The sequence below is a fragment of the Rhinatrema bivittatum genome, chromosome 4 (genome assembly GCF_901001135.1).
Source record: "Rhinatrema bivittatum chromosome 4, aRhiBiv1.1, whole genome shotgun sequence".
Lineage (NCBI taxonomy): Eukaryota > Metazoa > Chordata > Amphibia > Gymnophiona > Rhinatrematidae > Rhinatrema > Rhinatrema bivittatum.
The window spans coordinates 118,313,860-118,425,143 of record NC_042618.1 but is presented as its reverse complement, the minus strand read 5'-3'; the positions used below and the strand labels follow the sequence as shown (position 1 = coordinate 118,425,143).

The 111,284-nt window shown below is 42.8% G+C and overlaps 1 protein-coding gene across 4 annotated transcripts; it reads right to left on the bottom strand.

Annotated features, from left to right (window-relative positions):
• Positions 1-27,431: 27,431 nt before the first annotated feature.
• MED6 (mediator complex subunit 6) lies at positions 27,432-82,055 on the bottom strand. 4 transcript variants are annotated; one of them, XM_029598756.1, is made up of 8 exons: positions 81,928-82,055; positions 79,227-79,386; positions 65,379-65,470; positions 56,537-56,619; positions 50,605-50,722; positions 45,778-45,893; positions 31,127-31,154; positions 27,432-27,804 (listed from the first exon to the last, which is right to left on the bottom strand). In XM_029598756.1, the coding sequence occupies exons 1-8, from the start codon at positions 81,947-81,949 to the stop codon at positions 27,674-27,676; spliced, it is 750 nt and encodes a 249-aa protein (XP_029454616.1). In that variant the 5' UTR covers positions 81,950-82,055; the 3' UTR covers positions 27,432-27,673. The 4 variants fall into 4 exon arrangements, with proteins under 4 accessions (XP_029454616.1, XP_029454617.1, XP_029454619.1 ...); XM_029598757.1 differs by having other exon boundaries at positions 50,614-50,722; XM_029598759.1 differs by lacking the exon at positions 81,928-82,055 and adding an exon at positions 81,474-81,867.
• Between the last annotated feature and the right edge of the window lie 29,229 nt (positions 82,056-111,284).

Genomic DNA, 111,284 nt, shown 5'->3' with positions numbered 1-111,284 from the left:
CTATATTGATGTTCATTTCATTTGCTGTACACAATATGGGGTCATCCAATTGAGAGGAAGGCATCAACAGAAGAAGAAAGAAAACCTTCTGTAGACCTGGTCCTCGCTTTGACATCGGGCCTGAGCCAAGGAGCGAGATCTAGCCTCAGGTGGGCACCAGCAATGAGACACATCTTTGCCCAGGCCTCTGCAATAGGACCTGGCTTTTGCCAGGCCCCGGTGCTGGGCCGTGGCCTAGGAGACAGGACCAGGCCTTAGGTCAGGCCCTGGCATTGAGCCTAGGGCAAGTACTGGGCCTCAATAATGAGATCCAAACTGAGGACCAGGGCTAGACCTCAGGCCCTGGCATCAGTTCTTGGCAATGGGACCCAGCCTGGGCCTTGGTGATGAGATTTGGCCAAGGCTGTGTCCTGACCTCAGGCCCAGCCAGGCCCTGGATTCAGCCTCAGTCAGGCACCAGCTTTGGACCCGGTCCTAAGCCTGGGCCTTGGTAACAGTCAGTCCAGGCCCCATGTTGGGCATAGATCTAGGCCCAGGTCAAGGCCTAGGCTTTGGTGACAGGACCCAGCTGTGGGTCTAGGACCTGGCAATGGTGACAAGACTGGATCTCAAGCCAGGTCTCAGTGTCAGGCCTAGACTCCAGCCCATTTTTCCTATTTCAGTGACTTCAATGTAAAACAAAGGAATGAATATTTTTCTTTTGTTTCAAATGAACCTGACAAATGAATGCAACCTGTGAAACAAATGAATGAACCAAAATGAGTTTTTTAATCCTACACATCCTTACCTTTTGTTTCCTTGTTGTCTGAAAGTAAAATATGTTAACCAGTGTTTATTCCATGTATTCACATATCCTAGCCCACAACTGTCAAGTGAAAAATATATTCCAAAAGTCCTTAGAAAATGAAGTAGAAATAAACACTTGAAATAGCTTGATTGGATTAGTGTCTATCCCCATGTACCTTTGTAGCTCTGGTGTAACCAATCACCTTCAAAAGCACACATCAACAGGCCGATGCAAAATCATGCACATAAAAAACTTGTGTCCAAAGTGGACACATTTTTTTGAATGTGCACACATCCACCTCTCCTGAACACTCAATATAATATGCAAATGAGCTGCAGAGTTAAAAGGGATGCACAATGGATAATTTGTGCATCCCTAGCACTCTGCATCGGGCACCCATGAGAAGTGGCTGTGTGTCCATAACAGCCTGGCCAGAGATTCTTCCCCACCCCCTGGCAGGACTGTTCCCAATTGGTCCTTTTCATTGACAAGTGTTAGTAAAAGGACCAATCCCCTTTCAGGATAGTCTTCTGAAAGAGGATTGGTACTTTCATTGACATATAACAGTGATTGGACCAATCAGCAGTAAGTGAAGCAGTGAATAAATTAATATTAAGTGCCCTGTGTATGCAGGTTACCAAAACGGATGCTGAATTTATGTCATCCGTTTTATCCCGCAGCAGCTAATTTACTGGCATAATCTACATGCACAGTATACATGGCCATGAGCGTGTATATTGTGGGTGTATATTGTGTGCCCCGAAATTTTTTTTTTTTTTTTAACATTAACACTTTTTTTTTGCATGGTGCTTTCTGTGGTTCTTCCTGTTTAGTATCGCAATGATATTAAGTTGGAGGAACCACAGAAAAGTTTTTTTGTTTTTAAGTTGAGCCCTTGACCCGCGGGAAGACTTTACACCTGCTCTGGGCAGGCATAAAATTTGACAGGTTAAAAAGTGTGCTGTGGGCACACAGGGATTTTTTGCATTGCAAGGTAATAACAGCCTCATCTACATGGAATTTACGCGTGCGTTTTGGACGTGCTGATCCCCTTATTGCAACGGGGATTATGGACGCACATCCAAAACGCACATCCAAGCATTCGTTAACCTGCACGTTAGGCTCAGTGCACGATATTGCATCAGCCTGCAACTGAATTGGCCACATCTGTATTAAACTGTACTGATTCACACGATGTCAGGATAAATTCAGCAGTTCCTGTTGGTTCTCTCTGCTGGGTTGTGCATTTCAAAGCAAAGACCCAACCATAAGCCCCAAGGAACTGTGGAAAGAACGCCAGGAAAAAAAGTCTTGTGGTTTTGCGAAACTAAAATAGAACGTTTTGGCCTGAATGCATAGTGTTATGTTTGGCGCAACCTCAAAACAACACATCATCCCACCCAGGGAACACCATCCCTACTGTGAAGCAGTGGTGGCAGCATCATGTTATGGGGATGTTTTTCATTGGCAGGGATTGAGGCACTTGTCAGGACAGAAAGGATAATAAATGGAGAAAAGTACAGAAAAGTCTTTGAGAAAAATCTGCTGCCTGCAAGAAAGCTGAAACTGGAATGCAAGTTCACCTTATTAACATGACAACGAGCAGGGCCAGCGCGTCCATTAGGCGAACTTCGGTGGTCGCCTAGGGCACCCAGCCGTAGGGGACACTGAAGAGCAGCCACATGGTGCCGCAAGTGGGGCCTATCCCGCTCGCGGCAAAGAGAAATAGAGACTGTGTGCTTCTCAGGGCCGCGAGCCACACACAGTGTCGTGCCCCCCCTCCCCCCACCTGTTTCAGCGCCGATGGTGTGCTTCTCAGGGCCACGAGCCCTTGCAGCATCACGTGGCTGCTCTTCGGCGCTCCCTAGGACTCGGTGCCCTGAGAAGCACACAGTCGGCGCAGAATCAGGTAGGGGGTGTGTGACTGGGGAAGGGGCGTGACCAGGGGGTGGCAGTGTAAAGGTCGTCTAGGGCAGAGGTCCCCAACCACCAGTCCACGGACCAGGACCAGGCCGTTGGGGGTTTTTTGCCAGTCCGCGGCACCGCCACAGACCAGCACTAAACACTGACAGTGTGCTCTGCTCTGTGGCGACTCAGAGCACACTTTGTGGGGTGGATGCTGCCCGCAGCCCAGGGCTGGTGCAAGCACTAGGCGAACTAGGCGATCGCCTAGGGCGCCAAGCATTAGGGGGCGCCAAGCCGCCGATGACCGCTGGTGGACCTCATCCTACTGGTGGCTGAGCGGTGAACTACTGCTGTGCTGTGTGCCGGATACACACAGCAAGAAGATCAGCAGGGCCGTGGTGGAGCTCACGTCACCACGGCCCGAAGAAAAAGGTCGCGTCTAAACATGCAGGTGCTCCTCTTCCTTCCTGCCCACGCGGCCCCGGAAGCAAAATGTTGCCAGAGCCGCGCGGGCAGGAAGGAGGAGGAGCATCAGTCGCGTGCAGAAGAGGAGCAGCACGGCCCGAGAAGACCAGGGCCGCTGCAGAGCCCATCCTGTGGCGACCCGTAAAGAAGAGGCCCAGGGGTGAGAGAGAGGCTGAGGGCCTGTAGAGTGTGTATGTGTGCGTGTATGAGATGAGTTGAGAGACTGTGTGTGGGAGTGAAGACCTGAATGTTTGCAGAGAAAGCATGTGAGAGCCTCTGTGTGTGTGAGAGAGACAGCATGTGCCAGTGAGAGACTGTGTGTATGAATGATTGTATGAGAGAGAGCATGTGAGAGTGAGAGCCTGGGTGTGGGTGTGTGTGTGTGTGAGAGAGAGAGAAAGAAAGCATGTGAGAATGAGAACCTGACTGTGTTTGAGGGAAGAAGACAGATGGAAAGAAAAGAAATAGAAAAAAAAGACAATATAAAAGGAATTGGCAAAAAAATAAGAAAGGGAAGGTGGAAAAAAAAAAGCCTGTGACCAACCGATTAGAAAACTAAGATCAGACAGCAAATGTAAAAAAAAATAAATTACTTTTTACTGATTGACACGTAATCTTTGGGAATGTGCAAGAGTAGCACTTTCTCTATGCGGATCTCACAATGTATGAGATCAGCATGGAGGAACTGGAAGCCCATGGGTCCTGCACAGAGGAAGCAGCAGAATGGGCTTCAATGCCAGTAGCAGCAATCAGCACCTCCCCAATAGCCACGTGGCAGCAGTGACAGTGGCAGCAGAGGAATGAGAGAGGCTCTGAGGTTGCTGGCAAAAGAAAGAGAGGGGGTCTCTGTCTTTAGTGTGTGCATGTGTATGGATGGGAGTCTGCCTGGGGGTGTATGTGTGTGAATGCATGGGTGCCTGCCTGAGGGTGTATCTGTGTATGAGAATGAATGGGTGTCTTCCTGGGGTTTGTATGTGTGAGAATAGGTGCCTGCCTGTGTGTGTGTGAGAATAAATTGGTGCCTGCCTGGGGGTCTGTGTGTGTGAGAATGAATGTGTGCATGCCTGGGGGATGGGGAGGGAGTGGTGTGAAAATGAATGAGAGCTTGCCTGGGTGTGTGTGTTTGTGTGTATGTGAGGGAGCCAGTGAGAGTGAGAGCATGAGTGTGTGTGAGAAAATCCAGGGGAGTAAGAGTTTGTGTGGGGGGGGGGGTGTGGAGGGGGAGAGACTGTCTTAGAGCCTGAGAGTGTGTCAGTGTCTGTGAGAGCGAGAGGTTATGGTGGGTATAAGAACATGAATGTGTATGTATGTGACAGTGTATGTGTGAGAGAGAATGGACATGTGAGTATGTGTGAGAGAGAGAGGATAACCTCCTAATCCTTGACAGTATCAGGGTGACTGGAAATCAAGAGCTCCCATGCATGGACAGCAGGGGCTTTTTAAAATCCTTATTAGTTTTAATTATTGCGTGCTATTTGATATATGTGCTGTTTTGAAATATTTTATTGGTGTTTGGGAAATTGTAAAAAATGTATATGATTTTAATTAATAGAAATTCTGTTTATCAGTAGTTTTAAAATATTCTTTTATTAGTATAGTTTTACTATTATAACTGATTTATTCATTTATTACCCTGGTTTGTTGGGTTTTTTGGGGGTTTTTTTGGAAGTTTGTTTGAGGAGGGGGTTTTTGTACACCCTGCTCGCCTCTATCTTGGTTTTTCCCCTTTTTGTGTTAACTGAGACCCCCAGGGTCCAGGGACTGGGCCTCTAGTTTCATGAAGGGAAGTGGAGTTTTTCATTGTGAAAGGCCTCAAGGGTAGATCTGCGGGAGGAGAAGTTTGGTGCTCACAGCCAGGGGAGGTCATGAGAGGGAAGGTGTCAGGTGGAGGAGAGAGGTGTGAAGTTTGGGAAACAAGCCCGGTGCTCCCACTCATTCTGAACCTATGGTGAGTTGAGTCACATTCACATTATAAATGTCAGAATTAAATGATAAGTATGCACTAAAATCCAACCCCCTCCATAACCCCGCCCCCATATGACCAAAGCCCCGCCCTGCCGGGCCATGGAAAAATGGTCTTGCTTGAAACCGGTCCCTGGTGCAAAAAAGGTTGGGGACCACTGGCCTAGGGTGCCCAATACCCTTGCACCGACCCTGACAACGAGCCAAAGCTACACTAGAATGGCTAAAAACCAAAATGGTAAATGTCCTGAAGTGGCCCAGTCAGAGCCCTGACCTCAATGCAATGACAAATCTGTGACATGGCTTGAAGATTTCTGCCCATCAAGGAACTTGACAGAGCCTGAACAGGTTTGTAAAGAAGAATTGTCTGATACTGACACAACTACAGGCCAGGGCAATACAGTGTGGGGTAGATTTACAAAAAGGGGTAGATTTACAAAAAATGCGCGTTCGCGTACTTTTGTTGGCGCACCAGTCGCAAACAAACGTACGCTGGATTTTAGTAGATACGTGCGTAGCCGCGTGTATCTGCTAAAATCCAGGATCGGCGCGCGCAAGATTTTGTGCAGCCGGCGAGCGCCGAGCCGCACAGCCTGCCTCCGTTCCCTCCGAGGCCGCTCTGAAATCGGAGCGGCCTCGGAGGGAACTCGCTTTCGCCCTCCCCTCACCTTCCCCTCCCTTCCTCTATCTAACCCACCCCCCCGGCCCTATCTAAACCCCCCCCCCTACCTTTGTCCGGGGATTTACGCCTCCTGGAGGGGAGAAGTAAATCCCCGTGCGCCAGTGGGCCGCTAGCGCGCCGAGACTCGACCCGGGGGCGGTTCCGGAGGGCGCGGCCACGCCCCCGGACCGCCCTGGGCCGAAACCACGCCCCCGGGCCCCCCCCCGAAACGCCGCGTCCCGCCCCCGAAACGCCGCGATCGGCCCCGCCCCCGCCACGCCCCCGACAACAACCCCCGGGACTTACGCGAGTCCCAGGGCTCTGCGCGCGCCGGCAGGCCTATGGAAAATAGGCGCGCCGGCGCGCAAGGCCCTGCTCGCGTAAATCCAGGCGGATTTACGCGAGCAGGGCTTTTAAAATCCGCCCCTGTGCTTGGCTGAGCACACGGCTTTACTGGCGCTTTTTTTTTTTTTTTTTTTTTACTTACCGGAGCTCAGCTCTGCTCTCCTGTGGTGATACCAAATGGTCCTTCCCCCAGTTGAGAATTCCTGAGGTGATTTCCGTGGTCCCTCAGAAGTGTGCCTTGGTCCGGTAGCTGGTTTTGCCGGCGTGGACTTAGCTTAAGCAGGTGAAAGGCAGCGGGTGCAGGATGCTGAACGCGACGGTGACAGCACATGCCCTCTCCCCCCTCCAGTAAGTTTAAAGAAAAAATAAAAGGAAGAAGATATATACAGAGACTTAGCGGGAGGTTTTTACTATCCAGGGTTTCCTTCTCCCGTCCAGTCTCCGAGCTCGGCGCGTCATTCTGACATTCATCCCGCTCTATGGGAGGTTGAGGGATGTGGGCAGCCTGGTGGGTTGAACAGCCTCTGTACGCTAGGTCCTGCTCTGAGACCTTTCACTGTGTGTGCAGTGTGGTAGGCCGCAATGGCTTTTCACACACTTTCAGAGGCTGCCCGCTACTGACTTGTCAGTCCGTTGTATGCATCTTGCAGTGCGTCCAGTTGTGTGCCCAGTTTTTGGGTGCACAATAAAGCCTTAATTTTGAACGCCCACTTTACTTGCCGACTAGTGGCCACGCACGTCCGTCGGTGCTCAAGTGGCACTGTGTGCTTGAGTTTTTTGAGTGCTCTCATTTTGGTATCAGAGGGGTGTCGCTCCTGGATGAGCACCATATGCGCTCATAAGTCTTGGACACAATTTTGGAGCGCATTGTTGAGCGCCAAGGTGTGCGCTGGGCGCCTAGTTGAGTGTATATATAAAAAAAAAAAAAGCAAAAAGCAGCCAGAACCATGACTCCGGCTGCAACTCAGCGCAATGTCGGCCATGATAGCGCCTGTACCTCAGAAGCCTTATCTTTGCATTGCCTGTTCTTTTCAAGCGCCTCCTTCCTGGAGTGCCCGCTGCTTTGTGCCAGTGCTGCTTGGAGGCTCAGAGTGTCTTGTTTTCCTCGGTTTTTGGCTAAGCCTGGTTCTTCCCAGCCGGATGTGGTCTGGTTGAAGATGTCTCAGGTGGGGTGCCTGACCTTGGCCCTCCCCTAACTGTTCCACAGCAGGGGAAGGTGGTTCAGTAAGTAATCCTCAGATACTTCTACCTTTTTTCAGCACCACACTGCCCCTCGAGCAGCAGCGGGTCCTCTGGATGGAGCTCAAGCTGGCTCGGAGGATGGTGGCAGTTCTGCCTCTCTTGAGGATCTGGACCCTCCCTCCCGGATTGGAGCCATATAGAACTATGTGACGGTTCGTTCATTGAGTTGAACTGGCAGCTCTGTTTTTCCCAGATCTTGATGATGCTTGGAGTTCCTCCTAGGGCAGATTCCATTTCCGAACCAAGGAGAAATCACTCGTGTAAAGCCTCTTCGTTTTTCCCCATGATGGAAGCCATGCTATAATTGATTGAGCTTGAGTGCGGTGCCTCAGAGACTATTTCCAAAGGGGTCGGATTTTGGAAAGCCTGTACCCTTTCGATTCAGTGGTGAGTGAGTGCTTCCATTTTCCAAAGGTAGAAGCACTTGTGTGTGCAGTCTCCAAGCTGATCACTATTCCCGTGAAAAGGGGGAAAGACCTTGAAGGATGCTCATGTTAGCAAGATTGAGACTATCCTTGAGCAGGCATTTGAAGCTGTGGCAGTGACCTTGCATTGCTTCATGTTGTTCCTTGATAGCTCACTCTTGTTTACTTCTCTTCCAGGAGTCTGCTGACTCTGGCGTAAATCCTAGCTCTGTTATGGTACCAGCTACTGCCTTTATGGATGATGCAGGCTGTGCTTTCCTCCGCTCCTTGTCCAGAGAAATGTCTTTAATTGTGGCGGCCAGATGCCAATTATGGTTAAGAAATTGGGTGGACGATGCGACCTCCAAGGCTACTGTCAACATATTGCCTTATCATGGCTCACTTTTGTTTGACAATGAGCTGGAGAACATGGCCAGTAAGTGGAGCAAATCTCCAATTCTTGTTTGCCGGAGGATAAGAAACAGACTAGGCGCCTCTTTATCATGAGAGGTTGTGCTGCAGGATCCAGGCTTGTGCAACAGATGAGGCGCAGGTGCGGATTGTGGATCCTCCTGTACCTCACAATGAAGGTTTACTGACCCACCTCTTTTATCAGAGGGGGGTTGAGATCACATCGGACCAGTGGGTCCTGGAGGTGATATGAGAAGGATATACACTGGAATTTTGCAGTATTCCTTGGGACGTGTTCAAGATGTCCCTTTATCACTCCCTATAGAAGAAGCAGGTATTGGAGTTCTTGCTTCAAAGGCTTCTCAGGCTGATAGCTGTGGTTCCGGTGCCCATGTCTCAAGAAAGTATGGGATACTATTCCATTTATATTGCTGTGCCCAAGAAGGAGGGCTCCTTTCATCCCATCTTGGATCTCAAGAGGATCAACCGTCATTTGCAGATGACTCATTTTCACATGGAAACCTTATGCTCTGTGATAATGGCAGTGCAGTCGAAGGAATTTCTGACCTCCCTGGATCTATCAGAGACTTACCTTCATATTGCCATCTGATTGGAGCACCAACGCTTTCTATGCTTTGCAGTGTTGGGGCGCCATTATCAGTTTTGGGCACTGCCCTTTTGGTTTAGCCACCGCTCCCAGTAAATTTTCCAAGGTTATAGTGGTCATAGTGGTGGTCTTGCGAAGAGAAGGGATCCTGGTGCACCTGTATATGGATGACTGGCTGTTTCAAGCCAAATCTCAGGAAAAGAGCCACCTGGAGACACAAAAGGTGATCTAATTATTGCAGGAGCTTGGCTGGGTGGTGAACCTGACCAAGAACAATCTTCAGCCATCCCAGTCATTGGAGTGCCTGGGGATCCAATTTAACACAGGGCAGGACACAGTTTTCCTACCGGAAGTTCAGATTCAGAAATTGGTGTCTCAAGTGTGTCAGCTGGTGAACATCATGCATCCGACGGCGTGGTCCTACCTACCAGGATTTGGCTTGAAGGCAGCAACCCTGGAAGTGCACAGCCACTTGTCCTCAGCGCCCAATGCCAAAGAGGCGCTAGGGATGCAAATTGTTTCCTAGCGCCTCCTTTCTACTGTAGCAGCCCATTTAAGTATTAAATCGGGTGCCCAGGAGAGGTGGATCAGCGCGTGTTAAGAGAGCAGGTGCTCAATCATGAGTGCCCGTTTCACGCGCGCCAATATTGCATTGGCCTGCTAGTGTGCAAGTTGGTGGATACCTATCCCACCAGATTCATAGCTGTCATTGCTGCCAACAATGCTCTTGGGCAGCTGCAGGGGAGTGGAGAATTATTCAATTGTTGGAACCTCCACTCCACTTATCACTGACAACCATGCTTCCAGCTCTTCTGTCTCAGTATAGCAACTTTGAGAATGTATTCTTCAAAGAAGGCTGAGACACTGTGCAAAAATTTCAATATTACTCTGGACTTCACAATAGCATACCACCCACAGGGAAATTAACAGTCTGAGTGCACTAACTGAATGTTCAAAGCCTTCCTCCGGGCCTACATCAACAAGCGTCAGGATAATTGGGCTTCCCTTCTACCCTTGGCGGAGTTTTCACATAACTCTCATGTCTGTGCCACTACAGGGTCATCACCTTTTCAACTGGTGTATGGGAAGTTACCTGTACCACCTTTACTTCTTCCAGTGGCTGCACCCTCTCCAGTGGCCCAGTTATCTGCCCAGGAACTCCAGAACCTATGGACCCTCTCAAACACCCTTATTGAAAAGGCATCTGAGAAGACCAAGAAAACCATTTATGCACACAGGCCTGCTCTTCAATTTAAGCCCGGTGAGAAGGTCTGGCTGAGCACCCGTCACATACGCTTAAGACTGCCCGCTATGTGCCTCGCCCCAAGATTCATTGGTCCCTTCCCTATAATCCACCAGATAGGACCCATGACTTACCAACTAAAACTGCCACCCACTCTGAGCATACATAATTTCTTCCACATATCACTGTTAAAGTCACCGATATTCACCTCTGGAACCCCTAGAACTGTCCAGCAATGATAACACTGTCTATGAAGTAAACAAGATCCTAGATTCATGGTGCAGAGGCAAGAAGTTGGAGTATTTCCTTTCCTGGAAGGGATGTGGCCCAGAGGAGAACACTTGGGAACCCGCTACAAACATTCTGGATCCCAGCTTACTAAAAGACTTCCACACTTGCCAGGCATTCACTATGACCAGGAGTCTGAGCTGGCTCTAAGAATCGCAAATAAGCCAGGCAGAATTATTTAGCACATAAAAAAGCTAATAGGCATATGCTAACTAAATAAAATACAGGTAAAAATGTTTGTTGCAGAATTGGTTCCAAGAAAAATAAACTATATTGAAGACTGTAGACGCATTTCTTATTCTCCCAAAGGCGGAGATTTCAGATAGCAGTTGAGAGCAATGTGGAGTTGGCACAGGAGCTTGCCTGGCTGATATTGACACTAGCACGTGGAGCCAGCTCCACCAGAAACAAGAACTTGGATAGTCTGCCTTCACCATGCTAGGAGGCAGCACATGAGTCAGTCTCAATGAATTCAGCATGATTTTATGCTTAGGGCTGGCCATGCATGAGAAGAAGCAAGAAAGGCACAGTGCCTTTGAGGATAAGGGGAGGAAAAGAAGAGGAAGGGTATGAAGAAGCAAAAAGACAAGAAAGAGAGGGAAAGGAAGGATAACTAGGACTGAGAAGAAGAGTATAAAATGTGCCTGCCCACTTCCCCTCCACCATTCACCTCCTTGCACAATTTATCCTCCCGCTCCTCCCACCCCCAGGACAAATTCTTCTGATGTACTCATGCATTCCTTTCTTTATATGCTTATCCTCCAACCAGGTTCGAAGTGGAAAAATAGTTTAATTTCAAAGCAGTGTACAAATTAAAGTGCATTGGATAATACAATAAATATGGTAATAAAACAATATACATAATTAACATTGATGTGATATACAATACTAAATAAAATAGTACAGTAATTAAAAAGAGCAAATTGTAATAAAACAGAAAACGGGAAGAATAAGCATTACAACAACAATTTAGCACCTAGGAGAATACTGAAATTAAGTAAAGTGACAGATAAATTAAACTATAAATTACAATAAAACAATTTGCATGGAACCAATACAGAATAAGGACAGAAAACACTGCAATCCTAGGAAAACTTAACCAATAAGATAGCCATAAAACACAGAGGGTTGATCATAAAACAATATAACTGAGAGCTAAAAATGTGTGTAAAAAAAACCCCCAAAATACACTTTAATCCCTTTTCTGGAATTTTAAATAGTTTTTTTTCTTACCTCAGATCCAGAGGAAGGGCATTCTGAAGTAGTGGGGCTATACAGCTAAATGCAGAACAGCAAGAACTTTTAAGCATTATGTAGGCATTTTGCAGTAAATCTGAGATGAACAAGGGCACAAATAGGTTTGTAGGAAAATAAATCTGATAAATATTAAGGGCAGTCCCTATGCCACTATAAGAATACATTGAAAAGAATTTTAAATATTCTAAATATAACTGGTAGCCAGTGAAGTTCGACAAATTAATGGGGTTATATGTTCAAATTGTTTTGCCCTGAACAAGTTTGGCCACTGTATTTTGGAGCAGCTTGGTCTACTTCAGTGATACAACTGTGCATCCCTGGTACAGGGCATTACAATAGTCAGTGATTTGCAATACATTTTTTCAAGATTTCTTTTCTAACATGGATCATATAGATACTGAAGATGGATAAAAAAATTAGGGAAGCTAGCCAAACTTGTAGTGCAGTAATAATGGGAGATTTCAATTACCCCAATATTGACTGGGTAAGTGAAACCTCAGGGCATGCTAGAGAGATAAAGTTCCTGGATGGAATAAAAGACAATCTTATAGAGCAATTGGTTCAGGGACCAACGAGAGAGGGAGCATTTTAGATCTAATTCTCAGTAGTGCACAGGATTTGGTGAGAGAGGTAACGGTGGTGGGACCACTTGGCAACAGTGATCATAATATGATTAAATTTGAATTAATGACAGGAGGACAGTAAGTAAATCCACGGCTCTAGCACTAAACTTTCAAAAGGGAAACTTTGATAAAATGAGAAAAATAGAAAAAAACTGAAAGGTGCAGCTACAAAGGTAAAAAGTGTGAAACAGGCATGTAAATTGTTAAAAAATACCATCCTAGAAGCATAGACCAGATGTATTCCACTCATTAAGAAAGGTGGAAGGAAGGCAAAACGATTATTGGCATTTATTTAGTTATTAGCTTTTATATACCGACATTCGTAGGTACATCATGCCGGTTTACAATATAACTGAAGGCGGAAAATACAAAAAACCAGGGTGGGAGGAGGGGAGCAGCTAGGAAGAGAGGAGGCATGGTTAAAAGGTGAGGTGAAAAAGGCTATTTTAGCTAAAAGATATTCATTCAAAAATTGGAAGAAGGAAACATCAGAAGAAAATAGGATAAAGCATAAGCATTTGCAAGTTAAATGTAAGACATTGATAAGACAAGCTAAGAAAGAATTTGAAAAGAAGTTGGCCAAAGAGACAAAAACTCTCAATAAAAACATTTTAAATTATATCCGAAGCAGAAAGCTTGTAAAGGAATCGGTTGGACCATTGGATGATCAAGGGGTTAAAGGGGCACTTAGAGAAGATAAGGCCATTGCGGAAAGATTAAACAATTATTTTGCCTTGGTGTTTACTGAAGAGGATGTTAGAGAGATACCTGTTCCAGAGAAGGTTTTCATGATGATGATTCAGATCAACTGAACCAAATCATGGTGAACCTGGAAGATATGGTAGGCCTGATTGATAAACTGAAGAGTAGTAAATCACCAGGACCAGATGGTATACACCCCAGGGTTCTGAAAGTACTAAAAAATGAAATTGCAGACCTATTTCAATTAATTTGTACCTATCATTAAAATCATCCGATGTACCTCAAGATTGGAAGATGGCCAATGTAACCCCTATATTAAAAAAGAGATTCAAGGTGATCCAGGAACTATAGACCAGTGAGCCTATCTTCAATGAAAGGAAAAATCGTGGAAACTGTTATAAAAAAATAAAATCACAAAACATTTAAAAAGACATGGTTTGATGGGACACAGCCAATATGGATTTACCCAAGGGAAGTCTTGCCTCACAAATCTCCTACATTTTTTGGGGTGAATAAACATGTGAACAAAGGTGAACCGGTTGATGTAGTGTATTTGGATTTTCAGAAGGCTTTCGTCAAAGTCCCATATGAGAGGCTTCTAAGAATACTAAAAAGTCATGAGATAGGAGGCGGTATCCTTCTGTGGACTGCAAGTTGGTTAAAAGACAGTGTTGCGTCTGTTGCTTGCAGATGGCTGCGACCGCTTTGCCTCACCTCTTTTTTGCCTTTCTCCTCTTCCATGGGTAAGATGGCTGCCTCCGGTGCTGAGTGCCGAAACCCTCAGCGTCTCCAACTCAGCTTGGGCATCCCCGTCCGCCATGCTCCTTCCCATGGCATCCTAGGGCACACGCGCTCATGCTGCCTACGCTTATCTACACATCATGGTGGGAACCTCGGGGGCATCTCCACCGCATGTCGTCAATACCTCTGAGTATTTAAGCCTCCGCTCTGCTCTTAATGAATGAGTTAGCAAGGACTTCGGTTTAGCTACTCTGACTGCTTCTAACCTGCATGCTTAGACTCCTCGCTACCCTCCGGGGTATCTTGCTCCTAAAGAAGCTCTGGGCACCCGCTCCTCGGGGGCCTCTCGCTTCCAACTACCCTTTGGGGTTTCTACTACTAATTAGACAACCACTCCTTGGGGGTCTCTCTTCTCTTTTCAGGATCATCTGCGCTTCCAGGTACTCGCTCCTTGAGGGCCTATCCAGCTCAGTGTATCCTGCACCATGGACCTCGGGTCCCGCCATTTCTACAACGCACCAGAGGCCCGAGAGTAAAAGATCACACCGGGACCCTCCCTCTGGACCCCAGGTAATTTAAGGCATTTTGGGGGGGTTTGGGAGGGTGGGGGATTTATTTTAAAGGGTCGGGGTGGGTTTTAGGGATGTTTTAGTGTGCCGGTTTTCCAGCCCTCCCCCGATTTACGATTTACACGATATTTTAAAAAACAAAACCGCGACGATAAGATTCCTTCCCCCCCCAGCCGAAATCGATCGTTAAGACGATCGATCACACGATTCACATCTCTACTATCTACAGCAGTACAATAAAGCTTTCCATCTCCAGTGTCTGCTCTCTAAGTCTAGCCTATCGTTGTGGTTCCCCATGGGGCCCCTCCCCATGGGAGGAGTCATCACCACTGCGACTAAGAGTCCACACTATGCCTCAAACCCAACAGACAGGAAACAGAGAGTAGGATTAAATGGTCAGTTTTCACAGTGGAAAAAGGTAAACAGTGGAGTGCCTGAGGGATCTGTACTTGGACTGGTGCTTTTTTTTTTATAAATGATCTGGAAAGGGGTACAATGAGTGAGGTGATCAAATCTGCAGATAATGCAAAATTATGCAGAGTAGTTAAATCTCAAGCGGATTGTGAAGAAATATAGAAGGACCTTGCGAGACTGAAACATTGGGCTTCCAAATGGCAGATGAAATTTAATGTGGACAAGTGCAAAGTGATGGATATAGGGAAAAATAACCCTTGCTGTAGTTACTAATTACACAATGTTAGGTTCGATTTTAGGAGTTACTGCCCAGGAAAGAGATCTAGGCGTCAGAGTGGATAAAACATTGAAATCGTCAACCCAGTGTGCTGTGGCGATCAAAAAAGCAAACAGAACGTTAGGAATTATTAGGAAGGGAATGGAAAATAAAACAGAAGATGTCATAATGCCTCTGTATTGCTCCATGATGAGACCGCACCTTGAATATTGTGTGCAATTCTGGTGACCACATCTCAAGAAGGATAGAACTGCACTGGAGAAAGTGCAAAGAAGGGGGACTAAAATGAAAAGGTGCATGGAACAGCTGCTCTATGAGGAAAGGCTAAAGATATTAGGGTTATTCATTATGGAGAAGAGACGACTGAGGGGGGATATGACAGAAGTCTTCAAAATCATGAAAGGACTTGAACAAGTTAATGTAAATTGATTATTTACTCTTTCAGATAATAGAAGGACCAGGGGGCATTCCATGAAGTTAGCAAGTAGCTCATTTAAAACAAATCGAAGAAAATTCTTTTTCATTCAGCACATATTTAAGCTCTGGAATTCATTGCCAGAGGATGTTGTTAAAGCAGTTAGTGTAAATAGGTTTAAAAAAGGTTTGGATAAGTTCCTAGAGGAAAAATCCATAAACTGCTATTACGGTAATTAATAAGCAATAGTAGCTTGTGATTTATCTAATGTTTGGATACTTGCCAGGTACCTTGTGACTTGGACTGGCCACTGCTGGAAAGAGGATACTGGGCTTGAAAGACCCTTGATCTGACCCAGTATGGCATTTCTTATGTTCTTATATAGTACGATTGACAGAGGAAACTTGGTTATGCATTGATAGCTCACAGCCCGATTTTAAAAGGGCCACGAGCGTAAAAAACATGGGTTAGCACACGGCTGGGCCTTTTTTGCATCGCACGCATTTTAGAACAGGCCCGGCCATGCATGTAACCCCCGTTATGCGCCGAAGCACCGGTCCCTACAAAAGAGGCGGGCCTGGAGTGAGGTCTGAGGGAGCAGTAAGTATTAAAATAAAAAAATTAGTGATAGGTAGGGTTAGGTTAGGGGTCGAGGAGGATAGGGGAAGAGGAAGGAAGGGAAGGGTTAGGGATAGGAAAGTTCCCTCCCTGTCCGCTGTGTAATTAGAGCAGACTGGGAGGGAACTGAGGGAGGCCGATTGCGTTGCTGCACGAATTTTGCTAAAATCCCCCGCCCCCCCCCCCCCACGCATGTGCAGATTTTAAAATCCGGCGTGCACGTAGGTGTGGCCATCGGATTTTATAACTTGTGCGTGCATATTATAAAATTTGTGTGTCCATGTGCACGCGCCGGGAACCACGCACGCAGGTCTTAAAATCAACCCCTTAGAATTTAATTTTATGCCCAAAATAGTTACCATATCTTGGGGAAGGTATTTACCCCAGGGATTATTGGAAGACTCTTTAAAGAACAATTTATTCTACTGACCGGAAATATTTCCAATTCGGATGGGTTTAATTTTAGCTGATGCTTTGTCAACCAAAGACAGCATTGCCAAGCTGACTGATTTTTGTTGAATACTAGTTGAATATCATCTGCAAAGAGATAACAGTGTAATCAGTGTTCCCAGAGGACTTAAGATACAGTTAAAGAAGGCAGGGGGCTAGTGCTAATCCCTGTTGGACACCATAGATCAATTTTCTTATAGATAACAGTTGTGGGGCCCTAAGTTACCTGATAGATCTGATAGGAACAATTTGAACCATTTAAGAATTATGCCATTAGGCCTCAGGTCATAAAGCCATTTCAGAAACAGGATGTGATTGATAAAATCAAAAGCTGTGTTTACATTTAAAAGAATGATAAATTAAAAGCATCTTTCTTCCTAGCTGCTTTAAACCAAATTTCATTTACCATAGGAAGTAGAACTGTTTCTATCCTATAGCCTTGGTGAAAGCCAGATTGTCTACAGTGGAAAGTGTTTGTTTTATCCAGGAAGTTTGTGAGTTGTTTTATGTACTACTTTTTCTAATAATTTAGAAATAAATGGGAGCTTTGAGACTGGCCTGCAGTGATTTACCTCAGAAGGATCTAGCTCTTCCTTTTTCAGCAATGGGCAGATTTGGGCCTCTTTGAATGTCGACGGTATTAGACCGTGTTCTAAACTGGATTGATAGTAGTGCAGAGATGAGAAGCCAGATCAATGTGGAAAGCAGCGGCTCTGGCAGAGAGATAGCAGAACCCATCTCTTGTAGGCTTTTTCCAATGACCAAAACAGACGCTTTGTTAAATGAAGAAAACCTGCTTTCGAATAAAGAAACTGTAGGGTCAGGTAATTCCACAACCTCAGGAAAGTCTTGAATAGGGGTCATTGGAAATTCCTTTTGAATATCTGCTATTTTCTTGCCAAAACGATCAGCCAAACAATTAGATGTTAGGCCCCACCCTCCAGATCATCATTCAAAGCGCTGTTGTTTTTGTTGAGCAATATGGAACGATTTTAAAAAGCTGATATGGATAATTTCCCACCTTTGTAACTGGCTTTTAAAAGTCTTTTGCAGCAGTTTTATTGTCTTATAGGTAACAATGCTAGTTTTGCCTTATTGAAGGTTTGACCTTTTTATTTTTTCATTTCTATACCATTTCCTTTCTAACTGTTGTGTTTGTCTTTTAAGTATAAATAGGCCAAAGTAATACCAAAGGAGGATTCTCAGAAAGGGATACAGAGTGAGACTGACGTGGCACAACTTTATCTAAGTCAGTTCTGAAAACTGAATCCAGGTTTTAATCTGGATTACAAGAGATAAATCTGCAAAAGTATCTGGGGAGTTATTTAATTCCAATGCCAAGTCATCCATGTTAATATCATGAATATTTCTTAAAATGATACAGAATTGTCCAAGCCAATGTCAGGCTAATTCAGGAGCCAATGTAATAAGCTACATAGACTTTACCATCGGTTTTAACTCTTGTTTTCGGCAATAACCTAACCCCAATATGTAACAGAGGTTTTAGCACTGGAAAAATCCATGCTATAAAACCTACAGCAAGGTTAGCAAGTTTCATGCTATTTGCAGGTTAATAAGCCTTTTTAGCTATTACACTGCAATACGGGAAGACACATTAAGGGTGAAGCAGCCTAGCAAGACTTCTTTTGACATGGGAAATTGCAGGAGTTAAACCCTGCAGTAAAGTGAGCACCCCAGCAGTTTGTAGCGGGGCAAGCCAAGCTGTCTAGACCCCCTTCTCTCTCTCTCACCTTAAACAAAAGGGTCAGGGACCCCTCCTCAACTTTGCCACACTCCCACCTGGGAACCCCAGCTGAAAACCACCTTACCTTCTCCGGCTGGGCTGTTCCCTTCACTGTCCCATGTCAATGAAGGGAACAGTCTTCTTTCAGAACTTTGAAAGGCCAGCCCTCTGAAAGGGGAATGGTCCTTTCACTAACAGCTGACAGTGGAAGGACCAATCAGTAGACAATGAAGGAATGAATAAATTAATACATTAATATTAAGTGTCAGGCACTTTAGAAGTGTTGCTTTCCACCAGTGGCCTCTCCCTCTCTCTCTTTCACAGACAGCAGGAAGTGGTGTTTAGAAGTGCTGCTTGGTCCCCAGCACAGCTATCCTGACAGCAGGGGGAAGCAGCAAGTAGTTTGACTCTTTGGGCCATGAGGGAAGGGCTGGCACAGCAGCAACTTTTCTTAGCCCTACAGGCAGCAGCGGGTAGGGGCAATGGGAAATAGCAGCAACCCTTATTTGGTTCCATGTGCCCTGTCAGAAGATGGACCCCAGGTCTTCTGTGGCTCAGCAGCTGCATCACTCTGTGTTCTGGGTGTATGGCTCCCTTTTTAGTAGGGATTGTTGTGAGTGTTAAAACTGGAGGCAGTATCTTTTCAGTTGCTGTGCAGTGCTATATCTTAGTAGCAACATACACAGACAAAAAAAAAAACAAAACTGCTGTGGTGAGCTAGCTCAGCCACAACAGGAACCAAAAGAACTGGGTTTTTTTTCAAAGTTTCAGAAATATACATCTTACTGTAAATACATTACAGTAACTCACAGAAATAATCTGTTCAGTTCAAAAACGATGTAGGATTCCACAATTGTCAATCAATACACATTTAGAATACACAGCTTCTATCAGGGTGCTGGATTTAAGCTTTCTGCCCCTCCAAGTCCAGCATCGAAATGAAGCAGTGCTTCATGGATGTGCTTGCGTTATACATTTTAGCCCTATAAACTAAAATTAAGCACTGTAACTAGCTGACCCATTGAACCACCACTATTGCCTGTGCTCCACAACTATGTAAACATAAAACTACATGCATTTTTTTTCTGGTAACAAGTGATTTTTACACCTCCCAGCTGAATGCTCTACTGTGGTTCTCAAACTTTCAGGATTACTTAGATTCATCCCATGTACCCCAGGTTTGTAAAATTTCAGAATTTACGGCAAATACTATTCTTACATTGGGGTTTTTTTTCTACTTAGGCTGTTCAAGAATTTTTTCCCCTTAATATTTTCTCTGCTTTCGCCTGTCTTAACTTTATTTCCTGGTTGTCTACTTTTTTTCATTCCTCCCTCTCTCATGTCTCATCTTTCTTCTCTCTCTTCATTACCAACAATTTTCTCTCTCACTCTCTTCTGTCTCTCATCCTCTCCGTCTCTCTCTTCCCCATTGGACCCTCTGAGCCCTCCCATCTCTTCCTCACTGGTTCACAGTGCTTCTTCTCCCTGTAATTCTCGACCCCCATATTCTTTCTTTGCTCTTTCCATCTCTCGGCCCTCCATCTCTCCAATCCTGCTGTTTCTCTCATGTCACTCTGAGAGCAGCAGCAGAGCAAATGCCTCAGGCCTGGGAGGCTTGAGACTCAGGAGAGGCAGCAGGCACTTGTGGGGACAATTAAAGTGCTGTTTCCTGTCCCTATGGCTGCCTCCTCTTGCTCCTGTTCCAAGCAGGCTTCAAATCTAATCAGGAAGCCTGGGCCACAGAAAGGACAGCTGCAGGGTCAGCAGCGCCTCCACTGTCCCCTCACAGTTCCTTCTGCCTCTACTTTAGTTTCATGGCCAGCTGGCCCTCCTGTTCCTCTTGTGCTAGTGAGGGCACCTGCCACCATTTTATTTCTCCAGGTCTGAACATGGCAGCCAGCAACAAGCTGTTGATCTCCTGCTCACTGCTGGCGAATTGTGTGGTGGGGGTGCTAGGAGGAGGGGAAAGCTATATGTGCGTTTGCTTCCCATCGTTGGAACCCCCCCCCCCCCCCCCCTGCATACTCTTGACAAGCTTCCAAGTATCCCAGGTTGGAAACCATTGCTCTAACCCATGGCAAAGTGTAATCAGACACTAGGTCTGTCCAGATCCAGCCATGAACCAGCTTTAAGCACATACAGGAAGAAAAATAAAAATAGCTACATCTGTATTGCAGGTGATGACCAGGGAGAGGGGAATAATCAAATCTGTTTATTCAGTTAAATTCTGACCGGGTAATAATATGAGTAACATTCAACTAAATTAATGGTATTCACTCCAAGCACTTGAGGCCCACCAACAAGTTGTATTTTCAGCATATCTTAATGAATATGCATGAGAGATTTACATACAATGGAGATAGCGAGCATGCAAATCTCTCATGCATATTCATCAGGGATATCCTAAAAACCTAACCCATTTGGTAGCCTTCAAGGATTGGCAGTGAATACCACTGAACTAAATGCTTTCCAGATAAAAAATATCACCATTTGCCTTAAACACATTTTTAAGAACCTACATCTCATTGAAATTTTATATTAAAAGTACCCTCTTTATAATCAGATTTTTTTTTTTTTAAGAACAATATAATGATCCTTCTCCTTGATACTTAAAACCAAATGTAAATAATATTCTTCACACATGGGGTAAGAAAGGTTTTAAAATTGTATGAACTAATACCAACAATGAAGTGAGTGGCAAGGGTGGTAAAATAAAAATATTTCCAAGACTTGGCAAAAGGCTTTCACTTGAAGACAGGACTGTCTGCAGGGGGAGCAGTTTATTTTACTTTCATCCCTTCTGCCACTAGGTCAACACAAACTCAAATCCTTGCTAGGGATGTGCTTCCTCAGTATAGAAAGGGAGATATATTGGAAAAGCAGAATCAGCTCATTTATGGCTCTTCCAACATGTATTTATTTTGCTTGCAGCAAAGATGTGAATGAGGTCCAAGGTGATTTCTGAAAGACGCAATTAGGAGGACATGAACAACGGAAATGGTCTTTGGTCTAACACAGGACTTCCCAAACCTATCCTGGGAACCCCACAGGATATCCACAATAAGTATGCATGAGATAACTTTGTATAGCATGAACGCTCAGTATATGCAAATTTATATTGTGCATATTCATTGTGGATATCCTGAAAACCTAACTGGCAGTCAGGACCCCAGCACAGGTTTGGGAAGCCCTGGTCTACAGATCAAGCATTTATTTCTTAGACAAACACCAGTAGTCCATAATCTGTACTGCACCTGATACAAAAGGAAAATGATATCAGATACCTTGTTTGCTAAAGAAAAACAGCATCTGTAAAATCGGAGTCATATGTACAGCTACAGTATTGGCTAGAAGAATATGGGGGGAAAAAAAAGGTTCTTGAAAGCCATGAAATGGATGATTTCACTTGCTGTCTCTAATTACAAACACTTATGCAATGCTAAATGTGTGTGTGTGGGGGGGGGGGGGGGGGTATTGTGCAGCGTGTATGTCTAGTAAAATTGTAGAAGTCAGAAGTATTGTCTCAGTTGGGAAATGGAATATCAAGCTGTGAAAACTCTAGTAAAAGAGGGTATCCTAGTACTGCATTGTATAAATTACAAAAGTACTAGACAATTATTGCAAACTGATTTGGGGCTTTATCTATGGTTTTTACATGTCAGAGTAGTACAATTTATTTAATTAATAGTGAGAGCTGCTAAGGAAGAAGGGCTTTAAAAAAAATCAACAATCATACCTCTACAGGCATGATAAAAATCAGAAAGCAAGTCTAGAAATGCCATTCTTGGAGGAGCTGAACTGTAAATATGTAATTTTTTCTGGCTTCAATTCAACAGCTGAGACCTTATCTTGAAGGGGTATATATATTCTTAATTGCTTTTGTGCTTTTAACTTTTGAAAAAGGATATTTTGCACTGCATTTTTTTTTATTGTTGGGTATTAGCACTGCTTAGGTTTAGCAAGTTAGAATAGAAAGGAAAGAGAAGGGAAAGGGTTATTTCTACCCACCCCTACTTTCCATTCTAACTTTATAGACTAACCCACTAATTAGGTGGTTGGATTACACAGAATAACTTGACATTGGTTGGTACAGAAATATAAAGATGCAATTGAGATAAATTTAGTCATTTGTGAAATCAGAATACTTAAGTTCAGTAAAGTAAATATTTCAGGTAATTTATTTTTAGTTGGTCTGAACTTCAGTAGCTAAGGCAACAGGATTCTGTATAGATAGGGACATTAATTTTCAATTTTTATTTTATTTTGTCTAGGAATTTCAATGTTAGAACAAAAAATAAATCAGTAGAAAAATGACTTTTCCCTGTGTGTTATATTTTTCCAATGCTTTGTTTTGTCCTAACACTGAAATTCCCATGCAAAATAAAATAAAAACAAAAGTCCCTATGTATAGAATAGTCAACAAATACAAAAAAAAAATTCATAAACTAAAAAGAGTTTTGGAAAATTGTGTATGTCTGTACCTATTAGTGACCATAGACAAATATGTGCGAAATTGACCCTAACCAAAATTAGTAAGTCTATTACATGTCATAAATTAGGATAAACTACCAGTCATGAGTTGAAAAGTACTGCCTTGTTCCAGGAAGGGGAGGGATAGCAAGTGAATAAGGTCATTTTGTGTCTTCTACAAATAGAAGACATCAAGTAAATTTCTTATGAGCTTGATTGGTAGCATCATATTTGATCTTTGTCATAATTTCTAGTTGCTCTGGTTTGGTTTTATACTTTCAGCAACACGAGTCTACAAAGGGAGAAACACAAACTATATACCTTATAGACTTCTAAATATATTTTGTAGTCTGAAAGAATAAGATAAGATACTTTATACTTCCAAGCATCAAAGAAGCCAGCAAACAGGACCACAAGCAAGGATTCTGAGTGTGGAGATGGAAGTTAGATTCCACAAGCTAACTAATTTTACTTGCAGGTCAGTTGAGAAAAAGGCAGTGACTTTGGTAGGTCTCTCTCATTTCTTTCAACATATATCAGAAGTTCCCAACAACTGAAGGATAGCTGGGACATATTGTATCACCAAAGCTGTCACCACTGTTACCACTGCTGTACAGACAGATGTCCTAATCCACAGCAAGAAACCAGATCAGTGTGAAAAAAAAAGCAGATTGACTCCTTCAAGAAACAGATGGCAGAATTCAGAGAGGAGTTGCTAAGTCTCAGAAGTATCTGGGAGAATGAGGACCATTCAAAGATAGAAAACAAACAGAGGTGTAGGTATGCACTGTCTGTCTGACACCACTCAGTGCTGTATTCCTGTATACCAGTGTTAGATACAGAATGCAAAGGACTCTGCCTACATGCTGGAATGCAGCCAGACTAAGGGCCTCATTTTCCAATATCGCATTGGTAACGCATTAGGGGGCGTTACCAATGCAAATGAGGCTTCTTTCGTGCAGTGGGGAAACATCGCGTGCGGCGATGTTTGCGCCATTCGCGAAAACATTAGCACCGCACGCGATGTTTTCCCAGTGTGCGATGATTCGTTCGGTGTTTCATCGCAGTGCACGATATTATTTGCCGGTTTCTGCACTTCAATCATCGCAGGCCACGATAGTCCCGGACAGCCCGTTTCAGGCTCCTGAGAGAGAGAGAGAGAGACTTACTATAGTGCCTATGCCCTAGACAGGTATTTTAACCCCTATGGGAGGGCCACCTACTACCTCGGGGTGGGGATTAGGTATGAGCGTCGGGGGTTGGGGGCCACTTTCGCATTCCACATGAGACCTACGGAAAGAACAGTGGTCTCTAGTGAAGATTTGCTGGCCGTCGGAGTGAGGAAACTCACTCCAAGAAGAGATTTGGGCTACGTTCTCTCCACCTAGCTTGTTGTTGCCCAGGTAGGGATACGGAGGCATCCATCTGCCCACCAGACACATTGCCCTAGGAAGTATGATGTCTGCCAGATGTCAAAATCCAAGATATTATGGAGAGATTGCCGAAAATTATCAAGCCTACTTACAGCCATATGATGCTGCTCATCCATGTTGGCACAAATAAAACTGTAGGTACCAGATCATATCAAAAGTGGCTTCATGGCTCTGTGAGATAGGATAAAGCAGATAGGTGCACATGTGGTATTATTCTCCATCCTCCCAGTCAAGATTAAAGGCCCAAGTAAGGAAGCTTGGGAGCTGAATGAATGGCTGCATAGATGTTCATGACAGTGTTTCAAATTTCCTGGACTATGGGATTGGGATGATCTTTCAAGGACTGCTGAGCAGAGATGGGGGTCCACCTGTCAAAGAAGGGATGCAGCATCTTCCAACACATACTGGTAAACCTACTGAGAAGGGCTTTAAACTAGGACTGTCAGCAATAGGTGAAAAGGTAGTCAGAAAGGCAGGCAAAAAACAGAAGTTTGTGTGTTTTGTATTAAAAAGGTAGCCAGAAAGTAGAAATAAGCTAAGAGCAGTGTATACTTAAGTAAAAAGGTCAGTTACTCATCTTGGAAAAGTGTTAAGGTTGTGTGATTGATTTGATTAGGTACCAACATTTGTTAATCAGAACAACAGTGAGGCACTCAGGATAACTAACTATAGTGTTAATCTCCAAAGGGATTGTTTTGTACTAATTTACTTTAGAAGCACAAGATATATTGCAAGGGAAGAGCTCAGTAACCCACAATCCAGTGGGAGCACCGAGAGGAGAGCTCACCTTTGCTGGTGGCTGAAAAGAATCAGTAAGTACTGCTTGAGGGAATTTTTAAAACTTGAAAATATTGGAGAGAAGTAAAACTATTCTGTATTAAATAGCTAGTCAGAGAGGTAGGCAAAACCCAGGAATTTTGTGTTTTGTATTAAATAGGTAGTCAGAATGGCAGGCAAAAAAACAGAAGTTTGGTGTTTGTATTTTTTAAAGATATGTTAATGATAGAAAGAAGTGCAAAAGTAGTATTGTGAGACTCAGGGGTTAAAGGGAGGAATATGTAGAATATAAGGAGGAAAATGCAAAAATGCTTATTGTGGAAGGTTCAGGAGCAGAACCACATAAAACAAACACAAATAAACAATCTATTTTCAGAAAAGTGTGTCCATGAGGAGCTAACTAAACAAAGTAGATAAGGCGATGGGGCCAGATGGGATAGATTTGAGTATGCTAAGGGAACTTAGAGAAGTTCTGGCAGCTCCACTGGCTGACCTTTTCAATGCTTCTTTAGAGTCAGGGTAGTTCCAGAGGACTCGAGACAGGTGAATGTGGTTTTAGTTTAAAAAAGTGGAAGTAAGGCTGGGAACTACAGACTGGTTAGTCTGACCTCAGTAGTGAGAAAATTAATGTAAGCACTGAGCAAATTAATGTAATCGCTGCTAAAACAGAGCATACTGAAATTTCTGGAATCCAGTAGATTGCAAGGTCCAAGGCAGCATGGTGTACCAGAGGTAAATGTCAGACAAATCGGATCAATTTCTTTGACTGGGTGACCATTGAGTTGGATCAAGGTAGAGCTCCAGATGTAGTGTACTTCAGTAAGGCCTTTGACACAGTTCCGTATAGCCAACTAACAAACTGAGCGCCTTTGGTGCAGGAACTAGAGAGACTGACTGGGTTAGAAACTGATTGAGTGGAAGGCAACAAAGGGTAGTAGTAAATAGAGTTTACCCCAAGGAAGTGGGTGTGCCTCAGGAATTGGTCCTTGGACCTGTTGTTTTCAACATTTTCATGAGCAACATTACAGGATTATTGGAAAAGGTTTGTCTTTTTGTCTATTATAGCAAAATCTTCAACAGGGTAGACAGTCAGGAAGATATAGAAAATGAGGCTGGATCTAACAAAGCTTAAGGCATGGTCTAGGTTCTGGCAACTAAGATTTAATGCTAAAAAATGCCAAGGGCGCAAAAACCCAAGGCAGAGGTACAGTATTGGGGGTGAAATACTTCTAAGCATGACAGAAGAGTGGGATCTGAGATGATTCTAGCCTATGATCTAAATGTGGCCAAACAGGTGGATAAAGTGTCAGCAAAAGACAGGAAGATGCTTGGCTGCACAGGGAGGTCAGCAGAAAAATGGAGGTGATATGGCCCCTGTATCGGTCCCATGAGACCTCATTTGGAATACTGTGTACAATTCTGGAGACCGTACCTTCAAAAGAATATAAACCAGTTGGAGTCAGTTCAGAGAATGACTACTAAAATGGTCAGTGGTCTCTGTTCTAAAGCATTTGGGGATAGATTTAAAGATCTAAACATGTATACTCTATAGGAGAGATATGATAGACACATTTAAATCCTTCCAAGATTTCCATACACAGGAAGCAAGCCACTTTCAATGGAAAGGAGGCTTTAGAACGAGGGGGGTCATGGGATGAGGGTGAAAGGGAACAGACTCAGGAGTAATCTTAGGAAGTATTTCTTTTTAGAGAGGGTGATGAATGCATGGAATAGCCTTCCAGAGGCGGTGGTGAAAACAAACAGTATCTGAATTCAAGCATGGGAGAAACACAGGGGATCTCTGAGGGAGTGATGGGAATTGTAAAGTTAAATTAGTTGGGTGGATGGGCAGTGTAGATAGGCCATACTGTCTTTTTCTCCCATCATGTTTATGCATGGCAACATAAAAGAGGGGTGTGTGTGTGTGTGTCTTGAGTTGCTGGTGGAGATGTGTGGATTTTTTTTGTTTTTTTTTTTTGGGGGGGGGGGGGAAGAGGATAGAAGGGAGAGTGTGGAAAATTCAGTGGTGCACTATTTTCCCCTCTTATACTTTCTCCACTCACCCATATTTTCTTCCCAAACATATTCTCAAAACTTCTTTATTTTCTCATTTTTCTCATTGTTTTTCCCCCACTCTCCTTTCCCTTTTCCTTCCTCCCTCCCTTATCCCTTTCCCACTCCTTCTTAGCTCCCATCTTGGCTGCTAGTATCTCCTCTTCAACTGGTAGGGCCTGGGAATCCCACCAGGACATATGTTCTGGATTTCTCCATAAACAAACCCAAAACATAAGTGCATTTTTTCCCCCTCATAAAATGTGCTAAAAGGGGAATCCTTCACAATTCTGACTACCAGCAGAATTGTCTCTTTAAAATAAAAGGACCTAGAATTGAAAACCTATTAAGTAGTCACTGAAAATTATTTTGCATTTCCCACTATGTAAAAGAAAATAAAAGATGTGACCCTGAAGGGATGCAGTCTTTTTGCTTGAAACTTTATAGGTCATTCATAAAGGCGCCCACTGGACAAAGCCTTTTTACATTATTCATTTCATTTATTTAACCTCCTGACAGCCCCCGAGGATGCACAATGAGCTCCCAAAAATAAAGTCCAAAGAAACTGCTCCAGTGCCTGAAACGTTTATTGCCACCCCGAGGGTAGGGATGGTTTCTCTAGCACTGACTAAATGTATCATGAGATGCCTGATCTCTACTCTGTTGGTCAAAAGAAATCAAACAAGGACACAGGCTCTAGAAAGTCCTGCTACGCTTTCACTGAACACATTCCACACTGCGGTGTTCAAACGTGCATGTTTCTTTACAGTTAATTTGCTGAAGTTCTATGCTATAACAGGCACTAGTTTTATCACTGGAGCCTCATCCTTTTCTCAGGAGGTCCTTTGGTGCCACTGCTCTGTTGCGAGTTCTTTACGGCCTCCTTCTCCTCTTGCTTTACAGCTTCGGGTGCTTGTTCAGGTTCTTTCTTTATCTGATCCACTAGAGGGAAAAAAGAAAAATGTACTTCATTTCTGATTTGATTCTAATAGCATGCGTTTTGGTTCTCTTAACTGAATGTATATATCACAGGGGGCGGGGGGGATCTCCCATTTCTACACTTGTGGGAAATTTCTTTGCAAAGTAAATCCTTAAAAGACAGTAACCATGTCCACATGATTTTCAAAGGGAGAACTTTCATGTCTAAAACTCAAAAGCAACTTATTGCTCAGGCAGGTGAAAATGGTTGAACAGGTGTAGCCAAATGGATTGTAAATGAAGTTACTTAGAAGGCAACACAGCAATATTGTCAGCATGTCTTACCCCACTGTTGGACGTGAAAGACATGTTGATCCCAATGACTGCTCTGCTGATGGAACATAATGGATGCTCCCAGCAGTAGCGGCCCTGGGGTGACCTCCAAAACAAGCTAGCTCACAGTGCACAAATCTAAAACCACATAGGCCAGCACTTTTTCCTGTTTGGAAAAGAAAACAACCTTAGAACTAAACATGAAAGTTTTCACTTAATGGTAAGTCACTGGCTTGAAACCCCCTCATCACTGAATAAAAGTTCTTGGTTTTAGCATTATTGTACAATTATATAGTACAGAAAAGTCTAAAAACAAAATATATAACTTATAAGTTATCAACTTGAATACTGACGGCTAACAGCTGTGAAAATCTATGCAAGGAGTATCCTCATAGAGCACAGGTTGCTTATGTTCTATTACAATGCCAAGTCAGTTGACACAGAATAACCAAGTCCCTCTTTTTGACATTATTCTACAAAGTGTGTGTGTTAAAAAAACAAAAAAAAAAAACCATAAGAAAATCATTCTACTTTTCTATAATCATGGTCCATGGCGTCATTAAATCAAGACACTTTCAGTAACAGTAAAAACAGGCAAGACAGCAACTGCAGAATTTCTCTAACCATCTGAATCTGTGGTTTTAGAATTTTCCTAAGCTAGCTGCAGTGTCCTCCTCGAGACCTTTACAAATTATCAGAAGGAAATTCTTAAAATTCTGTCTGAAGCATTACCACTTAGTAAGGCCTACTATTTGCCACTATAGAGGAGTCGGGGGTATACTGGAAGGGTCTCAATATAATAATCAGATTTCCACAGCCAGTTTAGATGTATCTCGCTGCTTGGAAAAACCTGTACAAGAAGAGACTTTGAGACCCTTGTTTCTTCTGAATCTTGTTTTTGAACAGGATTTGAATACTGTGTGATCCGTTTGTTCTTTAGAACAGACAAATTAACATTCATGGGTCAGAGAGTCTGGGTTTTCCCCAAACCTCTGTAAAGCAACACAAAAGAGAGGAGAAAGATTTTTGTATCATTGTGATGAGGCTAGGGCTCCTGGAGCTGAAATGTTTCTATGACATCTTTGAAAATGTTTAATTAATTTTGCAGGCGTAAAATGTTTTCTTTGACCCAAGTCAATTGAGATCCTTCTTAGATTCTAAAAAGGACAAAGGAAGTTCATCGAGAGGCACCCAGTTTAGATGGCTCAGTTTTCATGATGTGACAATTTCAGCTAGTAAGCCAATTAACAAAGTTTCTTGAACCAAGTTGTTTTGTGTTGTCTGTTCCTAGACTTTTCTGTTGGATCTTTCCATTATGTCCTCTTAAGTAAACATAAAATGCAAATTAGAAAAAAACCCAGAAAAACAAGCAGCATGATATATGGAAGGTAGAACCAGCTTCTACTCTCATCTACAGTGCCATAAGCCTTCATTTGCAGCTGCCTGAAGCTTACACACAATTTTACACTCACATAGAAACATAGAAATGACGGCAGAAGACGACCAACCAGCCCATCCAGTCTGCCCAGCAAGCCCCACACCCCTCCCTCTCTCATACTTATCTGTTTCTCTTGGCTCCTAGTAACCTTTGGTTCTATTTCCCTTCCACACCCACCATCAACGCAGAGAGCAGCAATGGAGCTGCATCCAAGTGAAACATCAAGCCCGATTAGTCAGGGGTAGCAACCACCGCAATAAGCAAGCCACACCCATGCCCATTTGCCCCACCCAGACTATGTTACTCAGCCCCTGGTGGTTGTTTTTCTTCTCCCCTGCCATCGTAGCAGAGAGCTATGCTGGATATGCGTGAAGTATTAGTTTTTCTTCTCCCCTGCCGTTGAAGCAGAGAGCTATGCTGGATATGCATTGAAAGCCAAGTAAGCATTGAAAGCCACATTATCTATCATCAAATATTGAATAAGCCTAATAATTGGTAGTACCTATAGCTTATGAACTCTTCGTTAATTTTACATACTCTTGCCCACCCCTGTTTTGTTTTTTTTTAAATATGGAGATGGCAGGCCTCCATCCTTCCGCTCCGTGAAGGTGGAACACCAACCACTGGCCACTGGCATCCCGCTCCGTGAATGCCTCTGTGGCTACTGCCGCTCCGTGCAGTGTTTTGCTGCCTCCTCTTTATACACTTCCTCTAGACCTGATGGATCCACAGTGTTTATCCACGCCCCTTTGAAGTCCTTCACAGTTTTGGACTTCACCACTTCCTCCGGAAGGGCATTCCAGGCATCCACCACTGGAAGGATGCCTGGAATGCCTCTTTTCCATCTAACCCAGCCCCCACAGTCTGTTCTTAGGTAGGGGCAACATACTTGAGCCCCTCTCCAGAACTCTGAATCTGACCAATAGGTGTCACTGTTGAGCGACAGAGATTCCCTCCTCTTCTTTCCTGGAGTGTCTATAAAAATATTGCCTGAATTTTAAAAGCCCTGCATATGTAAAATTTGGGGGTTACATGTGTAGCCGGGGCCCTGCACGCAACGCTCGCATTTTTGAAAGGGCCCGGCCATGCGCGTAGCCCCAGATACATGCAGAAGTGCTGGGCCAGCTAAAAGGGGCGGGCTGGGACAGCACTATTAAGACGCTGTTTCGGGGAAACACGTGCCGGCAGCTGGCCGGCACGCGGAACTTACTTCATCCGTTTAGATGCCGATGTGTATGTTATAAAATAGCCGCATCCATGTGCGTGCACCAGGAACCACGCGCACTTGGATGCCCGCGTGCGCCTTTTAAAATCGACCCTGTGCCCCCAGGGCATCTGCAGCCTTAGCTGCCCAAGGAACAGAAGCCAGGCCTCGGAAAGGAACCCAGATCTCCCACTGCACAGCTCTGGTATGAGCCATTCAGCACTGGTATGAGCCATCCAGCATCCTGTTTCTCACTAATATTGAAAACTTGCAAGCAGAAAATAAAAAAATGAGGTATTAAAGGCATAACTCTATAAACTAAGCTACTCCCAAAAAAAAAAAAAAAAAAAAAAAAAAAAAAGGTACTTTACCTGGTACAGGCTTTTCTCCTGACTTTTGCTGGAAAACAAAAATATGCATATGAGGAAATACACTATATAGTAACACTGTAGATGACAGCAGAAAAAGACCAATAGGCCCATTCAGTCTTCCCTATTATTCCTGTCCACACTAAGGATTATATTCCAGCTGCCAGCCATGGAAACATGGCTGCTTGTAGAATATCATTCCTTATCCAAATCAGTTTTCTTCTCTTTCTCACTAGTTCTGTTCCACCCTGGGAAGAACCACATTTAATTTAAGAACCATATTTAATTCAACACCCAGCCCTACCCCACTGTCTAATCATCAAACTTTGTAATAATCTAAACAGTTCTCAAAACTAGTGAGGCTGTTACCCAAAATATTTGGCATCCTAGGTTCCCATGGCCTTGCTTGTCAGTACCTGGCCACCATCAATCTGCCAGTACAGACTCAGTTGTTTTCTAGGGTGTTATAGCCTGCTGGTACCAACCTAGCTATCCCATGTCCTGCAGGATCACTGTGTCACAATTCCTTTATTCACCCTCTGTTTTGGACTTATCACCTCTCCGTTTGCCACTGCTCTTAAGGGCATGAAGAGTGAATTGTCTGCAATATTGCACTTTCCTAAGCCTGTTCCTACCTCTGTCACAGAATATGACAGCAGATAAACACCATAAGGCCAACCCAGTCTGCCCAATTTCATTCTTGGTACAATGCCATGGATGACAGTTGATCTCTGGCTTTCCCTTCACTTCTGATGTTGCCCTTGCATTTATAACTAGAAGCCATGGTATGAGGCTCTTGGGTGCATGGGTGGTAAGTGTATTTGTTCCTCTGAAAAAGGTTTGATTCCTGTGCTCAATTTATACTTCTGAGATATCTCAAAGTCTGTATTATATACTCCCAATCAATCCTCTTCTCTAAAATATACACATTTAAGTCCCTAAGACTTACCTCATATGGCTTTTGGCGCACTCTGTACCATTTTGTTTAAACTTTTTATTTATACCATTATCATTTACAATATCCAAGAATAAAAAAATCTTAAAACAGGAATAAACATGAGAAATAAATATTAAAAATAGAAAGAAGAATTAACAATCATATCAATTCTATCCAAGTCCACAATATTTGGGATCTAGACCACAATTCAAAGATAATAGATAAGGAAAAAGCTGACACTAACGGGGATTCTTACTTATTAATACATGACTCACATTTGCCTTTCCAATAATTAAGTAGCTGCAGTCTGGAAAGAAACAATTCTTAATGGTACCTTATCACTTAGAAACTGAGACAACTGAGCAAACTGAACAAAAATTAGATTCATCTCTATACTTTACATAACACTTGCAGGGACATTTTAAAAAGGAAAACACACCCAACTGAAGAACTCAGGTCTCATAACAAGAAATTGTTGCTGCTTTTTCTGTGTTTGTCTAGCCACATCTGAAAACACTCAGACTTTACAATTGAGGAAAATCTCATCTTGATGTCTAAAAAACAACCACAAGATCCAATCTCTATCCGACTCTAAAACAAAAGAAACAATCAAAGTTGCAGGAGTTACTAGTTCGCTGTCAGAGATCTCAAATATAGCCAAAATATTATCCAGATCACTGAAGACATAACCGAAGATATAGCTGGTAGGTCATTGGCCCTCTTGAACGAAGGTAGATAATATGCCTTGGAAAATTAGAGAACAGTTTGCTTTGGGACATTCAATATTTCCAACAAGTATCGTTTAATCATGTCCTTATTTGGTGTAAAGGGCATTTTAGGAAAGTTAATAAATCTCAAATATCTTCTGATAGAATTTTCAAAATTCTCCAACTTATTTGAAAACTGATTTTCTTTAATAATAGATTGTTATAATAATTTAATAGTCAACTTCTTGCTTAAGAATATCAGACTGTTGATCCACTGTAGTTTTAGAGTGTTCCAGAGCATATACCAGAGGCTCTAGATCAGATCATTTGGTGACCAAGGGGTTCAACTGGGCTGTAATGGATACCCCAATCCTTCTATGGCTTCCCAAACTGACTCAAGGGTAAAATGAGATGGTCTTACCAAGGAAAATAGCACCGGTGGAGAAATAGCTTCAGAAATGAATTCAGAAGATAAAGGCAATCCTCCTTTGACAGGCTGCTGGCTACTTGAGGCAGAAAGACCCCCTTGAACTTTCTCCAAAATTAAATCAGTATGCGCAGCTGTACCACATGGCTCCACGATCTCGTCAATGGAAGCAGTTGTGTCAGCGACATCAGCCCGCAACACTTCCAATTGTGAGTCAGGGTCCAAACTGCTTCAGGATTCAAAGAAGGAGTTCTTACGATCAGGGACAGTGATGTTAATGAACCAGAGGGAAAGATGAGTACTCCCTCTTCTCGTACTGACCCCAATGATTATACTCCTGATCTATTTGTCCCCTGCACAACGGGGGTGTCCATCAGTCAAGCAAGAGGGGGGATTCAGAGAAAAAGCAGAGACTGTCCTCTCTTTAGCATGTCTCTTCCAACCAGTGTGAGGCATAGCAAAGGTAAAAAAAATTAAGAAATTCAAATAATACTCACACCATGCTGATTCGCGCTACATCACCATCTTGGATCCTGTAAAATCCCACTCCGTACCATAAGAACATAACAAGTTGCCATACTGGGTCAGACCAAGGGTCCATCAAGCCCAGCATCCTGTTTCTAACAGTGGCCAATCCAAGTTACTTGTACCCAAAACATTAAGTAGAACCCATTTTGACAGCCTTTGCTCAACCACCTCTAGCCTGCCTATATCATTTTGAAGGTATGGTCTCCAGAACTGGGCACAGTATTCTAAGTAAGATCTCAGTAACAATCTGTATAGCGGCATTATAACTTTGTTTCTACTGGTTATGCCTCTCCCCATGCACCCTGGCATCCTTTTGGATGATCAAGGGCTTAAAGGGGCACTCAGAGAAGATTTTATTTTTTATTTATTTTAAGTTTTTCCTGTACCGGCATTCGCAATAGATATCGCATCATGTCGGTTTACAATTAACAAGTGGATAGGTAACAAAACTCGGTAAAAAACTAACATTTATCTTAATAATAATAATAATAATAATAGTTGTAGTAATAATAATGATAAAAAACATTAAACAAGAGAAGGTTAAGGTATGCAGTTACAATAAAACAAGGGAGTAATACAACTTGGAGCATAGAAAAGAAGCTGGGGATTAAATAGAGAGAACGTAAATGCCAGTCAATGTGCTTAAAGCATTAATGAATTGTCCTTTAGAGGTAGGGATATTGATTATGCGGTAGAGATATTAATTACCATGAATAAGGCAAAGATAAGGCCATCGAGGAAAGATTAATTACCATGAATAAGGCAAAGATAAGGCCATCGAGGAAAGATTAAATGATTTCTTAGCTTCAGTGTTTACTAAAGAGGATGTTGGAGAGTTACCCATTCCGGAGAATGTTTTCATGGTGATGATTCAGATCAACTGAACCAACTCATGGTGAACCTGGAAGATGTGGTAGGCCTGTTTGACAAACTGAAGAATAGTAAATCACCTGGAGCGGATAGTACATACCCCAGGATTCTGAAAGAACTAAAAAATGAAATATCAGAACTATTAGTAAAAATTTGTAACCTATCATTAAAATCATCTGATGTACCTGAAGATTGGAAGTTGGCCAATGTAACCCCTATATTTAAAAAGGGATCCAGGGGTAATCCGGGAAACTATAGACCGGTGAGCCTGACTTCAGTGCAGAGAAAAATTGTGGAAACTGTTATAAAGAATAAAATCACAATACATTTAGATAGACATGGTTTGATGGGACATAGTCAACATGGATTTACTCAAGGGAAATCTTGCCTCACAAATTTCCTCCATTTTTTTGAAGAGGTGAATAAATATGTGGACAAAGGTGAACCGGTAGATGTGGTGTATTTGGATTTTCAGAAGGTGTTCGACAAAGTTCCACATGAGAGGCTTCTAAGAAAACTAAAAAGTCATGGGATAGGAGGCGATGTCCTTTTCTGGATTGCAAGTTGATTAAAAGACAGAAAACAGAGAGTAGGATTAAATGGTCTGTTTTCACAGTGGAAAAAGGTAAACAGTGGAGTGCCTCAGGGATCTGGTCTTGGACCAGTTTTTTAAATATATTTATAAATGATTTGGAAAGGAGTATAATCAGTGAGGTGATCAAATTTGTGGATGACACAAAATTATGCATAGTAGTTAAATCTCAAGCGGATTGTGATGAATTGCAGGAGGACCTTGTAAGACTGGAAGATTGGGCTTCCAAATGGCAGATGAAATTTAATGTGGACAAGCACAAAGTGATACATATAGGGAAAAATAACCCTTGCTGTAGTTACAAAATATTAGGTTCTATCTTAGGAGTTACCACCCAGGAAAGAGATCTAGGTATCATAATGGATAATACATTGAAATCTTCGGCCCGGTGTGCTGTGGCGATCAAAAAAAGCAAACAATGTTAGGAATTATTAGGAAGGGAATGGAAAATAAAACAGAGGATGTCATAATGCCTCTGTATCACTCCATGGTGAGACCGCACCTTGAATATTGTATACAATTCTGGTCACCGCATCTCAAAAAGGATATAGCTGCATTGGAGAAACTGCAGAAAAGGGTGACCAAAATGATAAGGGGAATGGAACAGTTCCCCTATGAGGAAAGGCTAAAGAAGTTAGGGCTGTTCAGTTTGGAGAAGAGACAACTGAGGGGCATTATGATAGAAGTCTACAAAATCAGGAAAGGACTTGAACAAGTTAATGTAAATCGGTTATTTACTCTTTCAGATAATAGAAGGACTAGGGGGCACTCTATGAAGTTAGCAAGTAGCTCATTTAAAACAAATCAGAGAAAATTCTTTTTTACTCAGTGCATAGTTAAGCTCTGGAATTCATTGCCAGAGGATGTTGTTAAAGCAGTTAGTGTAAATGGGTTTAAAAAAAGGTTTGGATAAGCATGTCGAGGTTAAATCCATAAACTACTATTATGGTAATTAATAATCAATAGTAGCTTGTGATCTATCTAATGTTTGGGTACTTGCCAGGTACTTGTGACTTGGATTGGCCACTGTTGGAAAAATATACTGGGCTTGATGGACCCTTGGTCTGATCCAGTATGGCATTTCTTATGTTCTTATGGCTCTTGCCACCATTTTATCACATTGTTTTGTTACCCTTAAGATAATCAGATACGATAACCCTGAAGTCTGTTTTTTTGGTTGGTGCATGTCAGTTTCTTACCTACCAACGTGTACTGTTCAGTCAGATTTCTGCACCAGAAATGCACGACTGCACTTTTTTTAAAATAAATTTTAACTGCCAAACGCTCTATCACTTCTTCAAGCTTTCTTGGATCTTCTCATTTTGTCTGCTTCCTCAGGGGTATCCACTTTCTTACAGATCTCAACGTCATCTACCAAAAGGCAAATTTTTCTTTCCGACTGCTCCACAACATCGGAAAGCAGCAGCCTAAGAACAAATGACTGAAGTACTCCACTAATCACCTTTCTTCAGAGTGAAATCTTTACTTGTCACATTAAATACAATTTCCAGTAGTTGTTTTATTAAACAACTGTGAAAAATAATTTCACATGCACTAACGTGATGGATAACACATTTGGCTCAAACAATTTTGTAATATGGAACTGCACAGAGGAACATTAAGGCAAATGAGCTGGGATATCAAGATTAACTCAGGAAATGGGTAAACATCTACCCCCCACCCCCCAATGATGATATACAGCATTACTACAGCAGAGAGAATGTAAATTAAGACTCTTGTGTGGCAAAAATCAGCAGAGAACAGAAATGAAGCACTCAGCCCGAAGGGCAGGAGGTTCGTATAGGGAATTAGGGAGCATTCTTTAGCCGGCTGGCCATTTCAATTACTGCAACCTGGGTACTCAATAATTTTGAAGCAGAAAAGGATGTGACAAACTATTCAAACAAGTATTAATGAGTACCAACTAATGGACTTTATGTGATGTCCATTATGCTTCATACGATTTATTTAAAAAGGAATTGCTGTACAAAATGCTCATAATATTCAGTTAAAATGAGTAAATAAATTGGTATACACAGGCAGTAAGAAGATAAAAGAAAGCAATATGAGAAGAGTGGCTAAAACAAGGGCAATACAAACATACAGAAGACGACAGTGGGGAAGACTTGGAAAGACTTCAGAGACTGAAAGTTGGACAAGTGAGAGCCCTGCCACAGTAAAGATAGCAGTGGCCACAGCCTGACTGCTATAGATTACTGCCCCTTTCTAACCAACAGAGGTCCTCTTTTCATAGATATCCATTCTAACTTTTAGGCTATTTTTATTATTTGTATCCCTCCTTAAAAATACATTTTTTTTTATTTGCAATGCCATTATTGGCATGAGGTTTTTCTTATTTTTACCAACGATAATAGTTTTAGCCTTTCCATAGCCCTGATCACTTGTGAATCTAGGTTCAACACAGTAAACAACTTCACATATTTTGTAACTAGTGTAACCTTCAGCAGTTTAATAATGATTACCAGGGGCAGCTCAAGTCAATCTGCTGCCAGAGGCGGGGGACGAGATGGAGCGCCCCCTCCCCCCAAGATACAGCACAGATGAAATCATCCAGCAGACTAAGGGAAGGTTCCCTTGGAGTCTGGCCTTTTCAGTAATTTTGAAATGCTGCAGAAGGGGGAAAACAGGAGTCAGAGTTCCCAGAGGAGTGGCAGATACAGTGTCAGTGATAATATTTCAAGGAAGCTGGCAACCTCTGCCATGCTCCCAGGAACCCTACTACCTGCCTCCCATTTTCCCCCAGCATTTGCCTCCTGGAGAAGTGGGCGATGGGTGAATGGTGGGGGCTTGTGTGTAGCACATTCTCTCCAGGTCAGAGCAAGGGTATTAGGGGCACTAGGCAAACTTTACAGCCTTGCACTCTCTCCTTCCCAGCCCTCACTACACAATTAAAATTTGTGCATGAAAAAGAACATTTATAGTGTTCTGAGGTAAAAATATCATAACATATATTATTTTTTACAAGTACTGCTGAGGTGCCAACCAGAAAACCTTGCGAAAGAGACACCTGGAATCCACATGGTATTAGGCTTATTGTAAAGTGTGTTTGATGTAGGCTTGGCCCTCAGAAAGCCATGAGTAAAGTGAAATACAATTACAATATAGTAAACTTCCCGTACCAAAACAGCACTAAATGTCAGCAATCATTAATAACCCCACCTATGGAAAGGCAATATTACAAAATATTAAACCAGGCCCTAAAACACCAATACATCCTATTAGGAAAACAGAAGAAGTCAGGCTGCCATAGATCCATATACAAAAACTAGATGCCAGCAGAATTCCTCACTTCAATCACACATGCAGAACACAGTCGGACTGACACCAAATACGGAATAAGGTATAAACAGAAATGTTCAGACAAAAACTGAACTGGAAATTGCAAGAAGCCAGACTCTGTATATAGTACAACAATGGAAAAACAGAAACACCATCATTCCTCATAAAACAATAGTAAAATCAAGAGATATAACACATCATAACAGTAAAACTATACTAATAAAATTAATATTTCAAAACCACTGATGAACAAGACATCATTCAATAATTAAACAAAAAATGTTTTCAAAAGTTCTCAAAAAATATAATATTTTAAAACAGACATCAAATAATACCCAACAGTTTGAATCTATTAAGAAGAAAAAAAATCTCCCACTCTCCATACTTGGGATCTTTTGATTTTCAGTCACCCTGAGAATGTCATGTATTGAGGAAGGGGGGCCTCTCTCACATGTATGCATGCACACACACAGTTTCATGGCCTCCTCCTCCTGCCTTGGCTCTGCCAGGCCTTTTTCTTTGGGCCATAGGAGGATGGACTCTGCCACAGCCCTGTGGGCACTTCTATAATCATATGATTGCTGCAAGTTGAGGCAGATGCCACAGGAGTGGGTTTTTTTTTTTTGGGGGGGGGGGAGGGGTACTTTTTGCTGCTCCCAAAATTTTTCCATCTGAGGTGGTTGCCTCATCTTCATGTTGGAACGGTCCTGATGTTTACAGATAATCCATAAAGTTCCAACACGTGCAGTCAGCACCAAGTTTGACGCTGCATATACATGTCCTCTGTCAGCAGATGGAGACAGAACAAAAGCTGACATCACTGATATATAGTCCCGCCCAGACATCAGCCTGCCAAACTGAAAAATCTGGAAAAGCCAAACTGTGGAAAAACTGATTATATTGGAATATTATCATTAACAATCAAGCAATCATGCTTCCAACCCAACGGGAACACTCACCTCAGCAAAAAGAAGTAACATATTAACTAAACTAAGGAGCTAGATAAGCCACTTACCAGTTTTCAATTAAGAGCAGAATCACTTTGCAAAGCTTACCCCGAAAAGGCTAACCAAAACATAAAACCTCAGCAGCCTAGGGCGGGTCAGGGATTGGCCTGCACTCAGAGGAAAGGAAATTATCAGGTAAGTAGTTATTTCTCCTTCCTCTGCATTTAGGCAGGCCAATCTCCACCAGTGGGATGTAACAAGCTAATGCTGAAGAGCGCAGGAGGCTGCCAACGGTCCAGTTAATACCGTCCGCGCGAATGCGGCATCCTCCCTAGCCCGAACATCCAAGCAGTAATGCTTGGAAAAGGGGTGCAAAGTTGACCATGCTGCCCCTCGGCAAATGCGGTCTAATCTGTTTCAGGAAAGCAACCTCAGTAGGTGGCTGTAATGACTTCTTTAACCCAAGGGCTATCGTTGCCCACGTCGTAGGTGCTCCCTGCTTTCTGCCCATAGAGCACAAACAGGCAATCCAACTTCCGGACAGATTTAGTCACCTCCAAGTACCATAGCAAATGTCGATGTCCAAGGAATGCAAAAGACAATATTCACTTTCATCTCTGTCCCTGTCCAAGGTGGGCAGGGAAACGGACTGATTCAGATGAAACTCCAAAACCACTTTTGGCAAAAATGAGGGCACAGTCTGAAGATGTACCGCTCCCAGAGTCATTCATAGCAAAGGCTCACAGCAAGAAACAGCCTGCAGCTTGGAGGCCCAATGTGCCAAACAGATTGCTATCAGAAAAAATGTCTTCAAGATAAGCAGTCACAAGAAAAGAATATGCAGTGGCCAAAAGGTCAGACCTGCTAAGAATTCCAGGACCAAACTAAGGTCCCAGAGAGGCAGCAGAAGCCGCAAAGGGGGGCAAAGTTGCTCAACTCCCTTCAAGAAACAGGACACGTCAGGATGGGAAGAAAAAGGCCCTCCATTGACTCACCCCTATAACAAGCAAGGGCTGCAACTTGAACCTGCAAGGTGTTAAAGGCCAAGACTTTACACAAGCCATCCTGTAGGAATTCCAAAATTAAAGGAACACCAGGCCTCGAAAACTCTCCAAACCATAACATAGGCTAGAGAAGCAGAAAATTTCCTGGCCCGAAGTAAAATGGAAATCACAGTGGGCGAATAACCCTGCTTCAACAATAGAGTCCTTTCAATGGCCAAACTGTAAGACAAAACTGACCCAGATCCTTGTGTAGAATGGGTCCCTGCCGCAACAGATCCTTCCGAGGTGGTAGCCTGCAGGGACTGCCCACTAACAGTCTCTGCAGGTCGGCATACCACAGCTCCGAGCCCAATTCTCAGCCACTAAGATGGTGCTGGTTTGACGTGCAATCTTCCGGACGATCCCGCCCATCAGAGGCCAAGATGGGAATGCATACAGCAGGGCTCCTCGTGGACACTCCTGAACAAGAGCATTGATGCCCAGCGCTTTTGGGTCCTGCCTGCCTGAAAAAGCACAGAACTTTCACGTTGTTGAAGGTCACCAACAGGTCTAGGTCCGGGCGGCCCCAGTGGTCCACAAGGAGCTGAAAGGCTTCATCTGCCAGCTCCCATTCTCCTGGGTTCAAGTTTCTCCTGCTGAGGAAGTCGGCTCTGATATTGTCCTTTCTGGCAATGTGAGAGGCGGATATGCCTAGAAGATTTTGATCTGCCCACATTATGAGCACATATATTTCCTCCAACATCTGTTGACTCTTGGTTCCACCCTGATGATTGATGTAAGCCTCTGTCATTGCATTATCCAACATTATTCAGACTGCCCGAGCCTCCAGATGCTCTGCAAACCGCAAGAACGCTAACTGAACCACCCATGATTCCAATCTATTTATGCTCCATGGCTGCTCCTCTGATTTCCAGCAATCTTGTACCATCAACTCCTGACAGTGAGCCCCCCAAATCAGAAGGCTTGCATCTATCTTGAGCTCCAACTAATTTGGAGTCTCCAGGGAAACTCCCTTCCTGAGATGATCCGCCTGTAACTACCAGTGCAACTGAGTCCTCATCTCCAATGGCAGCCTCAACTCATAGTCCTGCGACTGCAGGTTCCATCGGGAAAGCAACATGCATTGAAGAGGACACATATGTGCCCTTGCCCAGGGAACTACTTCCAATGTGGCAGCCATCAACTCCAGGATCCGTAGATAAGACCACATGGTCAGGCGAATAGTGTTTGTCAGGGTTTGAATTCGAGCTACCAACCTTTAGATTTGAGTCGCTGGCAGAAATACTCTGCCCTGCTTCATATCGAAGCGACCTCCAAGATACTTCAGAATCTGAAGCAGCTATAAATTGCTCTTGGCCAGACTCAGCACCCAGCCTAGTTCCTGTAGTAATGAAACTACCTTGCGAGAAACCCAAAGACTCTCTTCCATGCTCTTGGCCCAAATCAACCAGTTGTTCAAATAGAGGTGAACCAGAATGCTGTCCTTGCTTAAGGCTGGCACTAGCATCACCTTGGAAAAGGTCCTGGGTGCAGTGGCCACTCCGAAAAGGCAAGGCCTGAAACTAGTAAAGACTATTCAGAATGGCAAACCATTGGAACCATTGATGTTCCCGGTGAATGGGAATATGCAAAATATACCTCCATGAGATCCAGAGACGTGACGTATTCCCCTGTTTCTATCCTGAAATGAGTGACTCACAAATGATGGATTGACACCCTTGAGATCCAATATGGGTCAAAAGGAACCTTCCTTCTTGGGCATGACAAAATAAAAGAATGGTCAGTATTTTGCTGCGATTTGGGAAAAGGAATCATGGTTTTCAAGTCCAACAGCCTTTGCAATGTAACTTCCAATTCTATCCGCTTCTAAAAGGGAGGTGCATGGAGATATCATAAAGGCATTCGGAGAAATGCAAGAAATTCTACAGCATATGCATCCCGAACCACTTCGAGGACCCATTGATCCAAAGTAATCTAAGCTCACATGTGATAAAAATGAGATAGACGCCCACCTATCTTCTGCACCACCAAGTGAGCCTGCAAATCTTCATTGAGAACATAAGAACATGCCATACTAAGTCAGACCAAGGGTCCATCAAGCCCAGCATCCTGTTTCCAACAGTGGCCAATCCAGGCCATAAGAACCTGGCAAGTACCCAAAAACTAAGTCTGTTCCATGTTACTATTGCTAGTAATAGCAGTGGCTATTTTCTAAGTCAACTTAATTAATAGCAGGTAATGGACTTCTCCTCCAAGAACTTATCCAATCCTTTTTTAAACACAGCTACACTAACTGCACTAACCACATCCTCTGGCAACAAATTCCAGAGTTTGTGCGTTGAGTGAAAAAGAACTTTCTCCGATTAGTTTTAAATGTGCCACATGCTAACTTCATGGAGTGCCCCCTAATCTTTCTATTATCCGAAAGAGTAAATAACCGATTCACATTTACCCGTTCTAGACCTCTCATGATTTTAAACACCTTAGCCGTCTCTTCTCCAAGCTGAAAAGTCCTAACCTCTTTAGTCTTTCCTCATAGGGGAGCTGTTCCATTCCCTTTATCATTTTGGTCACCCTTCTCTGTACCTTCTCCATTGCAACTATATCTTTTTTGAGATGCGGCGATCAGAACTGTACACAGTATTCAAGGTGCGGTCTCACCATGGAGAAGACTGAGGGGCTCCACTTCCGAAGCTCGCATCCTTTCAAGGCCTTCCAGGGCAAAAGGACTGAAATCTGCAGATGGGACAGGATCTCTGGGAAGAATTTTCCCTATAAGGCCGAAAACTCTGGTAGTCTCGAGGGGACACATGCCTGAAAATTCCGGAAAACCAGCTTCTTGCCTGTGGCAAGTGAGGGACCTGGGTTTCCCCCCCATTTATTTGCCATTTTTTCCAACTCACTGTCAAACAAAAGCAAACTCCTGAAGGGCAGCTTGATGAGATTGGATTTTGAAATAGCATCTGCCAACCAGTTGCACAGCCAAAGCTGCTATCTAGCTGCTATAACAGAAGCAACTCCTCTGGCAGCTGTGCAAACCAGATCACAGCTTGCATCAGCCGCCAGTTCTGTCATAGGTCCTCTATCTGAAACGGCGCTGCCAGATTCTTGATAAAGACAAAAGATAGTTCGAGATACCAGGGCACAACAAGAATAATTTGCAAGTACATTGCTACTGCCTCAAAGGCTTGCTTTAGGATAGCCTCAATTCTCCTATCCTGAGCATCCTTAAGAGCTGCTCTTCCCTCTACTGGGATGGCGATTTATTTCATGACAGAACACAACAAAGCATCCAATTTAGGGAAATGCAACTGCTCTCTGGCCTGTGGATCCAAGACATGACCCTCTTTAAAGGACACCTCTGGCACACACTATTCTAGGTCAGTCAACTCTTGAATCACATCCAGGAGGGGAAAGAAACATGATGCCTTACGTAGGGTGACTAAAATAGAATCCTTCTTCTGCATCCCCGAAGAGTCACCCCCTGCCACTCTGAGGGTCTTCAAAGTCTGAGAGATCAGGCTTGGTAACTTATCCCTATGAAAGAAACTGAGAAGAGTTCTATGTGGCTCCAAATCTGGGGGAATCTCCTCTTCCACAACAGGGGAGCCACTGCCATCATCATCATCAATGTCATTTTGATCCACATGCAATCGAAGCTTGCATGTGGCTTGCAGGTCATGGTGCACCATGGCACTTGATCATAGTGGCAGACACAGGAGAACTCTGAGCTCATTGACCTAAACTAGTAGGTACTGTCGACTAACGACTGCCCCTGAAGAAAGGTCTGTAATCCCTGGAAGAATTGCACCCAGGAAAAGGAGAACAGCTCTATTCCAGGCCCCTAGGCCCGAACCCGACATCCTGCGAGTGGATCAACCGAAGGAGGGGACACCCGCATCGTGTCGCCTTCGGTCCCACTCCCCTCAGTCCGAGAAGATGGACCACAGTCTGTAAAATCAGGAGGCGGCAAATCCCCCCGAGCAACCAGGCAGTGCTGACACAGGCTTGTAAAAGCTCCGGCTGTATTGCTCTGATATGGCATGCACTACAAATAGATAAGGACTTAGACTTCTTTGGAGCTGGCGCCATGGTTGTAATGTGCTCAGACATATTAGGCACACGCCCAGCTAGACGCATAAAACGTGCATCCAGGTACCCGCACATAAATAGTGCGCCCAAAAAACATGAATCCAGATACATGCGTTTAATACACTTGCCCAAGCAATGCGCAGAAAATGTGGGCCCAGAAAGGACACTCAACCTGAAGAACTGCTCAGACACACACCACTCGGGGGGATTTGCTCAAAAGGAGACACGGGGGTAGATGCACAATGAAACACGCAGGAACGCGCAGAAAACACACAATGAAAAGTGTGAGAACTAACCGCCGCAGTCTACATATCTTCTTCTAATTGTCTTTTTTTTTTTTTTTTGCAGGCAATCTCCAGTAAGGAAATGCATGTTCACCATCTCCTGGAGACGGAGAATACCGGTGGGCTGATGTCGGGGCAGGACTATATATCCATGAGGATTGGCCTGCCTGAATGCAGAGAAAGTTTGCTTTGTCAATAGGCATATCATATCAAGTCTCAGAAAGTTAAGTATAGAAAAACTTTCACATAATGACCCAGTAAGAGTCAAGGTTAAGTTTAAAAAAAAGTCACAGAGGGTTAATATTGTAAGAATGAGTTGCATACAAAAATATTTGATATTCTTGAGTGCCAAACTTCTTAGCACACTTCTGTTTCTTTTCATGTTCTCTAGGTTTCTCCTTTCCTTTTTCCCCCCTTTCCTTACTATGCCAAGTTTTTCTATTTTTTTTCAGCTCTGATTTACCCCAGTTCTGTCTCTTTCTACTTCTTATCCTTTCCTCTGTATTTCTCCTTCTCCTTTTCCAATTCAAAAAGTCCCTTGGAAAACTACTTTAGTTTATAAACCCGAAGGAATTAAATGTAGTACTTTCTAAATGTACTGTTATAGCTTCTTTCTTCAAGCCAGAGCAGTGCTTGTAATTAAGTTTATAAGGCAATGGAAATTGTAGAGGGGTCTCCATGTCAGAGTAGCAGAAGAGGTAACATTAAAGACAGCAAACAATGTAATTGCACCAGGAAATCATCAATTTGTAGATGCTTCAAAAAAATGATTAAAGCACCAAAAGAATAGCTACAATTGACAACACCCCTTCCCGCCCCTTTTTCAAAGCCCCGGGACATGCTCGCGCACGCAGGAGCAGGTTTTCGGGGTTACGCACGTAACCCTTTGAAAATCTGCCCCTATGTCTAGCTAAGTTAGATCCGCTCCATCGCAGGCACTTACATGACAGATGTAGGTTTATTTACCTGAACAAATTTTGGGGGGAAGTTTTGCCGAAGGTCTAGAAGCAAAGCATCCACTCGCTGCCTCTGGAAAAGGGAGCTGGCCTCTTCTTTTTTCTTGGACTTTGGTTTGACTTTATCTGCATAGACACACACAACATTTACAAACAAAGACCACCGCTGAAACTGTCTTTAATTTACAAATCTCCTTTCACTACGATTTCTTACAGACTGGCTGAGATAAATCGAGCATTGTGATTTGACGGCATCATCTGTTTATTGAAACCCTTTAATGCACAGTCAACATCTATTTATTTATTTATTTAGCATTTTTATATACAGACTTTCCAATAACAGAATTACTGATCAATTCGGTTTACATTCTAAAACAATAACATTGACAAGTAAATGTCTTACAATGAACAGGTCGATATAACTTGGATTAGTACATATGGGGTTAATAACATAAGTAAAAGATACGGTGCCTAATGTAGGCTAAATAAACAGTTGATAGTTATAAGACTGGGTTTTGATATTAGACTGCCAAAGTTCAAGTGAGTTCTAGAGATGTTCTAGAGATCTACATACCCAAATCTCTCTCTATACAGAAATACAGACACAATGTCCAAATACAAAGCTGATTTTGCAAAATACTACTGGACCGCACTAAAAACACTACCGGTTGCTAGACCTTCATTACTTTTTAAATAATCACTGGTCCCAACCTTTTGATATTTTTAAATTATTGCAAATAATTTGATTCATAAATTTTATCTTGAAATTTCATTCAGTATTGTAATCCCAAGAGTTCCACATGCCACATACATACACACTAATAAAACACTCCATGTTTGTGCAGATGAGATATTAGGGCACTTCCCAATGCCCTACAAATGACTGAAGTGTCATTTGTACCACACAGTTTTTCTGGAAAAAAAACAAAACAATTTTTCAGTATAATTTTATACACTTTCTCAAAATAAAGCAAAAGGAATCGGCTGTACCGTGGCCGATGAGCTCAGCACTGGGGCCAGCAATGATACTGCCAAGGTTTTCAGGTGCAAAGGTTGGGGATCCCTTTATTAGGCTCCAAGAGAAGTTCATGTGCCCTGGACTCAGCATGGGACTGGGAGGAGTGTAAAGAGTGTGCTGCCCAGGTAGGTAATCCTTTCCCCAGGCCCAGACACAGGTCTGGGGAACCCCTCCACAAGTTTTGGCAGCTCACCACCCGTAAGTTACTAATGAATGGCATGGTAGTTTTAACAGCACTTTAGAGCACCACAATATTGTTTATTTCCTCTATTTTCAACTGAGCCAAGTGAACATGCAGTGACAAAGAAATTATGTTTTTAATTTAATAAGAAAAATTTATAGGGATTTTAGATATATCTGCAACAGCACACACAGGTTCTGCTATATGGATTTAGATAATTTCCTGGGTACTGAAGGACTTGCTCTTCAGTTTGTGCCTCCTAACACATTCTGGATCATGCACTGATTATCATGAACACATACCACCATGTGATATTGTTCACAAAATCCACTTGTTTACATAATTTCCACTTTAACTCCCGTTAGGATTCCACAATTTGTTGACTATAACTCATTTCTACAAAGGGCATATGCAGGGAAATGGAAATAACTTAAGATTTTAAAGGCACTGTTATTACAGAGGTTATGAAATTATAACAAAATTCTGGCTTGAGAACTGTAATGCTGGAAGGATTTGAAAAAATTAAGAGAAGAAATAGCAGTTGTGGAGTAGCAGTCTAGTGGTTAGAGCAGCAGGCTGAGAACAAGGGCCGCCAGGGTTGAAAACCCAATCCCACTTCGCCCACTGATACTTCGTGTGACCTCAGGCAAATCAGTTCATGCTCCATTACCTCAGGAGCAACTAAGGCCCTCATTTACTAAGCATTTTTCCCCATAGACACACAGTGGGAGAAATTTTAGTAAACAGGCCCCTTGAATTGTAAGCCTTCTGGAGACATGAAAATACCGACCGTACCTGAATGTAACACCTTGTGCTCATGTTTGGAAAGCTGAGTAATTAAATCTAAAATCAAAATCTGATTTTAGATTTTTAGAATTTTTTTTTAGAATCTGATGTGAATGTAATTTTTAGGACAACCAGGCCGCAAGTTTTCAACCCCTTACTGTATAAGGGATAAAGCTAGTGCGTCGAAAACGCGCGGCCAAACACGGGCTAACAGTGCGCTCTGCCGGAGCGCACTGTACTGTATCAGCCTGTTTGTTGTTATTCGTAAGCATTTTATATATTACATCAGGCTTAGGAATACCAATATACCTCCTATTGGGACAATAAAACAAGCTGAACTGCTATGGTCCCTACACAGAAGCTACATGCTAGCAGAATTCTTCACCTCAGTGTCACTCACAGAACACAGACTATCTGTAGTTCCAGAATAAGGTCTCATAAATTAGAAATAGAAATAAACAGACAAAAATAGGAATTGCAAAGAAACCAGATCTGCATGCAGTGCAACACTAGAGGATTATGAGAAACTGCAAGAGGGCCTTGCAAAACTGAGAGCTTGGGCATTCAAATGGCAAATGAAATTTAATATGGACAAGTACAAAGTGATGCACTTAGGGAAGAGTAACCCAAATTATAGCTACAAAATGCAAGGTTCCACATTAGGAGTCACTATTCAGGAAAAGGATCTAGGCATCATCATCATTGATAATATGTTGAAATCTTCTGCTCAGTGTGCAGCAGCCAAGAAAGCAAATAGAATGCTAGGGATTATTATTTTATTTATTTAAAGGCACTTATTACCCACAGAGAATATCATAATGCCTCTATATCGCTCTGTGGTGTGACCTCATCTTGAGCACTGCATGCAGTTCTGGTCACCACATCTCAAATAGGATAGAATAAGAAAAGGTACAGAGAAGGGCAACCAAAATTATAAAGGTGATGGCACAATTCTCCTATGAGCAAAGGTTAAAGAGATTAGGATTCTTCAGCCTGGAGAAGAGATGGCTAAGGGGAGATATGATAGAGGTCTGGAAAATAATGAGTGGAGTGGTACAGGTAAACACGAATCAATTGTTTACTCTTTCAAAGAGTACAAAGATTAGGGGACACACAATGAAGTTATTAGGTGATGCATTTAAAACTAATAAGAGAAAATATATTTTACTCAACGCATAATTAAGCACTGGAATTCCTTGCCAGAGGATGCGGTGAAAGCTGCATTTAAAAAAGGTTTGTACAAGATCCTGGAGGAAAAGTCTATAAACCATTATTATGGTGGCATTGCAGAAATCCATTTTTTTATTCCTGGGATAAACAGCATGGAATCTATCTAACCTTTGAGATCCTGGATTGTCCACTGTTGGAAACAGGATAGTGGGTTTGATGGACCTTTGGTCTGACCCAGTATGACAAATCTTATGTACTTATGTAACACTGGAGAATCAGAAACAAAAGTATATTTCCTCCTGTACTGAGCATTAAACAAATGCTAGAGAAAATATTCATTCCTAAAGCCAACGTATTCCAATCTCTACAAGCTTTAATTCTACTTCAGTTTTTTGGGCCCTAACAATAACACTCACCACCCACAAATACAACGACAGGAACTTGGTGGTCCCAACACAACATCTCCCCTCCCTCCCATACACAAATATTTAGATGAATGATGAGGGCTCAGTAGCTTCAACATAACACTTTGGCTCATAAGATTTATTATGAGCCCTCCTCTCCCTTGGCCACCATATGCTGCTTCTGCGTGAGAGAGGGCAGCAGTATATGGTAGCCAAGGTGGGTTCCATTCTGGGTCCAGGTCATGTGCAGCCCAGGGTGTGGTGTATACAGCTGCTGGAAGAACCCTATGAAGCCATGCACTAGGCAGTGTTGCCAAAACCTACATGAAGAAAGTCACTAGATTCACTGTGAAAATCCTCCAGATTGGGTAAAAAGAGGCTAGAACCACGTTGCCATGTACTGGTGCCAGCATAGCTAAGAACATTTGAGTTCTGGTTGCCTAAAATGAGTATAGATTTGCAGTGGGCGACACACATACACACTCACTCTGCTGTTGCTCATCAGCAAGCACTTCCCCCATTTCCCAGCAGACACCGTAGCAGCAACACAAAGTTCTTGCACGGGCTGCAAGCCTTTTCCCAGCCTGCAGCAGTCACCTTCCCTCTCTCCTCCCAGTAACTCCTGTTCTCCTCCACACTCACTGCCTTTGTCCAGTGGGCCCGCTGCCCCTCTTCCAAGCTCAGGCTGGCAGTACACGTTTGTCTCTACAGATAGCGACCAAACTGAGGCAAAGTTGAGACTGAGACATCTAGTTAGTGCTGGTGCTTTAAAATTTAATGCACCATGGAATCTGCAATTTTAATAATTCAGCTGATAGGCTTTTATTCATCAATACAAACACGAGTTAAACATGGATCTATTTTAGAATAGCAAAATGCCCATCCAGGGCATGTGTGGTTATCTTCTTAAGCACACGTTTCAGCAGAAGTCAGCTGCAATTAACCTCAATTCTTGACTGAAAAAAAGTTGTTAGTTCTCGGAAAACATGCATGCTTCCTTGTACCCAATATAAATGAACAGTACTCATTTCACAAACCAAGGGCCAGTGAAACAAACACAATTTTTTTTTAATTAAATATGAACTAAAATAATTTAAAAAGAAACACACAAATCAATTTTTAAAGAAACAAAGGCCTTTATACTCGTTCTGTAACTGCAGATGATTTTTCTTGATGGTCTGGAAAATAAAGTTTAGTCATATTAGCATTTCACTGATGTACAATGAAGGGCCAAGGCTCCACGTGCTCCTGCTTAATCATCTTAATCTAGCAACCTACCCATCATACCTCGATCTTCTTGATCTTTGAAGTGCCACCAGTAGCCTTTGGAAGGATGATACCGGCAGTAAGACATGGCTTCATCAAAAGCAGACTGAATTCCATGCACGGCCGTGAGCTGAACAAATAACACTGTGTTTGATACCATAGCAATATAATTATTTAAATCAATACTTTCTCAAACATGACTGCAATGTAGAGTATAAAATATTAGATGGAACCATATTTTAGCTGTCCAGACTGACTTCATTGTTTGCCAAATTTGTTATTGTTGAGATTACTGCAAATTTAGCTACAATTTTGTGTTTTATTTTTGTCAATACATCCTGTGTAGACAAGTGTGCTAAATATTTGTTACACTAACATATTACTTTCTGCCACATGCAAAGCCTTTAATCTTAAACAGATTTTAATGAGACTAAATTGCTCAAAAAAGAAAGAATACCACTTTAGCAAACAAATGTACTCAGACACAGCGATGGACCAAAATAAAAGCTAATTTATAGGGCATTCATTATAGAATAGACACAGGTCAAATCACCAGTACCATTAGAATAGAATCAGGGCATAATTGTATGTCCAAAGAAATATTTCAAGTGCATCAATCTACTTCTCATACTATCAGCAACCAAACACAGTCCATGTTTTGGCTTGAAAGTGCCTGCATAAAGGGATGCTTTAAAACGTTTTACAATACAAATTACACCATGTTTCAGAGACAAAGTCATCCATTTGAAAAATGAACTTGCATGAAGATGTACTCGCTACAACACTGATGTGACCTGGGCCTATCTATGCATAAATGCCTTATAAGGTGAAATTTAGTCTTCTGTTAATTTCCTTTCCTTGAATCCTGCTACACCGATCCAGACTAATGTGTTATCTCCACTTACTGACCTGCTAAAAACCATACTAAGTTCTGTTCTGCCCACCAAAATGTTCTGCTTGCTTTCTGGGCTATTATTGGTCTCAGAGAATTCCCTTACCTGTTCACATCAGCAACCATTACGGGCAGGAACTACAAACAGGCCTGCCTAACAACCTGGTTTCTGGTCTGACTGTAGACAACATGCTGTTTCTTCTTCTTTGGACCAGATCTCTTGAGCTGTGTGAGGGGCGACAATGCACCAAGCTTAATCTGATGTGCCCACTGGGAGGATCCAGACCCACTCCTTTTGATAGATCATGGTACCTGCCACTAAAGTCAGACCAAATAAAAGAAGGAGTACTTTGCAGGGATAAGTAGGACAACAGTGACATCTGAAGCCACAGGTGAGCCCTGGCTCCAGAAATTAGATCCAGAGAGGCCATCACAGAACCCAGAAGCTAGTGATACTCCTACACCCTGGGGAGCTCCATGGGAAAAGTCTCACATTTGAGCTCATCAGTTATTGACTTTCACCTGATTAAGGACTCCACCTACCTTGGTATCTAGAAAGGCCCTCCAGCAGACCCAGAGCCTGGGAAAATATCAGTCTGCCGGCACAGCTTATAACTGAGCCCAAGACTCCAAGGACCTGAGTTCTCTTGGACAAGGTTGACAGGCAATCCCTAGCTTTCAAAGGCCAATGTACAGATCGAAATAAGGTGGGGATATATCCTTCTGATCCTGGAATGAAGGGCTTTGCCATTAAGGCAAGTTACAAGTTGAAAGCGGAAATATTTATCCTTGAATTCAAAACATAAAAGGAACAAGAGAACCTCTAGAGATCTTCCCAGATGAGAATTCAACAGAAGCTTCTAAAGTTCCGGGAAAGAAAGGAACTTCTCATGCCTCACTGCCAGACTGAGAAAGCAAGGGTTTCTAAAGCACAGTAGGGCATCCCAGGATATCAGACTCCCCCCTTTTGACTGAGGGAGCGCCAGAGGTGACTAGCTTTTTTCTTTCAGAACCCCAAATAGGAGAATCAAGCAAAACCATGAGTGGTACTGAAACACAGCCATCAAATTCTGAAACTTCCACAGAGCAGACTTTATCACCCATTCTTAGGTTGACACACGGAAACACCATCAAGGCATTAGAACAAAGAAGTAGCAACCTCTATAGACCACCCGCTGGCCTGAAAGTGTGAGGAATCAATCACAGTAAGGCCACTGGGACCAGTTGCCTACTAGAATTGTTTTTTGGGGGGGGGGGGGTAGAGGTTGGAAGGACCACCACTGCCCCTCCATGGGCCAGATGAGTATCTGGAGAAATCCTTGTATCAACAATGTTGGTCTTCATCACCCTACAATTGTGCTGACATATCTAGACAGAGTATCATCTCCCCAAGCTGATTCTACTAACATCTTCCAGACCACCAAGGCTTCAACAGTCCTGAGGCCAGCCAACACTATCCTCTGGGAGTCCGTGAATCACTGGGACTCAGTCTTTCCAGGCCTTGCCCAAACAGTAACCCTGGCAGACCTCAAACTTTGAATCTGCTAGGTTCATGGCCAATACTATGGCATCATCCAAAAGGACAAGCAGGAACAAGTCTCTCTTTCCCGATTAACCGAGGATGGAGGAGCCTCTTTCAGAGGCAATCTCTCCTTATTCCTAATTTCCCGAGGGACTATCCTCCTCCCCTGCTTGCCACAAGAGAGTCTGATGGAGGAGGCCCTCCTAAAAACCCGAGGTTCACTAGCTTACCTTGGCTGGAAGGGCGCTACATCCCTGAGTGAACAAAGGACCCTAGGGAGAAGGAAGAAGAGACCCACACTAAGGCTTCTGGATTCCAACACTAAGGAATTAATGTATTTTTCTTCTTCCTCACAAATGTAAGAGAAGGACTGGGACTCAAAGATCTTAAAGGAGGAGCAAGTAGTACTTTTTATTTGGGAACCAGGCACTTTTCCCACAAGTACACCAGGAAAGCGAGAGTAAAACTGGCTTCCGTGCATGGCTTAAACTGCAGGCCTTTATAAAGCCTTTAACATGCCACCTTCTGAAAATGAGCCCTGTGTTGAACACATGGATTTGCTACTGCCTGTGCACATATATACACAATGGAGCTTCTCTGCCCATGGTCACCTGCTCGGTCTTGAGGCCTCTAACCAGTATCAGAACGAGTGGGAAATATGTAGTCACATGGGTAATTCTAAACTGCTGATTGCTGCTGCCAGTGTGGCCTGCTAAGACAGCAGGGCCATCTGCTTCCCTTTGCCTCATGTCTCTTCTTGTGTGCAAGACAAACAATTGAAAGTTCTGGTTCTTTTTGAACAGCTGCAGAGCTTGCCACCAAAAACATTCCCATCAAGCTAGGGAGATCCCCCTCCTTTAGGGCTGATTGTTTCCACACCAGCAGCAGCCCCCGTCCAAACATACTTATGGAAAGGAAAAAGCTGGAAGCGTCTGACTTTATAAGGGCAGGCCGACAGCAAATATTTATACCTACATGAAGGGTCTCCAGAAAGGAGAAGACTCGTCTACTTATGGCTCTGCAAATTCTCTTGTTGCGGCAGCCACTGAAGAACCGCAGCTGGCTATACTTTTTTTTTAATTGAAGGCAGCTTTACTGCTGCTGCCTAGCCCAGTAAGTCCAGAGGTAAGAGAATTAAACCTAAGTGTGGGGGAACAGTGTTTGAAGAAGGGAAGAAAAGAGGGAAGAGGATCCATACCCACAAGCCTGAGGGAGAGGGGGATTTGCCAAAGGCCTCCCATGCCTGCCCTCTTGAGTCTCAGCTAGGTTGAGCTGGAGGCCTGGAAGCGACCCACCAGTCACTGCTCAACTAGGCCCTAAAGGGAACCTGGGAGTCCCTTACCTGATGCTCTTCAGCCAGGCCCAAAAGGGCACCTGAGAGTCACGTATGTGACACTGCTGAACCAAGCCCATGAGGGAATCCAGGAGTTTCAATCCAGACCTCTGCTCAACCAGGCCCCAAAGGGAATTCTGGAAGCCACAATTCAGGCCCTGCTCAACCAGGCCTCAAAGGGAATCTTGGGAGCTATGATCCAGGCCTGCTCACTAAGGGAACAATCACAAAAATTATTTGCCCTCAGAACTGAGATCCTGCTCTATCAGGAAAAAAAACACATGTAGACCGTTAGCCTTGGGCGTAAGCTCCATCAGGGACCAGGCTCAAAGGCTGGGAATGTGATAGCAAAGAAATCTTACTCTGCCAATCCAGCATGTAACCACCATCTGCTGGACATAGAGACATACTATTACACCAGCCTACATACTGAGTGATGATGTCACTGAAAAAGGGTATGCCCTATATCTCCATCTGCTAGTAGGCGGCGATAACTCACTAGTCTGCTCACTAGTGTAGCAGGATGATAAGGAAATTAGCAAATTTATTCTTTGATTAATGTATTATTTTGGTTTGTGTTGCTTTGTAGCCAGCGAGTTACTGCAATCTTTTTTTCTATTGCATACTTCACAAACATATCTACAGTCACAGAAAACGATGCATCTGTGGTATATTCTCCAAGGCAATGTAGTAGAAGCACACATGTAAACACTGAAACTGGGAATGGAAAAGATACTCAAATGCACACAAGATTATGCAGGCTACGGTGCCCCAAAAGCTTTTTCTCTCTCACTTCCCTCAGTAATAGTTTTGTATGCACCCTAGGGAGGGAACATATAAAATTTAGAAGAAATCAGTACACAATCCTTGGTTGCAGTATCCTTTATTATGTAGTGGGGATGATGAAGGGTACACAGGTCTCATTTTTAATTCACTTTAAGCATGAACTAATGTCTTATTTTGACCCAGTGCTTTCTTCCTACTCCTTTTGACCTTCCAGCTCATTTGGAACCACCTTCCTATCTAGCCTAGTCACTGCAGCAACAGTGCTGTGGCTGAGGGAACAGATGGTGCTTCCAGAACCAGCTCATATGCAGTCTTAAACCAGAAGCTGTCACTGTTGCACGATGGCTGGATTCCCTCCACCAGACATCAATCCTACACACACACACACACACACAAATGGCAAATAAAGGTTTTCTGCACATAGAATATGATTTACACACACAATACATGTTTTCTGCACCTAAAATACCAACTACAAGTCCTGGCACCAGAATTCTTGCTTCTGCCCACAGACTAACACTAGCAACTTTACTCCACCTCAGACCAGGCATAAAATTTCCAGCGCTAAAGAAATATGAGTTAAAGCAGCACACCCCTCTGCATTGGGGGAGGGCAAAAGCTAATGGTTTCATTTGCACGGGATTTCCACATGAGGGCATTCAGTGACGTGTATAGTTCTAAATATTTTTTGTATGCAAAATTCCTTGCTGCATTGGGAGCGGTGTGCCTACAACTCTGGGTAAAACTGTGCACTCCGAGTGTGTCTTTTTACATTGGGCCCTTATATTTCAGTACAACCAAAACAGTGCCTAAGAAATGAAACTGAAAATTTGCTTTAAAGAGTGAAATAATGATCCCAGACTCAACAAGAGGGGGAAAAGTTTCTTTGTCCAGTCGTATTAAAACACTCAACATGCCCACCGCAGCCAGATAGATCACATCTGAAGGAGGTAAGAAAGTAAATTGTACATTTACTCAAGAAAATAATGTGAGGGGGAAAGCTACACATGTTGGTGAAGGTAAACATTCTCTAAGTCTTCATTAACATGCCACCATATGTGAATGCATCCAATGGCATTGATCAGTTGGTCTTCAACAGAATAGTTGCCTCTATCTACCTAACCACAAGAGAGTTTCCTCAACATGTGGCTCGAGCAAATTAGTGTAGATACTACCAATTCCAGGGCATCGTGCAAACTTGTGATTGACACCCACTTCCCTCACAGGTGACCGCACTCACAGCCAAACACCAAATTATATCTGTCAGCACTAATAGCATCAAAAATCTTAGAACATACTGGGTAAACTGATTTATGGTCTAATTGTACTTAGCTGGGATAATGATTTGGAGTTAATTGGATCTATGCATGAAACTCTTTTATTTCTTCAAATTAAAAGAATAAATCCTCACCACTCTTGAGTTTATGACCGATCCCAAGTCAGGTGCCTGATAAATGACTCCAGCAATTATATAATAATCGGCTAAAGGAATAGCTGTGAACAAAAAAACCAAAATGAGCAGTGGGTAAATTGGTGACTAAGAATGCTAGCTCATTCCATTAGGTAAGCTTACAGAAAGCTTTTGCTACCCCAAGATGAAATCCCAACAATAAGCACAACCAGGGTTTCCCATCTGTGATCATAGCATAACAAGAAACCTCAAACCAGCCAATAGATCGCTGTAAAAATGAAGAATGTTAACTAAGAGCGAGCAGGAAAAACAGAGTGGGGAGGAGTCGGGTGGGAGGAAAGGGAGAAAATGATGAAAGAAAAATTAATATTTTGAAATTGTAAAGCTAAGTTCTTGGTTTTCTTATTGTTGTTTGATCCCACTTACCGTATATTCAAGTGCACATAAAAATGATTGTTACAACAGGCAATTGTAAAACGTTAACAGAAATAAAACACAATTTTTTTCCTTTGAATTGAACAGTGTGGCTGCCATGTTAGGCTACTTGAATACATAGATATGAAGATGAAGAAAACTGGTAGATGATACCTTTTCATTGAACAACAATACCTTGGTAACTAACTTTCAAAAGCTATATTGCCTTGCAAAAATGCAAAAAAGGAACATAACTCTCAAAAGCTAGGACACCAATATACACTGGTGGTTACCTACTGAATCTAGGGTTACATTTAAAACACTTTGGGGTAGATTTTCAAAGGGTTACCATTTCATTATAGGACAAACCAAATCCAGCAATCCGCGGCCACGCCCCCGGAATGCCCCCGATGACGCCCCCCAAGAAAGCCCCGGGACGTGCGTAAGTCCCGAGGCTTTCTTGGGGGGCGTCATCGGGGGCATTCCGGGGGCGTGGCCGCGGCCTCCGGACCATGGCGCACCGGCAGCCGGCGTAACTTGTGCAACAAAGGTGGGGGGGGGGTTTAGATAGGGCTGGGGGAGTGGAAGGAACGGAGGCAGGTTGCGCAGCTCGGCGCGCGCAGGCTGCCGATTTTGGGCAGCCTTGCGCGCGCCAACCCCGGATTTTAACAGATATGCGCGGCTACGCTCGCATCTATTGAAATCCGGCGTACTTTTGTTTGCACCTGGTGCGCGAACAAAAGTACGCGCACGCGTAGTTTTATAAAATCTGCCCCTTTGTGTTTTACATAGACTGAACAGGTAGATTGGCTAAATACAGCTATTAGATTGTATGTTCACTTGAACCAAGTGAGAGGGAGAGAGCATTATCATTGCATTCCCCAAAACCTGGAATACGCTACCAACTGTTTTAAGACTTGAGACCAATTTTAAAAAGTTTAAACGTGGCTTAAAAACTTGGCTTTTTAGCGAGGCATATACAGCCTGAGCTTACTGTCCTTTATGTTCCTACCCTTCTCTTAAGATTTTTATTGTTTTTACCTTATTTTATTTTTCTCTTTTTATTATTTTAGGGATATTATTGTCAGCATATTTAATTTTTATGAATTTTTAGGTTGCATTTTTACACTTACTATTATTTCTTTTATTCTTAAATTGTTTTATTTTATGAGAAGAATGCTATGATAATAATTGATTATGTATTAGCAAGTGTAAGTTTTTGTTTTTCCTACTATGTTGTGAACCTTTACGATGGCTTGTCTTAGTGACGGTATATAAAACCTAATAAATAAATAAATAAAGTTAGTCAAAAAAAAAAATATTGCCTACAACTTTTTCACTGACCTTTATTTCTTGGAATTTAAGTTGCTGGATTTGGTTTGTCCTATAATGAAATGGTGTTTGTGCTACAATGAGAAACATCTGGCACTCTTCACACTGACAGAGTTATAGCTCTAAACCTCTCAAAGACAAATGGCAATGAGCATTAAAGTAATGTAAAATGGATTTTAAGATAAATCGGTTTACTGCCGCATTACTGTGCTATGATCAAAGCATTCTATTGATAAGATCCCCCAAAATTAGACCAATGCAATGAAGCATAAAAATGTATAATTGATTCAACAAATCATGCTTTAAAAATACAAAACTTGCAAAATGTTACTGCATTAGTTGTCGTGAAAAGCAATCGATAGATACTAGTTTGCTTTTATCTTTTACTACACTGACCTTGATACGGCTCTGAAAACCAAACAAGAGGCACATAGTTTTTAAATGCAACAAAGTACATGAAAATCATTACCATTACTTGTTTTTTTTTGTTTGTTTCTGGAAACTCCACATCCAGAATTAGGGTCTTCAGATTAGCAGGAACGGGATGAGCCACTCCTGATTTTCCCTCTCCCCGATGACCTATTGCCATCTGGAAACTGTACTCATAATCCCTTGGAGTGACCTCATTAACAAAAGAAGCCAGCATCTCACACCTGCTACATCAGATGGGTTCGTGTTGGTTATGCCATCTCAAGCAAACCTCTTTGCACACCTTATGGTACAATCAGGTGCCACAGCTTGCCATATGGCTTCCAAGTTCTGCTGCTCTGAGAAATGCAGAACAATGGCAGAGAAGCAGTTTAAAGAAATGTCAAACAGCAGCTTAAAATGTTATTTCATTAAAACCTTTAGGGGGTAATTTTCATCCAGTCTAAAGTCTGCAGTACTTTTTACATGCAGATTTTACATAATTTTCAAAGAGAAAGTACACACATACAATTTGCTTTGAAAATGATCACAGGAAGACTACCCACACACATTTACACCTGTGAATCTGTGCATAGTTTCACTCGCAGAATTTACACACACGGAGGATAACTTGTGCGCTCGCCTATATATGCGTAAATGTGGGTGCGCACACAACTGCTCCAGTATTTTATAACCTGGGCATATACAATGTACGCAGATTATAAAATACACATAAATGTACCTGGGAACATGTGCACGCATGTAATGCTTAAACATTTTTTGCACTTATCCAGATAACTTCCGAGTTATCTGGCTAAGTAGCGGCACTTATCCGGATAAATTCCGATTTATCCAACTAAGTAGCATGGCTGAAAAAGGTGTTTCCTACATTCTCATCTGCAGAGCACTAAGAATAGCATGGACAGGTAAAGCTACTGGCTCCGATGGAGTACTGAGGATTTGTAGAAGGCCTAGAAGCTCAGAACGGGGTATTTAGTCTTTGTGAACATGGATACCCAGGGTGTGTCCCATCTTTTTGATGAATTTAGAGGATGAGAGGTTTTCTGGAGGCAAAGATTAGTCCGGCGGCTCCAGCAGATAATCAGAAGGTATGCCAGTAGAGTCCTCATCCAAACCCAACAGCTCAGGATCACTCAACCTAGAGTGCAACGAATTAAAGACCCCAGAGGCTCATCCAGCAAAAGCACAGCTGGTGCTGAGCTGGTCGATTCAGCTGCAATGGAGTGGGATGAAGACTGGGCTCCAAGGACGTGTTCAGCCCTATGGGTGAATCTAGGTCTCTGCTAGGTGGAATTACTGAGGCCAAGGTCTGAAGGACAGGCTGAAGAGATTCACCAGACTGTTTGGGCAGTGAGTAAAAGAAACTTTTTACCAAAACCATAATCTGATCCATCGATCAATTCATACAATCTCTGACCCACTGTAGGCGGTACTATATCCTCTTCTGATACAAGAATTGGTTCTTGTGATCAAGTCTGTAGATGGTCCGAAGTGAGTGGGAGTACAGAACATATCAGATATGTCTCCAGATGGAACCCCTCTGCTGATAACCTAGGCCAGGAAAATGGTCTGGACATTGGAGGATGAAGCGGTAATCTTATGCCCTCCCCTTCATATCTAAGGTGCACTATATATAACTGCATTGGTAGAGCGGATGCTAGGAATGGAAACTTGGACAGAATACATTGCTTCAAGGATTTTGAGGATCTAAACATTTCATGTTTAGATCCTCAAAATTCTGATCACGTCAAGAATCCTTGACGTGATCAGAATAATATTCTGATCACGTCAAGGAATCTGGGGTAATGCATCAATGCTGTATCAATGGAAGTGCCACGTATTGCGCTCTCTTTTCGTGGCCAGAATGCATCCATCCAGTTGCATTGAACAGTCAAAGTGTCAAGACTTCAGAATTCATAGAGAGAACACTGCGCTTCATCTTAGATGCACCGTGCGTCAAGAATATTGAGATGGAATGTATCCATGCCCTTTGCGTCAAGTGGTCAGTAGGTGTCAAATGCCTTGATTCTTCATATTCCGAACACTTTGATGCATCACACATTGAATCTGTCAATGCAGTATGCATTAAGCGAGGTGATGATCTGGGCCTCGATTGCTTCGAACATTTTGATGCAGATTGCACCATATGCTTCGACGCAGCTGATGGTGCCAATGCTGGATGTATCAATGGCGCCAGCATAGAGGTAATAGAGGCACAGAAATTCGTCAATATAAATACTTTTCACTTTAGCAAAAATAGACCTTTTTATAAATCAACAATTTTAACCAAAAAATTCCCCGCAGATACTGGAGTTACTATTTGAACTTACAGTCTTTTCACCACTGCGGGTACACTTTAATCATTGGTCCATGTAGGCACTTTCAAAAAGCATACATTTTTTTAAAGATTTTTAGAGTTTTTATATAAGAAAGAGATACTTCCCCGTTTGGCATAACCCAGCATAGAGCTGCTATGCCTCAAATGCTTGTTTATGTTTCTTTAATGTAGACTCCAACCACTGTTGGCACTTTAATGCAAGGAGACCGGTGAAACTCAACCCTCTGGGTTTTGGCCTGTGCCAACACAGGAGACAGATAACTGCTGCTTTGGTCTTTTCCCAGTGAGGCAGACGCTGCACTGTGGGAGGAGGATCAGCTGCGACTCCGTAGAAGTTTATGCAGATTCTCAATGCTATGTGCATTTGAATGCAGGGACATTCATCTACAGGCATAACAATTCTTCTGGTCATGCTCCAGGCCTTTGAGTTCATGACCATTGGTAATAACCATTACCTTACAACAAATACACCACATGAAACTGCTCATGGTTGGTTCTTTCTTCTGCAACATCAGGAGAAGGCAAGGCCTCTTAGAGAAAGAGAAAAAGCTGATGGTATATGTTTATCTATTTATTTTTAGTTAGCACTGAAAAGTGCTTTTGTGGGGTTGCCAAGGCAGCAAGGCAACAAAAACTGAAGAATTTATAGTAATTTAGAGAACATTTTAGGAGACAGAGTACATGTCCATGCTTGTGCTTGGACAAAAAATGACTGGGAAGATTCACGAGTAGAATCAGTAGAGCTCAAAGCTCTTACCTTGGAGAGACGAGTCAGTTACGTACTGCCAGATGATGTCACTCACATTTAATGGGCAATTCAGCCTGCTTAACAATGGAAAAATAAATAGAACATTCCTCAAGTTTTGCTAAATCCCTTCTCATCCTGATAGGCCTCCAAGGAGACCTCATCCTCCTGCTTAGACTCATCCGAATCTTCCGAGTCCGATTCCAATCACGCTAGCCGTCCCTCGGTAGGCAGAGTTCACGGGCCCGCGGAACCTTTAGGGGGGACCTTCCTCTGCTTTGCCGAACCTGTCGGGACTTCTGTGACACCGCACTTACCTGCCTGCCTAGCCAGGAAGGCCTCATGCAGTAAAAGTACGAATTCGGGCGAAAACCTCCCCGGGGTCCCCGAAGGACGCTTGGGGCTGCTAGGGCCCCGAGACATCCGGACCTTTTTCCCCAGGTTGAACCATGGGAAACAAGAGCGACGGAGACCCCCCCCAGACCCCCAGGGAGAAGCCCCCCTATCCAGCTCCGCTTCTGCGGCCATAGCCACTCCTTCCTGTGATCCCAGCGCCACCGCCTCGGTCCACGAATGCCTCCGCAGCTTTGCTTGCCTTTCAGACCCCCCCTCCCGCACACTCCGTGCAGAGGAGGAGGTCATTCAGGCAGATCGATGGGCTACCACACTCCCTGCAGGTCTCAATGAGCTGCTTGTCTGTCATAACAAGCACCAAGAAATAAAGCAAGGCAAAATAAAAATCCAAACAGGCAATCCTATGCTTGCTGCGCTTCCACGCGGCCCAGATTGCAAGGGGGAGGGGCGTACCACGCGGCAGCTGTCAAACCCTGAAGACGGCGCACTGCCCCAAGAATTTCCCGCCGGTGTGGTGAACAGGCCACTGCCGTGACTGAAAACTGCACTGCTCTTTCGGGAGTACAGCCAGCCCCACCAGAGTGAATCTGCCCCGACCAGGACCACCCTCCTCCGAATGATCCCCCGGTCCGCCCACTTACTGTCTGGCCTGCACCCGCCGATCTCGCCAAGGATTTCAGCCTGCTAGGCTGCACAGCCTGCCGCATGCTTCTGCTGTTGCATTCAGCCTGCTAGGCCGCAAAGCCTGCTCACATGCGGCTGCTGTTGCAAAAGCAGACAGCTGCAAGTGACGGGGTTTTTTTTTTTACAACAAAGATTTAAAGGCCCAGACACACAGGAAAGCACAAAAATAAAAGTAAGGTATGTTCAGGAATGTTGGAAATCTACTTTAGGTTTATTATACAAAATACATTTACATTATTTAGATGGCAAATTCACAATTTTATTTATTTAAAATCTTTTCTATACCGTCGCTAAGTTATACACCATCGCAACGGTTTACATGTAGGCACATATTTAATGTAGGTAAAAGTGTACTATAGTACATTCTAACAGGTGCCGTCAAAGGTTCGGTTACAATATATCATTAGACAAAATCATTTTTAGAGAAGTGTGTCATGACCGAGTGTACTGAAAGTACTTTTACGGGTAAATTTATCATACATAGTGTTATCAATATGCTAGTTGTGATGTGGGGTTCATAGACTACTCTACTGTATCGTCCTAAGAACTGTGTGTCGGTGCTTATCTGCTTATTCCTGAATCATTTCTAGTCTCCTGTCTCCTTGTAAAATGCCCACTTAAAAAGCCATGTTTTTAAACTTTTCTTAACTGCCCACATTGGTATAACAGTTGCAGGTACTTTTTACCTGCAGACTTTACACTGATTTTAAGCGAGAACATACATGTATACTTTCCCTTTGAAAACTATCCATTCACATTTACACCTGCTAACATATGCGCACATTTGTTTTGGGGGAAAAATTTCGTACATACATTTGAAATGGAAAAGTGTGTGTGTAATTCCAAACTCTGCTCCACAAACACCGCTTTCTACTGCAGGTAAAAAATATATGCACACAGGCCCTATGCACATATTTTTGCCCTCAGAATGGACAAAAAAAAAGTCTGCAGGTAAAGCGCCATCTCACCTGCAGACATGGCTTGTAAAATTATCCTTCCCATCTGCAAAATGATTCAAATATATGCACATAGGCTGCAGAATTTCAGAAATTTTACTGCACAAATCTACTCCTGAGCTGCTGTGATAACTGCAGAGTTTCCAATGGCTACTATGACCTGCTTGTATACCAAACCACAATTTAGTGTCTCCCAAATGTTCTGAAGTACTGTCAGATTAATTTGACCTTATTCTCCCTCATCACATTTGGTTAGCTATCTGAAAAGGCTGCCACCCTAGCTCATGGCCTTCTGCCAGCACACTAATTGCATTGTGCCATAACAAATCAATGGAACGGATCACATTAGCATGGGATCGAGGTACCTTCCCAGACTGGCTGCCAAATCAACATTATTGACTAAGCTGCATTTGCATTCTGGAGCTGGATTGTTTTTGTTGTCTCTTCATATATATTTCTGCTAAAAGTCAGAACCTTCCCCCCAAGAAATCAGGCATGCTGTTAATATGAGATCAGGCAGCAGGGCAAAGAAACTGATTTCTAGCTCTACAAAGAAGCAAACTCTTGGTATTTTTTAAGCTTTGGAGTACATAAAAGGTTAAAAAGTCAAAGCTATTTAGAAATAATGCTTAGTCTGCAAATCTATTAACATACCTTCTCATAGTTCAACATCCACAGAACAAACCAGATGAAACTCTGATGCCCCGGGCAAACAGAAATGCACTGAAAAGTATATATTTTATGAAACCATATTTCCAATTACTACACGGAAAATCCCCCTGATGTGCCACGTTTTGACAGAAAGGTAGATTTATGAGATTTAAGCTCGATGATACACAAAAAAAAGCCAATAGCTTGCGCCCTCTCTCCCTTTAGTGAGACAGGTTGCTGTTGCAGCAAAATTGAAATGCATATTCTTTGCCAGACCTCTTAAACCAGTTCTATAAAATCTGGCAAACTTTGGTCAAGGAGAGATTAACTTACCAAATGAAAGTAAAAAATCCTTTCTAAATCTTCTCTCACCTCCTTTAACCCAATCTGATCCCAAGATGCTACACGGTGGAAAAGTCTGTAAACATTTCCTACCAATATGGCCCTGACTCATTCATGTACAGACTCTGCATCCAACAGTTTTAATCTCTGCATTGGGTTGCAAAGTTTTTGGCTTCATTGTTGTACCTATTGCTCTCTGTCTGGTATGTTTTATGGAACCTGTTGTCTTTTGTGATGTTCACAATAAAAAAAAGAAGATGAAAGAAATGCAAATGGGTGGCTTTCATTTGCCTGTCCTAGTGTTGACCTAATGAATGCTAAAACAATATACTCTGTTATTGCTCCATGAATAAAATGAATAATTTCATCACATATAAACTGTCAATGTCGATCAGGGAAGCAGACTACAGCTGGCCCATACTGTGGATACTGGACCAAGAAACACTACATTAATAAGTTATTAAATGGGAAATTTCAATTCTAAGTTTCTGATTAGGAAGCCCTATCTGCTAGGAAAAGACAAAATACCCTGCTTAAATTGTTACTGTAGTGACTTTGTATTTAGGGCAGTGTGTTCTGTTTCAGGAAAGCACTTACCTTGTGTAGGAGACTGTCGTTGCTGCTTCCTGATGATAAAGAGAATGGGATCTTGAGCATGTAGGAGGATATACTCCACGCCAATCATCTGGCTGAAAAATATTTCATGTGTGCACAGTAAATATTTCCATTATCTTAAACTGGAAAACCAGTTAAATTTGTAACAATAATTCATATACCTTGGGGAAAACTGGAGTCCTGAGTTGTCCCTCCCTAGATAAGGCACGTTTTCTCAAAGGGTTTCACTTTACTAAACTCAAATTAAGAAACACCAATATTGCTACGTCTCCCCCAACACTTTCAGAACCATAGATGCAGTTCAGGTGCCAGCTCAGTTAGGTATCCCAGAAATGGCTGTACATAAGGTTTTTTTTAATAGGAAAACCAATATAATTCTATTTGCAAGGCACTACATGAATGGAAATTAGCTTTGTATTATAAATCCAGCACTTTCAGGCCGATTCAGTAAAGTCCGTGGGAGAACGCCCACTCGCCTGTGCACGTGATGCAATATTTAAATTAGGTCCGGCGGTAGAAACGGCCAAAAGGAGGTGCTAGGGACGCGGGTTTGACAGCGTTTGTTCTTGAGCCCGCTGACAGCTACGGGCTCGGAAACCGGACGCTGGCAAAATTGAGCGTCCTGTTTTCGACCCGACAGCCGCTGGCTGACTTCAAATGTTTTTTTCTTTTTTTTTTTACTATTTTTACCCTTCGGGACCTCCGACTTAATATCGCCATGATATTAAGTCAGAGGGTGCACAGAAAAGCAGTTTTACTGCTTTTCTGCGCACTTTCCCGGTGCCCGAAGAAATTAGCGCCTACCTTTGGGTAGGCGCTAATTTCTGAAAGTAAAATGTGCGGCTTGGCTGCACATTTTACTTACTGAATCGCGCGGGCATACCTAATAGGGCCATCAACATGCATCTGCGGGTTGGACGTGCGTTTTCCGCCCCTTAGTGAATAAGGGGTAAGGGAAAACGCGCATCCAATGACAGGTTAACAGTGTGCTCCATCGGAGCGCACTGTACTGTATCGGCCTGAAATTGTGAGCCATGGGGAAAGAGAAAATTCACTTTACAATGCCTGCAAAACAGCCTAATTTGTAATTTTTTGAAGCAGACAGCACCCAGATAACTCCTTTTCCTGATGTGCCAATGGGTGCCAAGGGCCGTCTGCAATAAATGTCGCTTCCTTCCCTCTCTCTGTCCCTTTTATAAGCACTGAGCCCCTCTTCTAGCCTACAGATATTTAAAAGAGCTTGCATAGTCTGCAATGACACCAAAAAAGTTATAGCAATTTATCACTCTTGAGGACAGAATCTTCGATGGCTATCAAAGTTACACAACTTAAACAGCAGGAATCTTGTATCTGCAAAATAGTTCACTATATAAAGCTTTCATGCTGCTGGTATTTCTGCGTCTATGCACCTGGACTTCTACCGAAACCTAGCAAATTCCTTTTTTGCTTTTCCTCTGATTTTAGTGCACTTTCTGCATATTTTTAAGCATCTTAGAATTAGTTCCACATACCAGATTCAAATTTCTTATGGGCTTGCAGAATAGTGTTAAGGACATGGCCAAAGGTTAAAGCACAAGTCCAGTTTTCTCCATCCGTACTTCACCGTGTTACCTTGAGCACGTGACTGAAGCTTCCTGCGATCAAGTCCCAGGCTCCAGTTCACTAACAACCCTCTCTCCTTTGTCTACTGAAAAATCACTTCATGTACTGGTGTCTATCATAGCAGGTCCTTGGAAGGGGAGGGGGCAGCTCGGAAAAGGGACTCATAAGAATTATCTTTAGAAGTGGTGTTTATCCCGACAGTATTAAAGAAGAAATAAATGTGTAGGAGCACTGCAGAAAAGAGTTTTCTTCAAGGATAAAATCCTCTGAAAAAACCCCAACATTAACAGTACAGAGCTCCTCCGCTGCCAACTCCTCTCCAAATCTGGCAGGGCAATTGAGCAGCAGCAGCAGCAGCAGAGACCGTGAAGACTGCCCAGAGGGAAAGAAGAGAGTGAAGCAATGATATCTGCTGTTGCAAAGATTAAAAGAAAAAAAGAAATATTTCAGGAATGCTGAACGGATACTTTGAAGAGGCATTCAAAGTCACACCCTCAGGCGTGCAGATTAAACTAGCACTGTGTACCCTCAAATAGGGAAAACACTTTTTGGTTGTTTTCTCCTTGACTCAGAGAGGGTAAGATGTGCGGCAAGAGAAGATTGTTTGACCCCTGAGCCCCAAGCCTCGGTGGCATCTATCAGGGAACTGGGAGCTCCAGGAAGTGCCCCACCAGCCTCTGCCAAAAAGGTGAAATGGCAGCTGGATGCACAAAACCAAACAGAAAAACAAAAACCCTTAAGTTTTAAACACTTTTTTTTTCTGTTTGAGCACTCAGAAAACTACACACCCTTCTGAAGCCCTTTACATTTGATTTATATTCCACTTTTCAGGCACGTCAAAGCAGATTACATTTAGGCTCTGAAGGTATTTTTCTGTCCCCATTGGGCTTACACTCTAAGAGGCCAGACTTTAAAAGGCCTGCGCGTGTAAAATCCAGGGTTTACATGCGTGGCTGGGCCTCGCGTGCGCCGTGCGAATTTTCAAAGTAGCCTGGCCACACGCATAAGTCCCAGGCCTCTTCAAAGGGGCGGGACGGAGGCCGGCCCGGACAGCAGCCATTAGCTGCTGTCCCAGGGAAGCACACGCCGGCAGCCGGCCGGCGCGCATCAATTACTTCTGCTCCCAAGGAGCAGAAGTAATAAAATAAAAAAAAAAACCAGGCAAGGTAGGTTAGCTTTAAGGGGGTGGGGAGGAGAGGGGAAGGAAGGTTAGGCAGGGGGTTAGGGAAGCTCCCTCCCAGTCCGCTTCTTAATTGGAGCAGACTGGGGAAGACCCAATTGCGTCGCCGCACAGACTTTGCATAAATTCACACCCCCCCCCCTTGCGCGTGGGGATTATAAAATCGGCGCATCCATGTGTGCGCGCCGGGAACCGTGCCCGCATGTTATAAAATCTACCGCTAAGCCTGTACCTGAGGTGAAGTAACTTACCCAAGGTCACAAGGAGTGGCGGTGGGATTTGGCTTCCCTGGTTCTCAGCCTGCTGCTCTAACCACGAGGCTACTCCTCTACTCGCCCACTTTCTAATTCTGTGAAGCCGAATTCTAGATTTCCTGCTGAGGCTTCCCATACACAGCACACGTTTTCCAAACTTCATGACCAGCTTGAGCAGCACGACCAGTTCAGCACAGCATTCGCACCACGTCCAGGTGGTGGGTACAGAATTTCGTTCTCAGTCTTGGGTCAGAACAAGTGTTTATCAAAATGGTTTCCTGATTAAATAGGACTATATAACTTCAGATTCGTTCATGCTTCTGCGCAATTAAAGGGGTATTTAGTATCTTCCAGGGATCAGTTTTTCTTCTTTGCATTACCCTGGGCTTGGAACTCATGCCGAATGTCAGGGTAATTACTAAAAGCTGCTTTGAAGACTTGGTTAATCTAACTGTTAGATGATTCAAGATAATCTTTGAGCAAAGCGAGTCAGTTGACCCCTACTTGGTAAGGCACTCAGGAAAAGACTTCCTGCAAACTGTTGATTATGTTGTGAAGTATGAGATCTTATGTTATTGAAATTTGTTTTTATATTCTGTTTTATGATTATATACTGTAGACCACTTTGAGCGCTTTCTTAGCAAGGAAGAAGTTAAGACATTAAAATAAATTAAACATGTGGTACTAGAACAGCAGCAATACGTCCAGGTACATGTAACTGATCCCACATTTATGTACAATTCAGACAGAGAGATGGAGCTCTAAAATGATTTATTTCTAAGCAGTCACATAGATCCAAAGGATATTTTCTTTGCTCGGCAAGCTAGAACTCTAATAAACCAGTTGCAGCAGGTGGGGATTGGTTATTCTGCTTTTACTTGGTATTCGGTCAACAGTGGTGTTGCGTGAGGATCAGCGTTAACAGCTACCTTGTTTAATTTATATCTATTGCCCCATATGTAATACCCTGGCTGATTCAGGTGTTGGTTATAGAATTTATGCAGATAATATATAATTCTTCATCTCTACGATAGCAACATTTGATGCCATTTGGGCTTTAGGCACTAATCATCTAAGACGTATTAAGAACTGGATATTTAGTAACAAATTTGCACTGAACTTTGGGAAAATAGAATTGATAGTAGTAAGTAAGGCGAATACCCCTACTTCATTTCAGTTTGTAGAACAGTCAGTGCCGTCTGCACGTAAGAAATTTAGGAATTTTATTGGAGCCTGAGCTTTCATTGTAAACCCACATTAAAATGTAATCAGAAGTGTTTTTTCAAACGTCAAAGATTACAAAAACTGAGGCCTAACTATCTCCAACGGATTTTTGTATGGTACTGTAGGGATTATCACCATGAATCAATCACCGGAATTCACCAGACTTTGGGATCCTGCATTCTGTGTTACAGTCTTTGCAGGTGGTTCAGAACTCAGCTGCTCGGTTTTTGAACGGTGCTTGCTCCAGAGAACACATCATGGCTATTCTTCGCACCTCGCACTAGTTAGCCAAAAGTTGGTAGATCAAGTTCAAAATCCTTACACTAGTTCATAAATTACTGAGTGGAGAAACTCCTGCTTGTGTTAACTCCCTACTAAAAATGCATACACTCTGAAGGGCTTTAAGATCTGCTAGCCAGAAATCTGCTAGATATTCCCTGTTTGACTGGCTGGCCCTCTATTAGGGAACTCACTTGGTAGTGAGCTATGTGTGATTGATTAAATGTCTGCCAACTTTTAGGAAGAAGTTAAAAACAGGGTTCTTTCAATGTGCGTTCAAGTGGGTAATGGGGTGCAATAACATCCCTGCTTCCTCAATCATTAGCATGCTGTAACAGTACAAGTATCAACAATGCTGGTTGGTTAAATATTATACAGGCATGGCCTCTTTGGTTTTTGTCTTATGTTTGTGCTTATCCTTGCTAGTTTTTGTTATTGTGTGTATTTTATTAATGTGCATGTTTTATTGTACCCTGCTTAGAATATGGGATTAAGTAGATTGGAAATCTTAAAAAAAAAAAGATCAAAAGAAGGATCCCTACTCCCATATGCTATTCTGTCTCAGCTGAATGTTGCTGGCATCAAATATAAGGAATTTCTGGCTTATTCACAAGAGACTGTTAAAAAAAAAAAAAAAAAATTGCAGCGAATGTCAGGCAGCCAATTTATCTGTGAGATTGGCTGTGTGTGAAATAGAGAACGCAGGGTTTTACCACCCTAAATTTGTTACATCTGTAGTTGCTGTTCTGTATCACTATTGGAAATTAACTTTTTTCACTTACATGACTTCATCTGAGCATTGTAAAGTGGCAAATTTTGCAATTCCATTTTCTGTGATAGTATAATTGATACCAGTCTCTGTTTCACATTATTTTATTTAATACAAAGAATATTTCTTTAGTAAAAAAAACAAACAAAAAAAAACTGTCCCTATTATATCAGGGCTCTGAAGCTCATATTTTCAAGAGCAACACAAATAAGCTGTAGAAAATCTGTGACTCTTAAGGTTCTACATACTAATCATTTTTCCCCATAGATGCAAAAAGAGAAAACCTCAATCAAGGTGGAGACAGCTGTATTGTACCCAGCAAAGTTGCAGGCAGAGAGGGCAGGAAAAAGATATTTGTTTATAGATTAATTATTGACAAATTATTTTTAGACAGTCAGCTTTGGAAATCTGGTGAAGATGTGCAGGAGCTCCTCAGCTATCATTTATGGTTGGTAAGTATTAATTTGATGTATCAGCTAAATAGTTTAATTATATCCAAATTACTTTATGAAATTGTTTATGCATTTTCTCTCTTTAAAAAACAAACAAACACTTGGCTTTACAAACTTAGAACCTGATTCATCAAAGCATTTTCCCCATAGACAAAGAATGGGAGAAATGTCTTAGTGAATCAGGTCCATAGAGAAAGGACAACAGAAAACCACCATACAGCCTAATCTGCCCATCTTTACAATCCCTACTATTCCTTCAGATATCCCCCTGAGAGTGTCCCATACTTTCTTGAACTTTCATGGAACAGCGTCCACTGAGAGGCTGTTCCATGCATCCATCATCCTCTATGTAAAGAAATATTTCCTTAGATTACTCCTGAGTCTACGCCCGTTCACCCTCATCCCATAACTCTTTGTTCCAGAGCCTCCATTTCTTTGAAAGACATCCACTAATATGCAATACCACCTTGGAGGTATTTAACCTCCTAGCCCAACTTTCATCTAGGGTATACCCATTTAGATCTTTAAGTCTGTCCCCATATGTTTTACAAGGAATACCACTAACTACTGTAGTAGCCACCCTTTGGACAGACTCCATCTGGTTTATATCCTCTTGAACTGTACACAGTATTTTGAATGAGGTCTTACCAAGGACTTATACATGGGCAATATCACCTCCTTTGCTCTGCTGACCATAACTCTCCCTATGCACTGAAACATCTTCCTGGATTTTGCTGCACCATCTCAAGATCATCAGATCCTGCTCTTGATTGACAGATAGAAAAATGTTACCCCCTATACTGTACCACTCCCTTGGGTTTTGCAGACCAAATGCACAACCCTGTATTTTTTTAGCATTAAATTTTAGCTGTCAGACCATGCCTCAAACTTCAGTTGAATCCTAGATAGGATTTTAGACAGTGCTGGGGAGGAGCCAGCTGTCGTGGTACATGTGGGCACCAACGACATAGGAAAATGTGGGAGGGATGTTCTGGAAGCCAAATTTAGGCTCTTAGGTAGAAAACTAAAATCCAGAACCTCCAGGGTAGCATTCTCTGAAATGCTCCCTGTTCCACGTGCAGGTCACCAGGGGCAGGCAGAGCTCAGGAGTCTCAATGCGTGGATGAGACGATGGTGCAAGGAAGAGGGATTCAGTTTTGTTAGGAACTGGGGAACCTTTTGGGGAAGGGGGCGGGGGGGGGAGTCTCTTCCAAAGGGATGGACTCCACCTTAACCAGGGTGGAACAGACTGCTGGCGCTAACCTTTAAAAAGAAAGATAGAGCAGCTTTTAAACTAGAACAAAGGGGAAAGCCGACAGTCACTCAGCAGTGCATTGTTCGGACAGTGATGGTTCGGACAGTGATGTTCCAATAATAAGAAAAGTAGTCCAAGTGCCTGTAATTAAAAACTCACCTGAGCTAAAAAAATTCTAACTTATCCCTATCAATTAAAAAGCAGAATGAAAATACAAACAAAAAACAAACTTTGAAATGTTTGTATGCTAATGCCAGAAGTCTAAGAAGTAAGATGGGAGAATTAGAATGTATAGCAGTGAATAATGACATAGACTTAATTGGCATCTCAGAGACATGGTGGAAGGAGGACAACCAATGGGACAGTGCTATACCGGGGTACAAATTATATCGCAATGACACAGAAGAGCACCCGGGAGATGGTGTGGTGCTTTATGTCTGGGTTGGCATAGAGTCCAACAGGATAAACATCCTGCACGAGACTAAATGCACAACTGAATCTTTATGGGTAGAAATCCCTTGTGTGTCAGGGAAGACTATAGTGATAGGAGTATACTACTGTCCACCTGGTGAAGATGGTGAGACTGACAGTGAAATGCTAAGAGAAATTAGGGAAGCTAACCAAGTTGGTAGTGCGGTAATAATGGGAGACTTCAATTACCCCAATATTGACTGGGTAAATATATCATCGGGACACGCTAGAGAGATAAAGTTCCTGGATGGAATAAATGATAGCTTTATGGAGCAATTGGTTCAGGAACCAACGAGAGAGGGAGCAATTTTAGATCTAATTCTCAGTGGAGAACAGGATTTGGTGAGAGAGGTAACGGTGGTGGGGCCGCTTGGCAATAGTGATCATAATATGATCAAATTTGATTTAATGACTGGAAGGGGGACAGTAAGCAAATCCACGGCTCTCGTGTTAAACATTCAAAAGGGAAACTTTGATAAAATGAGAAAAATAGTTAGAAAAAAACTGAAAGGAGCAGCTACAAAAGTAAAAAGTGTGCAAGAGGCGTGGTCATTGTTAAAAAATACCATTCTAGAAGCACAATCCAGATGTATTCCACACATTAAGAAAGATGGAAAGAAGGCAAAACAATTACCGGCATGGTTAAAAAGAGAAGTGAAAGAAGCTATTTTAGCCAAAAGATTTTCATTCAAAAATTGGAAGAAAGATCCAACAGAAGAAAATAGGATAATGCATAAATGTTGGCAAGTTAAGGCTAAGAGAGAATTTGAGAGAATTTGAAAAGAAGTTGGCTGTAGAGGCAAAAACTCACAGTAAAAACTTTTGAAAATATATCCGAAGCAGAAAGCCTGTGAGGGAGTCAGTTGGACCATTAGATGATCGAGGGGTTAAAGGGGCACGTAGAGATAAGGCCATCGAGGAAAGATTATTTCTTTTCTTTGGTGTTTACTGAAGAGGATGTTGGGGGAGGTACCCGTACTGGAGAAGGTTTTCATGGGTAATGATTCAGATGGACTGAACCAAATCACGGTGAACCTAGAAGATGTGGTAGACATGATTGACAAACTGAAGAGTAGTAAATCACCTGGACCAGATGGTATACACCCCAGAGTTCTGAAGGAACTAAAAAATGAAATTTCAGACCTATTAATAAAAATTTGTAACCTATCATTAAAATCATCCATTGTACCTGAAGACTGGAGGATAGCTAATGTAACCCCCATATTTAAAAAGGGCTCCAGGGGCGATCCTGGAAACTACAGACCAGTTAGCCTGACTTCAGTGCCAGGAAAAATAGCGGAAAGTGTTCTAAACATCAAAATCATAGAACATATAGAAAGACATGGTTTAATGGAACAGTCAGCATGGCTTTACCCAAGGCAAGTCTTGCCTCACAAATCTGCTTCACTTTTTTGAAGGAGTTAATAAACATGTAGATAAAGGTAAACCGGTAGATGTATTGTATTTGAATTTTCAGAAGGCATTTGACAAAGTTTCTCATGAGAGGCTTCTAAGAAAAATAAAAAGTCATGGGATAGGTGGCGATGTCCTTTCGTGGATTACAAACTGGCTAAAAGACAGGAAACAGAGAGTAAGATTAAATGGACAATTTTCTCAGTGGAAGGGAGTGGGCAGTGGAGTGCCTCAGGGATCTGTATTGGGACCCTTACTTTTCAATATATTTATAAATGATCTGGAAAGAAATACAACAACTGAGGTAATCAAATTTGCAGATGTTACAAAATTGTTCAGAGTAGTTAAATCACAAGCAGATTGTGATAAATTGCAGGAAGACCTTGTGAGGCTGGAAAATTGGGCATCAAAATGGCAAATGAAATTTAATGTGGACAAGTGCAAGGTGATGCATATAGGGAAAAAGAACCCATGCTCTAGTTACACAATGTTAGGTTCCATATTAGGTGCTACTACCCAAGAAAGAGATCTAGGCGTCATTGTGGATAACACATTGAAATCGTCGGTTCAGTGTGCTGCGGCAGTCAAAAAAAGCAAACAGAATGTTGGGAATTATTAGAAAGGGAATGGTGAATAAAACGGAAAATGTCATAATACCTCTGTATCGCTCCATGGTGAGACCGCACTTTGAATACCGTGTACAATTCTGGTCGCCACATCTCAAAAAAGATATAATTGCGATGGAGAAGGTACAGAGAAGGGCTACCAAAATGATAAGGGGAATGGAACAGCTCTCCTATGAGGAAAGACTAAAGAGGTTAGGACTTTTCAGCTTGGAGAAGAGACGGCTGAGGAGGGATATGATAGAGGTGTTTAAAATAATGAGAGGTCTAGAACGGGTAGATGTGAATTGGTTTTTTACTCTTTTGGATAATAGAAAGACTAGGGGGCACTCCATGAAGTTAGCATGTGGCACATTTAAAACTAATCAGAGAAAGTTCTTCTTCACTCAACACACAATTAAACTCTGGAATTTGCTGCCAGAAGATGTGATTAGTGCAGTTAGTATAACTGTGTTTAAAAAAGGATTGGATAAGTTCTTGGAGGAGAAGTCCATTACCTGCTATTAATTAAGTTGACTTAGATAATGACCACCGCTATTACTAGCAACAGTAACATTGAATAGACTTAGTTTTTGGGTACTTGCCAGGTTCTTATGGCCTGGATTGGTAACTGTTGGAAACAGGATGCTGGGCTTGATGGACCCTTGGTCTGACCCAGTATGGCATGTTCTTATGTTATTACTTTCCACACCTTCCTGGGCGACTATCCCGTTGCAGATTTGGGTATCATCCTCAAAAGGCAAAACTTTTCCCAGTGCAAGAATATTTGGCACTCTAGACAGAACTTCGATCACCCCTTCTCCAACTTACCTCTAGCACAGTACTCCCTACCACCAGCAGCAGCTCCAGAACACTGTGCCCTTTTATTGGCAGTATTAGCTCTGGCACAGCACACCTCTGGATCTCAAGCTGGCAGGATCTTGCTGCCCTCAAAACTATGGCACTCTAGGCAACTGTCTAGTTTGCCTAATGGAAACACCACCCTGCCTTTTCCCGATAATCCTTCCAAGCATTTGGTCCAAGGACCGATCCTTGCAACACACCATTAGTATCATCCCTTTCCTCGGAGTGAACTCTATTTACCACTGCCCTCTCTCATTCGTATATATTCTTTTCAAGAAAGTTTTTGCTTTCCCCTCCAAACTAGGAGTAAAATGTTTCTCAGAATAAGGTGATTGTTTGTTTTTTAAACAAAATAATCTAACAAACAAAAAAACCCCAACCCTGTATTTTTGGTTTTTTCTGTTTCAGTGAAAGTCTGTTTATTGAGATATTTTTGTTAAATTTCATAAACAATAAGTTATAAAAAAAAAATAGTTTTATTTCATAGAACTTATGGTGCAGTGTCCGCACCATTTGGTAGTTTCTTCTTAGGGTTACCTCTAGACTGTCCGTATTCCTTTGGAGATATGGCCTCCTGAATTAGGCACAATACTCCAGACAGGATCTCAACAATGACTTGCATAGAGGCACTATCACCCGATAAAACCTTTCCCTATGCTTCCTAGCAATTTTCTGGCTTTAACCACCACCTTGTTTTGAAATCTTAAGATCAGATATCAACACTGCGAGAGATGTGTCTTCTGTATCTCACTCCTCATTCTGTACTGTCCCTCTGGATTTCTGCATTGCTGCCAGGTACTCAACCATTCATCGAGCCTTTTCAGATCACTCCTCTTTCTGTGTACTTTCTCAGGAGTACTCATCCATCTGCAGATCTTAGGATCAGGAATGGAAAAATATTTAGAAAACTTAGATGTGTCACACTTTTTAAGAGCCAAGGTATAAATTTGTTTCTCCTCTGCTGTGTAGTGGATTTTTAAAATGATCTTTTTGCTATGTTAATTTTTTGGATTTCTTTCCTGAATGTAATCTGCTGTGAAGTGCCTGAAAACTGGAATATAAATAAAATAAATAAATTTCATTTTTGCTGATAAAAAAAAAACAAAGCAAAACATACAAAACAAGTTAAGTCTATCATATATATTTTTGTGGGGTGGGAGGGGTATTTTTATTTTGTTTCTCTCTTCCCTCCCTGCAGCCGCAGGCCACAGCAGCAGCTGCAGCTTCTTCAGGTCTGGGTTTATCACAGTGGTTACAGATACTGGGCCCACTGCAATAGCTGCTTCTAGGCCTGTACTGGTTAAAATCAGGGCCAGCACGTGACTTTAATTTTTAGGCATTCGTGCAAAACACCACCCAAGAATTTTCCACCCCTTAGTATCATCTGCAAAAAAAAAATCCCAAATCTTTCCTATGTATTCTTCTGCAATATCACTTATGACAATATTGACCAGAAGCACACCCATGGCCAATAACTGATATTCTGATTGCCGTTTTTACTTTGGCATGAAATGTATTTACCAGCCACTATCCTTGGTTGTCTATTACTCATTCATTTTCTAACCCGGGTAGGTCCCAACTGGTTTATCTCCATATTGCCCATTGTATTTAACACCTCAGGTGTGAGACAGTGTCAGAAGCTTTATTGAAACCCAGGTATATCACATCCATTGCTCACCCAGTTAAAGAAAAAACAAGAAAAAGATGTAACAGCGATCCTGTGTGCATTAGTCCACCACGATACAGCGGAGTCCATTTTACGGAGAAAAGAAAAAAAGTGGGCATCAAAATGCAGACTCTTTAAACCATGGGTATCATGATGGAATATCATCTGGCCCCTCTGCCCTTTGAACAGTTGGAGCAGGAAGAAAGATCGTATTGGAGAAAAATGCAGACAATATAAATTGAATCCCCTGACAGTGCACATGCATGGGAACCATAACCCCAGCTATAAAACCTGGGTCAGAGCAATACAAATTGCTTCCGTTTCCTCTGCGTTACTCGCGACACATCTGGAAACATACACATTTTAATCGACAAAACCAATGCACCTCTAAGTTTAAAAAGCAATTTCCAACAGCCAACCAGTCAAAGAAATTAAATTGATGTGATTGACATACTTTTGCCAGAAATATGAAGGCCCATTTAAAAACAAACAAAAAAAACTTTCAGAAACAAAATGATTCCCCCAAGGCTGGAAGTGGAAAAATTAGATATTTTGGAAAAACTGAAAACAACTTATGAAATATACTGTTAAAATGCTTTTCAAGACATGGTTTTAAAACATCATCACTACCTGCCCATCTCAGCAAGATGCCGCTCAGAATGGTTTCTTGCTGAGATGGACAGACCACAAGAACTTTTAAATAAATAAATAATGCTTTTTCAAACTGCTCGCTAATCACTAATATAGTATGAAGATGTAAGACAATGAAAAAAACAAAACAAAACTAGATAATTGTGATTCCAGTCCTGTATGTTATAAGATTACGTGTAAAATCTCACATCACAGATTCAGTTCCACTCTCGGCCCTCAGAGGGCACAATGTTATCTGCACAAGAGGAAAGCACTTTTGAATTGCCTCATCTTTTTTTGATCTGGAGAGTGATAAATGATCATGTCCTCCTAATATGGCCTTCGTTCACCTTTTCAGAGATAGTCTCTCAGCTCAAAGAGCTGGGACATTTCCCTATAGCAGGATGAAAGTCTACTGCCCTGCCTGCTTGCATAGAGAGATTAAAAAGAAAAGAAAAACGGGGCAGATGCTGCAAGAGGCCTGCAGTGGCTAGCAAAGCCTCAGGAGAAACGTTAATGTTTCAATCAGGTGGCTTGGAATTTTTTTCCTTCTGATTCCACCCCATCCTGATACCAGGAAGGACCTTCAGCTGCATGACAGGCAGTACAGAGGAACTGAAAACATACTGCCTATTGTAAAGAATGGTACAATTTAAGGTTTTTTTTTTATACTGGGTAACATATTGAAGCAGGGGTAAGTAACTCTGGTCCTCAAGCGCCACAGTGAAAAGATCCTGAAAACTCGACTGGCTTGCAGCATTCAAGGACCAGAGCTGCCTACCCCATATTAAAGTATATTTTCACAATTCTACTAGAAATAGTATATTTTTCCCCAATGTATGTAATTTATATTACAATTAGCATGCTGGTGTTTTCTTAACAAATTACCCACTAACTTTAGAAGTAAAGGTGAGGGATTCACAGATATACTATTAAGATGGGAGTTTCACTGCTTATTTTTCACACTTAACTATAAGACTTTATAAAGGAAAGCTATTAAATTATTTTACTTTTTCTCCCCATGTCTCTCTATGAAATAGTGTGACCATCTTCAAGCATACTGAAGCATTTCAACTTTGTAAGAGACAGGGAGAAACCCCTCCATGTTCAGCAAAACACTGTCAGATTAAATATGCATTTCCTTTTCTCTCCTCTTCAAGTAAACTTACTTCAAATGGTCCAGGGTTAGCCTCTGCATTTTGACCACTTCATTGTTGCACGTTCTGTCATAGAATGGGTTACTTCTTTCTGAGAAATAATCCAGGACTGTACCACTGTTTAATATAGGAATCCATGAACTATCAACCCAGGAAATGCCCAGTAAATTATCTGCAGATAAATAAAACAAAGCTGTTAATTCCTAAAGTCCCATAAACTTAAAGAATTAGGTAAAAAAGGAAGGTATGTGGCACCCAGTACTAGTTCAACTTAGGGTTTATAGGCATTCTTATGCAAAGATTAGCAAGAAAGACTGGTGAGGAGCTCATGGCCATCTGTCTGTGACCTCATATCAGAGGAGTAGAATGCTGTGCTTTGGTGCGAATTGAGTGCGTGGTGTGGAAGTTACATTGGCTGGGTCAGAAATTTCAGAGTTCACAGGTTGGAGAGGCAGAACTGTGGCACCACACTGCTATTTACCAGCCAGAAAAAGAAACACTGCTCAGATACAGTAATTGAGACACCACCGGATACGGAAGCACACACCACCTGCATTCAAAGCAGGAAAAATGACTGTGTGCCCGTGAGTGGGCTGACACTGCCAAGTCTACAAGAACACTCCCACATCTCTATACTCATAGTTTAGTTTAATTTGAATAAATCGCCTTCCTACATCAAATCAAAGTGATAAAAAATCTTAAATCACATAAAATATCTATTATAGACAATGCATGATGCAAGACATCACATAAATGCATAAATATATCTAAATGAAATACAAACTAAACATTTATTATATTGATTTGCTTGTCCCCACTTTCTGGTATAGGGATTTAAATTGCTTTCCTCCTTTTTCTCTCAGTAGTAAGGCAATACTATTTCAATCAAACTATTGTACAATATTTAGCCTTTTTTAAACAATTAGTAAAAAAAAAAAAAAAAAAAAAGGTAAAGAAAAATAAGTGAGAAAATACTCCAGAATGTGTTTGATGTTAGCTCTTACTGTTCAAATCACAATTTACTCCAAAATTTCATTGTTTTCTACAGAAATTTTCCCGGAACTCTAACCAATATGAACTATACTTAATTTTTTTAAAATACATTTCAGAGATATTTTTAAACAGAAAGAATGGAAGAAGCAATCTACTCCAGGGGTTTTTGCCACACAAATGTGGACTGAATGTGAGTTTTGGAAAACAAAATATAAAACAGGCAAATTTCTGGTTCTGAATGCTCCACATGTGCCTGCTTCTATTAGGACTTGAGATTCATTCCTAGGTGTTGCTCTCTAGTGCCCTTTACTATCAGATCCTTGCAGTTTTAAAAATCAAGGATTAATTTACTCTTTCAAGTAAAAACAAGGAAACACACCATGAAATGAACAACCAACAGATTTAAAACAAAACCTCTTTCAGCAGCCATGTCATAGGGGACTTTGTCAAATACCTTCTGAAAATCCAAATACACTATATTAACCTTTATCTACATGTTTAAAAAAATCTGAACGATTTGTAAGGCAAGACTTCTCTTTCCTAAAACCATATTGACTCTTCTCTATTATGCTATATCTATTTGGCCAGCAATTTTGTTTTTAAGAATGTCTTTTACTATTTTGCCCAGCACAGACATCAGGTTCATTACTCTGTAGTTTCCAAGATCACACCTGGAGCCCATTTTAAAAACTAAGGTGACAGTCACCTGTCACCTTCCAGTTTTCAGGTATCCTGCCTGTTTTAAATGATAGTTTACAGATTACTAGTAGCCCATTCAAAGAATTTTCTGCTTTGCTGTTTCCACTCCAGCCTCACCCATTTCACCAGGCAACATGTGGAGGGGAAAAAAAAGAGGGAAGGGTTGATGCAGATAAAGGAGCAGAAGCCTGCAGCTCTCTTTGATTCTGGGGAATCAGCTGGGGGATGGGAAAGAGAAAGCCTACAACACAAGTCAGGGAGCTTGGAGCTGCGAGTGATTTATATGGGGGGAGACAAAATATAGGTGTGTGTGTGTGTGGACTGGGGTGGATGGAAGGAGCTGTTAAAGACAAGTTGATTCACAATTTCCCCTAAACACCACCAATCTCACGATAACCACAACTCAAGATTTGCCAGGTACGATCTTAAGTGTTTTCTGCTATAAGCATTTACAGGCAGGTTAAAAAAACAAAACAAAACAAACCTGACGTTAGCTACATAAAAATTATGTCTATGCATAAATAATATATTTATCCAATCTCCCAACCAGAAGTACTTTATTGCTACCTTGTGCAGTCTTCCTCACTGGCCATCCTGGTGTTATTTCATTGCATATATGGAAAAGTAGTTTTGCTTTTCTTAGGGTACCCACACTACAAATCCATGCATGCAGTGGGGTAAAAGTGGGACTGGTCTATAAAAACTGGGACCAGCTGCCAACATTAGACACCCCGCAGCAGCAAGCTGAATTATTTACATAACATTCTGTACTTCAAAAGACTTTCCAATAATCTTATTTGAGCCAAATCAAATTCCAGGAGTGGGAAAAAAGAAGAAAAAACCCAGTCCCACAGTAGACGATGAAGGGCGAGAAAAACACTGAGATCTAGCAGAGCCCGGGCTGGCTCGGCTCTTCTCTAAGCGTCCTCTGTTGCGCTCTTTGGAGAATACAATACTTCACATGACGGGGCACCAGCCGCCGCATTAGCACAAGAAATAAAGCAAAGGACCACCGACTTACCTCGGATATCCACCGCCGCCATAGCGAACGAGCGAGTACTTCCGGCCCTGACCAATGACGTCACACAGAGACATGGCTGTACCTCTCAGATTAGGCAGAATTGTACAACTCCGAAGTGATTTAGCACCTGACCCACTCCGATCTTCTATTTAAAACATTTACTTTGAAGATTGTGATCATATCCTTTCTTACCGCTGCTGCAACAACAAAAAAAAAATCCCTTCTCTTTCTTTCTGTGTCCCTATTTACCCGTATTATTTTCTTAATGGGCCAAATACTAGCATATACTGTATACTTAAATATATAATAATAGTTATATAAACGTGATTGTATTTTACATGCAGATTCTGCGCTTGACTTTACATATTTTTTTCTGTGCTGTCTACAATGGCGTAATCCGCAGCACATTTTCAGGACATGTCAAGGGGAAATGAGAATGCTGACAAGGGTGGGAGCTTTTCCAGATCCATTCATACTGTATAGGTGGACCGTAGACATATGCGCCTGTCCCAGGAAGTAGACTCCATCTTGCCTAGAGCTTCTTTACAGATAAAAGCACATTCCCAAGGCAACACTGTTATTCGTTTAGAAAAATATAATAGGCAGCAGCAAATTGCACTTTCAGCATAACTTAAAGTCGCCATGAGATATATATTTTACTTGTGCATAAAAAACAAAAAAGCAGGAAGGCCTAAGGTAGGTGGAAAGGCCATACGTTTTCAAGTGGCAGCACCATGTCCTATACCTCATGGTCATGGCAGTTTTCTTCTGTTGTACAAAGGGTTTATGGTCCCCCTAAGATTTGTAAAACTCCTCAGAACTGAAGCTCGGTTTTCTCAGTGGAGAAAGGTAAACAGTGGGATGCCTCAGGGATCTACACTGGGTCCTATACTTTTTAATATATTTATAGATGTGGAAATGGGAACGACGAGTGAAGTGATCAAATTTGCAGATGCAGAAGGAATTGGATTCAAACAACAACAGAGGGCCCCGATTTCCATGGTCTGGGATACTGTTACCCGGACATAAGTGAAAAAGCACAGGACTGTTTCTATGGCCAAATCCTATAGGAAACGAAGAAAGCATGCATGGGGGTAACTTACTAGTGGAGCAGTTACTTCCCTTAACCAATAGGCCTTGATACTTTTGACGGAACTCCAACATTGCTCTCTGCTTCAACAGCAAGGGAAAAGGGGAATTGGATTTAGACAGCAACTAACCAGGGCCCTGACTTTTATGGTCTGCGGAACTGATGAGCATGGTTGTAACAGAGCAGCAGTTACTACTCTTAACCAATAAGCCTTGATACTTTAGATGCAACTGCAACATCACTCTCTGCTTCGAAGGAGGAGGGTGGGGTTGGAAGGAAAAGGAATTTGGATCCAGATACAACCAATACAAGCCATGACTTTTTCACAGTCTGGGTACTGATGCTCAGACATTAAGGAAAAAACATAGAACTGCTTCTATGGTCAAGTCCATAAGCAAAGCACATCAAGCAAAACTGACTGATACATGGGGGTAACTTGCATGATGCGGCAGATACTACCATGGAAATCTCACTAGGCGGACTGGATGGACAATTGGTCCTTTTCTACCTTCATTGCTATGTTTCTATATTTGGAGTAGTGAAATCACAAGCTAATTGTGAGAAATTGCAGGAAGTCCTTGCAGGACTTGGAAATGGGGCATCAAAATGGCAGATGAAATTTAATGTGGACAAGTGCAAAGTGAGTTACAACCCAGGAAAAGAATCTGGGTGTGCTCGTGGATAATACCTTGAAATCTTTGGCTCAGTGTGTAGCAGAGGTCAAAAAAGCAATCAGAATGCTAGGAATTAGGAAACAAAAAGGGGAATAAAATGGAGAATGTTGTAATACATCTGTACTGCTCTATGGTGAGACCTCACCTAAAGTGCTGTGTGCAATTCTGGTTGCCACATTTCGAAAAAGGTATAGCTGAAATGGAAAAGGTATAGAGAAGAGCGATCAAAATAATGGAGCTGGTACAGCTCCCCTATGAGAAAAGGCTAAAGAGGTTAGGACTGTTCAGCTTGGAGAAGAGACGGTTGAGGGGGGGATATGATAGAGGTCTATAAAATCATGAGTGTAAAAGAACGTGCAAATGTGAATCAGTTATTAACTCTCTATCAAATAATACAAAAACTGGGAGACAAACCATGAAGTCAGTAAGTAGTACATTTAAAACTAATCAGAAAACATCTTTCACTCAACACACAGTTAAGCTCTTGAGTTCATTGCTGGAGGATGTGGTAAAGGCAGCTAGCATAGCTGGGTTTAAATAAGGTTTGGACAAGTTCTTGGAAGAGAAAACCATAATCTGTTATTAACCAGATAGACTTGGGAAGAGCTAATACTTATCCCTGGACATTAGCAGCATGGGATCTATTTACTGTTTGAGATCCTGCCAGGTGATTGTGACCTGAATTAGACACTGTAGGAAACAGAATACTGGGCTTGATGGGCCCTCGGTTTGATCCAGGATGGCAATTATTATGTTCTCATTTTCCTAACAACACATAGTTTACTATTGTAGATGTTATAACTATTTTTGATAGCGTAAAGCAGTGGATCCTAAACCTGTCTTGGAGGATTTCCAGCCAGTTAGGTTTTAGGAGATCCACAATGATTATGCATGAGATAAATTTGCATGCACTGCCTCCATGGCATGAACATTTTATCTCATGCATATCCATGTGGATATCCTGAAAACCTGACTGGCCGAAGAGTCCTCCAGGATAGGTTTGGGAGCCTCTGGCCTAGAGAACATCAAGCATCCTGAAAAGTTAATTGTATATTTTCCTCTCTTCATTTCCCTTCTCATTCATTGTTCCTTTTTGACTTTGAGACTCCCTTCTTTAGGAGCAGATTCCTAACAGATTGCTAACTCCTCCCCTCTGGAGGAGCGATTCATAACAGATTGCTACTCCCATCTGCTTGCTCCACCCATCAGCATAGCAGACAACACAGTGTAGCAGAATGAGAGGGGGGAAGATGCTTCTCCTTCAGCTTTGACCCCTGTGGAGGAGCTTAGTGCCTAGAAGGGGTCTTAAGGGCTTTAGTTTCTTCAGATGGAGCAATTGATTTGGATGAAGCCTTTTCAACAGAATTTGTTCTCTTGATGCATAAGGCTTTCCTGGCTAGGAAAGAAGAAGCTGTGAAACATCCTTGCCCCAATGGGACTCCGTAGGCTGCTAAGACACTGAAGATAACCATTGCTGGGGAGGGCAGGGTTCCAGCTCACCCCAACAAAAGGAAGTAGATCCCCAATCAGGGTTCAGATCAGGATTCTGCAGCTTTTGGGGTGGAAGGGGAAGGAGGGTCCTTCTCGGACCCCCCTTGGGTACAAGGATGATGTAGATCCCCTGGAAGAAAGAGAGATTCCAATGCTGGAAGGGGATGATCCTAAGGTCATCTGACTCTTCCATAAAGAAAAATTATACATTATGATTTCTCAGGTCCTGAAGGAACTCAGGATTAAGGAATCAGTAGTGGATTATGAGCATGAAGGCAAGCATCCCATCATGGAGGGACTTAGGGGATCCACTAGGACATTTCTTTTCCATCATATGGTCAAGGCCTTGGTTTTTCAGGAGTGGGACAATTCTGAGGTGTGCTTGAAGGATGGAAGGACCATGATGAAGCTTTACTCATTGTTGGAGGAAGCTTTGGAGCTTTTAAGGTTACCTAAGGTGGATGCTTTATTTCCACAGTTACTAAGAAGACTACCATTCCGGTTGGTAAGCACCGGAAGATGGAGGATCATAAGATGGAGATACATCTTAAGAAGAAGTGTGAAGTCTAGGTCTTGGAGATCCGGGTGACACCGTGTAGTAGCTTTATGACCTAGGCCTGTTTGCCCTGAGTGCAGCATATACCAGTGGCAGAGTCTGGGAACTCTCGTCAAAAGAGGCAGAGCATTTGGAGGTTGGTTTGGCCTTCATAGCAGATGCCTTGTATGACTTGCTGCACATGTCAGTGATCTTGGTCAGGAAACTGCTTTAGTTGTGCAATTACACAGGGGATGTGTGGAACAAGGCACAGCTGGGACCCCTCCCCTTCACAGGCAAACTCTCTATGGGAAAGATTTGGAGCAGCCAGTGAAGCATCTTGGGGAATCCAAGGGGCATAAGTTGCTGGAGGAAAAGCCCAAAGGAAGCCGGAAGTCTTTTCCCGGTAGGCAGAAGTTCCAGGAGGTTTGGCATTATTATCCAGGAAAGACTTTCTCATCGAAGTGGCAGTATCTGAACAAAGCAGAGTCCTTTCAGGGGGCATGTAACCCCACTTGGGAAAGCTCCGGATCGAATTATGGAAGTCTCAAGGGAGCACAATGAAACGTATTTACTCCACGCATTGTGCAAGTGCATCCGAGGTCACTTGAACCAGTTTTACAAAGAATGGACCATGGTAACTTCAGACCAGTGGATCTTAGCAGTCATAAGAGACGGTTCCTCCTTAGAATTTGTGTGCCTGGTGCACAAGGCCTTCATAATTTCTCCATGTGTTTTCAACATCAGAAAGGCTGTAGTTCTTTCCATGCTAAACACCTAACTAATTAAGCTAGATATTTCACTTAGATGCAGCTCCAACACTGCTCTCTACATTAATGGTGGGGGTGGAAGGGAAATAGAACCAAAGGTTTCTAAGAGCCAAGAGTAACAGATAAGTATGAGAAAAAAAAATGTGAAGCTTGCTGGGCAGACTGGATGGGCCGTTTGGTCTTCTTCTGCCGTCATTTCTGTGTTTCTATGTTTCTAAACAGACTTCTGCAGTTAGGAGCAGTAGTGCTGGTGCCCCTGGAAGAAGAGGGGCCAGGTGATACCAAAAAGGAAGGCACATTATTGGCCCATTCTGGATCTCAAAAAGGTGAATACATCCCTTTGAGTACCTCATTTGTGGATGGAGACTCTGCGCTCCATTATTGTTGTGGTCCAGAAGGGTGAGTTCTTGGCATCTCTGGACCTCATGAGGCTTATCTTCTTATTCCCATTTGGTAGGAGCATCAGAAGTTCCTCAGAGTTGCAGTGCTGGGGAAACATTTTCAGTTCTGAGCACCACCCTACAATGGCCCCACAAACATTTACAAAAGTGATAGTGGACGTAGTGGCAACTCTGTGCAAAGAGGGTATTTTAGTGAGAGTGGTGAGAGTTCTGTCCAAAAATGCAACAGCAGTGGCGTACATCAATCAGCAAGTGGGTGCAAGAAACCTGGCAGTTTCCATGGAGGTCCAGGACTTGTTCCATTGGGCAGAGTATCATCTCCTTGCCTTATCGGCATTCCATGTGGCTGAAGTAGAGAATGTGTAAGTGTATTTTCTCAGCAGGAACATCTGGACCCCGGGTAATGGGAGTTGTCAAGCAAAGCAATGTCCCTCATCCAGGCAAGGTGGGGAGTACTTCAGGTGGATTTGATGGCGTCCAGGGTAAATGCCAAGGCTCCACGTTTCTTCAGTTGCAGAAGGGAGATAGAACATAGAGACATTCTGCCTCTTTCTTTACCGTGGTCACATGGGATTCTGCTGTGCATTTCCTGCCTTAGCCGTTCATTGGCAGAGTTCTCCGGCAAATAGAGGCTCATTGTAGAAAGGTGATCTTGGTAGCACTGGAGTGGTCAAGGAGGCAGAGGTTTGCGGACCTAGTAAATCTGGCAATGGACGGGCCTTTGAGGCTCAGGCATCTTCCTGGATTGCTCCATCAGGGTCTGATTTTTCTTGGAGCAAGTGAATTGCTTTTTTCTTACAGCCTGGCTTTTGAACAGAGGCAGTTGAAGTTGAAAGGGTATGCCAACAAAGTGATTACAACTTTACTTCAGGCAAGGAAGGCCTCCACTTCTTTAGCGTATCTGCAGGTGTGGATTGTGGAAGGTGTTTGAGGCCTGGTGTCTCGTGATGGGGGGGCCTTTCCGTTTCAGGCCTCTGTTCCCAGAATTCTTTCCTTTTTGCAAAATAGCATGCAAAAGGTTTTTGTGCTGAGTTCGCTAAGGATGCAGGAGGCAGCCTTGGCCGGCTTCCAAAGACGCATACATAATACTTCTCTGGCATCTCATCCAGACATAGTTCGGTTTCTCAAGGGGGTGAATCATTTGCATTCCCTTATAAGGCAGACGGTTCCTCTGTCGAACCTTAATTTGATCTTATGCAAGCCATTTTGCAAAAAGGAAAGAATTCTGGGAACAGAGGCTTGAAGCGGAAAGACCCCCATCTCGAGACACCAGGCCTCAAACTCCTTCCACAATCCACACCCGCAGATACGCTAAAGAAGTGGAGGCCTTCCTTATGATCCTTGTGTAATTTGCCTTATAAACCTTTAAAAAGGGCATCATTGAAAGATCTCACCCTGAATGTGCTCTTTTTGATGGTGATCTGTTCAACGAGACATATTTCTGAGCTACAGTCTTTATCATGTTGGGAGCCTTTACTTCAGTTTTCAGAGGATGGAGTTTCCCTTCGCACATTGCCCTCCATTTTGCCTAAGTGGTTTCCTTCTTTTGTTTAAGTCAGTCCATAGAATTGCCTGCTTTCTGGAAGTTGGAGTCTTCTTCTTCACATACCCGAGCCCGTCGGGGGTCAATTTTCAAAACGTGTGCACATAGATGCGCCGATTTTATAACATGCACGCGCCAGCACGCACATGTTATAAAATCCGATGTCCTCATGCACATGCGCGCCGGATTTTAACATCCGCACGAATGTGCAGGCGGACTGCGACTCGCACATGCAGGGGGGGAAGAATTTTCAAATTACGCGCATGTGACAAGGAGCGGACTGGGAAGGAACTTCCCTAGCCCCCTGCCTAACCTTCTTTCCCTTTCCCCTCTCTACCTTGACCCCTAACCTCTACCTAACTACCCCAAATTTTTTTATTACACTACTTACTGATCCTCCGGAGCAGAACTATTTTTCGCTCGCCGGTCAACTGCCAGGGCGCGCTTCTCCGGGATGGCGGCTAATGGCGGTTGTCCCGGCAAGGCTCAGTCCCACCTCGCCCCACCTCGCCCCTCCCTGCCCAGACCACGCCCCCAGCCCGCCCCTTTCTCAGGGCCCGGCACTTCTGTGTGTAACCCGTGTTTTTTACGCACGCGGCCGTTTGTAAATTAACTCGTTTATGTGTTGAATATGTGTAGGGTCTTCTTGTGCTATTTGAAGGTCATTAACAGTTTTTGCAAGACAAATTGGGGTAGATTTTTAAAATTTGCGCGATCGCATACTTTTGTTCGCTGGATTTTATAAGATACGCGTGTAGCTGCACGTATCTTATAAAATCCGTGGTCGGCGCGCGCAAGGGGGTGCACATTTGTGCAACCTGCGCGCGCCGAGCCCAGCGCGCGCTGCCTGTTCCCTCCGAGGCCGCTCTGAAATCGGAGCGGCCTCGGAGGGAACTTTCCTTCGCCCTCCCCCGCACCTTCCCTTCCCCTACCTAAACCCCCCCTACCTTTGTCGGCAAAGTTACTCCTGCTGAAAGCAGGCGTAACTTTGTGCACGCCGGCCGGCAGCCCCGCTCCGTGTTCCGGTCCCGGGGGCTGGTCCGGAGGCCGCGGCCACGCCCCCGGAACACCCCTGGGCCGAAACCACACCCGCGTCGCTGCCCCCGAAACGCTGGTTCTTACCTGCTAATTTTCATTCTTTGAGTTCCACAGATCAGTCGTTGAAGACTGCTTATTCTCTGTATGAATATGTCTCAGAAGTTGCCTTGTTATGGCATTTGAAATCCTCTACATAATAGTGGGTACCAAATTCAGGGTTACTTTTTCCCTGCTTGTTCAAAAGTGTGTGTGTGGGGGGGCTTATTTGAGGAATTATTTTTTCATGGCTTGGGAACAGGTTATACTGACAGGATGCAGCAACGTGACAGGATTTCCAGGTATAAAGGTATCCTAAGAGGGGCAGGAGTTTCCTTAACAAAGTCAGTAAGAGAATTTGCCGCAGAACGGAAGAGAGGGCCCCTTATTTTTCTATCCCTTTTCAAAACTGGCTTTCTTATTAGAGCCCTGAACTGCTTTATAATTTATAGAATTTTAAATAGCATGGATATTGTTAATTACAAGTAAACTTTGCTTGTATTTGCTGTTCAGTTAATTGTTATTTTTATCGCTGGCTTTGAGCTGTTATTAATTTTTATTACTGTTTTATATTTGTTCTATTGATGATGATTATATCTTTTGCCCTTGTTTCTCGTATCCCATTTTGAGCCTATAGGAACAGCGGGTTATAAATCATGAAGCTGAAACACTGAGCGTATACATGACCTGTCTGGCACATAGTCCCACTAGATATAGCCGGTGCTCAGTGGGGAATTAGTCTTTTTCTTGCCCTCAGTTTTAATGCAGTTCTAATTCAATGTCTTAGCATTTACTGTACCTGCTATCATTCTGAATATAGAGAACAGTCAAACATTTGCATATGCTCAGCATTGAAAAGACCTCTCAAGGATGCTTTATAAGAACATCATGAAGGAGAGTGGGATTTGGCATCATAAGAAAGAGTATAGATGTGTGTATTCTGACTGTGGGTGGTTATGGGATGTAAAGGTGAAAGCACTAATTCAAAATAGATTACTGTTCTAAATGAAAGCTATAATTGTCTTATCTAAAAAATTGTGAGGAGGTTGAATATGAAAATTTATAGGTAAGAAGGTAGAATCCTTATGAAGGAAGTGTGTGGCACATGAAAGTGTAGTAAAGTAAAATATACGTTAACACGATGGCAGCCTGATGTGGCAGACTCCCTGGTCCGCCACCAGATGGCCCTAGATCCTTTATCAAGAAACACAGCTTAGTGAGATTTCCATTCCTCTTCACCCCCTCCCAACCTGGAGGGCTGTGATTGGTTCTTTCAGTGTACTTAGTGAGGTAATCAGAAAGAACAGTGTGGTCCTTTTCAGTTAGTCTTTGGAGAGGCTAGAGCTGTTTTGTTTCCACTTTTTATGTTGGGTCCTCTGCCCAATAGAAGGCTGTTTTTTTCCCCCCAGGAAGTTCCCCTCAGTACATTCCCTGTCTGAAAGGTCCTGCCTAAATTGGGAAGAGAGAGAGAGAGAGATTTTTGACAGATTCCTTTTTGGATTTTCATTCTGGGGAGAACCTTGGACTTCTTTCAAGGGACCAGGGGCTGCAGAGCTGTACTCCTTAGGGGACGCAAGCACCAGTGACAGTGCTACCCAGTGTGGGGTTTTTAAAACTCTTCATTAAATTTAAATGTTCAAATACATACAATATTTGAAAAAGCAAAACAGGATATACAATCTATAGAGTACTAAATACAGAAAGAAGAAAGAAAAATAGTAATAATGATGTGCAACTTTTCCTTAGACCACTATAAGCAGGGGATCTAAACCATTAACAAAGAAAAATTTAAATACAAATATCTAGGAAGAAAAAGGTTGCTTAATGCATGATTAGAAAACCTTGCCCAAAACAAACTACACACTAGCCAAGCAATGATTTCCTTATTTCCCTTCTTAGAATCAAAAAATGTTCTAAGATGAATAGGCAAAATACATTTATATGGGTACTGAATAATACAAGTAGCACCAAGAGACAATGCCTCGGAACGCATTATCAGAATTTTCTTCCTACGTTTCTGCAAGGACCAAGAAAGATCAGGGAAAATCTATAACTTTTGTCCTTTAAATAAAGCTTGATGATTACGAAAATAGAGACAAAGGATATTACTACGATCATGTGGAAAAATAAGACCGACATCAAAAGCATAGCTCTTGAAAATACTTCTTCTGACATCTCAAGAAGTGCAGAGACATCTAAGGTGGCAGAAAATGCATTCATGTCTCCTCCGTCTCCAACTCCCCCCTCATTGGTCTTCTTTGGAGATATATTTTATTAATTGGGGGAAAACCAGTCTCAGGAACTCGCAAAAACCCTGTAACATAGCATTTAAACAAATCCAAAGAAGTACATTTTATCAAAGGAAAATTCAGTATACGGAGGTTTAAAAACCTGGTTGTATTTTCCAAGTTCTCCACTCTATGACGTGAAGTTTGCTATTTAATCACATTAAGTTGTGTATCCTTAACCTGTTTAGTATCAGTCTCATCAGAAAATGATATTTAAAAAGGGCTCCAGGGGCAATCTGGGAAACTATAGACCAGATAGCATGACTTCAGTGTCTGGAAAAATAGTGGAAAATATTCTAAAGATCAAAATCACAGAGCATATAGAAAGACCTAAGGGAAGTCTTGCCTCACAAATCTGCTTCATTTATTTGAAGGGCTTAATATTAAACATGTGGATAAAGGTGAACCGATAGATGAAGTTTCTTTGGATTTTCAGAAGGTGTCTGACAAAGTCCCTCATGAGAGGGTTCTAAGAAAATTAAAATGTCATGGGATAGGAGGCGATGTCCTTTCGTGGATTACAGGAAACAGAGAGTAGGATTAAATGGTCAGTTTTCTCAGTGGAAAAGGGTAAACAGTGGAGTGCCTCAGGGATCTGTACTTGGACTGGTGCTTTTCAATATATTTATAAATGATCTGGAAAGGAATACGATGAGTGAGGTTATCAAATTTGCACATGATACAAAATTATTCAGAGAGTTAAATCACAAGCAGATTGTGCCACATTACAGAAGGACCTTGTGAGACTGGAAGACTGGGCATCCAAATGGCAGATACAATTTAATGTGGACAAGTGCAAGGTGTTGCATATAGGGAAAAATAACCCTTGCTGTTGTTACACAATGTTAGGTTCCATATTGGGAGCTACCACCCAGGAAAAAGATCTACGCATCATAGTGGATAATACTTTGAAATCACTGGATCAGTGTGCTGCAACAGTCAAAAAAGCAAACAGAATGTTAGGAATTATTAAGAATGGAATGGTTAATAAAATGGAAATTGTCATATTGCCTCTGTATCGTTCCATGGTGAGACCGCACCTTGAATATTGTGTACAATTCTGGTCACCGCATCTCAAAAAATATATAGTTGCAATGGAGAAGGGCTTTAAAATCATGAGAGGTCTTGAACGAGTAGATGTGACTCGGTTATTTATATTTTCAGATAATAGAAGGACTAGGGGGCACTCCATGAATGTTAACAAGTAGCACATTTAAGACTAATCAAAGCAAATTCTTTTTCACTCAATGCACAATTAAGCTCTGAAATTTGTTGCCAGAGGATGTGGTTAGTGTAGTTAGTATAGCTGGGTTTAAAAAAAGTTTGGATAAGTTCGTGGAGGAAAAGTCTGTTAACTGCTATTAATCAAGTTGACTTAGGGAATTGCCTCTGCTATTACTGGCATCAGTAGCATGGGATCTTCTTAGTGTTTGGGTACTTGCCAGGTTCTTGTGGCCTGGTTTGGCCTCTGTTGGAAACAGGATGCTGAGCTTGATGCATCCTTGGTCTGACCCAACATGGCAGTTTCTTATGTGCTTATGATCCTAGAATTGGAATGCATATATTTCTAATAACTGTGGGCTGCAGAAAACATGAACAAATATATTAATGGGTGATAATTCACACCGTATGCCACAACCTCTGTCACCTGCCAAACATTCTGTTGCTGTCATCCTTTGGTGAAGCTGCAGGATATACCATAGTATCAGGATCAGCTGGACACAATCAGAAGTCTCCATAGTAATAACATGAGAGCTGAATTGACACACAACCTACACCACACCAGTTCAAGTGATGGAATAAAATGGCCCCCGATTCGGTGCTGTCATGTAACTCGTGCCCTGACTACAGCATTTGTATCGTCTAGTGTGGCTCCCTGCATTCCTGAAAATAGATAATCACCTCCTTTTGCATGCCATTACCATGCACTTGCGCAGAAAAAAAACAGGTCAGTAAGCAAGTTTGTATGCACTTCCCCCCCGTGCACAAAACCCTTATTACATACTTGTATACGGCTTTGTGCGGCAAAATGCACGTAAAAACGCGCATATAGCAGTACACAAACCCACAGCACCTTCAGGGCACCTTATTACATCAGCCCCATAATGAGGAATTAAGTTGTCTTAGTTTATATACTCCTCTCTCACTTATAATATGGGCTATGTGGGAACAAGCAGTGATTCCCACAGTCCTGGAGACAAACTAGACTGACTCCAGCCTTCTTAAAACAGTAACTCTGGGAGGAAGTGACGTCACTGACTAGCATGGATGTCTAGCCTAGTAGCTCTGCTTCCCCTGCTGCATTTTTTTAGCAAAATTGGCAAGCTGCTTTTGCACCCCCACTCCGAAATAATATATTTGAAGTTCCTAACAATTATCTTTATAGCCACCCGAAAAAAACCTGTGGATCTGGCCCAATATTCTTATGATGCCGTGGGATCCTGGTTCACGGCCTTGGGAGTAGAAGAGGCTGTGCAAGATGGCGGCAATCGGCCTGAACCCATATCACCTGCAACAGGAGAAACGCTAGCGTATCCAAACTCCCTCACTAAACAGGACTTTGATAATTCGTTCTCTGACATTAAGCAGGATATCCGTGCCTTAAAAGAAGATGTTAAATCTAACTTAGAAATCTTACGGGCGGAAATGTGGGACTTAGGCCAAAAGGTGGAGGATGCACAAACCATCGTGGAGGGTGAAGTCTTTAAGATGGCAGCGATTTCAATGGAGGTGGCCGATCTGCAGCGACAACACGAAGAAACCCTTCTTAAACTCGAGGAACTCGAGAATCGATCGCGGCGGTCAAACATACGGATAAGAGGCCTTCCAGAGATACCTGCCTTTGCGAATGCCTTGGAGGTTACCTGTAAGATTTGTGTGGCCCTGCTGGCGGCCGACGCGGAGACTGGAGAACCCCAGCAGAGAGCGGAGGAGGTAGTAGAGCGCGTCCATTGGGCCCTAGGGAACGCAGTGCGCCAAAGGACATAATCGCATGTCTGCACAGCTACTTAGTGAAGGACGATTTGAGGAGATGTGCTCGGAAAGTGTCATCTTTCAGCTGGGAAGGATACGAATTGCAGCTCTTCAGTGACTTGGCTCCGGCCATGCTATGCCACTGCCGGGAAGTCCAACCTCTAACAGCACTTCTGAGAAAAGAAAACCTGCGATACCGCTGGGTATACCCTTGGGAACTGGCCTTTACACTACAGGGTATTACCTCTCAAGTGAAAACGATGGCGGAGGCGGCCCCGATAGTGCAAGCTGCAGGAGTGGATATCTCAACCCTGGACAAACAGCCTTCCAAAGCTAACGCCCAGAGCATGCCACAGTGGCAACGTGTGTGGAAGGGCGGTCGGCGCCCTACAAGGAACCCCGTCAGCCCAGTTAGTTAAGAAGTGGAGAGGTCTCTTGCGCTTTAATACACAGGCAGGGAACCATCTTTTGATAACCTCACGAGTTGAAAGGATAAAAGACGGTGGCACAAAGCTATGTGCTAACAGCCAGCTTAGAGGACATGGAAGCATAAGGTAGAGAATATACTAAATCGGATGCCTATCGGGCAAATATATCATCTGAGCGGTGAAACCAGCCACAGTAATCATTTACTCAGTTTCATGTGTTTCAATATTCGAAAGTTAATGTTTCAGGACAATAGTGAACATGGATTGTGGTATGTCCTTTGTGGGGGTGGTGGGGAGTAGCAAGGCACTTGGTAAGCTGATTACTACACTGTTCATGTTTCAAGATAAGCAGCAGGGTAGGACGAGGGCACTCCTCCTTGATTAGGGGACCACTGTTAGGGTGGCTGAATATATAGGGGGGAGAGGGGAAAGGGAGGGGGAGGGATGGGATGGGGATGGTGGGGAGGGGGGAGAGAGGAGGGTCGCCATAAGGGAAAAGATTCAACAGCTCTATTGGGGGAAATGGTGTCTCTGGGCTAAAAAAATGGGAGAGTGTTAGAGATTGGGAGGGAAGGAGAGGAGGTTACTGTCAAGCTTTATACCCTAGTGGGGGCGTGAGATGGCAGGACACTTAGGTATCTATGGCAGAGCTTAAATGTAGTTCATTAAATGTAAAAGGGCTTAATTCACCTACTAAGAGGAAGCAGCTCTTTAAGGAACTGACGAGGCACTCCTCCGCCATTGCCTTCCTCCAAGAAACACACTTAAGGCGCAGAGATGAGCGGCTGATGGTATCGCGGGTTTATCCACTACAATATTTTGCGCCTGCATCGGTTCACCAGCGATATAGTGGGGTGGGCATTATGTTTGATCATAGGCTACTAGTTCAGGTCCCAGCCCAATATAGCGACCCTCAGAACTGTTTATCATACTTCAAGCTCAGGTCAACGATAAGTCTCTGGTGCTAGTGAGCATCTACTGCCGCCCGACAATACAGGCGGAGACTTTGAGGGAGGTGCATCACCATTTACTACAGTACCCTGGGGCCAACATTGTAATGGCAGGAGATTTCAATATGCCCACGGTCCCAGAGGCGGATACGTCCGCCCGGGTATCCAGAGGGCAGGGCAAGGCTGGGAGAGCCATGAAGATGCTTATCAAAGACAGACACTTAGTGGATATTTGGCGACTCAAATACCCGCACAGTCGAAATTACACATTTTATTCTCATCCCCATGATGCTTACAGTCGGATAGAGTATTTTCTCATTTCGAAAGATCTGGTTGAGGAAACATTGCTCACAGATATAGAATCAATCACATGGTCCGACCATGCTCCGATTATTTGGTTGGTCACTTGGAGACTGGGGGAAACGGAACGCAAGTATTGCAAACTTAATGACTCCCTCTTGAAGGAGCCATATTATCATGACCGGATAGCTGAGGCTCTGAAGGATTACTTTTCTAACAACCGTGTGGAGGGTGAGTCTCCAGTGCCTATATGGGAGGGTATGAAAGCCGTTCTATGGGATCACTGCATTAGCCTGGCCTCTTACCGCAAGAAACAGCATCAGGCTCAGCAAGAGGCCCTACTACAGGAGTTGCGAGACTTAGAGGGGAGACATAAACGGAATCCTGGGGCTACTTCCATACAACACCTAATGCACAAGAGGGAGGCCCTGGCCGCACTTGATGCAGAGGATATAGCCTATGTATTGGATCTGGTAAAACAGAGGTATTATGAATATGAGGACAAACACAGTAGGATGTTAGCCAGACATTTGCAGGTTAAGCGAGTAAAAGCGGTGATTCATTGCAAAAAATCTTCCTCGGGGGCACTACTGTCAACTGAAGCTGAAGTCCGCCAGCGTTTCCTAGATTTTTATCAGGAGTTATATACGCCCGAGATGGAGCCCCAGGAGGAAGACATCTCTTCCTTCCTAGCAGATATACTACCACCAAGCCTTTCAGAAACAGACCAGATACAGTTGGGCAAACCGATCTCACTTTTGGAGGTAGATTGGGCGATGAAAGATCTAAAAACTGGAAAGTCCTCGGGACTGGACGTGTTTACACCTCTTTTTTACAAGAAATATAAGGAGATAGCACCCCCTTAGCAGCTATGTTTAATCACCTAAGGGATGGGGGACATCTTCTTTCCTATGGTAATGTAGCGGGCATTACGATTCTTCCCAAGCCCGGAAAGGAACCGGCCAGCTGTGCCTCCTACAGGCCAATTTCCCTCCTTAACATTGACCTAAAAATTTTAGCCAAAATAGCATTTCATCTCCGGAGCCATATAGGGCAGCTAATTCATGAAGATCAGGCAGGTTTTATGCCCGGCAGGGCAACATCAGATAATATCCGGAAGCTTATAGACCTGATTCATATAGCTAAATCTAAGGGGGCCCCGGCAACCTTTATAACATTAGATGCGGAAAAAGCTTTCGATAGGGTGTACTGGCCCTTTTTTATTTGCTGAGTTACGAAGGGTGGGATTGGGGAGGATCTTTTCCATCTGGATTAGCGAACTTTACAGGGAGCCCATTGCAAGTTTAAACATTAACCACGGATATCTTAACCACGGATTACCAAGTTTAAAGATTACCAACTTGGATTACCAAGTTTAAAGATTAACCACGGATATATTAACCACGGATATCTGGTGAAGCGACAGACGATATACCTACCTCTGTACATATGTTCCTGATTTATGGTTCCTGATTTATGGTTCACAGTTACATTTAATTGAGTTTATGAAAGTTCTCTTTTAATAGTTTTCCTGTATACTTGTGTTAATGTATTCTGCCTTGAGGCGACTGTTTTAATGTATTTCCGCCCTGGAGGCGACTGTTCAGTTCCTTGTAAACCGGTGCGATATGTATTCTTTACAGGAACATCGGTATATAAAAATTAAAAATAAATAAATAAATAAATAAATATACCCCCCACTTCTCAATACATAGGGGAACCCGTCAAGGTTGCCCCTTGTCGCCCCTGCTATTCGCTTTGAGTGTTGAGCCATTAGCAGAGCGATCTGGAGAGCTCAGAAGGCTTATGGTATTCGGTGCGGGGAGCAGCAATATAAAATTACATTATATGCTGATGACATCATCCTTTCACTTTCAAGGCCAATGATTTCCGTGCTGGTGGTGATGTCTATGATAGAGCAATATAGCTGACTCTCGGGTTTCTGGATAAACACAGAAAAGTCGGAGATTCTCCCGGTGAATTTTTTGACCGACCTGCTGAGAACAGCTAGGAGAGACTTCCCCTAAAGATGGACGAAAGGCCCAATTTGGTATCTTGGGGTTAATATAGGCTCAGATCTCACATGCTTATCACAAATAAATTATTAACCCTTAATCCAATCCTTGAAGGGTGACATTGATAAATGGGATAGGTAACACCTCTCGTAGTTTGGAAGGATGGCCACCATTAAGATGTGTCTGTTACCCAAAATTAGTTATCTTCTGACAGAGGGGGAGCTGAGACCACTTCAACGAAAGATGTTTGCTTTCATTTGGCGAAAGCGCCTTCCTCGAGTATCACGTCAGACCCTATTTAGGTCCCGACAGGCAGGTGGATTGAGCTTCCCATCTCTCTGGCACTATTATGTTGCTTCCCAATTGAAATATGTTATTGACTGCCATGACATGCACTCGCCTAAGCAATGGGTATTGATAGAACAGTCCTGTACAGGGGTGACCACCCTTGCAGGCTATATACTGGCCCATGTCCTTTTCACAAAGGGAATGGGAGTCCTTTCCTCCATGTCTCCGTACTACACTTACGATCTGGAAATGGTGGAAATCCAAAGTGATAGGCTCCAAACAATATTCCGCCCTATCGCATATTTGCTATCTTATTGACTTCCCAATGGGCAGAGAAAACTTGGTCTTTCGGACCTGGGAAATTAAAAGATTAACTAATTTAGGCCAATTTTGGCATCAGGGGATGGTTCCTCTTTCAGACTTGCAAACTCTATTTCACCTGCCCGATAGGGACTTTCTGGCTTATGCACAATTTAGACATTTTATGCTGACAGAGGGACCATGCTGAGATCTGCAGCTCCCCCGCTCAACCTTTGAAGGTTATTGTATATTGGCCTGAAATTTGAAAAAAGGGATATCGAAGCTATGCCAGTTGTTAATCAATGTGGGGGGGGGGGGGGGGGGAGGAGGAAAGGGACTCATTTAGCTGTGTGGGAAAGAGATCTGGGGACTTCATGGGCGGAGGACAAATGGGAGGAGTGTTTTAGAATGCTGGGCCGGTTCTCGATGTCAGAATCTCTGCTGGAGAACAGATATAAGCTCTTATATCGCTGGCATTACTCACTGGTGAGGGTTACCTTTGTTGGAGGCAATGTTCGCATCCTGGCACGTTCTGGCACATGTGGTGGCAATGCCCCGGGCTACAACAGTTTTGGGGCCTATGCCAAAAGCTGGCTGAGAGTGTTCTGGGAGAGAGGCTCCCGTTGCGAGCAGACTACTGGCTTTTAGGGATTCCTCACCCAGCTTTAGACGATGCGCAACATAAACATTTTACGTTTTTCACCACGGCTGCACCACTTTTGATAGCGGCTCAATGGAAGTCCGTTGACATCCCAGACATAGCCCAGCTATATGCTAAATTACAACATTTATTATATGGAGAAAATAACAGCAATTAGACGAGATTCCTTGCCTAAGTTTTATAAACTGTGGTCCTCTCTGATGCGTCATATTGATAAGGAGGAAGGGCTGGTTTGGGTGGTTGCCCTCTGGTAGCAACAAATAGGATGGAGGTGACTATCTCCCTCCTTTCTTAATACAACCTGTCAAGTGATCTGATATAGTAGTTCAATCTTTGGCCTTGGATGGGTATATTGCGGGTGGTAACGTATTTACTGTCAAACATAAAGGACGCCAACATATTGTTTAAAGGTATTTGATGTTTATATTTTAATCTCTGGAACTCCTTGGCATTTCTATGTGTATTAAATACAGGGGACGTATGGGGGAGGGGGGGTGAGCCGCAACCATGTAATGTTTCAGACTTCAGATATGTTTCATGTTTACCATGTTGTATTTGTTGAATACTAATACAATATTTCTTAAAACCAAAACAAACAAAAAAACAGTAACTCTTTATTATAACTTCACATATGCACAACCACACTCTACTTACAGTGTCTTGCTTCATCTCAGCTGAGTGTTTGGACAGTGTTATGCACAGGACCTGCCTTCCTCCCAGAGACCTGGGCCTGGTCTGGTTATCCCCACTGGATCCCAACTCTTATTCCCCAGCCTCTGGTTACTCCATCTGAGCCCCACCTGCCCCGCAGGATCCTGCCCATAGAGCATACTCTTCTTAGGGAATTTAAGGTGGACCAGGCACCGGTAAATAGGGGAACATTAGGAGCACTGCCTCACATACCACTCTCCTCAGCTTGGACCCGTCAGGCCAAGTGTCCCTATTCCCTCCTGGATCCAATCAAGGAGAGTCCAAGATCTCCCACTCCCTTTTTCTTAGTTCCCCTCGAGCGCATCACAACCACCACCCAGTGTGCTGTTTGCGCAGTGCACATCCCCAGTTCTTTAATTAAGTCCTTTGCTGGCTCTGGGTTCGAATTCTAACCCCGATGGAGCTATATGGACCAACTGGGGAGCCACCAGTGCTAGCTCCTCTGTATCCTCAGTAACTAGAGTCCCCACCGTGTCATCCTCTGGGCTCTCCGTGGATTCTTCCTCCAGGTTCTTTGCAGCGGCTCCCTCTGGACTCTCCATGGTTTCCACCTCTGTACACTCTGGCCACTTGCCCATTCCAGTCACTGGCTCCTCCACAGCCTCACTCACTGGGGACTCCGCAGCGCCACCCTCTAGTCTCGCCATGCGATCTCTTGCTTTCATTTCCATGCCCTCTCTCTCTCTGGGCTCACAGGAGGTGTTTTGGGGCTCCCAGTAGTGTTTGGGCACTCTAGAGGGTCTACATCTGGACCACCTGTAGTGCCAACTCCCAACTTCTTGGTACTGCCTCCTCTTGGGCAGTCTGTGTTGCTCTCTGGGCTCTCTGTAACTCCTCACTCAAAGTTCTTCACAGCCCCCTTCCTTGAGCTTCTCACAGGAGTTATTTCTGGACTCCCGGTAGTGTTTGGACACTCTATAGGGTTTTCACTAGGAGCCCCTGTAGCGCCACTCAGTTGCTGGGCCTCCTCTGAGTCCTCTGTGGTGGAGTTCTCAGCTACCCGGCCACATAGACTTTTCTCTAAAGAGGAATCAACAAGAGCCTGGCTTGCTTCCAGGTTCTTCTTCCCTTGAAGTAAGGTAAGCTGGCGTTCCAGGACACTGCAACAATGATGGGCAACTTTCTTCAGTCCTGATCTCAGACTGCTGCATTTTGGAGCTGCGCACCTTACCTGCATAGTGGCTTGCTTGCTGGAAGAGGTCCCCACCCAGCTTCCATTTACCACACACTCACAGCCCACTTTGGCAGCTTCCCTGGTAAATAGGGGAACACTATGGGCACTGCCTCACAGGCTAAAATAATACAATATTGCCTTTTATGTTGTATTTTTTTCAAAGTTATTTTCTGGTTTTCTTATTTCATTACATGCACTGTTAGATATAATCAATAAAATATAAATTTAAAAAGAGAGAATTTTGAATCTTTTATTGCAATACAGTAGCGCCCCATGGCCTTAATGAGCGGATCGAATGGCATACTAAGTGATGTATACAACTATTATTTTTCTCTTTCATGGTATTGAGTTTCTAGCCAACATAATTCAGACCAGTGGTTGACTGACACTTCAGTTTAAAAATGGTGCTGTTCGGCCTTGTTCTTGCTAACAGAAGACGCTGGCATTTGATGCTTTCTCCGAGGTATTGATATGTTGCCGCTAAAAACAGCAGTGACAGCACACAGGTTGTATATCTACTAATTTGCTTTTTTAAAAAAAGGTATCCAGGTATTAGTGAGTGCTCCTAAACTAATGCTTAAGTAAATCTTTTATAAAAGTATGTTTAACGCTAACAGCAAACACCACTCACTTATGAATGGGTCACCATTGGACAGCTCTGTCTTGGATTTATTGCTTAGCTTTTGAAAGTAAACCCTTAACTCGTGTCTCACAACTGTTAATACAAGATTAACGCAGACATGCTTATGTAGATTTTATAGAATTCTTTAGACAATACTAACAAACTCACTTGGCAGTGAACCGTACGCTATCTCTGTCAGACTCTGACTGTCAGATAAATAGTGTGAACATTTAGACATCGATACGTGAGGGGAGTGTAGCCCTGTAAAATATCTCTTTTCTCCTTTCATGTGCACTGCTTGCTTTGATAGACAATTAGTAACATTGATCCAGAATCGCAAGATGTTTATATTTCCACTGCATTTTTAAATGTTCAACCAAATATTCTTTTAATGAGATTTATTCCATTTTTTAGGATTATGGAGGATACTTGAGATGAATGAACCATAGAGAGTGGTTGCAGGAAAGTCAATTTTCATTAAAAGACCTAGCCTAGATCCTGTTACAAAAACTTAACGCTGAGTATCGGACAGTTAAAATAATCATCTACACCTCTGATGAAGAAATGTGAATTTCGAAACGCTGTGCCACTGTCGGGGAAGTTCTATATAAGTTGTATCCCGTGCCATCATATCTAGGACTAACTTCATCTTCCTTCAGATAACTTATCTATTTTTACATCATTAAGTTCATGTAACTTGTAAGTAAGACACAATCCTCTTCTTTATACAAATGTATTTTTATTTGCAAATTTAAAAAATTCATTTTTTGCTGGACACCAGTAAGACCAGTGATTACATGCCGTAATAAATAAGACATCTCACACACACACACACACACACACACACACAAAAGAGAGCAGTCTGTGGCAAAATTCTAATGGTCATAGTCTAATCTAAACTGTCATTATTAGCGATTTACCTGCTTGAACTGGTTGAGTGCTTTACCCATTTTTGTATTTATTTGTACTTTGCTCACTCACTATTGCCTCCAGAAATTACTACTTTCCATAGTTCTGCATCTGCAGTTAGTTGTGCAGATGTCTTCCTGCAATGTGCTGAGCACTGTCTACCAAAAGTCTAGCCGGCCATCACCTCATGCTGGTGACTCACATTGGTTTGACAGCCTGCTTTAAATTTTAGCATAAACGTTCTCAAGCAGCTGAACTCAAGCCTATCCTACTCATTTATTCCGCTTCTCATCGGGTTCCTGCTGTGGCTTCTCGCTTCTGGACAAGGTTCATAGACAGGAAGCGGTTGTCTCTAGCTTGAAAGAATCGGAAAAAAAAAAAAATCTCTGACTTTTGTGTTTTTTAAATTCTATATGGAAATTTGCTAAAATATCTAAGATTGACTGCTACTGATCATTAACACTGTCAGAGCAATGCTAGATGCCAGAAGGAGGTGGCATCCTGTGTTGTTCTGACAACAACGCTGGTAGCATACCAGCTGACAGAGCAACCCAGCACTGGCAAGACGGGAAACCTGACTTCCCAGCTTGATCTGGACTTTTCTTTGGGGGGGGGGGTTCGGAGTTTTATTATTAATATTGGTGGGTCGGAATTAGGAGGGGAACATTCCAGGCCACCTTTTGTGGTTACTGGAGAAGGAGGAGGGAGGGTTAGGCCATGAGGAGGGAGCTGTGGCGTCGCCCCCACACTACTTTATCTTGTTTCTAGGAGAGAGGAAAGATCCTGCATGGCAGCCCACCTGCACAGAATTTATTTGCAGATGGAGAGGGATTGCCAACTTTTTAAATTTAAAAAAAAAAAGTCTAGATTTAGTTGGATATTCAGCAACACTTTAAGCTAGGTATGTGCTGCTGAATATCTGGATAAAGCTAACTGGATACATTTACTAGGGATGTGCAGGGAAACAATTTTGTTTTTTTTCATGTCGTGGGGGTGGGGGTGGGAGGCGAGGGGTTTATTTGAGCTGTGGTTCATTTCATGTTTGGTTTAGTTCATTTGCCTAACCAAAATAAACAATAAAATTTTAAAAAACCCAAATTAAGCAGTCTTCCTCCTCCTACCCCCATCCAGGCGACACGTACCCTTGTCGCGGTGGTCTCCAATGTAGGTCTGGAGCAGGAGTGATCCGCAGTCACTTCAACCTCGCAGGCTCCAGTTCAAAAATGGCACGAGCCAGCCTTGAGGCTGGCAGCATTTTGTTGTACGGTCAAATGCCATATGTCTATGGGAGGTGTCTTCATATCCTTTCTCAATAAAAGCCACCAAAAATTCCAGATACCGGGGGGAGGGGAAGTTCTTCTTGCTTTGTTTTTAAATGAAACTAAACAAAATGGAAGTGTGTTGTCGTGTTTTCATTTCATTTAAAAATGAAATCACACCGCTAAATGTACCCAGTTATCTTACACACTCAGGGGGTTATAGAATAGGGACCTCTATAGGATTTATTTATTAAAGGTTTTCTTCAATTTTGTGTCTGTGGGAAAGATGCTTGGTAAATAGGGCCCTTTGTGTTCTGAATAATTCTAGATCCCTTGTGAAATATTTGTTAGCAGGAAAAAGTGGATTACAAGGGGATTTCTATTCATGGATCTAATGTACTCATATTAGCAAGTTTATGCAAAAACAAGGTAGTGAATATTAGATACAGCAAATATTTGTTGTTCTACAGAATTCAGCATCTGAAGATCCTTGTGATCACTTGTCTTATTCACTTGGCCACATTTTTGTTTATGCTTCATAATCTCTATTTATACTTTCTCCCACATTCTTTCTCATCTCCCATATTACAAAGATATTGAATATGGATTGGTCCTGGGACTGGTTCAAGTCAATATCTTTTTGTGTGATATCATGGAAGGGAAGATATAGCAGATTTAGAAAAGGGCGACCAAAATGATAAAGGGGATGAAACAATTCCATTATGAAGAAAGGTTGAAGAGGTTAGAACTCTTCAGCTTGGAGAAGAGACAGCTGAAGAGAGATATGATAGAGGTCTATAAAATAATGAGTGGAACGGAACAAGTAAATATTACATCAGTTGTTTACTCTTTTGAAATGTACAAAGACCAGGGGACACACAGTGAAGTTACTGGGTAATACATTTAACATATAGTAACATAGTAATGACGGCAGAAAAAGACGAAAATGGTCCATCTAGTCTGCCCTGCAAGCTTCCCAAGGAAGTAACTGGCACTCCGTGCAGGTTACCCCCATGTTTCTCTTAAGGCTAGTAACTGCCGCTCCATGCAGGCCACCCCCATGTTTCTCTTACGGGTAGTAACTGCCACTCCGTGCAGATTACCCCCATGTTTCTCTTAAGGCTAGTAACTGCCGCTCCATGCAGGTTACCCCCATGTTTCTCTTAAGAGTAGTAACTGCTGCTCCGTGCAGGTTACCCCCATGTTTCTCTTAAGGGTAATAACTGCCGCTCTGTGCCAGTTACCCCCAAGTTTCTCTTAAGGGTAGTAACTGCCGCTCCGTGCCGGTTTAGCTTTTTTATTTATTCCCATCCTCTAGCCTCTAGGTATCCACAGTGTTTATCCCATGCCCCTTTGAAATCCTTCACAGTTTTAGTCTTAAAATTAATGAGAAAATATTTTTTTACTCAACGCATAATTAAGCTCTGGAATTCATTGCCAGAGGAAGTGGTGAAAGATATTAATGTAGCTGTGTTTAAAAAACGTTTTGGACAAGTTCCTGGAGGAAAAGTCAATTAACCATTATTACAGTAGAGTTTCAGAAATCCACTCCTTATTCTTGTATAAGCAACTTGGAATCTATCTATCTACCCCTTCGGATGCTGTCAGATACTTGTGACCTGGCTTGGCCACTGTTGGAAACAGGATACTGGGCTTGATGGACCTTTGGTCTGACCCAGAATGGCAGATGTTATGTTCTTACTACCTTTATTATATCCTCCCTTTTAAAAATATTTCTTCATGTAGCAATTCATCATTTCCATTCTTGTCTGAGCAAAAACATATTGTTATGGGCCCCAGAGTCCGGGAAACCCACTTGGGGAGCAGCACGGGGCTACAAGGCAGGGCTTGGAGCAAGACAAGGACCGGTCTTCCGCCTATCCAGTCCCCTCCCCCACAGGTTGAGTTCTGGGGGCCAGTAGGTCTCTGTGGCGGCAATACATCATAGTGGTGAGTCCACACAGGCAAGGCAGGCTAGAGACAAGGCTTGGACAAGGCAGATTTGGATGAAGGCAAGCAGGACAAGGCAGGCACGGCTGAAGACAAGGCAAGCAGGCTTGGCTGGCAGGACAAGGCAGGCTGGATACTAAGCAGGACCTGGAACTAGACAAGACAAGAGTGAGACGAGGCAAGGACAGGACTCTGGACAGGCAGGACTGGATACTGGAACAGATAGGACAAGACCAACAAGGCAGACTAGGGCAGGACTTAGACAAAGCAGGCAAGGGAAACACTGAACAAAGAACACAGAAGCCTGAAGGCAGCAAGCCTTGGAACAGACAGAATAGGCCTGAAGGCCCCAAGGCAGGATACAAGAGGGAATAGGCCAAAGGCCTCAAGACAGGGAACAAGGTACTTTATGCCCCAGGGCCTCAAAGCAAGGCAAAGCAGAAGGCCTATAGGCCACAAAGCCAAGGCAAGGCAGAAGGCTCATAGACCAATAAGGCAAGGCAAGAACAAGGGTCAAGTCACGGAACCAGAAGTGACACCATGGGAAGACAAGGCTACTATGGCAAGATGAGTTTACATAGGGCTGGGCCTTGGGTGTGGCAAGGGCAGGGAGGAGGAGGTGCTTGGCAGAACTAGTGATGAGGCATACTGAGGGCCTCTGCTGGTGGGGAGGTGTCATGAAGGTAGGATAAGGCTGTATAACAGGTGAAATCCTAACACATATGACCTGTAAATAAAGGATTAAAAAGTTGTAGGCAAATCCTCATTGTTCCTCCTTAGTTTCCTGATGTGGTTTGTGTTTTTTGTATAGCCTCCTGCGTTAAGGAAAAATGACAACTTGTCAGAAGACAAATACATAATGCAGTAATTTTTCCCTGATGCAGGCGATTATACCAAAATGTGGACATTGAGGTTTTTCTGTACTTAGGATCCTAGCTTGCAGTTTCTTTGAACTGGGAAGTATATTTTGATGTTTCTACCTATTGTATTATAATAAGCCTAGGATACAGAGGGTTTTCATTGGGGCTTTGAAATTTAGCGACTTTGAAAATTGTTTGCACTATAATTAGTCCAGAATATTTTTTTTTTTAAAGAATTGGGAGTTACAATTATAAACTTAGTGGTTTGATATATACCTGATATTTCCCTTTTTCTGTACGAGACTGCCTGAAATAGTCATTCATCCTATCTAGTATACTTTTTTGTGAAAATAATTGCTTCCACTGTTTTGTTCACTGCATATTTTTGTGATTAGTTTTTTGGCCTGTGTATTCTTTTTTTTTGCTTTCTGGGAGAAGACAGAACAGTCACCAGCTACCGGGGATCCCATTCCTGGAGAGCTGAGAGGAAAGGAGACCTGGGCAACCCCTTTGCAAGACTTTTCTTGTTGCCACTTACAGCATAATAATATAACAGTTCCAAGCTCAACATTCATGTAAAAACTTTAGGAGGAAAAAAAAAATGAACCCACAGAAATCCCACAACTAGAAATCAGCTGCTGCCATTCACAAAAAAAATGAACTAAAATAAATTGGAGTGGGACAGTTTGTACTATTATTAATAAAGAACCAATTGGGGAAGTACTAATGAGGCTACCATTTCATTAAGAGCTTCGCTCTTGTGCTTTAAGGCTTTTTATAAAGCTTTGATGAAATTACTGTTTATGTCTCCATAGGGGGTGTTTAGTATAGAAATCTACCGCTGAAGAATGTGGCTTGTGTGTATTTCCTCAAGCTGCACTGTCAAGCTGGCAACTTTAAAGGGGAAACAAACATCAGGATTTACATTACACAGTCATGGGAAAAAAAGTATGAAGTTCTGTTCGTGGACCCTTAGGCTGAGGCGGGATTGGCGCAACCTGCAAGGAGAAGCCCTGCAGGTTCCCACCATCAGTAGGCGGACCCGGGCAAAGCAGAGACCTACGTGGTGCTTCGTCTTTACCAGCCCTCGCTCCCCTCGGGTTGAGCCTTTGGGTGCCGGGGCTGGCAGGTCTTGGGTGGGATCTCTGCTGTGAGCAGAAGCGGACATCCTTGGATAGCAGGGTAGTAGGTGGGCGGCGATCAGGCATGTCGAAGTAGGCAGTGGTTGGTGGCAAGCAGTGGTCAACATAACCAAGGTCAGGCTGAGGTCAATCCAGGTATCCTGTCTGAAGGAAAGAAGGGATAGATAGGCAGGGAGGTCCGGTGAGGAGAAGCACAGAAGGTAAGGAACACTGAAGACAGGGCTGTACTGAAGACAACACAGGAAATGGAGGCAAGATGCTGAAGACAAGACTCGGAAGACAAAGCTGGACTGAAGACAAAAAGCTGAAGACAAGACTGGGCTGAAGATGGGACACTGTAGCAACATGCTCTACTCGGAGTAGTGGGACCTGTTGCTGAGGCGTTGAATCCAGGAAGGAGTGAGCCCTTTATAGGGCTTAAGCCATGATGTCATCAACTGGCACCATAGGACTTTTCTCACCCCTGGCCCTTTAAGAGGGCTGAGGTTCGCCGCACTCATGCCTTGGGAGCAGAGTGTTGGCTGGAGCCGGTGGCATTGGCCGCATGGACAGTGGGTGGCATCTTGCCACATTGATATTCAGCGGGCTGCCTCTCAGAGCACATTGGGATGCAGCCAGGAGGCCCCAGCTGCAGAGGTGAGTGCGGTGGTCCATGGCCCGCAGACTGCCAAACATAACAGAGGGGTTTTTTAAATGTTTTTTAATAGCTTACATTTCATTTCTAAGGAATGCTGTAGTGAGGAGTATACTAGTTACACAGGTTGGATTTTAGTGGCTTTAAGCACCACTAAGCTCAATGGAAACACTAAGCTCTCTTATTCTGTGAACCAACAGAGTCCACTATGTTATAGGGGTGATGTACTTGGTCTTAACAGCATGCTTCAGTGATGCTTTATTTCTTATAGAAGCAAAAAAGAGAAGGGGGGTTAGGTTCCAAGTAACTGAAATATTTTCAAATACAAGATGACTGCGAATAGTCTTCAGCCTTGTCACATGGCTCTTGTTATATTGTTACACACAACTTGGGTAATTGTATAGCTTTGAGTCAGGGAAACCTGTAAAAAAAAAAAAAAAAAAAAAGGCAACCCATGACTCAGACAGTACAATAACCATCAGAAAAGGGAAAATTCCTTTCGGATAATAGCAAAAAATCTTGCAGTACAAACTTGAACTTATAGAATAGAGGCTACACACAAATTACCACACCTCAAAGCGGCACAAAAAAATACTATAGAGGTTTTGACATGAATGTGATGAGGTCTGTACCTAATATTTCTTTTATACTTTTAACTTTCACAGCATTAATGAGTACTGAAGTACACAAATTGTGCTGAAAAGTAAAAAAAAAAAGTCTCTCCTGTGGGACTGAATATGCCTGTTTGCACAGTTCCCATGATGCACTTCTGTGAGCTTCTCTAAATGGCATTCATTAATAACAGAGAAGTAACAACTGCTGCCTTGGTTTCTTCCTCCCACTACTATACTCAGTGTAATGGGAAAGTTCTAACAAAAGGCCAATGAAAATACTAAACTCCCTTCCACTTTGCAAGGTGAAATCTCCCTCACTAATGTTTACCAGCATATCATGTATTGTATTGTCTTTTTTGGCAGTGTCATTTTTTTCTCAAGCTGTTTTCAGACCTGAGGAAGGAAATGTCAGCACCTGAAGGCGAGTCAAGAAATGTATTATTATTAGTCTAATAAAAAGGTATCACCTTTTGTGTGTGTGTGTTTGTTAACCTTTATTTCTGTGTATTTTAAGAAAAGTACTTCCATCCTCTCATAATGATTCTTTGGTTTTCCCAGAGCTGGGCATGTTGTTGGTTAGTCATTTCTACTCTTGTGCCACTACTGCATTCTTTTCCTGCCATTTCTCATTGCACACTTCTGCCCACTGCCTTCTTTTACCATGGCATGGCAGTATCAAGTATAGCCAAGTATTTTCCAGTAATGGCAATGTGATTACTCTAAATACTAATCACATTCTATTAAGAGGATTAGGTAGCCAAGGATCACATTTCAGATGCTCTGTAAATGCTCTGTAAATGCTCTGTAAATGACAGCTTCAGTGATATATCTTTCAAGCAGAGGCTTCGGTATAAAAACGGTAAGAACATAACATAAGAACATGCCATACTGGGTCAGACCAAGGGTCCATGAAGCCCAGCATCCTGTTTCCAACAGTGGCCAATCCAGGCCATAAGAACCTGGCAAGTACTGTACATAATTTTGTGTACACCCAAAAACTAAGTCTGTCCCATGCTACTGATGCTAGTAATAGCAGTGGCTATTTTCTAAGTCACCTTAATTAATAGCAGATAATGGACTTCTCCTCCAAGAACTTATCCAATCCTTTTTTAAACACAGCTATAATAACTGCACTAACCACATCCTCTGGCAACAAATTCCAGAGTTTAATTGTGCGTTGAGTAAAAAAGAACTTTCTCCGATTAGTTTTAAATGTGCCACATGCTAACTTCATGGAGTGCCCCCTAGTCTTTCTATTATCTGAAAGAGTAAATAACCGATTCACATCTACCCGTTCTAGACTTCTCATGATTTTAAACACCTCTATCATATCCCCCCTTGGCCGTCTCTTCTCCAAGCTGAACAGCCCTAACCTCTTTAGACTTTCCTCATAGGGGAGCTGTTCCATTTCCCTTATCATTTTGGTTGCCCTTCTCTGTACCTTCTCCATCGCAATTATATCTTTTTTGAGATGCGGCGACCAGAATTGTACACAGTATTCAAGGTGCAGTCTCACTATGGAGCGATACAGAAGCATTATGACATTTTCTGTTTTATTCACCATTCCCTTAGACGAAAGTTGAACATGAAACACAAGTGGCGTTTTTTCCAGTCTAAATGCTGTGCATACAGTACACTAATGAGAAGGATCCCGATGGGAAGGCAAGAGTCTATTGAGATGTATAAGAGCTTTTTACTGTG

What these genes read in the sequence shown, in the direction of transcription:
- MED6 (XM_029598756.1), bottom strand. Translation starts at nt 81,949, where the DNA reads ATGGCGGCGGTGGATATCCGAG. An exon ending in GGCGGCGGTGGATATCCGAG is followed by an intron (nt 79,387 to 81,927) that starts GTAAGTCGGTGG and finishes ATTTATCTGCAG; the next exon opens with ATAATTTACTGGGCATTTCC. An exon ending in TCCCCCCAAAATTTGTTCAG is followed by an intron (nt 31,155 to 45,777) that starts GTAAATAAACCT and finishes TTTGTTTTCCAG; the next exon opens with CAAAAGTCAGGAGAAAAGCC.